The 139,008-nt window shown below is 52.0% G+C and overlaps 6 protein-coding genes across 10 annotated transcripts; 4 read left to right on the plus strand and 2 right to left on the minus strand.

The window, feature by feature from the left end:
* The first annotated feature begins 6,521 nt into the window (after nt 1–6,521).
* Nucleotides 6,522–15,259, plus strand: HOMER3 (homer scaffold protein 3). Of its 2 annotated transcripts, none has more exons than XM_047776480.1 (10): nt 6,522–6,677; nt 8,237–8,314; nt 8,404–8,560; nt 8,820–8,951; nt 11,006–11,113; nt 12,225–12,346; nt 12,847–13,003; nt 13,351–13,461; nt 13,570–13,656; nt 14,790–15,259. In XM_047776480.1, exons 2-10 carry the CDS (start codon nt 8,301–8,303, stop codon nt 14,979–14,981), a joined length of 1,080 nt encoding a protein of 359 aa, XP_047632436.1. In that variant the 5' UTR covers nt 6,522–6,677; nt 8,237–8,300; the 3' UTR covers nt 14,982–15,259. The 2 variants fall into 2 exon arrangements, with proteins under 2 accessions (XP_047632436.1, XP_047632437.1); XM_047776481.1 differs by lacking the exon at nt 6,522–6,677 and adding an exon at nt 7,202–7,342.
* A 511-nt stretch (nt 15,260–15,770) lies between these two features.
* Nucleotides 15,771–23,545, minus strand: DDX49 (DEAD-box helicase 49). Its single transcript, XM_047776478.1, has 13 exons — nt 23,372–23,545; nt 22,386–22,509; nt 21,705–21,790; nt 21,495–21,616; nt 20,457–20,644; nt 20,174–20,314; nt 19,149–19,224; nt 18,735–18,811; nt 18,463–18,560; nt 17,235–17,309; nt 16,503–16,591; nt 16,324–16,395; nt 15,771–16,241 (listed from the first exon to the last, which is right to left on the minus strand). The coding sequence occupies exons 1-13, from the start codon at nt 23,484–23,486 to the stop codon at nt 16,053–16,055; spliced, it is 1,452 nt and encodes a 483-aa protein (XP_047632434.1). The 5' UTR covers nt 23,487–23,545; the 3' UTR covers nt 15,771–16,052.
* A 250-nt stretch (nt 23,546–23,795) lies between these two features.
* Nucleotides 23,796–41,308, plus strand: COPE (COPI coat complex subunit epsilon). Of its 2 annotated transcripts, XM_047776482.1 has the most exons (10): nt 23,797–23,972; nt 30,025–30,087; nt 32,212–32,312; nt 35,230–35,382; nt 36,585–36,638; nt 37,151–37,232; nt 38,382–38,537; nt 39,862–39,930; nt 40,895–40,969; nt 41,116–41,308. In XM_047776482.1, the coding sequence occupies exons 1-10, from the start codon at nt 23,847–23,849 to the stop codon at nt 41,161–41,163; spliced, it is 927 nt and encodes a 308-aa protein (XP_047632438.1). In that variant the 5' UTR covers nt 23,797–23,846; the 3' UTR covers nt 41,164–41,308. The 2 variants fall into 2 exon arrangements, with proteins under 2 accessions (XP_047632439.1, XP_047632438.1); XM_047776483.1 differs by lacking the exon at nt 38,382–38,537 and having other exon boundaries at nt 23,796–23,972.
* A 3,251-nt stretch (nt 41,309–44,559) lies between these two features.
* Nucleotides 44,560–65,746, plus strand: CERS1 (ceramide synthase 1). 2 transcript variants are annotated; one of them, XM_047776544.1, is made up of 7 exons: nt 44,560–44,892; nt 47,246–47,405; nt 51,869–52,049; nt 54,466–54,627; nt 54,892–55,039; nt 55,551–55,660; nt 65,379–65,746. In XM_047776544.1, exons 1-7 carry the CDS (start codon nt 44,644–44,646, stop codon nt 65,419–65,421), a joined length of 1,053 nt encoding a protein of 350 aa, XP_047632500.1. In that variant the 5' UTR covers nt 44,560–44,643; the 3' UTR covers nt 65,422–65,746. The 2 variants fall into 2 exon arrangements, with proteins under 2 accessions (XP_047632500.1, XP_047632499.1); XM_047776543.1 differs by lacking the exon at nt 65,379–65,746 and adding an exon at nt 63,600–63,964 and having other exon boundaries at nt 44,588–44,892.
* A 17-nt stretch (nt 65,747–65,763) lies between these two features.
* GDF1 (growth differentiation factor 1) lies at nt 65,764–67,497 on the plus strand. The gene is made up of 2 exons (XM_047776542.1): nt 65,764–66,079; nt 66,672–67,497. Exons 1-2 carry the CDS (start codon nt 65,767–65,769, stop codon nt 67,448–67,450), a joined length of 1,092 nt encoding a protein of 363 aa, XP_047632498.1. The 5' UTR covers nt 65,764–65,766; the 3' UTR covers nt 67,451–67,497.
* Nucleotides 67,498–67,822: 325 nt separating this feature from the next.
* On the minus strand, nt 67,823–106,641 carry UPF1 (UPF1 RNA helicase and ATPase). Of its 2 annotated transcripts, none has more exons than XM_047776508.1 (24): nt 106,151–106,641; nt 91,435–91,577; nt 89,757–89,846; nt 87,086–87,253; nt 86,527–86,707; nt 84,875–85,036; nt 84,174–84,258; nt 83,892–83,990; nt 83,266–83,374; nt 82,944–83,103; nt 82,722–82,840; nt 82,081–82,245; nt 81,859–81,973; nt 81,221–81,364; nt 80,638–80,851; nt 75,949–76,066; nt 75,375–75,531; nt 75,002–75,144; nt 73,515–73,689; nt 72,878–72,959; nt 71,167–71,328; nt 70,816–71,033; nt 70,334–70,456; nt 67,823–69,701 (listed from the first exon to the last, which is right to left on the minus strand). In XM_047776508.1, exons 1-23 carry the CDS (start codon nt 106,370–106,372, stop codon nt 70,337–70,339), a joined length of 3,351 nt encoding a protein of 1,116 aa, XP_047632464.1. In that variant the 5' UTR covers nt 106,373–106,641; the 3' UTR covers nt 67,823–69,701; nt 70,334–70,336. The 2 variants fall into 2 exon arrangements, with proteins under 2 accessions (XP_047632464.1, XP_047632463.1); XM_047776507.1 differs by having other exon boundaries at nt 84,141–84,258.
* Nucleotides 106,642–139,008: the final 32,367 nt, after the last annotated feature.

Raw genomic sequence — 139,008 nt, forward strand, 5'->3', positions numbered from 1 at the left:
TTCCTCCCTCTCTGTCTCCAAACTCTCCCATGGCTCCCCAGAACCCTCAGAATGAAACCCATACAACTCATTACCACCCAAGAGGTCCCACCTGATTCCTGTGACCCTCTTAGCCCTTAGAGCCCCCACCATACTCTCCTGCCATGTACTCTGTTCTCACCACCCTGGCCTCTGCTGTTCCTGAAATATACCTAGCCCATGCTCACCTCAGGGCCTTTGCACAAGCTGTGCCCTCAGCCCAGACTACTCTTGTTCTGTTACTAGTGATCCCTCAGGAAAGGTGCTGAGAGAGGAGGGCGTGTACCCAGGAACACATATCAAGTTGATGGGAATAAGGATTTGCATCCAGGCCTGTCTGACGACCCACCACTCAAGCCCTCTCTCTCCAGCTGTGTCACGTTTAAAACAGGCCTCCAGGGAGTTCCCGTTGTAACTCAGTAGGTTAAGAACCAGACGTAGGATCCATGAGGATTCGGGTTCAAACTCCGGCCTCGCTCAGTGGGTTAAAGATCTCACGTTGCCAAAGCTGCAACATAGGTCGCAGATGCAGCTTGGATTTGACCCCTAGCCTGGGAATTTCCATATGCTGCGTGCAGCCTTAAAAAGGGAAAAAAAAAAACAAAAACAAAAACACCAACAACCCAGGACTCCAGGATGGAGTTCCCTGGTGGCCTAGCAGTTGAGGATCCAGCATTGTCACAGCCATGACACAGGTTCAGTTCCTCACCCAGGAATATTCTGCATGCTGCAGGCATAGCAAAACAAAACCAAAACCAAAAATGGGTCTCCAGACCAGTCCATAGTAGAGATGAATAGTTCTCAGCCTCTCCAGGTTTTGCTACGCAAAAGGTGGGTGCCAAAGACCCTCAGTCCTCAGGCCCAAACCCCCTGCTTAGGGAGCTCCTGGGCCAACCTGACTCTCAAGTTTCCCAGTGTCTCTCTTGATGTGGCCGTGATTTTTCTGCCCCATTTTCCGCCCTTCACATGAGCGGATGGTGGAGCCTTCAAGGACGACACAGCCAAAAATAATCAGGCCCCGACCTACCTCCCAAAAGTGGGGCAGCCCCGCCCAGCCACCTGGTACCTTGGAGGTAATTAGTGCATGTGGCAAATGAGGGTAATTAGGTCTGTGGGAATCAAACCACAAATCCAGGTTTGGAGTTTGGAGGGGGCTCAAGTGCCACCTCCCTCAACCCCCAACCCACCCTTGTTCTGAGAAGTCAACTCCATAACCCAGTGCTGAACCCCCTTCTCCAGCCTATTCATGCCTGGGCCTCAGGGGGCCTGGCTCCGTTACTTCCTGGGGCCTGTTTTTTTAGTGAGTTAACTTTGGCCTTGGGCAGAAAGTGAACTGGATCTGAATTAAGGTGGGGTCACTTTCAAGTGATGAAAAATCACAAATATTGAGTCATCAAACTCAACTCTGGCATGACCCCTATGCATCAACCCGGACACTGAGCGATGCCAAACCCAAGTGAGGGCTCAGCCCAGCCCTGGAGATAACCTCAGGCTGGGGGAATCAGAGCTGGAGAGACACCCCCAGCTTCTGGGGTCAGGGTTGGGTTAGAAGGAGGGAGGGAGTTGGAAACTGTTAGTGGGAGAGGAAATACGGCTCTTTGAGAAGAGGGTGTTGAAGATAGAGTTTTGAGGAATGAATAGGAGTTTGCCAGGAGGATGAGGTCTAGTGGCTGGCCAAATGAGCAAGCCTGTGGGAATAGGGAGAAGAAGAAGGTGGTGGTTAGAGAAGCAAATAAAGGAGAAAGAGCTAAAGATGTGGAAGATATTATGCCAGGTTGGACCCATTTCTGTCCTCAAGAGTTCATGCTTGGTTGGCACCCTTCAAACTCTAAAAAAGAAAATCTTAGTAATTTAGCTCAGGAGCAAAACCACATGCCCTGACAGCCAAGAATAACTATAATGCTTATGACAACAAGCATTCATTAAGCTCCTAGGGTCATGCCTTCTTCACACAAGGACACAGTGGATCCTTACGGGAAACCTCAGAACTGGGCACCATTTTTATGCACCTTTTTTTTTTTTTCCTTGGCTTTTTAGGACTGCACCCACAGCATATGGAGGTTCTCAGGGTTAGAGATTCCAATCAGAACTACAGCTGCTGGCCTACACCACAGCCACAGCAACATCAGATCCACATCTGCAACTTACACCACAGCTCACGGCAACACTGGATCCTTAACCCACTGAGCGAGGCTAGGGATTGAACACACAACCTCACAGTTCCTAATTGGATTCATTTCTGCTGCTCCACAACGGGAACTCCTCTTATGCCTTTTTTTTTTTTTTTTCAATCTTTTTGTTTGTTTGTTTGTTTGTTTTGTCTTTTTGCTATTTCTTGGGCCACTCCCGCGGCATATGGAGGTTCCAGGCTAGGGGTCGAATAGGAGCTGTAGCCACTGGCCTACGCCAGAGCCACAGCAACGAGGGATCCAAGCCACATCTGCAACCTACACCACAGCTCACGGCAATGCCGGATCATTAACCCACTGAGCAAGGGCAGGGCCCGAAACTGCAACCTCATGGTTCCTAGTCGGATTTGTTAACCACTGCACCACGACGGGAACTCCCCCCTTTTTTTTTTTTTTGTCTTTTTTCTATTTCTTTGGGCCACTCCTGCAGCATATGGAGGTTCCCAGGCTAGGGGTTGAATCAGAGCTGCAGCCACCGGCCTACACCAGAGCCACAGCAATGCTGTATCCCAGCCACGTCTGCAACCTACACCACAGCTCACGGCAACGCCGGATCGTTAACCCACTGAGCAAGGGCAGGGACTGAACCTGAAACCTCATGGTTCCTAGTTGGATTTGTTAACCACTGCACCACGATGGGAACTCCTTATGCCTATTTTATAGAAGGGAAAACTAAAGTACCAGGAAAGAAGTGACTTCTCCTTTTTTTTCTTATGGCTACACCTGCAGCACATAGAAATTCCTGGGCCAGGGGTCAAATCAGAATAGCAGCTGCAACTTACACCACAGCTTGCAGCAACACCAGATCCTTTAATTCACTGAGTGATGCCAGGGAGTAAATCCACATCCTCACACAGATAATGTTGGGTCCTTAACCCACTGAGCCACAATAGGAACTCCAGAAAGTGACTTCTTTCAGGTCATCCTGAGGTAGGAGGCAGAGCTGGGATTCACTCCCTTGTTCATGCAACTCTAGAGGCCACCAAGGACCAAGATGTGTCCCTGGGGACCTCTTCCTGCTAGAAATATTTACAGAGTTCCTGCTGCAAGTCAGGCTTGCTTTAGATGCAATGACAGGACCATGGAAAAGTAGACAGTAACCAAACCATGCCATAAACAGATCTAAGCAGCCACTGTGACGCACACACCATGAGGTTGAACATGTGGCTTTGGGGAAGAGTGACAGACCTCCGCTGCTCTGGTAGGACAAGACCCCTCTAAGGGCGAGAAACAATATAATTTCAGTCCAAAGGCTAGGTCAGATTTAACTGGCCAGAGGTCAGAGTCTGACCTATAAGAGCCACCCTGCATAGGCAGTTCTAGAACCGAATAAGCTATTCTGGTCTCTACCTGGTTCCTCCTATAACAGGAAGCTCATTTCCTCATGCTCTTCCTCAGCCCCAAAAGAGAGCTGTATTTTCTAGTCAGCCACCTTAGGGTGGTGGCCTCTGCTCACCCAACAAGGACCTCTCCAGTCCCTTGGAAGAAAGGTCCAAGAGCCAGGCAGAAGAGGGCTCAGGCGGGGGTGCGGGTGGCAGCTCAGGGCAGCCCCCTACCCATCTATACCCAGGGAACAGTGAGAAGCTGCTGATTTTGCTTGCATCCTTCCTGCCCCCCTACCCCACCCCTAGCTCTAGGAGTCAACCCATTCTCCAAGTTAGAAAACTGAGGTCTACACTGACAAATATATTCCCTTGGAGTTCCCTGGTGGCTCAGTGGGTTAAAGATACAGCATTGTCATTGCTGTGGCTCAGGTTACTGCTGTGGCCCAAGTTTGATCCCTGGCCTGGGAACTTCTGCATGCCTTGGGCATGGCCAAATAAAAAAAGACTTAAAAACCAACAAACCACTCCCTCAGTTTGAACTTGACTAAAACAATTTCAGGTCAGGGCTGCTCAAGGTCAACCGCATCCCAGTCCTTCCTGGAGGCCTGTGAGGGGACCCCATCCTCCCTCATGCTGCGGCCAGGCCTCCTGCCCACTCAAGGAGTAAAGGCTGGCCAAGCTCCTTGCCTGGCCACACCCCTGAATGGCTGCAGGGCCCCAGATCAACAGCCAGCCAGCACTCGGAACATGCCAAGCAGCTTCCAGAAGCCTCGGCCCTGCTGGCACCTTTCTAGTTACTTTTTTTGTATGTGTGTGTGGTAATAAGGAAAAGTCACTCTTTGCACAGAACAGACGGTATTTTCTTTGTTCCCTACAGTGTTCAAGCATTTTGTGGCTTCGGGCCTGAGAGCGAAGCCAAATCCTTTGCTTATGCAGATGCCGTGTGAAGTTAGAGGCAGCTGGGGAAACTGAGTCTGCGGCTCCCTTTCTCTAGCGGGGATGAGTAGTCCCTCTCACGCTGAGTAAGGCTGGGGCTCGAGGCTGGGGCTCCAGGATGGGCCTGCCCTGGCTACTGTCGAACCAATAAATAAATTGGGGATCCCTCAGAAAAGGCTGGGGTGGTGGAACAGAGGCGAGCAAGATCTCTTCCAAGCCTAGGATAGTCAGAGGAGCCTCCTGGAAAGGAGGCAAAGGGGCAGTGGAGCTGAGCCTGAAAGGGCAAAACAAAATATGTACCTTCAAGAAGGGCATTCCATGTGGAAGAAACAGCTTGGGTTTGCCCACCTTCTGGCCTGGAAGGATGAAACCTCAGATCTTGGCCTGGGAATAATTTTCTAGAAATTATACAACCTGGAATTCACCTAAAGGTAATTTGAAGGGAGCTACCAGCTCAGCTGTGCAATTCTTGTCGGGGTGGGGATGGGGGCAGACAAATATACTAGAACAAGGAAAGGAGGAGTTTCTGTTGTGGCTCAGCAAGTTAAGAACCCAACTAGTATCCATGAGGATGTGGGTTCAATCCCAGGCATTGCTTAGTGGGTTAAGGATCCCTCGTTGCCACAAGCTGCGACATAGATCACAGATGTGGCTCTGATCTGGTGTTAACTATGGCTCTGATTGGACCCCTAGCCTGGGAACTTTCATATGCCTTAGGTTCAGCCCTAAAAAGACGGGGGGAAAAAAATGGCAAACACTTCTGAGGTTTGAGAAAGCTCACAAGTGAGTCTCCAAGCTTCAGGGAAGTGCAAGTTCTGAGGAGCCTCAGTGCTCTGTCCAAGAACTCGGTGGCACTGTGTGACTTTGGAGGGAGGAGTCTCCAGGGAAAGGGCAGATAACAGGAGTGACAAGGGGGCCCCACAGGCAGCTTCGGATCAGGGGAGACTGAGCTCAGTTCCAGAAGGACCCTCTCCCAGCAAGCGTATGAAGGGGTGGCTTCCCTCTGACCAGAGGTGGCAAATGCAGGCCTGTGGGCCTCCAGGCAATTTTCTCATTTGGTGGGACCTGGACAATGATGTTCCTTCCACCTCAGCCTTTGGACCCTATAACACAGCAACGATAATCCTAATCCAACCTCACTAGCATTTCTTTTTCTTTCTTTTCTTCTTCTTTTTTTTTTTTTTTTTTTTTTAAGGGCCACACCTGACCCACAGCACATGGAGGTTCCCAGGCTAGGGGTTGAATCAGAGCTGCAGCTGCAGGCCTACACCACAGCCACAGCAACCTGAGATCTAGGCCCATCTGAGACCTACACCACAGCTCACAGAAACACCAGATCTTTTTACCCACTGAGCGAGGCCAGGGATGGAACCCACATCCTCCTGGGTACTAGTTGGGTTTGTTTGGGGTGAGCCACAACAGGAACTCCCCTCACTAGCATTGTTACAGTTGTTTGGGGGGATCAGGGTGGGATGGGAAAGCAGGCAGGGATTCTGAGCAGGGCATCCTGTATCAAGCTCCTTAAGTGCCTACTGTTTGCCTCTCTCTCACCTTCTTCTAGGCCCCTCTCCGCCCAAATCTCTTTGGTTTTCTAGAAACATGCACTGAGCACCTACCGTGTGCAGACGCCTGGACCCACAAGGCGTCAGATGTGCGCTGCCTCTGGATTCCCATCAGGTGAAGAGGGACTTGACCCCCCATTACAGGCAAAAGCAGCAGTGATGGGGAGGGTCCGGCTCACTCTTGAACAAAGGATGAGGCCACATTCTATTCTGTCCACCTAGGCCTGTCTCTGACTCCTTCCTCCATCTCTCTGTCTCTGGGTCTGGGTCTCTGTCTCCATTGCATCCCCTGTCCCCTTCTGTACCCGTCTTAATATCCCGTCCACAATCCTCCCCACTTCCTCCCTGCTCCCACCCCTCCCTCTCCCCCTCGCCGCGGAGGGCCGGCAGGGGGCGCTGCGGGACGGCCTCGGCCGCCCGGGGAGGCGGGGCGGGCGGCGGCCGCGTCGGGACCGGCCGCGATGGGACCGGAGGCGGCGCGGGCGGCGGCGGCGGCGCAGACAAAGGCGCGGGCGGTGCGGCGGGCGGTGAGGAGGGCGCGGGCCCCGGAGCCAGCGAGCGAGCGGGGCGCCCGGCTTCGAGGAGTCGGCGCCGTGGGGCCGCACCCGTCTCGCGCCCGGACATTTGCGGGGCGCCGAACCGTCAGGGTGAGCCCGGATAGCTGAGCCTGCACTGGGTGCAGGGGGTTGGGGGCGCCAAGTTCTGGGACTGGGGACAGGGCTCGGGGGTCCTCGAAATTCCGAATACGGAGGCTGGGGGCGGATCAGGGAGCCCCGAAGTTCCAGGGCTTGAGAGGGCACAGGAACCCTGAAGTTCCGGAGTCGGGGTCGGGGAGGGCACAGTACGACGGGTTCCCCAAGTTCCGGACCTAAGGTGGAGGGGAGGCGCGAGGGGACGCCGAAATTCCAGACCTGGGGATGGAAGGGTGGCAGGGGTCCCCGAAGTTCAAGAGCCAGGGACAGCGGGGAGGATCCCCTAAGTTCTGGACCTGTAGTTGCAGGAGGTAGATAACATGTCCCCGGAGTTCTGGATCTGGAGTCAGGGGGAGGGGGGGAGGCGTAGCAGGGATCTTGGAAATACCAAGGTCCGGGATGGCACTTCCTGCATTTGGGGCGCACATGGGGCACCCGGCTTCTGACGGGTGGGGATTCGATCCTGAGCGAGTATCTCCTCAGATCCCCTGGGCTGGGGTTCCTGGGGTGGGGCTTCGCCCCCGCACGCGATTGTGGATCCCGTACACCGGGCGGGGTCAGGCCCCCCTTTGGGAGCCCCGCTGCCGGCAGCAGCGGCGTCCGAGGCGCATGACTAGTTGGTGAGTAACTTTCCCCAACGCCTAGAATCGCTGCAGGAGCATCCGGGCAGGGAGGCCCGAGTTTCTGGGACCCCCTGCGCCCAGAACCCTGGCTCAACCCGGGACCTAGCCCCAACCCCGGCCAAAGTCGCTGCCCCTCCCCCACCCAGGGGCTCCGGTTTCAGACCCTGTGACCGGGACAGCAGCTGCCCAGGACAGAGGAGGGGGGCATTCCCCCTCTGACCATGGAGGCTGCTGGGTCGGGGCCTCTCTTCCCTTAGTTTGCCTCCCCCTTCCCCCAGGTCCTCCCCTAGGAGTCCCCCCCAACCCCAGGGTGTTCAGATTAAGTGGTGAGAGGTGGTGCGGACTGAGTGATGATTGGAGGCCACCACCTTGAACCTGTTTAGCCACATGTTGTTTTTTTTAACTAGGCTGAGGGCTCCCTGGGGGCTTTGACTCTGAGGTGTGCCTCTGCCCTAAGGTGGAAGCTTAGGGGTCTCTTTTTGGGTCCAGAAGGGGACTGGTTTCCCAGTAGGCACCTGCCAATGCTCCACTTTTTGATGGAGGCTCTGCTTTGGGAGTGATGGATGAATGTGTCAGGAAGTACTACACAGGAGTTGGCCTTGGCCTCCTCAGCCCAACCCAGAGATTAAGAAGACTTCACTGGGGGTCTAATAACCAAGAAGATGAGAGGTTTATGCTGGTAGGAGCCACTTGGCTCCTATCAGAGGTAGTCTCCTGCCCAGGGTGTTGCAAGGGCTTCTTCTAGATGGGGAGAGTTGGGGTCTTTTTGCTGAGACCTTTGAGCTTGAAGCTCTGTGAATAGTGAACCTGGTGGGTCCTGGGGTTGGACATGCTTGGCCTCCCTCAGCCTGGCCTGAAGGACACTCACAGGCCCCCCTTCTCCCCGCAAAGGCCAAACCAGCAGCTCCTACCATTCTTCTGGCTGCCCCTTGGAGCCCACAGACCAGCCTGACCAATGTCCACAGCCAGGTGAGCCTCTGCCTCTACCAGCTTGACCCTTAGTCTTCTGAGATGGGGGGCATTGCCTGGCCTCCACTGAGCACCCTCTCCCCACACAGGGAGCAGCCCATCTTCAGCACTCGAGCACATGTGTTCCAGATCGACCCGGCCACTAAGCGGAACTGGATCCCTGCGGGCAAACACGCACTCACTGTCTCCTACTTCTACGATGCCACCCGCAATGTCTACCGAATCATCAGCCTTGGGGGTGCCAAGGTCCTGGTGGGGCCTGGGTGGGGTGCCAGGTGCCAAGGATCCCAGTGACAGGGGTGGGTTCAGTTGCTGCTTTGCTGTGTGCTTTGGGAGCACGGGGTGGTGGTGGGGTGCCCTGAGTCTTTCTGGGCCTCAATCTTCCTCTTGAAATGGCCAAAGACCTCTGAGGTGCTAATACAAAGTGATATCCCCCGGGGAAGGGGTTCATGTTCATTATTACCAGTTCCCATCAACCATGAACTTTGCTTCCCCTCCCCCCCAGGCCATCATCAATAGCACTGTCACCCCCAACATGACCTTTACCAAAACCTCCCAGAAGTTCGGGCAGTGGGCAGACAGTCGCGCCAACACTGTCTATGGCCTTGGCTTTGCTTCTGAACAGCATCTGACACAGGTGGGCCTGTGGGGGTACATGGTGGGAGGAACGGGGCTAGGGATGGGTCTTCTCTTGGGTGCTGGGGGACCCTGGACAGATGGCTGGGCCTCCATTTTTCCAGCTGCAGAATAGCCATACAGAATTGGACAAGCAGAAAGAAAGAAAGAAAACAGAATTAGACAAGCCAGTGGCCCCTTCCCACTTCCCTGGTTCACATCCCAGCTCTGTTGCCTGCCTGCTCTGATTTCAGAAGCACCTGCCCCTCCCTGGATGCCTGGGATGTGCTTCCTCCCCACACACCCTAGCACTACCTTCATTATCAACTTCCTCTACCCTCAGCTGTTCTAGGGTTCAGTATTGTCTCTCTCTCTTTTTTTTTTTTGTCTTTTTACCTTTTCTAGGGCCGCTCCCGTGGCATGTGGAGGTTCCCAGGCTAGGGGTCTAATGGGAGCTGTTGCCACTGGCCTACGTCACAGCCATAGCAACTCAGGATCCAAGCTGCGTCTGCGACCTACACCACAGCTCACTGCAATGCCAGATCCTTAACCCACTGAGCAAGGCCAGGGATCGAACCTGCAACCTCATGGTTCCTAGTCAGATTTTTTAACCACTGCGCCCCAATGGGAACTCCTCCCTGTTCAGTATTGTCTTACCCATTGTTTCCCTTAATGGTTAGTGTTCTCTGAGTCCTGTTGAGCTCATGAGACTTTTCTTCTAGAAGCATTCGTTTTCCTTTCTTTTCTTTTTCTTTTCTTTTCTTTAATGGCCCCACCTGTGACATATGGAAGTTCCAGGCTAGGGGTCGAATCAGAATGCAGCTGCCAGCCTACGCCACAGCAATGCCAGATCCAAGCCTCATCTGCAAAGTACACCACAGCTCATGGCAATGCCGGATCCTTAACCCACTGAGCAAGGCCAGGGATCGAACTCTCATCTTAATGGATACTAGGGTTCAGGTTCAATCCCTGGCCCGTTAACTTCTATATGCTATAGGCTTAACCAAAAAAAAAACCCTTTTTTTTTCAAACTAAGGAAATTTATTTTAAAATGAAAAAAATATATAGTGTATCCTACCCTAGCTGGAAAAGTGGTAGGTAAATGTAAACTATAGCATAACAAAAATGAGATCCGGGAGTTCCCATCGTGGCGCAGTGGTTCACGAATCCGACTAGGAACCATGAGGTTGCGGGTTCGGTCCCTGCCCTTGCTCAGTGGGTTAACGATCCGGCATTGCCGTGAGCTGTGGTGTAGGTTGCAGACGCGGCTTGGATCCTGCATTGCTGTGGCTCTGGTGTAGGCCAGTGGCTACAGCTCCGATTGGACCCCTAGCCTGGGAATCTCCATATGCCGTGGGAGCGGCCCAAGAAATAGCAAAAAGACAAAAAAAAAAAATGAGATCCGGGTGATTACTTTCTCACTGGCTAGAGGTGCCTCTCAGAGGCTCCAAGGCCAAGACCTGCTTTTTCTTGGTGATAAAAGGATATTCAGGAGTTGCCTCCATGGCTCAGTGGTTAACGAATCTGACTAGCATCCATGAGGATGCAGGTTCGATCCCTGGCCTCATTCAGTGGGTTAAGGATCCGGCGTTGCCATGAGCTGTGGTATAGGGCGCAGATGAGGCTCAGATCCTGAGTTGCTGTGGCTGTGGTGTAGGCTGGCAGCTACAGCTCCGATTATGCCCTTATCCTGGGAATCTCCATACACCATGGGGTGGGGTCCTATATAAAAGCAAAAGCAAAAAAAAAAAAAAAAGATATTCACAAGTGTCTCAGGCATGAAAGACAGATTAGCTGAAACAAGCCTGATTGAGAGGAAAAGGAGATCCCTTTCTCAAGATGGCTTAATATGATACACATCCATGAACATCCCAGCCCTTGACACCCACTCTACTCATTGAGCATCATCCAAGCCTTCTTCCCACTCTTCCAGTTCATGAGATGAGGGCGATGCACTCAGTTCTAAAGTTCCTTCCAAAGGAGCAGAGCTAGCACTGGGTGGGTGTTCTGTGGTGGGGCCCTGTGGGAGGGGGCTGGGAGTTTGTTGACTTTCTGTTCTTGTCCCCCCTTCCTCAGTTTGCTGAGAAGTTCCAGGAAGTGAAGGAAGCAGCAAGGCTGGCACGGGAGAAATCTCAGGATGGGGGGGAGCTCACCAGTCCAGCTCTGGGGCTTACTGCCCACCAGGTCAGCACTCTCCATCCCATGTCTGCCAAGAATTCAGCTGATATTGGGGGGTCTAAGTGCTGTACCGGTGCCCAGGACCAAATGTTCACAGATGATATAAAGCTAGATCGGTGCAAGGACCATAGAAGAGGGGTGTGGGTGCTAGGAACATGTCAGCATGGTCCTAGGGGGTCTGTCCTAGCCTCAGATTAGAATTAAAGGAACTCCTGTTGTGGCTCAGCAGAAATGAATCTGACTAGTATCCATGAGGACGCAGGTTTGATCCCTGGCCTTGCTCAATGGGTTAAGCATCCAGCATTGCTGTGAGCTGTGGTGTAGGTCGCAGATGCAGGTCAGATCCCGTTTTGCTGTGGTTGTGGCATAGGCCAGTGGCTACAGCTCTGATTAGACCTCTAGCCTGGGAACCTCCATATGCTGCAGGTGTGGCCCTAAAAAGACAAAAAAAAAAAAAAATTAGAAGAAGAAGATCAGAGAACCAGTTCACATGGCAGAGTTGAGACATGGAAGTTGAAACGGCTAAGTAGAGGGGCAGAGTAAAAAAAAACCGTCCCTGGGTATTTCCCCCACTAATTTATTTATAATTTATCGACCACCTACTGTGTGTCTCACCCAGGGCTGGGCACTGGGGTTAAGGAGATGAAAAAGTTGGCTATGGTCCTGGCAGCAAGGGGATTCATAATTAATCCCCCCTGATGGAGTGAGTTTCCTGTAGGAATCTTAAATTGATGTTGAAATTTGGCCCCAGGGAAGGTCAATGCTATGAAGGAATAACAGGGAGGCTTCAGATTGCAAACCCCGCCTCCCCTTTGCAGATTTTGAGTATCTCCCTGTGTTTAGGCTGGCCCGCCTCAGGGTTGCTCCCCTAGGGAGTTGGTAAGAGCCCAGCGGGCCATGTGGGGGCAGGGCCCAGAACTCCAGCCCAGAGGGCAGGGGCTCCATGGACGGTAGGTGAGGAGGGGAGAGGCGCAGTCAGATCCCAGACCTGGGAAGGGTCCCCTGCCCTGTCACGACCCGAGCGATTAACATCTACCCTGATCCCAATAATGCCCTTCTAACCAGCCCTTGACTGAAGCCACCCCCACTGTGTCCTTACTTCTGCCCACGCCCTTAGGTGCCCCCGAGCCCCCTCGTCAGCGCCAACGGCCCCGGCGATGAGAAGCTATTCCGCAGCCAGAGCGCGGACGCCCCGGGCCCCACTGAGCGTGAGAGGCTCAAGAAGATGCTGTCCGAGGGGTGAGGCGGTAGGGCGGGGCACAGGGGCGAGGCAGGACGAAGGGGAAGCGGGGGAGAGGAGGTTCCCAGAAGCTGTTGAGACTCGTTCAGGCGGCGGAATCTAACAGTGGACCCAAGGCTTGGGGTCGGGGAGGAGACACCCAGATTATGCTCCTTCAAGAGCCAAGCCCACCCCTGCCTCTTCCATATCTCGGGCTAACCCCGGCCGTCCACGCCTCCACCAGCGAATTCTAAACCCACGGGTGCCTCCCAACCCCACCTCATTCTGTCCACGCCCCCCTGGGCTGATCCTGCTGGGCATTCCGACTGTGTCTCTCAAAACTGACCAGCGCCTCCCCGCCCGCGCAAGACCCCGCCTCCCCCGGTACCTTCCCACCCTGTAGCCTCGAGGTATCTTGACCCCGCCCATAACCACGCCCCCTAGCACAGCACCGCCCTCACCCGGTCCTCCGCCCAGTGAGGCCCCGCCCTGCCCTCTGCCGACTCCAGTGTTCCCGCAGCTCGGTGGGCGAGGTGCAGTGGGAGGCCGAGTTCTTCGCGCTGCAGGACAGTAACAACAAGTTGGCGGGCGCCCTTCGAGAGGCCAACGCCGCCGCCGCCCAGTGGAGGCAGCAGCTGGAGGCCCAGCGCGCAGAGGCCGACAGGCTGCGGCAGCGGGTGAGGGAGCCCCTCCCTCCCAGAGACCCCAAGTGGTCCAGGCCACTGTGAAGTCCCTGCCCCCTGTCTGTCTCGGGTCCGCTGGCTGGCTGTGTGATCTCCGCAGGTCTCTTCCCTGACCTGAGCCTTAGTTTTGTGCTCTGTAGTATGGGTTTGAAATAATGTGAGCCTCAGAGGGTTGTCCTACCTTTAAGACCCTAAAGTCCCATCTGCCAGAGTCAGGGTGGTGGCCCCAAATAGAAGGGGTGAGTGCCCAGTCATGGGCTTGACTGATCAGGAGGCATATTCCCCACGGGTCAGCAGAGTACAGACTGGGGGTCAGGGAACTGACCCTCCTATCTTTGCAGGTGGCTGAACTGGAGGCCCAGGCTGCCACTGAGCCACCCACGGTCACTGAGAAGGAGGGGCCAGGCCAGTCTCTGGAGCAACTGGAGGCACTAGTGCAAACCAAGGACCAGGTGTGTGAACTGTCTGTGTGCATGTGTGTTTCCTTGGGCTTTGCCTTCCCTGATCTCCTATGGGGGAGCCAGGGCCCTCAGAACAGATCCTGGGAACTTCTCCACCAGGAGATCCAGACGCTGAAGAGCCAAACTGGTGGGACCCGAGAGGCACCAGACACCACCGAACGTGAGGAGACACAGCAGAAGGTGCAGGTGTGTGTGGTTGCTGTGGGGGTGGGATGACTGCCTAGGGCCCCCAGCCCCTGGTATGGGACAGACGTGGGATCTCCCTTTCCTGGTGGGTTCTGGGCAGCTATGTGCTTCCCTGAGCCTCAGTTTCTTCATCTATGAATGCAGTCAGGAAGACATCTAAGGTTGTGAAGGATTCAGGTGACCAGGTACCTGGAGGGATTCAGTCACAGTGGGTGGTTTATAAGCAAGTTATTAGTATAATATTTCATCTCATTCCTTTCATGCAACCAGCAGTTTTGAGTTTGTTTTGGTTTTTTTTGTTTGTTTGTTTTTTGCTTTTTAGGGTCACAGCTGCAGCATATAGAAGTTCCCACGCTAAGGGACAAACCAGAGCCACTGCTGCCAGCCTACCCTACAGCCACAGCAGTGCCAGATCTGAGTCACATCTATGGCCTACGCAGCAGCTTGCAGCAATGCTGGATCCTTAACCCACTAAGCAAGGCCAGGAATCAGACCCACCTCCTCATGGATACTAGTTGGGTTCCTAACCCACTGAGCCGAAGCAGGAACTCCCAACAAGCAGTTTTTGAATCTCGGTTGAATCTCCATTCTTGACCCCATCAAATCCTCACACATCCCCAGCCTGAGGTTGGGAGCCTTCATTTGTACCCATGTGTGGCTGGCCTGGCTTTCACTGAAGACTTTATCTGAGAAATGTTCCTGAGGGCATGTCCTGTGAGTCCAGCAGGTGGAGAAGTTAGAGGATCTCTTCTTCCCCCAAAGAGAGAGAAATTGGGAGAGGGATACCCCCTGTTTTCTTCTGGGCGGAGTGTTCAGCATGTGCAAAGGCCCTGGGGTGGGGTGGGGGAGTCATTATGTTCAAGAAACCACAAGGAAGCCAGCAAGGCTGAGTTGGAATGAACAAAGAGAGGAAAGAGGGCTATGTATTTCATTCCCAGTGTGATAGGTGACAGGAGAGTTTTGAATAGAAGAGGAAAGTGGTCAGTTCAATGATGTTCAAGTTGGCAGGGGGACCAGGGAAGCCAGGCGACATAGAAGGTTTGGCCCAGAGTGGAGGCTGTGGGGATACCATTGAGATGCTGGACCCTTCAAACTTGCTGGGGCCCCCAACCCTGCTTGCCCTCTCCCTGCAGGACCTGGAGACCCGAAATGCAGAACTGGAGCACCAGCTGCGGGCAACTGAGCGCAGCCTGGAGGAGGCACGGGTAGAGCGGGAGCGGGCACGGGCCGAGGTGGGCCGGGCCGCGCAGCTGCTGGACGTCAGGCTGTTTGAGCTGAGTGAGCTGCGGGAGGGCCTGGCCCGCCTGGCCGAGGGCTCGCCCTGAGTCTGCCTCCGGGTATATGTGGGGGCAGGGGTGCCCACGGGAGCTGGTTTTACATGAACGATTCCCGCCTGGGGCACGGGCCAGGCCGCAGGCGGCACAGTGGGCCATTCACCTTGGCAGGGACTGGGGCCCAGCTCAGCCTGGGGAGGGCCTGTCCACCGTACTCTAGTCAGCCCCGGCTGTTCACAGCTCGGAGGCTGTTTTTGAGCTTTTCATTGTGTAGAATTTCTAGACTCCCTGGGGTGCATACCAGTGCCCACATTACATTTCTAAGCGTGGCTGTGTGTGTGTGGTGTGTGAGCCATGGGTACCTGACCGCCGTCACTGGGCTCTCTGTCCGCCCTCAGTCTGTATAGGGCTTGGTAAGCCATTTGGAGGGCTCTGCCCATGTTTTCTGGACCAGTTTGGACTAAGGCAGACCCTGCTTAAGCCTGCCCCCCTTCACTCTGGCCATAAACCCCCAATGCCACCAGGTGGGCGGGTGGGGAAGCTCCTAGAACATGGCTGTGTTCACTAGGCATGTGATCTCGCCTAAACCTCACATCTGCATCTGCAGAGTAGGGCACTTGCTGTTCCCATTTTCCAGATGAGGCCCATATAAGGGGCTTCACCAACCCAAGGTCACCTAGCTGGAATGGTCAGCCCTGCAGTTCAAAGCTTTGGGGCTGGTCCAGCAGAATGAAGAACTTGAGGGGTGGAGTGGGGGCGACATGATGTTCTGAGGGGCTGGAGAACCACAGGCAGCCACACCCTCCTCCCTCTGCCCCCTCTCCCTGAGAGTCCGACCAGGAAAGTCAAAAGATCCATTTATTGAGCATCTCCTGCAAGTGACGCGCCTTCGCTGTGTGGCTCCATCGCACACCCACGGTGACACTGGCTTGGGGTCACTGTATGTGGACTTGGGCCCAACCTCATAGCCAGTGTTCTTTCCTCCTCTGCAGGCTGCCTCTTGGCCAAGGCTCTGAAAAGGGGCCACCAGGGGCTACAGGATGGAGGGGCCGTGCACTGCACAACGTGGGTGTCCGTGGGCTCCACCGAGGGAGACTGGGCACAATGGGAGTGGTGTGGAACTCAGGCTGGGCCCTGAGTGGGTGCTGGAGATGAGTGGGCCCTGGGCTGGGCTCTGGGTAGACAGCCCCCGTGGCCAGCCCTGCCAGCCTTCTGCCGCTGCAGTGCCTGCTCCACTTTCTCCTTGAAGCGCCGGTTCTTCTGCTTGATCTTGGCCAGCTCCGCCTTGCGCTTGGCCTCCAGGTCCGGATCCTGACACAGGGAGGACCAGAAGGTGGCTAAGCTGATCATCCTCCCCTTTCCCCTCCCCTCCCCCAGCCAGCTCAGCCCTCACCTTCCCCTCCAGGATCATCTGCTTCCGCTTGTTAATCTCCTTCTTCTCATCAAAGTTGGCCGCCTCCAGTTTCTGGGGGGCAGGGAGAGGCTGTCATGGGGGGTCACCATCCTGAAGGACACGCCCTGGGCCCGGAGGTCCAACTCCTGTCTCACACCAGCCCCCTTCCCGACACTCACAATCTCGCACTCCCTCCGCACCACGTTGACCTGAGTGAGGATCTGCAGCACCTCGGCTTCCTCCACTGAAAACTCCTCCAGCTTCTTCTCTGTGGGGACACCAGGGGCCCGGGGTGGGGGAGGGAGGAGTGCAGAGGAGGGTAGACAGGGACAGGAATTTCAACCACATGGTGAGTTCCCCTTGTGGCAGGGCATGCAAGACCATCTGGGGTCATATCAGATAAAGGGTCAGGTGGGCAAGATCTAGGGTTTCAGACTTAAGGAAGGGACAAACTGCTCTTTTTTCGTTGTCAGCGACACTATGAATTTGGTTAGGAGTTTTGTTTTTTGTTTTTCCTGAAAATGGTGTCCTTTAAAGTCATGGCCTTTCTGAATCTTAGGACCATTTATGCAGTGACTGAAAATGACCCAGAGATTCTTGGTCTTGGCAACACATTAAACCACCCACCCAAGGGAGGTTTTTGAACATGTTCAGGCCTTGTCCCTGGGGCTTCTGACTCATCCACGGGGACGACCCACAAACTCCGGTCTGAGAAACCAAAGTCCCTTCCCACCAGATGCTATTACAGAGCTTCTCTTTCAACAACTGGGCAACAGAAACTTATTTGGGGGTTGTACAGGAAGGGAAGCGTGGTTTCAGCCTACCCATGTGAGCAGGCTAGCGGGCATCTGATGGGGTGATTGGGCATCTCACCCAGAGGCCCCACCTCCCCCCAACCCTGCTCCACTCACTGATTTGCTCCTCGATGGCGTGTACCAGGTGGATGTCATATTGCGTCACCAGCGTGATGGCCTGTCCCTGCCGCCCTGTGGAGACACATGCAAGCCGTGTGCTGGAGGCCAAGATGAGGGGCCAATAAAAGCAGGTCCTGACCCCTTGGCAGCTCAGGGTGCCTCTTGATCAGGGAAAACAAGGCAGGAGCTTGGTGGGCAGGTGGGTAGAGATGAAGGAAGCCTAGGGCATCAGAGCTCAACCCCCTGCCCACCCTCTTTGTGGCAGGCAGGTCTGCCCTGGGGATCTGCAGGACTCCAGGGAGAGGCAACTCTCCTCACAGCTTACCCTTCACAGCAGCTTGTGATGTGGTTGATTTCCCTTTTTGGTGTAGCCTTCAGGGAGCCCAGGCCAAGTCATGTCAGCAATAAGCCCTGACAGGCTTCACCCAGACCTCTGCACACTACTTTCTCAGTTCCCTGTTTCTGTAAGTGACCAGTGCTTCAATGGCACAGACAGTTGACTAGGTCCAAGACCTTCAGAATGGCCCCAAACAGGTGTCACAGTTCAAAGTTTTGGGGCTGGTCCAACGGAATGGAGAACTTGAGGGGTGGGGTGGGGGATGACATGATGTTATGGGGTGACAAGATCTTGTTACCCACTGTTTTCCGAGGCAGATGTGCCCTGCCTAGAGAGCTGATGTGACCTGCCTGAGGCCACAGGGCAGAAGAGAAGGGCCAGGCTCAGTCTGGCCCCAGAAACCATGTCTCCCCCAACTACTCCAGCAGTGAGAGAACCTCACAAACTCTGTGCCCCTCCTGAGTGGGGCTGGGGAGCAGACACAAGGATGCCTCCTAGCCAGAGTCACAGTGAGGGGTTGAACTTGGATGCCAAACCCTACACAGCAGCAGCACAGCCACTAGGACTCATACACATATTTGCTGCTGGGCCCTGACTAGCAGCCCTGGGGTGAGGCAACAGGGAGCAGTGGGGACTGGGGCAGTGAGTGCTGTCCCCAGGGATAGCGCATGTTGCTCAGTTAGCGCTGCCTAGACCACATGGAGGGGACAGAGCACCCTCTGCGGTTTAGAAAGAACGATTCCCCCAATTTGCAAATGCTGCCTCTAGGATCTCTCACCTGTGGGCTGTGGCCCTCCCATGTCCCACCAGCTCATGACTTTGGCTCCTCATGGTGTGGGCAGGTGGGAGGGACAGGAGCCCAAAGGCCACCCCGCCCTGTCTGCTCACCTGCGCGGGCTGTCCGGCCAACTCGATGGATGTAGATCTTCGGGAGCCCAGGGGTGTTGTGGTTGATGACCACCTGCACTGTGGGAATGTCCAGGCCCCTGTAGGTAGAGGCCAATCAGCACCTCTGTCCATGTGGGGACAGCAAGTTTGGGACTCACCCAAGGTCACTCAGCAGTGAAGCTGGGGCTGCCTGACCTGAGCCCAAAGCCAGCCTCCCCCTCTGACCCTTTTCTGGGATGTCATGGGGGAGAGAGTACCCTGGAGGGGCTCACCGGGAGGCCACATCTGTGGCGATCAGGATCCGGTAGATGCTGGATTTGAACTTGGCCAGGGCGGCAAAGCGTTCTTTCTGTGCCAGATTGGGGAGACAATTGAGGGGTTGGGGGAGAGGGTGGTCAGGTAGCATCTCGACACACATGTGAGCACTTACATGTGAGGCCTGGGGACAGGGCAGAGGCCTGGGGACAGGGCAGAGGCCAGGACAGTTGCTGACCTCACGAGGCTCACAGTCCAGAGAGGGAGAGATCCTTGAGGATGCCAGAGTGAGGCAGGCGGGTGGCAGGAAGAATGTTCCCAGGCAGAGGAAAGGGCCTGGGCAAAAGCTCTGAGGATGGGAGGAGTCTCTGGGGCGAGACTGGCAGGTGAGGGTCACCTACGGGGCTCTATGGGGCCACCCGGCACCTCACCTGTTTCATCATGGAATGCAGGGCCACGGTGGGGAAGTTGAATTTTCGCAGCATCATGCACAGGATTTGGCAGGTCCTGGCAGGAAGGACATGTGGTCAGCCCATCCAGTGCCAGGGTCCTGGGAAGGCACTGTCCCTCCCACCCCCAATACCCTAAGCAGGTGGTCCCCCATAGCTGGGGAAGGAGTAGCAGGGGTGCAGTGTCCTCCCTTCCCCTGACCTAAGCCAACAAGCGTGGGCCCTACATCCAGACTTTTTTGGTAGCCAATATATTGGTTGGGGGCGGGCAGCCAGTTAAGTCTCCTGAGTGCATTGTGGGCTGCCCTTCTATTCTGACTCATACCAGACTAGACTACAGTTTCTTGACAATCTCCCCAAACACATCAAAGGATTCTGACATTCTTTTTGGGGGGATGGGGGGGCGCACCTGTGGCATATGGAAATTCCCAGGCTAGGGGTTGAATTGGAGCTGCAGCTGCTGGCCTACACCACAGCTCATGGCAACGCCAGATCTTTAACCCACTGAGCAGGGCCAGGGATTAGACCCAAGTCCTCAGGGACACCACTGGGTTCGTTACCACTGAGCCACAATGGGAACTCCAACATCAAAGGATTTTGAAATTCCTGGGCCTGGGCAGAAGACAGCCCAGGTGTTGGGGCTGATATGCCGGGACTCAGAGACACCCTGAGACCATGTGGACAGGCCGTTCCAGGGCCTTTCCAGATGCTGCAAGGGTCTCCCAGGGAAAGCCTGAGGTCCCCGGCCCTTCCAGTTAAGGGTAGGTCTGAGGAACCCCAAATCCTGACTCTGCCATCAAAAGGGATGACCTTAGAAAATTGCTTGACCTCTCTGAACCTCCTTGAGTGAATCCCCCAAAACTGCTAGTCTGAGCAAAGGCCCTGGAATGCCAAGATTGGCTGTGTGCCTCACACCTGCAACCTGGGGCCAGCTCTTAGACTTCTGTGAAGGGCTGTGTGTGTGGGGGTGTCTGGGGGACGGGAGTGGTGGGCCTCCCTGTGCTCACTTGCACGTGTTGGTGAAGATGATGATGGACCAGTCCTCGTGCTCGTCCTGGAAGTTCTGGATCAGGTGGACCAGGTACGCATCCTTGACCTTCTCGGGCACTAGCAGGTAGCGCTGGTCCAACTGTTCTACAGTACGCACCCTGGGGATAGGTGGGCCGGTTCCCCTTCTGTTGTTGAGGCCAATGCCCCGCCCCGCCCATGGGCAATAATCTCTGTTGGATGTGAGCCCTCCCCACCCCCACTGCCTGCCTTGTTCCTCCAGGAATGTGGCTGTGGACTCACGGGGCCTGAGCCTCCCAGAAGAAGGGCTGGTTGGTGGCAAGGCTCTGCAGCTCCCTCAGCGTGTCAGTCAGTGTGGCACTGAAGAGCAGCGTTTGCCTGCGGGCCGGCACGGCTGCCAGGATGGCCTCCAGGTCCACGGTGAAGTCAGTGCAGCCCTGCTCCAACAGCCGGTCGGCCTCATCCATCACCTGGAGCACAGGGGCGGGGTGGGCATCTGGGGTCAGGGCACTGTCCAAGGCCTGCCCACACATCCAGGCCCCCCCCCCACGTGCCTCCTTCTTGTTTTTATCTATCACCCCATCCCAACCCATCCCTAGGGCCACACCGAGGAATATGGAAGTTCCCAGGTAGGGGTCAAATTGGAGCAGCAGCTGCCAGCCTAGGCCACAGCCACAGCAACCCGGGATCTGAGCCACATCTATTACCTACACTGAAGCTCACAGCTACACCAGATCCTTAACACACTGAGAAAGGTCAGGGATCAAACCCATGTCCCTATGGATATTAGGCTCATTACTGATGAGCCACAGTCGGAACTCTCTCCTTTCCTGGTCTTGGACGTGGGTCCTGGAGCACTCTCCCTCTGTGTCTTAGAGGCCTGCTCCCTCACCCATCTCAGTTCCGATGTCACCCCCTCAGAGAGGCCATGCTCCCGATTATCTTCGCAAGTACAGGCCCCCTCTTCTTGGTCTCTGAACTGTCTTTTTTTTTTTGCCTTTTTTTTAAGGGCCTCTCCTGCTGCATACAGAGATTCCCAGGCTAGGCGTCTAATCAGAATTACAGCTGCCGGCCTACGCCTTAGCCACAGCAATGCCAGATCCGCACCACATCTGCAACCTACACCACAGCTCATGGCAATGCCAGATCGTTAACCCACTGAGCGAGGCCAGGGATTGAACCCACAACCTCATGGTTCCTAATCGGATTTGTTTCCACTCCCCTGAGCTGTCCTTGTCACCATTCCTAACGTGGTACTGGATGGCTTGCGGACACGCATTTCACAAATGAATGATGAATCAGTACCCCAGGCCAACTCACCAGGAAGCGGATCTTCTTTATGCTGAAGGTGTTGGAGCTGCGGAGGTGGTCAGCAAGGCGCCCTGGTGTGGCAATGACCACGTGTGGTTTTCTGGACAGCTCCAGGGCCTGTGCCACCATGTCTGTGGGTGGAGGGCAAGAGGTGGGGCTGGGAGGATAGTCTGAAGCCTCAGGGTTTCCATGCCCAGAGCCTCCCTGGGCCTCTCATACCCATGCCACCAACGATGATGCAGTCTTTCAAGCCCAGAGGCTTCCCCAGGACCCGGAACTGCTCTGCAATCTGGTAGGCCAGTTCCCTGTGGGTGTGAAGGGGCCAGGATGGGTCAGATAGGGGTTTTGTGCCTGCCTCTCATTCCTATTCCATCCCAGGGCCTCCTGACTGGCCCTCTCCTGTTCACACACCTTCCACAGCCCCCAGTCCCCTTAGCACAAAGGTTCTGATACTGAGTGTTGGAGGCTCATTGTGGCCCCTGCCCTCTAACCAGGTCCCAGAACAGCTCATGGCTCGTCACCTGCCAGTCCCACTCAAACTGGCCCTGTCTCTTCCCATGTCCTCAGCAATCACACCACAGTCTTCAAAGCCTGAGACCCAAGTGTCAGTACCCCCTCCTCAAGGGCTGGTCAGTGTCCAGGTCCCCTCCTCTCTGCCCCCAGCTCCAGCTCCACCCAGACCTCTTTTCTGCCCATGTCCCTGCTTCCTGATCTTCCTGCTTGCCCTGAATCAAGCCTCATGCTCAGCACTTTCCACATATCATCTTGTTTAATTCTTCAGTACCCCTAAGACATAGGCTTAATCTCTGTCCCCACTTTGCACAAATGGAAAGTGCGCTTGCCCAAGAGAACACAGCTGGTTAGCTCCCCCAAGAGGCCTATTGGGGGCCAGAAGCTCACCTTGTGGGTGTCAGGACGAGGCAGAAGATACCATAGGGATCTTCAGACAGCTTCTGCAAGATGGGCAGGACAAACGCTGCTGTCTTGCCGCTGCCTGTCTTGGCACAGCCGAGGCAGTCCCGACCTGGACAGAGGGCAAAGCAGCATCAGAGGTATAACAGATGTTCCACTGGGCCCAGTGTATAACAGTTAAGGTCTAATAAGCAGTTACTGTATGCTCAATACTGGCCTGTGCTCTTTCTGTTTCAGGATTCTGATAACTTACTGTTTTAGCAACTGACAAATTTTAGGAGGAAGAGGCCATTACCATTCCCACTTAACAGAAGGGGGAACAGATCTCAAAGCTTTGCCCAGGACACACTGCCAGTGAGTACAGGCTGGACTGGAACCCACATGCATCTGCCCTGAGATGCCTGCTACTAATCACTACCTCATTTTGACTCCTTCCCAGGGATAGAAGCTTGGGAAACCCAGAATGTTCTCCAAAATCTGCATCCTATGCCCCCAAATGATGCCTTCAGCTTTATTTAATCTCTCAACTTGTCCATCTGAGGCTTCCTAAAAAGCCAGAGGAGTGAGGAGAAAAGCAGTCTACAGACTAGAGTCCTAAATTTACCTAGGTTTACCAGTTGTCGGTACCGGTAATACCGACAACCTCAGTTTCCATCTATGAAATGGAGATAGTAATACAAACTACCGAATTTTCCCAGTGTTATCTACCAGTCACTCATCAAATCATCCCAGCGCTCTGAGGCTATCTATGAAAGCTTCAGAAATTACACCACTTGTGTGCGGAAACACGGCGAGTCAATCGTACAGCCTAAACGCCAACACTGAGTAGTCGACTCCGAGAAACCAGGCTCGCCCGTGAGGCCCCAAAGCTGCCCCTCGACCCACGGTACCGGCGTGGGCAAAAGGGGCGAGAAGGCAAAGTAAGGCGACAGGAGCGGGGAAACCTCCTGTAGAAGAGGCCTAGGTACACTCACCCTCCAGGATGGCGGGGATGCAGCCGAGCTGCACGGGCGTGGGCTGCTTCAAACCCAGCTGCCGACATTGTTCCACGAGCCACGATGACAGCCCGAGTTCAGCAAAGCCAGCCATCCTCACAGTCAGCCCGGTGTGAGCACCCCTGTGAGCCGTGTTTCCGGCGCTTGTCGATGACGTTAGGGAAGCCTTCGCGTTTATTGGATCTGCCTTTTGCGCGACTCCACCCTCTGCAGTTTACTGCCATTCCTAGGCTCATTATATCCTTACCATGTTTTCCCCGAGCCCGCAGACTCGAATACAACTACAATTCCCGAGATGCCCTGTGAACGCACGTGCGTCTCCCGCCCCTTTAACTCCTCTTTAAGCTCATTTCCAGGGAGCCGAGTAAACTACATTTCCCGGAGGCTCTGCAGTGGCTCTGTGTTTCCGGCCGACGTGTCTCTCAGGAAGAGGAAGGGGTAGGAACACAGCGACATGGCGCCACCGGCACCCGGCCCGGCCTCCGGCGGCTCCGGGGAAGTAGACGAATTGTTCGACGTAAAGAATGCCTTCTATATTGGCAGCTACCAACAGTGCATCAACGAGGCTCAGCGGGTGAAGGTGGGCTAGGGGATGCTAGGGGCGGAGGCGGAGGCAGGGGCGGAATACGCTTCCTGTTGGCCACGGGTCGTGCTCTGATTTTAAAACCCTTTCTTTCCTCGCCCCGTTTTTCCTCTCACACCTCTTTAGAGCGCGATAAGGAATTATCCCTGTCCCGTGACAAAACCCAAAGCAGCAGCAGTTTATGATACTTCTCACTTTGAGCGCTCTTAGCCTGGGAGGCGTTTGAGTAAAAGAGGGGTTTCTTACCGCTGTGGTAATAACAATGGCGAGGTTATTACGCTATGGCAATGATAATAATAACAGTAATTTTTGCTGGTTCAGAGCCACACTGTGCCGCCATACCCTCAATACCTGTGAAGTAGGGACGTTGTTTATCCTCATTGTCCAGAGAACTCCGAGGCTTTTCGCATGTCACCCTGTCCCATTAACCAGATTATTTCTCTCCAAACATGCCCATTCGTTCACTCCTCATGGAGTATCTGTATAAGCCAGGCAGTGTGCTCGTGCTGGGCTCAAAGCAGTACAAAATAGACAAAACTCCCAGCTCTCTTGGAAACCTCAGCTCCCAAGGAAGACAGAGAGTTAACAAGTTAATAAACAAGATGTCAGGAGATGGTGTGATGGGGAGTGGTGAGGGGGCTTGGCTGTTTGAGAGCTGAAAAATAGAGTCCAGGGCCCAGGCAGTGAGTGGGTGACAGGAGAGGGGGCAGAAAGGACCTTAGGCAGTACTTTTGGGTAAGGGTCACGGATATTACAGTTACTTTGAGAGTGAGCCATTGGAGAATGTTTTGTTTTTTTTTTTTAAGGGCCGCACCTGTGGCATATGGAGGTTCCCAGGCTAGGGGTCTAATCAGATCTGTAGCCGCCAGCTTACACCACAGCCACAGCAACTCGGGATCTAAGCCTCGTCTTCGACCTACACCGAAGCTCACAGCAACGCTGGATCCCTAACCCACTGAACAAAGCCAGAGATCGAACCCGCAACCTCATGGTTACTAGTCAGAATCGTTAACCACTGAGCCACGATGGGAACTCCAGGGTTTAGTGTTCTGAAGAGAGAAAGCTTAATTACAACTTGAGCCCTATGGGGGTGAGAGGAGATGAAAGTACTGAGTCAGAAATGGGGGTGGGGGGAGTTCCCACTGTGGCACAATGGGTTAAGAATCCAGCTGCAGGGGCTTGGGTCACTGCCATGGCTCAGATTCAGTCCCTGGCCCAGGAACTTCCATATGCCGTGGTGCAGCTATAAAATAAAATTAAAAAAAATTAGAGATGGATGTGGGGACTGCTTTGCGTGAGAGTGGTCAGATCAGGCCAGATCTCTCTGTCATTTGAACCTGAGACTGAACCTTGGGGAAGGATCTAACCCCATAAGTTGCTGCAGAGGTGGCTGAGGCAGGAGTGAGTTCCAGGTGATCAAGGCCTAGGAGGCTGGTATAGCAGAAGTGGGGCAAGTACAGCGGGAGAGACAAAGAATGAGGTGGACAGAGCCTTAGGGGGCCACAGCAGCAGGGGTTTGGGTTTTATTCCAAACATGTTTGGAGGCCATTGTGGGAGGCCATCGAAGCACCAAGCAGGGGAGTGGCAGATGTCTTCAGAGAGGCACGCAGAGCCTTCGGAGGAAATTGGATTCTGAAGTAGAGAAAGCTTGTTTTCCCTTCTGGCCTTTTGCAGGGAACCTCGTGTCCCTGAGCATTATCTATGTAATGGGGGTAGAACTCCAAACAGATTTCAGGAAGGTTAGGATTTGCTGAAATAACGTGTGTACAATCATGTTTGCTTTCCATTGCCGCTGTGACAAATTGCACAAACAATGGCTTAAAAGAGCACACATTTATTATCTCATAGCTTCTGTAGGTCAGAAGTTCAGCAAGGTTCTCGCCAGGCTAACATCAAAGTATTGGTCTGGCTACATCTTTTCTGGAGGTTCTGGGGAAGAATCACCTTCCTAACTTGTTCCAGTTGCTGCCTCTTGACCAGGGGCCACTCTTAGCTCCCAGAGGCTTCTCTCTAGTCCTCAAGCTCGCACATCACCCTTCCATCTCAGAACCAGCCATATTGGAGTCTCTCAGATTTCCCCCTCCCTTCATCCCTTTAGTCTAAAAGTCTTCTGCTTGGAGCTCCCGTTGTGGCTCCGCAGGTTAAGAACCTGACATAGTCTCCATGAGGACGCACGTTCAGCCCCTGGCTTGGCTCAGTGGATTAAGGATCTGGCATTGCCACAAACTGCAGCATAGGTTTCAGATGCTGCTTGGATCCAGCATTGCTGTGGTTGTGGTGTAGGCCATCACTGCAGCTCCAATTCAGCCCCTAGCCTGGGACCTTCTGTATGCCGCAGGTGTGGCCCTAAAAAGAAAATAAATAAATAAGTGGTCTTTGCTTTTAAGGGCACCTGTGATTAGACAGGATGTTCCCATGTAACCTAACATAGTCTCCCCATTTTGGGGCTCATAACGTTTATCACACCATCGAAATCCCTTTTGTAATGTCAACTGTTCACAGGTCCCAGGGATTGGCGTGGACGTCTCGAGGGGTGAGAGGGCACAGGGATGTGTGCGTGTCTCACTCTGCTTCGCACACGGTTATGGGCCTCCATGCTGGGGTAGTGTATGTAGCTCACAAGAAGATTGAAGCATTCCTGGGCTCGGATTTTGGCTCTTCTAGGTTCTCTCTGCAGCCAAGCCTGATTCACTGCACCTCTCTGAGCCTCAGTTTCCCGTCCTGTCACATGGGAGCAGTGACATTCATTTCAGTAGGGTCTCTGTGAGATTCATTGTTATACTCATGTTCTGCCTTTTGCTTTCTGCTGAATGTCTGTTTTGCTTCTGTTATAGCAATATGTTCTTTGGTTTTTGTTTTTGTTTTTTTCTGGCTGCACCCAGATCCTTAACCCACTGCACCACAGAAGAACTCCTCTTTGAGTCTTACTGTATCATAATATGGAAACTTTACCTCCCTGCTGAAAGAACCAGCATGAGAGTGACGGAAAACAAAGGAAACCAGATCAGCAGTCACCTTGCTAGAGGCGCACTTGCAGCCCAGCCTCTGAGCCGAGGGACCTGCACCCTCTCTAGCAATGTGATAAAGATGTGCTGGCCCCAAACCAAGATGTTCTCCGTGAAGAGTAGAAGTCCTTTCCCTGCTGAGCCATTTGATGTGATTAAATTCTGGTCCAGGAGTTCCCATTGTGGCTCAGTGGGTTAAGAACTGGATTAGTATCCATGAGGATGCAGATTCGATCTCTGGCCTCGCTCAGTGGGTTACGTATCCAACATTGCTGCAAGCTGGGGTGTAGATCACAGATGTGGCTCATATCTGGGGTTACTATGGCTGTGGTGTAGGCCAGCAACTGCAGCTTCAATTCTAACCCTAGCCCAGGAACTTCCATGTGCCACAGGTGTGGCCCTAAAAAGAAAAAAAACAATAAATTCTGTCACGCAGGCTACCTAAACCCTCCTAGGCAGCCTCCTGGGTTGAATGGTGTCCCTGAAATGGTATGTCCATCTGGAACCTGTAAATGTGACTTACTTGGAAAAGGATCTTTGCAGCTGCAATTCAGTGAAGGATCGCTACATGAGATCAGCCGGGATTTAGGATAGGCCCTAAGTCCAGTGACCAGTGTCCTTCTAAGAGGAAGGCAGGAAGAGGTTTGAGGTAAACAGAAAAGATGGAGGCAGAGGTTGAGGTGATGTAGCCTCAAGCCAAGGACTACCTGGAATCACCAGAAGCTGGATGAGGCAAGGAAGGATCCTCCCATGGAGCCTTTGGAGGGAGCATGGCCCTGCTGACACCTTGATCTTGGACTTCTGGCCTCCAGAACCATGAGAAAATGATTTTCTATTTGAAGCCCCCTGGTTAGTGGTTAGTTATAGTGACCCCAGCAATCTCAGACAGGCACCACCAGAGGTGGCTCTAGGTAGAACACCTGGTGAGTGACAGTGTTGGCACTGACATGTTTCCCCACTGTGCCCACAAGATGGCAGGCACTGCACAGGTGTTGGGGATGAAACAGGGGAGAAAGCTTCTGGAAGCTGACCATCTAGGGTGGCCAGGTGACTGATGGCCACACGGGCAGTAAGGGGAGGGGACGTGCCTCCTTGGACAGTTCTCCTCGCGCTCAGGCCTGGCTGAAGGTAGTCTGGCACCACCCTGGGGTTGGGCATTGGTGGAATTCCAATTCCTCCTGGAATTCCTGGTTTCTGAGAGCCCAGGTGATCCTGAGGAGCTGTCAGGACTGGGGACAGAGCGCTCACCTGTAGGCATTCATCAGAGACCTCGTGGTTCCCTGGTCTGAACATCTGTCCTTGTTCTTACACCTCCCAGAAGTTCTTCGCTCTCTGGTTGATTGAGAGGGCCTTGAATGTCTGCAGGTGGGGTCTTGGTGACACCTCGGGAGTCCTGCAGAGTCCCTGGTGGTGCCCGTTTTACAGACAGGGCAGCCGAGGCTCGGAGTGGCCTCTGGCACCCTGGTCTGCCATGGGGCATCCTACCACATCCTCGCTTCAGAGACACCGAGAGCCAGCCTTTGTCTCTTTTTTTACTGAAGTTGGTGTGGGAACCCCAGATGGGTCGTCCTCACCAATGTTCTCCTCTAAGGGCCATTTGAGAATCACTTATTTAGAAGACATCGTGTTCCAAATGGTGGCCAGATTCCCAGCTTGGCTACCGAGGCCCAAGCAAGCTGCAGAGACCCCGCAGGGAAGTTGGCCTGAGTCAGCCTGGGGCTAGGAGCCAGGCTTCTTGTTTGCAGTCTCCCTTGGCCTGGGAGGAGGACACGTTCACCGCCCGTACCCCCTCAGGCTGGGAAGAAGAAAGCCTGGTGACTAGGAGTCTGGTTCTCAGCCTTGGGGAAGGGCAGTGGTGGTGTGCTCCCACCGGTGGGACTCCGGACCCTTTGTCCCTGCTTCATGGCAGCTGGACAGGCCGGTCTCTCTGTGCTCTTTTCCCAGGCCCTGTGGTTTGGAGGCTGTTGGTGTGGCAGCTCCAAGGTGGCCGGGCCCCCTGCCCCTATCACTTTCCTCTCCCAGCTCCCTCGTGGCCTGTCCTGGTGCTCCCGCACCCCCTGGGCTGAGCTGCTCTATTCCCACCCACCCTAGGTACCTCAGGGTCTACAGGAAGTTGTCCAGCACCCTGGGGTATGGTCCAAAGCCATTCTCTCTAGGAAGGGACCCTTGCCCGCCCACAGCCTCATGGGGGCCTTCCTCGTGGTCCCACAGTGAACCCTGTATGAGGTCACCCCACTCCTGCTTCTGGATTCTGTGCAGTGGCTGGGCTGAGGGGTATGGTCCATGGACCTTGTTCTGGAGCACAGGGCGGTGCCCAGGGTCTCACCCAGCCTGGCTAGACCCCCAGACATTACACTGGGTCACCCAAGCTGAGCCCTCAGAGAAAGGTCCTCTCAGTGAGGCACACCTCCATCTCTTTTGTTTATCATGTTTAAAGAGTATTTTAAAACAAAAGTAAGATAGGAACAAGCAGCATGAAAGTATTTGTTCCAGGAAGTAAAGTCCCATCTCTTCTTCAGCATCAACCATCCATCTCCAGATGGAAATCCTCCCAGGACTGTTTTCTCAACTTTTACAAACTCTAGGCACCATGGCATCACTGCCCTCCTACCACACCTCATGTCCTCGGACCATCTATACTGTTGAGCAGCCTCTGTTTTGATCTGCTGCACCCTGGGGTCCTTCTCCCTTGGCGTATGTGGCCATGTGTCCTGTGGTCAGAAGCATCAGCTCTGCCCTGGCCTCTGTTGTGTGGCTGGAACGGTTTCAGCACTTTTGGTGCCCCCATCCCTCACCTGGACGGACAAGGGTGACGACTGAGCCTCCTTTCCCAGGAGGACATCAGGGTGGGACCAGATCAGGTGCCTGGCATGCTGCATGCCCTCAATGGAGGCTGTTCTCCGGCTCCCTAAGGTCACAGGCAGCTGGGAGCCAGGGCTGGGACTAGGGCCCAGACTCCCATCTGGAAAGCTGCCTGCTCCTGGCCTCTAAGGGCCTATTAGGCACTTAGCCCTGAGAGTCCTGACCTGCCTCTGTTTCCACAGCCATCAAGCCCCGAGAGAGATGTGGAAAGGGATGTCTTCCTGTACAGAGCGTACCTCGCACAGGTGAGCGTGGGCCCTTGCCTGTGACAGCCATCAACCCGGGGAGAGAGGAACAGACTGCTGGCAGAGGTGGGGACCACAAGTAAGGGGCCAAGTCACTGATGCCATGGAGCACCAGGCCAGAGGGATGGTGCTGGGATTTCCTGCTTTTCTTTTTTTCACTTAATGAATTTTACTTGTTAGTATGCTTCTGAGTTTACGGAATAACTGAGCAGATGGTAAAGAGAATTCAAAATTCTATCCCCCCACCCCTGTTCTTTAGGCTGTTTCTCTTATTAACATTTTAGGTTGGTGGGGTGCTTTTGTTACAAATGATTCACTGATATTGCTACTGTTTTTGTTTCTGTTTATTTTGGGGCATTTTAGGGCTGTACCTGCCGCATATGGAGATTCCCAGGCTAGGGGTTGAATCGGAGCTGTAGCTGCTGGCCTACGCCACAGCCACAGCAACATGGGATCCAAGCACACGTCTGCGACCTATACCATAGCTCGCGGCAATGCCGGATCCTTAACCCACTGAGTAAGACCAGGTATTGAACCTGCATCCTCTTGGATGCTAGTCAGATTCGTTTCTGCTGAGCCACGATGGGAACTCCAACTCTGTTATTAGAGTCAGTGGTTTCTAAGGTGGCTTGGGGGGATTTTTTGCCTTTTTTTTTTTTTTTTTTAAGGGCCTCTGCTGTGGCATATGGAAGTTCCCAAGTTAGGGGTCAAATCAGAGCTATAGCTGCCGGCCTACACTGCATCTGTGACCTGTACCACAGCTCACAGCAACACCAGATCCTTAACCCATCGAACGGGGCCAGGGATCTAACTCGCATCCTCATGGATACTTTTTGGGTTTGTTACTGCTGAGCCACAACAGAAACTCTGACACTAGGGTTTTTGAAAGGCAGCATTATCCTGGTAATAGGGCAAGCATATATCCCCCTGTTCTAAAAATAATCCAGGTGGTGAAAACAGGACTGCATTGTGCCCCACCTTGTTCCCACCCCAGGCCCACAGTACAGGTGTGGCCACCAGCCTCCGTGCTGGCCTTGTCTCCCAGCCATGGCCCTAGGCAGCTCTGTCGTGGGCACATGGTTCCACAGATGCCCCCCTGCCTCACATTAGGCCTCAGGTGGCTTCCTGAGGGTCTGTTTGCATCTTTCCCTCTGCAGAGTGTTCTGGAGCCTGATGGGACTTCCCTCTTGTGAACCAGGCCGATCTTACTCCCCCGACCTCTGGGGTGATGTTCAGGCAGTGTTTGTGCCCTCCAGCGGAGTAGGGTGTCTGAGTGCACCCCTCAGTCTCTGGGATATGTTCATATATACATGTCTGTATGCACACATGTGTATGAGCACTTTATTTTTATTTTTTATTTTTTGCTTTTTTTAGGGTCGCACCTGTGGCATATGGAAGTTCCCAAGCTAGGGGCCTAATCACAGTTGTAGCTGCCTCCGGCCTACACCACAACCACAACAACGCAGGATCCAAGCCATGTCTGCCACTCATGCCACATCTCATGGCAATGCCGGATCCTTAACCCACTGAGTGAGGCCAGGGATTGAATCCGAGTCCTCATGGATACTAGTTGGGTTCATTAACCACCGAGCTACGACAGAAACTCCCCGTACAGGCGCTTCAGGCGCTTTAAAAGATGAGTGCGTGTAGATGGCAGTGTAAACACTGAAACTGTCTAGAGAGAAACACAGTGAAAAATGGGTCCCTGATTCCGATTTCCCTCTTGGCAATGACCTGCCTGCTGGGTATCCCTCAGTGGGGTGCCTATTTTGCTCAATAGAAACACACCCCCACACCCCTTTGCCCCTAATGACACCCCCCCTGCACAAATTGGCCTCACCCTGTCACCTCATCACTGGGGGTTGGATAATGACCCACCAGGGTCTCCAGCTAGAGCAGCAGGCAGAGTGGCCCAACAGGTAAGAGTGATGCTGTGTTGGCTTCCACAGTGCACTCCAGCAAAGGTGGCACCTGTGGGCTGAGGGGGTCCCTGTGGGTGGTGGACGCCAGCCTGGAGTACTGAGACTCCTCCAGGATCTTGCTTGTGTGTTCCCGGGGCCTGAGAACGCATAAACTCTACAGGATGGTTGGGTGGAGCTGACAGGGTGCTTGTTTTGACCACAGAGGAAGTTCGGCGTGGTCCTCGACGAGATCAAGGCCTCCTCGGCACCTGAGCTCCAGGCCATCCGCATGTTTGCTGAGTACCTGGCTAGTGACAGCCGGCGGTGAGGAGGGGTGGGCATGGGGGACCTGGGCGGGCAGAGGATGTTGGTTGGCATCCCTCTTCTGCCCTCTCACCTCTCTGAGCCTCACTTTCCCTCACGTGCACAGTGCTGGGTAGTGATGGAGCCTGCTTCAAAGGGGCTTCTGGGGGGATCAGAGATGAGGACTTGTGTACAGGTACTGAGGGACTGCTTCGAGGGCCTCCTTGTTGCCACGAGGGCCTCCCCTGAGATACAGGGTGGGGAGTCAGTCTTGCAGCCACTGCTGCTCACCCACAGTGCAGGCGAGGGAGTGGAGGGTGAGAGGGGACACCAAGTCCTTCCCCTGAGCTGGGTGTCCACCCCGCGCCACAGACCAACAGTTGTCAGACACCCTCAGGCGGTGGCCAAGAGACGGGGGTTAGGGCTGTGGGGACCCGGAAGCCCTAGGTATCCCAGGACCAGGCCTGCCTGTGCTCCGCTTGCTCAGTATGGGATCTGAGACCGCTCACAGACCAGCTCTGCTGGCCTCAGGTGGTTCTTACTCAAGCAAGTGGGAGCCGTGTGGCCCTGGCTCACTTGGTGGAACACCAGCCTGACCCAGCAGGCCCCGTGGCCTTTCTGCACCTCAGTTATCCCATCCCCCTGGGAATGGGCTGGTCATGAGGGCTCCTGAGATTGCAGGGGTAAAACACTCCCCAGACAGTGGCTGGGATAGAAGGCTGGGGCCACACAGCCCATGACAGGGAAATGCTTTGCTCTGTGAGCTGACCCCCCCCCACCTGCCTGTCCCAGCCCCAGGCTCTTCCACCACCCAGGCTGCTCCTCACAGCTTGGGGATGCCGCACAGGGGGGCCCTCCAATCTCTGCCCTGTGGAACTTCTTAGACCAGGATGTGGTTGTGACCTTGTTGATACTATGCTTCCCTCATGGGCCGCTGCAGCCATCTTGGGTCCCAAATGTGAGTGAGTCTGCTGTGCTCCCCCCACCTCTGCTCCTCGTGAAGGGCAGTGCCCTATGAGCCACCTCTAGTGATCAAGCCCCTTCGTCCACAGAGAAGCTTGAGGGGTTTACTGTGAGCAGTGGCAGCTGCATAGGGGCCCCAAGAGACATGTCCATGTCCTGACCCCCCAGAACCCATGAACCTGACCTCACTGGAAATGGGGTCTTTGCAGAGGAAAGTGGTTAAGGATCTTGCGATATAAGGTGGGCCCTAAATCCAGTGACTGGCATCTTCATAAAAGACAGAAGATGAGACGCAAAGGGAAAGGTCATGTGAAAATGGAGGCAGAGTTGGGGGAACAGACACAAGCTGAGGACTGCCTCGGCACCAGAAGCCAGGAGAGGGCCTGGGGCAGATCCTCCCTCAGAGCCCCCGGAAGGCTGGAGGCTGGAGGCTGCCAGCACTTTGATTTCAGACTACTGGCCTCCAGAACTGTAAGGATTAAATTCCTATTGTTTTAATAACACCACCCTCATGCACCTGCCACACACGTGGTGCTTTGGGACAGCAGCCCCAGGATAGGCAGCTTCCTGGAGCCATCACTTCACCGTCTCTGCACTTTGCTTGTTGGGGTGACAAACCCCATCCTCCTTTCGGGAAGATAAGGAGCCCCAAGCCCTCCAGGAGCAGGGGCTGCTGTGAACATTACAGGCAAGACCCCTCAGGCAGCACGCGGCCTGGAGCAGTGCTCGGGAGGGCAGAGTGGCTCTCAGTGCCTCCGTCCCAGCAGCACAAACCACCGTCCCACACAGACTGCCCAGCAGGCAGGTGGAGAGAACGTGCCAGAGCCTGTGCAGATAAAACAACACGTTCTAGTAACAACACATACCGCTAACATCACAAGGATAAGAGTAGACGTCATGTTCACACCCTGTGTGCCAGGAACCAGGCACAAAGCTTTGGGAGGTTCTCTTGGGACTCCTCACACCAACCCTGTGTGACCTTTGTACACAGTCCTGCCATGCAGAGTGGGGAACAGGCTTGATGTGAAGTCATTTGTACATCAGGCACCTGTTTGGAGGGTGTGGAGACAGTGACAGGCATGTCCAGGGCCCTCAGCTACCCGGACACTTGACCACCGGCCCCCCAGCAACTCGCATGAAATGTATATTTGTCAAGACTGGATCCCAAGCCACAGCTTTTGTCTAGCAGTGACAAGGGACTGGGCCCTGGTTTTCCTTTTCTTGTTAACCCCCCAGCAGCCCTTTGAAACAAGGAGTGGCAGCTCCTCATTTCAGTTAATCAGACCACGGTTTAGGTGTCCTGTGGCATGTGGGGGCGTCTGGCTGGTCCTTGGGGAAGCCCAGCCTCCAGCTGGCTGTCGGCTCCCAGCCGCCAGCTTGGCACACTGCCCACTTGCTGGGAGCAGCCAGCACGGCAGGCTTGGAAACGGAGAGCAGTTGCCCTCAGGACCCAAGCCCATGTGCTGACCCGAGAAGATCAGGACCCTCTGCTGAGACCACTGGCCTCCTGGGGAGGGTGGTCACCAATGTGAGGTTGGCTTGTGTAGCCTCATGTCCCTGTGGAGGGGCCCCTGGTGAGCCACTCCGTCCCTCTGCATCTAGGTGATGTGGACCCTTTAGCTCTCAAGCACTGAGGGCCGGGGGAACTCAAGGCCTGGCTGGTCATTTGTACTGTTTTGTAGGTAGAGCCAGGTGAGGCCCGTCCTGTACCACTTCCCCCCACGGGGCCCGGAGCACTGACCCCCACTCTTCCCAGCCTCAGTTTCCCTGTCTGTAAAAGGGGTGAGAAATGCCTGGTGGGAAAGTGGCAAGACCAGCACCCAGTGGGGCTTGGCAGAGACAGCTGGGCCCATTCTGCTCCCTGCTGCTCTGTGCCTCCAGGGGCCTGACTCGCCCTCTCTGGGCCTGTCTCTTTCCACGGGGGTGAGGCTACCTCCCACCCCAGCCTTGGGCCCTGAGCAGCAGTTTCTCCCAGGGATGCGATTGTGGCCGAGCTGGACCGGGAGATGAGCCGGAGCGTGGACGTGACCAACACCACCTTCCTGCTCATGGCTGCCTCCATCTACTTCCATGACCAGAACCCGGACGCCGCCCTGCGCACCCTGCACCAAGGGGACAGCCTGGAGTGGTGAGTGGCCACCCTGCACCAGAGGAACGGCCAGTGTGAGTGGCTCCTCTGGTGTCCAGGCAGCTCAGGGCCATCATCTTAGGAACGGTGAGGGAGGCTGCTCTGAAAGGCCAGGGCTGGGGTGGGGCGCTGTCCTCCCATTTAGGCTGCAGCTCTTGTCCTCAGTCCAAGAGAGAATTTTCTGCACGGCTGGGCCGCTGCTCCAAGGACACGCACCCGGAGCTGAAAACCCTCTGTTCCCGGCAACAGAGCAGAAAGCACCTTTGTCTCTGCCTGAGGTTTCTGTCTGCCCCCCTGCTCCTGCAGAGCCTTGTGATCCTCTGTCCTGGGCCCTGGGCCCTGGCCTTTCCATGTCCTCCCTGGGCCCCCACAGGCCACCCCAACCCCCCAACCCGGGGCTGGCCCTCAGGGTGCTCCAGGCTTGGACACCAGAGCCCTGTGCAGCCTGCAGTCGGCTCCACCCTGACCCTAGGGGGTGGCTGTAGGCCGTGCTGTGGCCAGGGCCCTGGGCCCAGAGGACACAGCTATTCACCCCGTGAGCACTTTGATTTCTGCCTTCTGCTGGTTAGTTGGTCACCACGTGTTCCTTCTACATCCATTTATGTCCCATCTTGACCCAGAGGGGAATTTGTAGCAGCTTAGAAATAGGCATGATACACGGCTGATGGGGCGGTGGATCTCATGAGTATTTCTCATGCTGCTCCTTAGGCGGTCAGGGTGCTGGGTCACCTTCTGGTGGGAGGACTTGGGAACAAATGGCCACGTCAGTGATCAGTGGTCACAGCTGTCTGGGTCCGAGACAGAAACAGTGGGTGTGAGCTCTGAAGTGGGAGAGCAGCTGCTCCCCTGCAGGACAGTGTTTGGAAGGGGTTGGGTGTAGATGGGTCGAGAGGGCGCAGGCCACAGGCCACAGGCCACGGGCCTGGAGTCCCTGTCCTGGGGACCCAGTGGGAGCTCTCTGCCCAAGCGTACTCAGTGGTGACAGGCAGGGAGTACAGCTGCTGGGAAGCAATGGGGCTGCTCAGTGCAGCAAGGAGCACCCAGGCCTGAGTTTGGCTCTGCTGCATGTTCCCCTCTGCAAGGCAGGGCTGGTGGCCTGAGCACTCAGGAAGTTTCTGGAAGGTGTTGCCCACGTGGGGTGAGCTTCTGGTGGGAGGGTGAAGAGGCAAGGGGGTTCTCTGATCACCCACCCTGTCCCACAGCATGGCCATGACGGTGCAGATCCTGCTGAAGCTAGACCGCCTGGACCTCGCCCGGTAAGCCCCTCCCCCCCTGGACCCACCTGGGGCCGCTGGGCTATGGCCTGTGCGTCAGGGGTATGTGAGCAGTGGTCAGGCCATGTTGGGACCCTGTGTTCTCCAGAAACCAGGCTTCTGTCTGCCAGGGGGCACTTGGCATGGGGACTGCCCTGAGCCCTCCCCATGGCCCAGAATATCAGTGATGGGAACATTTCTTCATTGATTGTATTCTAGTCCATTGGGGTCATGGCTTCCCCGCCCTCCCCTGCAGGGTGTTGCCTGGGACAAGTGGCATCACTATTTGTGCCTCAGTTTCCTTCTGTGAGGCGGCCAGTGGGGCCCAATTTGCAGGGTCAGAGTGGGCTTCACAAATATGCAGGGGAGAGTACAGCCACCCGTAGAGGGTGGCCGGGCCAGGGCCTGAGGTCCTGGGGCTTCATGGGCAAGGAACTGGGTGGAAGGACATGGGGGGCACTGGCTGGGCCACTGAACCACTGGGTACCTTCCCGCCTCTCTCCTCCACCCCCCAGGAAAGAGCTGAAGAAAATGCAGGACCAGGACGAGGATGCCACCCTCACCCAGCTGGCCACCGCCTGGGTCAACCTGGCTGTGGTGAGCACCAGGCTTGTGCAGGGGCATGAGGCAGAGGTGTATCAGGGGGCTGGGAGGTGGAGGCAATGTACTGCACCCAGCACTGGCTGCCCTTGTGGCTGTGCAGGTGTGGGGGTCCACAGATGCTCTGGTCCTCCTGCTTTCCTGAGGGCCAGTCCCCTGGGAGAGCCCCAGTCCAGGGTGTCCATGCATGCTCTGCCCTCACTCAGGCCATCTCCTGCTGGCTTTTTGCCGCTGAGTACCTTGACCAGAGCCAGAGTGAATAGACTGAGGGGTTCTGAAACCAGACTTAGCAGACCTCTCCTTGCACACGCCCCTGGAGGCGCAGAGCTGGCCTGCCCGGCAGCTCACCCCCCTCTGGGGTCTGGCCCCTGTGCTTGGCTGCTGCTCAACCTGCTCCCCGGGCTCCTGGCACAGGGTTGGGTGACCAAGTCCCCCTCTCACTTTCTCCCAAGCCCACCCCCCTGCCTCCACATGCCTGGCCACACCCTCTCCTGGCAGCAGCCCCATTTTTGGATTTGGGCGCTTGACTTCCTTTCTCTGAGTCACTCTTTTGTACGGGCCTTTTAAAATGTGCTCCTCGTCCGCATGCATCTGCACTTCCCTTTGGGGGGCTGAGGCCTCACCCCAGCTCGTTTTCAGTATCCACTCAGTTAAGTGGGGCAAACACACCCCAGTAGCTCCTTCCAGTAGCCTTTGTTTTTTCACAAGACATCTTGGTCTCAGGCTCTCCTGCAAGTATGATGCTGTATCTTTAGCAGATGGACAGAATCTTCTATTCAGAGTCCGGGCAGTTAGGGTCAGGGCTGCTGGTCATGAGCAGAGGCTGCCGCTGACAGTCCGTGTGTCCCAGTGGTCCTGGCCCAGACCTTGGCCCAGCTGCTCATGCACTGATTTTTCTCTGGAAGCTGAGGCTTCTGCATCCATAAATGGAGGGCTGGGGGAGCCGGGTGTGAAGGGGCTGCATGTCTATTGGGCCCCCTCACGGCACAAGCTGCACAGGGGTCTCGGCAGGGGAGGGGGCGGTGACCATGGAGTGCCTGCCACAGGCCAGCCCCGCTTGAATTGTCACCACAATGTGCTGGGCTCACTCCAGGACAGAGCAGGTAGCAGGGTGACAAAGCGGTGACATCAGAACTGTCCCTGCAGGGTGGTGAGAAGCTGCAGGATGCCTACTACATCTTCCAAGAGATGGCTGACAAGTGCTCGTCTACCCTGCTGCTACTCAATGGGCAGGCAGCCTGCCACATGGCCCAGGGCCGGTGGGAGGCCGCCGAGGGTGTGCTGCAGGAGGCCCTGGACAAGGTACAGGCTGGCACCGCCCCACCCCACCCCAGGGCTCTCAGTAGGGACTGCAGGAGACATGGAGTGTGGCATGCACTTGCCGCAGCAGCTCACAGGCAGATGGAGATGGATGGAAGCAAGTGCGACAGAGATCCCATGGCCTGCCTTGTGGCCTCGGGGGCATTTTAATACTTTAGCAGCTAACTGTCAGGATTGCAAACAACAATCCTGATTGTGGTTTCTCTAGAAACTGGGATGATCCCGTCAGCCTGGGCCCCAGTTGGCCTGAGCTGAGCAGACACAGGCCCCGTCTCCTCTTCACTGTCAGCTTGGCCGCCTGGCCTGGGGCCTCTCGAGATGGTCCTTCACCTGGCTTTCTTCTTGGGCAAGACACCTACCCTTTGTTGCTGAGGGGAGAGCAGGCTGCAGATGGGAGGTGTCGCCTGCGCCCATCCTCGTCCATAACAGCCTGAGAGTGTGGCCGTCTTGGGCCTGCAAAGCTGTCTTTGCCCAACCAGTATCTGCAGCGTTTTTAGATGTAGTGAGAAACTGACACTAATGGGAAGCTTTCTCCCTGTTCATCTCTGTGAGGGGCCAGGCTGTCATCAGAAGGTTTGCCGAGTGGAAACAGGCCGAGGGGAGTTGGTTGGATGCTCTCACGTGCTGGCATCCTCAGGCTGCACGCCTGGAGCTGCCTTGCTCGCTAGGGTGCCCCGTGCTGTGGAGAGAATTTGAATCTCTGCCAAGAAGGGCAGTGTGGGCTGGAGCCAGGTCTGTGTAGGAAGCTGGGGTCCATGCTGCACCTCCACCAGGGGCTCTGCCTGGGGTTCCTGGCCAAGGCACTAGCTGAGGGATTCCCAGAGTTCCCTGTGCCTCCAAGCCCAGTGTGGGCGGGACGAGTGAGGTCACCCACTTGGAGGTTCTGGTAATTTCCCACAGCTTCCTGCCCAGGCCCCTGGAGAGCAGGCAGGGTGGGTGGGGTCTGCCCCATGATCTCAGGCCTCATCGTTGCAGCAGGAGGAACTGCTAGCTGGGCTGTGATAGGTTGAGGCCACCTTGGGATTTGTGATAAATATACGCCCCTCCCAAATTACAACAAGATGGGGGCGGGGGTGTGTTTCAGTCTCATTGGCACATGAAGCAGCAAGCTCAGAGGCAGAGCTGCTTGAGCAGGGGGTGGGGGGAGGCAGAAAGGAGGGCCCTAAGGTCGCCACCTTGCAGAGTGGCCGGTGAGGGGGACTCTGGGTCTTTCAGCCTCAAGCCGTACCTGAGATGGGGATGAGTGGGCCAAGTCCGGGCGCTTGGAGGAGCTGACCCTGCTTGTCCGGTGTCCCCCTATTTTCAGGACAGCGGCCACCCAGAGACACTGATCAACCTCATTGTCCTGTCCCAGCATCTGGGGAAGCCTCCTGAGGTAGGACCCTCTCCACTCCCAGCCAGATGCAGGAGGGTTTTCAAGCTGTCATGGTGCCAGCCCGGGGCCAGGCAGGGATCTCTGGTGTGACCCAGCTCCAGAGGAAGCTTGGGGCCTCAGGGTCTGGATTCTGAGGTTGGCCTGGAGTTGGGGCAGAAACCTGCTTCCCATGAGTGGGTACAATTGCTATCGTCCGTGAGAAGTTGGTATTGCAAGTACTCCCCCAGGGCCCCCACCCTGGCCATGACTGCAGGTCTGTGGGTCCTGTGGACAAGGGGCTGAGGCTCGGGGACGTGGCCTGTGCCACCTCGGGGTTGGGGGTGGACCACAGGAAAGAGCAAAGGGGCCCAGGGGAGCAGTCCTAGTGAGCTTACCTTGTCTGCGGGCAGGGAGGGAGGCTGCTGGAGCACTGCCTCACCCAGGTGCCAGGATCAGCTGGCCAGGGACCTGTCACAGGGCTTTGCGACAATCCGTCACCAGTTCCTGGAACAAGGGTCCCCTCAGGGCTGGGGTAGTGCAGGACAGATAGGACAACCCTCCCACTCATCACAGAAACCACGCCAGACTACCGGTTTGGGAGAAACAGAGAGACAGACGCCCTCAGTCCCATATGTCAGGGCTGGGCCTGGGGGTAGGGCAAGGCTGGGAGCAAGGGCTCTGCCTGAGCCCCAGTTCCAGGCCTCTGGAGTGTCTCCATACCATGGGCCCAGAAAAGACTCATCTCCTTTCCCAGCCACATCCCCCCTGACCTGCCCTCCACTCCGTCTGGCCCACTTCCCTGAACCCCACAGTGCATCCTCCAGCCATGTGCCTGATTCCAGGCTGGGGAGATGGAGAGAATGTGAGGAAACCAGGGCTCTTGCCTGGGTCTGGCTGGGTGGCCCTCATTTCATCGTACCCCCTACCCTGTAGGTCAGGACCACCATAGGGTCCCCAGATTTAGCTAACCTTACCTCTCCTACAGGTGACAAACCGCTACCTGTCCCAGCTGAAGGACGCCCACAGGACCCACCCCTTCATCAAGGAGTACCATGCCAAGGTGAGCCCATGTGGGCAGCCCATCTCTGAGCCCCAGGGCCCCCAAGCCCCCAGGCCCTGCCTGGCAAGGCTTGAAAGGTGGGCTCTGGCTCACGGGTTCTCCTCTCCCTCTCTCTGCACCCTGGCTGCCCCCAATTCATCTTGAAGGAAAACGACTTTGACAGACTGGTGCTGCAGTATGCTCCCAGTGCCTGAGGTTGGCCTGAGACACACTTCCAGAGCCGTGGGAATACAAGGCCAAGGCTGTGCTGCCCTCCCCACGGGCACTTACCCTTTAACCAGGAGCAGAGGTTGTAAGCCCAGCCCAGTCCCCGTTTTGTCAATAAACGTCTCCACTCCAGGTATCCTCACCCGATCCATGTTTGGACTAGCCACTTTGAGTGGGAGGAGCATATGGAAACCAAGGTGAGGATGGGAGGGGCCAAGCACCATCACACAGGGCTGTTCCTGGGAGGGGGCCCTGGTGACCAGGGTCTGTGAGCAGCAGCTACACAGACTTACCTGCCCCTCAGACAGCTACCCCGTGCTACAGGTGGCACAGCCATGCTCCCCAAGCCCAGTGAGCATCCAGGGAGACTGAGACACAGAGGGGTCACAGCCATCGCAGCAGGCACCAGGATTTAAATAAAGGGTCCCTGGGTGGTCTAGAGGTGATGAAGGTGCCAGAAGCACTCAGGCCTCAGCTTAAGCTATTGGGGAGAGAGTGTGCCGGGTGCTCACAGGAGTAGACATCCACTCCCAGGCCCCTGCTCCTTACTGCCCTGTGGTGAGTCATGAGCCACAACACACACACTGTGGTTGGGGCCACGGGTGCTTTTGGCCCACCACTGTGGCCAAAGCACTGAGCTCCCTGCCCTGAGGGAGATATGCTTAGTGAGCACCCCATGAGAAGAAGCTAAACAATAGACGTCCAGCAGTGGCTGGACCTCTGGGCCTCTGGGCCTCTGGGATGCGGTCATCATTGAGCTTTGTCCACCCGAATAACAAGAAGAATCTGCCAGGTAAAATTCTGGGGGAATGAGGAGTTCCTGTCCTGGCTCATTAGGTTGGCGAACCTGATTAGCATCCATGAGGATGCTGGTTATGATCCCTGGCCTTGTTCATTGGGTTAAGGATCCGGCATTGCTGTGAGCTGTGGTGTAGGTCGCAGACACAGCTCGCATCCTGTGTTGCTGTGGCTCTGGTGTAGGTCAGCGGCTACAGCTCTAAATCATCCCCTAGCCTGGGAACTTCCATGTGCCACGGGTGTGGCCCTAGAAAGACAAAAAACAAAACAAAGCAAAAGTTCTGGGGGCATGAGCATCCTGGGCAGTAGGAACAACCCATGCAAAGTCTCTGAGGCTACGGTGGACTCAGCCAGCTGGACAGGGCTCTGTCTCTGGGCCCAGTGTCTGGGTAGGGGAAGAAATAAGGTACCTGGGCTCCCAGAGCCTGGCCTCACCTGCCTCAGAGGTAGCCACAAGAAAGCTAGTCCTTGATTGCCGAGACAGGACATAGAGCAGGCAGGGTCTCTTCTAGTGGCAGGGACGGTTGGCCCCCAGCCCAGTGGGGCCTTAGCCAGGGAGTGAAGTGGCAGAGAAGGCCTCCTGGGGCAGGGCTGTCAGTCAGGGGTGGTGGTTTGTGTTGGGAGTGAGAGCTGGGATGAGCTCCCCGGGGAAGAAGAGGCCTGCCTTCTCATGTGGGGCAGGGCATGGGTGCCCTCCTAGAGACCTCAGCAGCCCCTCATTGGGCTCCCAGTGCCCCAGCCGGTAGCCATCAGTACCAGGAGCCGCTTTCTGCTCTGCACCCACCCTTTGGCAACCTCCCATATGGACTCTGCCAAAATGAAACTTGAGGCTGGACTGGGGTGGGTGGGTGGGGGCCCTCTCCTATTACTGATGGGTGCCATGGTGACCAGATAGTGCCTGGGTGGGAGGGCACAGATGAGTGGTTGGGACCATGCAAGGCTGCCTGACTGGCCAGGCCAGACCTATGGGGGCATGTCCAGCAGCCTGGGACCCCTTAGTGCCCCACTGCTTGCCAGGCTGACTGAGGCATCAGTCATCAAAGGGGACAGATGAACCCCTCTGCCCACATTGAATACACATTCAAAAATAACAGGAGGTACAGCAGGATGGATGGTGACATACCAAAGAAGACTGATGGAGGGTGGTGTCAGGGAGGTAGGACAAGAAGGTGACATTGGTAGGTAAAGCCTAATGTTGGTGAAGGAGGAGCCCTGCCAGTACCTGGAGGAACACCATTCTAGGCAGGGGGAACAGCCAGGGCAAAAGCCCTGGGGTGGGACTGCCTGGGGTGTTGGAAAGCCACCTATAGCTCAGAGGCCAGTGTGGCTGGAATGGAGGGAGCAAGGTGGGGGGCAGAGGAGAGCATGAGGGTGGGTCGTGAGTCACAGTCAGGAGGTGGGCTTTTACTCTGAGTGATGGGAGCTGTGGAAGGCTGTGAGCAGAAGAGGCACAGGTAGGCTCCCTCTGGCCTCTGCAGGGTAAAGAGGAGGCCATGATACCAGGCAGGAGTTACAAGGGTGGCCAAGGGTCATGTAAAGGCTATGCAGTTGCAGAGAAGTGGCTAGATTCAGGAACATTTGAAGGTGGGGCACACTGGATGCCTATGTGCTGCAGGAACTGGGGAGGGGGTGGGCAGTGGAAGGAGGGATGAGGGCCCCGAAACTCCTCTACCTGCTTTCCCCTGCACACCTGAAGATCATGTCGGGCTGGTGGCCATATGGGCCCCGCACTGATTCCTGCACTCTGCACCTTGAAAAGCTATGGGAGGACTCCTAGGCAGGGGGAAGGGAGGGACACAGATGTGTCAGAGGCCTGGGGACTGGGATGAGGGCTAGCAGTGGCAGGTGAGAGGATGTCCCCAAAAGGCCACTGGTGCCCTCACTGATGGCCAGTGGGGCTTCGGATACAGGGCCCCGTTAGTGGACATTGGAAGATCACTGCAGTGGTCCCAATGAAATGGTGGTCTTGATCCAGCCTCTGAATTCCCCCGCGCGCGCACCCACTCCCTCAGCCTCCCTCAAGGTCTATGTTAACCTGCTGCAGGGAGGCCTCCGAAGTCCTCAGGGTCACGGAGAGCAGCAGGTGGGCCCTCATGTCAGTGAACAATGAGGTCTGAGTGTGGGAGGCAAGAGAGGTGTGCTGGAGGGCCTGCTCTGTCGGTCCAGAGCACGGCCTGTTGGTGACCATCGTGCCCCAAGTCGTGGACAGCCTGGTGGGGTGGGGTAGGCCAGGGTGGGCAAGGGCATCCAGGCGGGTACGGGGTGGAGACATGGGGCCGCTCTGGCCCTGCTAGCGGGTTCAGGCAGGCGGGCGCTGGGCAGACACCCCCTTCCCCCCGCCTCCCCGGCTCCTGGGTTTCCTTCGCTGGAAAATGAGCCCGAGCGTGGGCCCGCCTCCAGGACGCGACGCGACAACGCCGGGACTTGTGAGCCGGAGGTCGCCGCCACTGCCTCCAGGGAACTCAGCTTCGGCGCGCCCCCAAATCACGGACGCCGCGCCCCCGCCCCGAGTCCCCGCGGGGCGGAGCTAGAGCCGGCCCCGCCTCTCCGTCCCCCGCGCTCTGGCCGGCGCGCCCCCGGCCCAACTGCGGCGCGTGACGCGGGGCGCACAGCTCCGGCGGCCACCGCGGGCGGGCGCAGACGGCCGAGACGGCCGGCTAACGGGCTGCATGTCGGCGGCGGGGACTGCGGCGGGACCGGCCGGGCCCGAGCCCATGCCGAGCTACGCGCAGCTCGTGCAGCGCGGCTGGGGCAGCGCGCTGGCGGCAGCGCGGGGCTGCGCGGACTGCGGCTGGGGGCTGGCGCGCCGCGGCCTGGCCGAGCACGCGCACCTGGCACCGCCCGAGCTGCTGCTGCTGGCGCTGGGCGCGCTCGGCTGGACCGCGCTGCGCTCGGCGGCCACTTCGCGCCTCTTTCGGGTCAGTGCTGCTGGGGGTCAGGACTTGGGTGCCCCGGGTTGCGGAGCTGGGATGTTTGAGGGTCCCGGGACGGAGACCCCGGGCCGCCGCGCGCCCCCTGTCTCCGTGAGCCAGAGTGACTGGAACGTGGGGGGCCTCGGGCCGGAGGAGCTCGGGGCGCCGAATCCTGGGCCGCCGCGTGCCCCTTTCGGTCAGTGCGGGGTGGGGGTGGGGGTGGATGCGGGGGTGTGGCCGGGTTGGGGGAAGCCTAGAACGTGGGGACCCGGACAAGAGTAGCGTGTTAAAAGATGTAGGGGAATTCGGGCACCACCCATTCCGGCTGGTGCGGGAGCCCCAGGCGGTGGGAGGGCCTGAGCTGCCGCGCACACTAGGGCCGGGAGGAGCTGGGGACGGAGGAAAGGAGGACGCGGGCTGGAAAAGCTCGGCGCAAAGGGGCCGCCTGCGCCTTGTGCCTCTGGGCCTTGCAGGGCGCGCTCGGAACCAGAGCGGTAGTCCGGGATCGGTGTGGCAGCGGGACTGGCTTGTCCGCTGTGCTGGGAAAAGGCAGGAGCTGCTGGGTCGCTGCCGCGCGCCTGTCTGGAATCAGCGCCACCCTCTGACCAAGGGATGCAAGGGCCTGGGCTCCCCGGCCACGCCGTGTTCACAGCCTTTGGGGAGATGGCACGGCTTGGGTCTTCGAAGCTGAACTGTGTGGCTTCCAAGGGCTCGCGACCGAATTAGTCAGTTTTCAGCAAGCCTGGGGAGGCCACCTCCCTCTCCACCTCCTAGGAGAGTGATTGAGGGGGTGACATTGGTGACTGGCCTCCCTCCCATTCTTGGGGAGGGGTCGCTGCTGTGGAAGCTCGTGGGAAGGCGTTTGGGCCCCTAGCTTGGTTGTGACTGCCCTGAGGACCAGCTGGGGTTACTTCGCCTGTCTGACTGGAGGTGGCAGGGGATGCAGGGACAGAACGCCCAGAGCCAACAAAGGGGCCTTTTTTTTCTCTGCTGGCTGGGAAGAGGCTGGCCCTTGTTAAGTCAGGGATGGGGTGTTGTCCGGCTTCCATTGTCCCCACTCCCACTCTCGTGTCACCCGCCTGGGGGGCAGAGACCCCAGCCACCACCCTGCTCCAGGGAGGGGGAGGCAGGCATGACAAAGGCCCCTCCATAGGTCAGCCCTGGTCCCAATATGGCTATGTTGCTCCCCCACCTTTCCAGTTTCCAGCTGGGAAGTGGGAGGTCCAGGAGGAGGAGGGCCAGAGCCCTAGAGGGAGATGTGGTCGCTCTGCGACTGTGGTCGCTTTGCGACTGCCAGGGTGTAGCGTTCTTCCTCCCCGTGTACCCGAGGGAGCCAGGTGGGGGACAGCAAGGCCTTGTGCCCCTCATTTTTGGAATCCCCATAGATCAGGTAGTCACTCCAATTCGAGGCTCGCCCTTCCCAAGAAGCAGGCGGAGGGGCTGGCTGCCTTGTCCTCCAAAGCTCATCTTCTTGGCAGCCGCCTAGTTGCCAGGGGTTACCAGAGCTGGATCTGGCCGTCTCCATGGCGACTCTTGGCGCTCCGCCCCCTCAGCTTCTCCTAGGGGTAGGGGGCAGGGCTTGGCCGGCAGCTCTGGAGCCCCGCCCCCAGAACCCCAGGGGCGCTGGGCCCCTCATATTCCTCCTTGCCTCACAGTTGCATGCTCCTACTTCCCTTGTGTCCTTCCTGACCCCCCAGGTTCCCCTATCTGTGACGTCCTTTCCCTGACCCATCGCGTCTTTCTTCCGCCGCTGCATCCTCTCTTCCTTTGTCCCTCTGCCTTCCCATGTCCTCCTCCACTACCCACCCCATCTTCCCAGCCTCCTGTTCCTCTCTAGTCTCCCCAGATTCCTCCTCTGAAGGCAGCCCCTTCCCCTCAAGAATCTCCCCCATAGGGATCACTTGGGGTTCCAGCCCCCATGTTCCACCAGATACCCCCACATTCCCCTCCATATTCTCACCACTGGTTCACCCCCAGATCCTCTCTTGAATCCCCCCTCCTCCCTGTCATACCTCTAGTTCCCCCTGAGACCCCCACCTCAGGCCCCTTGCTCCCCTGGGCTGACCCCTCTGGTCTCCCTTGCTTTCTGCCCACGTGTCCCCTTCCTTCCCTCACAGCCTTCCCTCACGTTTCGCTCAAGCCTCCTCCCCATGTCACTGTGGCTGGACAGCTGGGCACTAAGTTTAGCACTTGGCAGGCGCACGTGGGCTCTGGTTACGTTCCAGGTGGCTATGGGTACCGGTCCTGGCCTTCCCCAACACTGCCTGGCCTGGGGGAGTCCCTGGGCCTTGGTTTCCCTATCCTGGAGGAGCAGCCCTTGGCCCCTAGCGCTGATGGCTGCCCGCCTTCTCACCTGTAGCCCCTAGCCAAGCGGTGCCGCCTACAGCCTAGAGATGCTGCCAAGATGCCTGAGAGCGCCTGGAAGTTTCTCTTCTACCTGGGCGCCTGGAGCTACAGCGCCTACCTGCTCTTCGGCACTGACTACCCCTTCTTTCACGACCCGCCCTCCGTCTTCTATGGTAGGGACCCGCCATCGGCCAGGAAGGGGCAAGAGGGGGAGGGCTCGGTTCTGAACTCAGAGAAGGGTATGTGGGGGGAGCCGGACACTGATCAGACATCCCTTGCTGGATTGTCTGCCCCCGGGGCCAGGAGAGGAGGCACTTGACCCTGTCAGGGCTCAGGAAGGCACCCCAGAGGAGGTGACCCTTTGTGTGGGTCATGCATCTAAGTGTCAGGAATAGCACGTGCAAAGGCCCTGGGGCTTGCATAAGCTTGATATGTGCAAAGATCACTGTCAGATGGACACTGGCTGAACAGAAGCAGCAAGGAGCCTAGTCAGCCAGGGCAGGGGGCAGCAAGAGTCTTTACCGGAGGGCCGTGAGCAGAGGGGGGGACATTGACAGGATGATCTGAGGAGGGGGCTGAGGATGGGAGCATGAGGGCTCGGACCAGGACAGGGCCCGAGCAGGCACAGTGGCTGATTTGAGATTTTTTTTTTTTTTTGTCTTTTTAGGGCCAAACCGGTGGCATATGGAAGTTCCCAGGCTAGGGATTAAATTGGAGCTGCAGCTGCTGACCTACACCACAGCTCACAGCAACGCTGGATCCTTAACCCACTGAGTGATGTCAGGGATCGAACCTACATCCTCATAGATACTAGTCAGGTTTGTTATTGGGTTACCACTGAGCCACGATGGGAACTCCTCGATAACTGTTGTAAAGGTAGAATTGGTAGGATTTGCTGCCAAACCAGAGGTGAGTGTGGAGGAGGTGGGTGTGGAAGAGGAGGGTGGGGCCCACACGGTGGTCTAGGGGCTGGGGGTGGAGCAGGTCTGGGGGAGACCAGGAGCTGGGTGTGGGATGCCCAGGGGGCTAGTACTGGAGGTCAGGGAAGGAGGTGAGGTGGGGGTGACATGGAGGGTCCAGAGCAACAGGTGTGTGGAGAGGAGGTCAGACACCCACAGACAGAGCAAGGCCCCCAACCTGCGTGGAATTAACTGTTCCTTTGTTCCCTCTGCTCCATTTCTCGGGCCCCCCGGCTGGAGGGGGGCTATGCGCCCCACTGTAGCAAGTCTTGCCGGTGTGATACAGGTGGAAAAGTTGGTGTCCTGTTTCCACAGAGGGTGCCTCTGCGTCCCTTCCTTCTAAAGAGGGACAGAGGCACCTGGCAGATGGTGGTGGGGAGTGGGGGGAGGGCTCCCTCCCTCCGATGACTGTAGCGCCACCTGCACCTGCGCACAAAATGCAGGGGGAGGCCCAGCTGGGAGTGTGGGTTTTGCTGCTGAGCCTTGGGGCTCCCTGGACATGTTAAACTGGGGGTGGGGGCGTGCGTGCGTGCGTGCGTGCGTGTGTGTGTGTGTGTGTGTGTGTGTGAGATATGCTGGGTGTCCTGCGTTTTTTAGTAAGTAAAATTTACTAAAGATGCAGAGTTCCACTGTGGCGCAAGGGGATTAGTGGTGTCTTGGGAGCGCTGGGATGGAGGTTCGATCCCCAGTCCAGCATAGTGGGTTCAGGATCCAGCATTGCCGCAGCTGTGGCTCAGATCTGATCCCTGGCCTGGGAACTCCATATGCCTCCGGGGCAGCCAAAAAGAAAAGAAAAGAAATTTATGTAACAGAATTAACCGTTTTAGCCAGTCACAAAAAGACAAATGCTGTGTGATTCCACTTACATGAGGAATTATATAGAGTCGTCAAATCCATAGAGACAGAAAGTAGGATGGTGGGTGCCAGGGGCCGGGGGAGGGAAGACGGAGAGGGAGTGTCTGATAGGGTCAGTTTCAGTTTTACAGCATGAAAAGAGTTTTGGAGATCGGTTGCACAGCAGTGTGAAAATAGCTAGTGCTACTGAACTTCAAAATGGGTTACGATGGGAGTTCCCGTCGTGGCACAGTGGAAACAAATCCGACTAGGAACCATGAGGTTACGGTTCGACTCCTGGCCTCGCTCAGTGGGTTAAGGATCCAGCGTTACCGTGAGCTGTGATGTAGGTCACAGACGAGGCTCGCATTTGCGTTGCTGTGGCTGTGGCTGTGGCTGGAGGCTAAAGCTCCAATTCGACCCCTAGCCAGGAAACCTCCATAGGCCTCGGGTGCAGCCCTAAAAAGACAAAAAGACAAAAAAAAAAAAAGATGGTAAATTTTCTGTCTTGTACATTTTTTTTATCCCAACTTTAAAAAACTCACTATTTTCTTTTCTTTCTTTTTTCTTTTTTTTTCTTTTTTTTGGCAGATTATACTCCTGCTTTATTCTCTATGTTTCAAAAGAATTTTAAAATAACAAAACAAATTTATATACTATACAATTCAGGGTAGGGCTGGGCTCAGGGGACATTTCGTTTCTCACCGGGTGGGCAGAACCCTCTGTCTCCAAACATGTTTTGAGCTACTTGACTTTCTGCTTTAAGACCTGGTCCCAGGCTTGAAACCTCGGGAGGTTAAGTTCACCACCCAATATGAGCTGGAGACTGCACAGCCATAGGGAGGAGGTTCTAGTTCAGACATGAGGAGAGGGACTTCCCAGAAGGGAATCGATAAAGCCTCTGAAGCAGAAACAGGAAGAGACAAGGGCATTTATTTCCCTGTGCTCACCCATGGGTCTCCACTCAGTACACAGGGGCTGCCTTAGAGCAGCAGAAGCAGTCAGTCTGATGGAGGAAACTTCTTGGAGTAGCTTCCAGAAAAACTCACCATTTTCAAAGTGAGCAATTCAGTGGCAGACAGCATGTTCACAGTATTGTGGAAGCACCACTCCTGTCTGGTTCCGGAACATTTCCTTCACCCCAAAAGGAGACCCTGTTAGCCGTCAGCCCCCAATCCCCTTACCCCTCCAGTCCCTGGCAACCACTGATCTACTTTCTGCTTCTATGGACTTGCCAGTTCTAGACATTTTATTTGCTTGAAATCATGTGATAATACATGACCATTTGTGACTGGCTTCTTTCACTCAGCCTAATGTTTTTGAAGTTCATCCACATTGTAGTGTGTGTGTCAGTGCTTCTTTCCTTTTTGTGGGGGCACATAATATTCCATTGTGTGAATTTACTGCATTTTCTGTACCCGTTCACCCGCTGATGAACATTTGGGCTATTCCCCTTTTGATGATTGTGCTGCTCTGGACGTGAGTGTACAAGGATCTGTTGAGTCCCTGTTTTCAGTTCCCCTGGACACAGGCCAAGAGCAGACTTGCCAGACCATGGGGTCTGTGTATTCATAGCCATGGAGGCCGCTGTGGGGAGAGTAGACTGTTGGGAACAGGAGGAGCTGGGGCAGCGCTGGGCAGGAGATGGTAGCATCTGGACCAGGGTGGGGGGGCAGGGGCAGGGCGAGTTAGTGGCAGCGGGGACTGAACAGGGACCCCCAGATGGGGGCCCAAGTGGACTCTGTTGCAGGAGGGGCCAGGGCAGAGAGGATGGGTTCTCACTGAGGTGACAGCATAGGAAGTGTCTAGGGGACAGCAGGGCTCCACAGGGACTTGGGGTCTGGCTCCAAATCACTGAAGCGTGGGAGCAGGAAGCCTGGGATGAAGCCCAGGGGGACCATTTTGGGGTCTGGACAGAGAAGGAGCTGCAGAAAGCAGGACACAGTCCGGAGTTCCAGGTCAGGCGGGCAGAGCCCTTGCAATGGGCTGAGAAGAGGAGGTGGCGGGGGTGGGGGTGGGGGTGGAGCTGCTGGGGGGAGGTCATTGTTGCTGGCAAGCTGCCAAGGCCCGAGTGTGGGTGGGCGCCTGTGCCCGGAGGCCCAGGGGGTGGCTGCAGGAGGCAGGGGAGCACAGCCAAGCACACTCGTGGATGACTCCGTGATCTCTGCCTCAGCTGCTTGGCTGACACAGTGAGGCAGGCAGCAGCCTCTGTTGGTTTGGGGATTTGCTGGGAGGGGGACCCAGAATAGGGCATCTCCAGATAGTCTGGTGAGTAAGAGAAGATGGAAACGGGGGCTGGGCAGAGTTGGAAATTCTGCAAAGGCCCAATTTCAGGGTAGGAATGCCTTTTTCTATAGATCTAGAACTGTTCTAAAAAATAATGCCTATTTGGAGTTCCCGTTGTGGCTCAGCAGAATTGAATCAGACTAGTATCCGTGAGGACGCAGGTTCGATCCCTGGCTTCACTCAGTGGGTTAAGGATCTGGCATTGCTGTGAGCTGTGGTGTAGGTTGCAGACACTGCTCAGGTCCCGCATCGCTGTGGCTGTGGTGTAGGCAGGGAGCTGTAGCTCCGATTCAACCCCTAGCTTGGGAACCTCCATATGCCACAGGTGTGGCCCTTAAAAAGACAAAAAAAAAAAAAGACCCCCAAAAACACCCTATTCCTAAACAATGGTGGGTTGGAGAATTAGCAACAGAAAGCCAGCAACTAGTACACCTGCAGAGACGTGTGGCACACCCAGCACGTGGAGGACACACGCTCAGCTTGAGGGGGTGCATGGGGTCACATGGGGGTCCCAGAGGCCCCATGAGTCCCTGACGGCCTGGTCCGGCCCTCCCCAGACTGGAAGACTGGCATGGCAGTACCACGGGACATTGCGGTCGCCTACCTACTACAGGGCAGCTTCTATGGCCATTCCATCTATGCCACACTGTACATGGACGCCTGGCGCAAGGACTCAGTGGTCATGCTCGTCCACCACGTGGTCACCTTGGTCCTCATTGTCTCCTCCTATGCCTTCCGGTGAGTTCAGGAGGGCAGAGGGCACTGGCGAGAGCAATGGCAGCAGGCTGGCACTGGGCAGAGGCTAATGCCTAGATGGAGGGCATGGGGGTGTCCATGGGGGAGGTTTCTGGAGAGAGATTCCTGAGTGATGGGATGAAACAGGTGCAGAGAGGCACCACCCTGCCCCCACCCCATCCACCCTGCCCCAACCGCTCCTGGATAGCACCCTTGGCTGGGTCACATAACAAGTGTTCACTGAGCACCTGCCATGTGGCAGGTGCTGCCAGGGTGCAGCCATGAGCACAACAGACAAACCCTGACGTTCTAGAGCCCACTGTGGCCAGGACATGTGTCACAGTGCTTCAGGTGGAGCCCGTCCAAACCATGACCTGCTGGGTGTATAAAATCCACCCTGATTACAAGGGCAAAGGAGAGTGAAAATACCTTACAATCGATCCCTTTGTTACATTTACATGTTGAAATGACAGTATTTGGGATATACTGAATTAACTAGCATATATTACTAAAATTAATTTTACCTCTTCCTCTTTACTTCTTTTTAAAAATGTGGCCAATAGAAAATTTCAAACAACAGGAGTTCCTGTTGTGGCTCAGCGGGTTAAGAACCCAGCTAGTATCCATGAGCATGTGGATTTGATCCCTGGTCTCACTCAGTGGATTCAGGATCCCGAGTTGCTGCAAGCTGTGGCGTAGGCTGTACACGTGGCTTGGATCTGGCATTGCTGTGGCTGTGGTATAGGCCGGCAGCTGCGGCTTTGATTCGACCCCAGCCCAGCAATTTCCATATGTTGCAGGTGCAGCTGTTAAAAGAAAAGAAAAATTCAAACAACATAAACAGTTCATATTCAGTTCCCATTGGACTAGCTGCCCTCGCTGCATCCTCCAGCACCAGTAGCTATGCCAACTTTAATTAAATGTAAATAAAATCACACATTCTGTACTTTAGCCCCACTATGTGGCTGCTGACTCCTGGGTTGGGCAACGCAAATTTAGAACATTCCCATCATTCTTTCTTTTTTTTTTTCTTTTTGCTTTTTAGGGCCATACCTACAGCATATGAAAATTCCCAGGTTAGGGGGTGAAATCAGAGCTGCAGCTGCCAGCCTACGCCACAGCCACAGCAACACCAGATCTGAGCCATGTCTGAGACCTACATGGCAGCTCACAGCAGTGCTGGATCCTTAACCCACTGAGCGAGGCCAGGGATCAAACCCACATCCTCATGGATACTAGTTGGATTTGTTTCCATTGTGACACAGCTCCCCTATCATTTTTGAAAATTCTACCAGACAGCCCTGCTCTTGAGGGTAGGATCAGATAACAACAACCCCCCCCCCCAAAAAAAAAACCCATGAAAAAAAAGAACTAACAATTTGTTTGAAGGTGATAACTAAGGAAAAGTCAAGTCAGAATATAAGGACTGCAGGGATGGTGAGGTTAGGTGGGGTGGCAGGGGGTGACAGGGGAGCAGAGACCGAAAGGCGGTGAAGGAAGGCTCATGTTGGGTGACGGGCACAGCCTGTGGCTGTCAGGAGCCTGAGTTGTCAGGAGGGCGGAGTGGAGATGGAGACTTTGACAGAGGCACACAGCCACGTCCAAAGAGGCACTCAGACTCCTTGGCCCAAGCAGCTGTGAGGCAGAAGGCTGGAGGTGGGCTGGGGATGGATGGGGCTTGAGGCTTTAGATCCTGGTGGGGGTGCGACCTTTCCTAGATAAGTCCGCAGTTTGCAGCAGTGTTCAGATTATTTATATAAACCTGGGAGCATCAGCATAGCAGTCATGTTTAAATGTGGGGGATCTGGGAGTTCCCGTCGTGGCTCAGCAGTAATGAACCCAACTAGTATCCATGAGGACTCGGGTTCCATCCCTGGCCGCACTCAGTGGGTTAAGGATCTGTTATTGCCATGAGCTGTGATGTAAGGTCACAGACGCAGCTTGGATCCCGAGTTGCTGTGGCTGTGGTGTAGGCCGACAGCTGTAGCTCTGATTTGACTCCTAGCCTGGGAACTTCCATATGCCGCAGGTGCGGCCCTAAAAAGAAAAAATAAATGTGAGGGATCTGGACATGGAATACCCCAGGCCTGTAAGGATCAGGGGTCATAGAAGGTCAGAGGTCACAGAGAGGAGGAAAGATTGGAGAAGCCACTTCCGGGGGACTTGCTGAGTCACTTGAGGACAGTGAGATGGGAAGGGTGGGGGCCTGGGTGAGGCAGTCACAGGACAGGTGCAGCCTGGGTGCCGCTGCTGACCTAGCCCGTGAGGGGATGGGCAAGGAAGGCAGGCCAGGGAGGGTGGCTCTGAACAGGCCCACTGGAAGCCTGGAGGGGTGGCCAAGGGGGCTTGTGCTTGGGAACGGTGCGGACCGGGGTCCCAGTGTAAGCAGCCTTCTCTCCTCTCCCACCTCCCTCCCCAGGTACCACAAGGTGGGCATCCTTGTGCTCTTTCTGCATGACATCAGTGACGTGCAGCTGGAGTTCACCAAGCTCAATGTCTACTTCAAGTCCCGCGGAGGATCCCACCACCGGTTGCACGCCCTGGCTGCAGACCTGGGCTGCCTCAGCTTCAGCCTCAGCTGGTGAGCGCCAGGGACAGAGGTGGGCCTAGTGGAAGGGGCGGGGGACCTGGTGGAGGTGGGTGGGGCTTGACGAGGTAGGCGGGGCCTGACAGGGCAGCCGCAGCCCTGGAGTTCGGCAGAAGCTAGTGGGGCAGGAGTGAACAGGGGTGGGGTAAGGAGACAGGGAAGCGCGGGGACAGATGGATGACAGATGGACAAAGACCAGAGGAGGCCACCCTCCTGCTGTCTCCCATAGCCTCCCCAACCTGTCCCTCCCTCGTGCAGGTTCTGGTTCCGCCTCTACTGGTTCCCGCTCAAGGTCCTATATGCCACGAGCTACTGCAGCCTGCGTTCAGTGCCTGACATCCCCTTCTACTTCTTCTTCAACGCACTCCTGCTGTTGCTCACCCTCATGAACCTCTATTGGTTCCTGGTGAGTTGGCACCTGCAACGCCTCGACATCCACCCCCCTCCCCGCCCCAGACACCAGTCCTGTCCTGGTCCCTGTCCCCAAGGAGTGGTCCAGGTGCAGGCCCTTCTCACACACGCCCAGGCAGGAGGGGCATGTGAGGCAACATGAAAAGGGCCTGTGCGGAGTTCCCATCGGGGCTCAGCAGTTAATGAATCTGACTAGCATCCATGAGGATGCAGGTTTGATCCCTGGCCTCGCTCAGGGGGTCTAGGCTCCAGTGTTACCATGAGCTGTGGTGTAGGTTGAAGACGCAGCTCAGATCCTGTGTTGCTGTGGCTGTGGTGTAGGCCAGCAGCTACAGCTCCGATTCGACCCCTAGCCTGGGAATCTCCATGTGCCATGAGTGTGGCCCTAAAAAAAAAAAAAAAAAAAAAAAGAACATAAGTGCCTGTGACAGGAGCACACAGCCATCAAGAGGGTAGTGAAGTCGACGAAGGGGCTCCCTGCTCACCCATGCCTTCCCCTCCCACAGTACATCGTGGCTTTTGCTGCCAAGGTGCTGACGGGCCAGGTGCGAGAGCTGAAGGACGTGAGGGAATACGACACAGCCGAGGCCCCGAGCCCCCAGCCCCACAAAGCTGAGTGAGTGTGGAGGGGCCGCTGCCGCCCCGGTTCGTTCCTTTAGCCACGTCTGTCTGACCTAGTGCGCTCTGTGGGCAGGCCCTGGAGACACAGCAGCAGCTGAGGCCGATGCGGACAATGTCCCCCCCGGAGCCTGTGTGCAAAAGAGAGACTGCGATAAAGGCATGGATGATGTAGCACCAGAGTTAGATGCTGTCAGGACTGATAGCCAGGAAGATCAGGGCAGATGGTGAGGGGTGAGAATCAGGGTCTCAGGGATGGGAGCCGTGAGGGCCAAGTCCGGTGGTGAGGAGCAGCTGCTGGCCAGGCCTGACGACAGCCTCTAAGCAGATAGCAGTGGGGGGTGGGGTGAGGGGGTGCCGTGGACAGCCCAGAGCATCCTTGCTTTGTTCATGCTGATGCAACCACTGGCCAGCCAAGCAGGAGATAGGGCCGGGGGCTCCGACCCAGGTGGAGAGAAAAATGGGCCTTGTCCAACATCCTGGAGGTAGGGCCCTTAGGACCTACCAGGGGCCAAAGCCCCTGGCCTAGAGGGACCCCAGGAGTGAAGGGAGGGTGGGGTGACCAATAAGGTCTAAAGTGTGCAGTGCTCACAGGCAGCGTGAGGAGAGGTTGAGCAGCAGTGAGGTGGGGGGCTGCTGAAGGCCTGCAGGGCGCTACCCAGCAGATGCACTGATATGGCCCCCAGGAGGTCATCAGTGACTCATCTGGGAAGGTGGTTTCTGGGAATCAGTGGGCTCAGAGTGGACGGTGAGAATGAGAGAAGCAGAGATTTAAAAATCTCCTCGAAAGGAGTTCCCATTGTGGCTCAGCAGGAACAAACCCTGCTAGTAGCCATGAGGACATGGGTTCAATCCCTGGCCTCGCTCAGTGGGTTAAGCATCCATTGTTGTGAGCTGTGGTGTAGGTAGCAGATGCAGCTCGGATCTGGCATTGCTGTGGCTGTGGCATAGGCCGGTGGCTACAGCTCCAATTCAACCCCTAGCCTGGGAACTTGCATATGCTGCAGGTGCAGCCCTATAAAGCAAAAAATAAAGTAAGGAGTTCCCATCGTGGCTCAGCAGAAACGAACTGACTAGCATCCATGAGGACACAGGTTGGATCCATGTCTTTGCTCGGTGGGTTAAGGATCCAGCATTGCTGTGAGCTGTGGTGTAGGTCAAAGATGGGACTCAGGTCCCACATTGCTGTGGCTGTGGTGTAGGCTGGCAGCTGTGGCTCCGATTGGACCCCTAGCCTGGGAACCTCCTTATCCATGGGTGCGATCCTTAAAAAAACAAAAGACTAAATAAATTAATAAAATAAAATAAAATAAAATCTTCCTTGAAAGACATGAGATGGGGAGCAGAGAACCAGAGGATTGCTAGCACCCAGGATAGAGAGGAGTCAGGCAGGTGAGCAAGGATTGTGGGCATGAGAGGGCCAGGCAGCAAGGGAGGTCACCCCAACATTGTTGTAGAACCAACCAAACTTGCTTTGGATGTAGGTAAAACAGAAATAAAAGAATCAAGCCTACCCAAGAGCTCTGGCTCGAGCTGCCATTTACCAAGATTGGACTCAGGGCAGGGCCATGTGCACGTGGGAGTGGGGCTTGGGAGTCTAGTTTGGAGGGTGTTGGATTGTCGATATTCAGCGAACACGAGTTGGGAATTGTGTGTAAAGATTGGTGAGGGCTCACTGAGTATGACCAACCCTTAGAGGCTTCCAGAAGCAGTGGCCAGGAGTTTTCGTCATGGCTCAGCGGAAGCAAATCTGACTAGCATCCATGAGGACGCAGGTTCCATCCCTGGCCTCACTCAGTGGGTTAAGGCTCTGGTGTTGCCGTGAGCTGTGGTGTAGGTCGCAGATGCGGCTTGGATCCTGCATTGCTGTGGCTGTGGTGTAGGTCAGTGGCTACAGCTCTGATTGGACCCCTAGCCTGGGAACCTCCATATGCCATAGGCCCTTTAAAAAGACAAAAAAAAAAAAAAAAAAGGAAGAAGCAGTGGTGAGGGCATGGAGGCACCTGCTTGGCCAAATCTAAAACTCTAAAAGATCTTTCTGCTGTAAAATTGTGAACTCATGGGATATCCTTGTAAACACAGAGCCCAAGGCAAAGAGCAAGCCAGACCCCCTAGCCCCATCTTGCTCCCTGCTCTGTCTCCCCCATGAATGTCCAGCCAAGAATGCGGGTTGGGGGGCCTGGAAGCCCAGCCCCAAATGACAGCATTCCCACTAGGATGGCAAAGAACAAAACTCCACACAGAAATGACAAGGGACCAGCGGACACACTGCCATGGCTGGCCCCAGGGGCACCGCCTGCAGAGTCTGATCCCTAAGGATGGCTAGATGTAGCACAGTGGGGTATAAAAATTGAGATGGGATAAAAAGCAATGAGAATGTGGGCTGTGCCACAAAAGAGCTGGACAGGACACCTCAAAACCATCAGGTCGTGGCAAACAAGAGACTGAGGAGCCATCCCAGCTCAGACTGACTGAATTCGGTGTGGGATTCTGGACCAGAAAAGGGATATCTGTGGAAAAACTGGCGCAATCCAAATAAAGTCTACAGTTTAGCTTACAGCAGTGTCCCAGCGTTGGTTTCTTAGTTGTGACAAATGCTCTCTGGAGATGTAAAATGTTCACATGCAGGAAAGCTTGGGCGAGGGCTACCCTGCAGCTCTATGCTACCTTTGCAGTGTTCTAAATAAAAAATTCATTAAAAATGTAAGAGGCATGGGAGACCATCAAAAACCGCATCGGATGTTATATTGCTTTCCTAGGGCTGCTCTAACGACATACCACAAACTGGGGGGCTTAAAGCAGCAGCAGTTTATTCTCTCACAGTTCTGGAGACCAGAAGTCTGAAATGAAAGTATTGGCAGGGCCACACTCGATCTGAAGGCCAAGGGTTGGATCTTTCCTCGCCTCTTTCAGTTTCTGGGGGCTCCAGATGTTTTTTTGGCTTGTGGCTGCAGCACTCCAGTCTCCTTTTCTTGTCTTCAACTGGTCTCTTCTCACTGGCTCTTCTCTTTTGTAAGGACATTTGTCACTGGGTTTAGATCCACGCTAAGGCCACTATGATCTCACCCCAAATTCCTTCACTTAACTACATTTACAAAACCTCTTTTTCCAAATAGAGTCACATTTACAGTTCCAGAGGGTGGGATGTGGATATATCCTTCCAGGGACCACCCTTCAAACTACTCTAGATGTTGTCGCCAATGATTTGACACAGCTGAAAAGAGAATTAGTAAATTGAAAGGTGCGGTCTCCCACCACTGAGACCCAGAGCATAGCCTAAAGCAATGGGAAATATGACAGCTAGAATTGCAAGAATTATCTGGCTGAGTTCTAATAGGAGACAGACAGGGAGAGACAATATGAGAAGACATAATGCTGAGGATTTTTCCAGAAAGTGACAAGATGTAAGTCATAGGCAGGATGAATACAAAGGCATCTGTGTCCTGAACACATCATAGGGAAATGTAAAATGGCCACAGAAGTGAAGAGATGACCTAGGAAACAATGACAGCCTAACAGCGACAAAGGAAGCTGGAGGACTGGAGTCAAGTATCACCTCAAGTGCTGAAAGGAAGTAACAAGCCACCCGGGAATCTTGTACACAAATTTAAAAGCAGTGACTCAAGAGAAAGGATACCCATTGGCTTGCATGTGATCCTGGGTTTGATCACCAGCATCTCTACCCACCTGCCCCCAAAAAAGAAAGAAAGGATACCAAAGGAACAAAAACTGAGAATGCTTATTACCCCCACCCCCCTCCCGCCCCCGCAGATCTTCCCGATGGGCCTATTTCAGAAAATAGGGAAGCTACCCCAAGAGATAGACGAGCAGAAGAATGGAATCTGGGTCAAATTTTTTAAATGCCTAACTTGAGAGATTTAAAAAAATTAGAGCTGAAGTATCAAATATGATTGAAACAGGTTTGGTGGCTTTGCATTTTTGCAAGAGGGTAGGGATTCCTTTGGGGCTATGTTAAGGGCTTATGTTAACACTATTAGGGTGTAGGGGGGAGAGTGGAACAAAAACCAGGTACAAAATAAATGCAAAAAAGGAAAGTTAGACGGAGTTTCCATTATGGCTCAGTGGGTTAAGAACCTTACGCTGTCTCTGAGAGGATGCAGGTTCGATCACTGGCCTCACTCAGTGGGTTAAGGATCTGGTGTTGCCATGAGCTATAGTGTAGGTTGCAGATGCAGCTCAGATCTGGCATGCCTGTGGCTGTGGTATAGGCCGGCAGCTGCAGCTCCGATTTGACCCCTAGCCTGGGAACCTCCATATGCCACAGGTATGGCTGTAAAAGAAAAAAAAAAAAAAGTAATGTTAAAAAAGTTAGAAAAAGCAAGATTGGAGTTCTTGTCATGGCACAGAGGAAACAAATCCGACTAGGAGCCATGGGGTTACGGGTTCAATCCCTGGCCTTGCTCAGTGGGTTGTGGATCCAGCGTTGCTATGACCTGTGGTGTGGATTGCAGGCGCGGCTCGGACCCCTAGTTGCTGTGGCTGTGGTGAGGGCCAGTAGCTATAGCTCCGATTGGACCTCTAGCCTGGGAACCTCCATATGCTGTGGGTGCGGCCCCAAAAAGACAAAAACCAAAAAAAACAAAAACAAAAGAACAAAAAAAAACCCCAACCAAACAAAAAAGACAAAAAGCAGGATGAGCAGTGCAAAATAGGAGGGTAGAATCTCAAATTTCAGGCATCCAAATAAACATCCATGGAATAATCATGACAGGAAACTGGGTGTTTGTTTTTTGTTTTTTGAAATCCGTTTCTCTCTTAGTTAAAAGACTTCAACTCCAGCGTACATAAAATTTGCAGGTAAAGGCAAGGAAGAGAAATTCAGGTGTAATTTTTGATCTAGAAGGACCCGCATGATGCAGCCCTAAACGGGACCACAGGAAGTGAAGTCCATGCTCTGTGCTCCTTGTCAGACAGTAAACAGGTGTTCTAAACACAGGAACATTTCTCAAAATTGAAAAAAAAAAAGCAAAAAACAAAAATGTAGTTCCCGTCGTGGTGCAGAAGAAACAAATCCAACTAAGAACCATGAGGTTGCAGGTTCGATCCCTGGCCTTGGTCAGTGGGTTAAGGATCTGGCGTTGCCATGAGCTGTGGTGTAGGCTGCAGACGCGGCTCGGATCTGGCGTTGCTGTGGCCTAAACTGGTGGCTACAGCTCCAATTGGACCCCTAGCCTGGGAACCTCCATATACCTCGGGTGAAGCCCTAAAAGGATAAAAGACAAAAAAAGAAAAAAGAAAAGAAAAGAAAAACACCCGAAAACCGAAAAATAAGCCACAGGGGCAACCTCTGTTGCTGAGAACCAGAATCATGCAGACTGTATAGATGAAAATTCAGTAATTAAACAATGATGGAGAACCACTTTGAGGGAATCCTGAGTGGGAAACAAATCCTGTGGCAGAGCAGCACCGATGCCTTCCTCACCTCTGCGGCCCCGATGCCTGTTCTCACCTCTGATCCCCGCTCTGTCTTCAGCCCCTGTACCCCATCTCTCGGGCCGTCAGGACTGCCATCCATCAGGAGCCTTCACCTAGCTCTGGGGCTGCTGACCTGCCCAAGGACACCACCCCCGTCCCTGGCTTCCGCCTCTGCTACACTCTCAGCTGCTGCTGCTGAACCTAAAGAGCTGTGACTGCACATCTGGCCCTCGCAGCAGCACCAGCTGTGGTTCCTCAGCAACGCCTGGCCAGTGCCTGCTTGCCTGTCTCCTCAGCCACTAGCTGCCCTCACCACTGTCCCCTCAGCCCAGTGACTTGGCTTCTGGTGACCCCAAGAAAGCAGGAATAGCCAGATGAGGACGTCAACCCTCTCGTGCTGGCTGGTCACTTAGGTAGACAGTCTCCCTCTGAGGCCACCATCCCGGGTCAGGGATATCCACCCCCTTGCCTACTCAGGGCTCTTCTTTTCTTTTTTCTTTCTTTCTTTCTTTTTTTTTTTTTTTTTTTTTTTTTTTTTGCGCAGCGTAACTAAATGCACTCAGCTCGTAGTTCCACTGATGAGCTTCCCTCCGCTCTACCTCTTCTGGGCAAGGAGAGACACCCCCTCTCTCCTTGACCTTCTCTGTGGCCCCGGCCAGCTTCTTTCCCTCCTTTACAGCCCAGCAGCCCACTTTGCCCCCACTTCTTAAACCCAGCCCCCTCTGGGGTCATTCCCCATTTCACACATCCTCCACCCCCACCAGAACACCCCTGCCTGCTCCACTGAGTGAGGCCTTCTTGGTACTAAACCCGGGGGAGTCACTTCCCCTTCTTTTTCGTTTTAAAACAGTTTCATTGAGATAGAATTCACACGCCATGCAGTTTGCCCATTTACCATGTATATAATTCATTGGTTTTAGTCCATTCAGCATTTTCTTTTTAAATTTTTAAATGTTTTGTCTTTTTAGAGCCATACCCTCAGCATATGGAGGTTTCCAGGCCAGGGGTGGAATTGGAGCTACAGCTGGAGCCTACGCCACAGCCACGGCAACACCAGATCCGAGCCGCATCTGTGACCTACACCACAGTTCAGGGCAACACTGGATCCTTAGCCCACTGAGTGAGAACAGGGATCGAACCTGCATCCTTGTGGATACTAGTCAGGTTCATTACTGCTGAGCTACAACGGGAACTCCCCACCATGGTTTAAGAACATTTTTGTCACTTCCCCAAAGAAACCCCAGACCCGACCCAACCCCTCCTGTCACAATCACCAGTCTGCTTCTGCTTCCCACTTCCCTTTTTGGTGCCTTCCTCCTCTGTGTCTGGCCTCCCCCTCTCCCAGAGCCCTTTCACTTAATCCATCCCGACTTCCAAGTTTCTCTCCCAGCTCTCAGTGCTCCTCTGAGTACCATTCTCTGTGTCGGTGTCTGCTTGACATTCTAAGCACCTTCTAAAGTATCCAAAATTGAGTTTCCATTGTGGCTCAGCAGGTCAAGAACCCAACTGGTATCCATGAGGATGTGGGTTTGATCCCTGGCCTTGCTCAGTGTGGGTTAAGGATCTGGCGTTGCCACAAGCTGTAGCATAGGTCACAGATGCAGCTTGGATCCCGTGTTGCTATGGCTGCGGTCTGGGCTGGCAGCTGCAGCTCTGCTTCAACCTCTAGCCTGGGAACTTCCATATGTTGCAAGTATGGCCATAAAAATAAAATATCCAAAATCAACCCCCACCCCCAAACTACCTCTCCTGAACATCTGTCCAGTGCAGCTAATGACAACTCAGGTGAAAACCTTGCAAAACCCTAAGGGTCCTGCTTTCTATCCTTATCCTCAAGGAGCTATCCAGAATCTGCCCGAGTCTCTACCAGCCCTCTTCTCCCTCCAGCTTCCACCCTCACCCTGACTTTTTTTTTTTCTTTTCTTGCCACAGTCACAGTGTATGGAAGTTCCTAGACCAGGGGTCAAATCCAGGCTACAGCTACAGCCACGCTGGACCCTTAACCCACTGTTCAGGCCAGGGATTGAACCCACGCCTCAGCAGCAACCCGAGCCACTGGGGAGACAGTGCCGGATCCTTAACCTGATGTGCTACAGCGGAAACTCCAACCCATGCCCTGATTCTCTCTCCCTCCAGTAGTGCACTGAGACTGAAAAGTGTAAATCAGATCCCAAAGCAAGGCCATCTCACTGGAGTTGGGTACTCCCCTCATGGCGCCCTCCCCTGCGCCCAGTACTAACACTGCTTTTGAGGTGGGAGGGGGCACTTCGAAGCTTGTGCAGAAAAACAAACCAGAATCACCACAGGAAAGCTCTGATAAAAAAGCACAGGGAGGGGGAGCATGAAATCCTTGGAAGTATTAAACCACCTATAAAAGTATAGGGATTAAAACTGAGCAGGAACAGAGCTGAGCCCATCGAACTGGGACATAAGGATCCCGGGAGGGAAGGAAGAACTGTCAGTGGAACACTTGCTTGGTAACCATCTTTATCTCACATCAGCCCCCAGCGGAAACTCCCAAAGGATCAAAGATGTCGAAGCAGAAGTACACGCTGTGAAATCCAACAAGAGCTGAAATGAGAGTGTGTGGTCCAGCCATTGAACTATATGAGAAGCCAGGCACCCCACCTCTGCTCCGTCTAGAGGACCAACAGGCAAAGCCAGAAGATAAAGGACAGATGGGAGGTTCACAGAGGGCTTATTTCTGAACTCACAGATAAAGGGCTCCTGCAATGGCCACACGAGGAAGAAGCAGCCCATGGAAGAGTGGGCTGAGAGGGAGATGTGTGCTCCCAGGAAGGGGTATCCAGTGGCTCTGGCCCAAGGGAAGAGCGGATTAAAGTGACAGATCTCAGTCTGCAGGAAAGTCTTTCTGTTCTTCTGCGGGAGAGTCTCTGAGCTAGAGTGCTCTGCAAACCAAAGGGACGCAGGGAGCACCAATGAGCCTGTGCTAGTTTCTGTGTTGGGATACACAGGAGTCAGAAACAATGGTAGATTCCCCCAGGAGTGTGTCAGGTGAACAGTGAGTTTTCTCTGCTTTCTGATATCTAGATCGTGAGAACATAGTATTGGCTCAAAAAATTTAATACGTTTGTATGTAAATTAGACTGCAGCAAAGAGACTGATGGACCATGTGCAAAGACATGAAGGATTCCCTTAGGTGTTCCCATCGTGGCTCAGTGGTTAACAAATCCGACTAGGAACCTTGAGGTTGCGGGTTTGATCCCTGGCTTCGCTCAGTGGGTTAAGGATCCTGCGTTGCCATGAGCTGTGGAGTAGGTCGCAGACGTGGCTAGGATCTGGCGTTGCCGTGGCCGTGGCATATGCCAGCAGCAACAGCTCCAATTAGACCCCTAACCTGGGAACCTCCATATGCCACGGGTGCAGCCCTAGAAAAGACAAAACCAAAAAAAAAAAAAAAGTTCCCGTAAGTGGGAACAGAGATAACAGACATGGTCAATGGCTGCGGTGAGATGCCGTCTCGGCACCAGCATGCTGGTCAGTTAAACTCCAAGCAAGTGTTGGCGGTAGAGGCAAGGAACAGGGGCAGGCCTGTTGGATTTGGTCCGGTGGGTCTGGGAAAAACCCCAGGGTGCAAGTCCCCTCCCAGTCAGAACCCCAGAGATCTGCCACTAACACAGGCAGGGAAGGTGGAATTAAGGAGAGAAGCAGTGCACTGGGGAGCGATCTCAATGGCACGCACATTTGGGGAAAACTGAGGTGCAGGAGAAGACACCCCTATGGACAGTTGCCCATTGTTTACAAGTTATGGGTCTTTGGGATCTTAAGCTGGACACTTAGAGTATCGATTCGTTTTAAAACATTTCATAACATGTTTTACTGACATGGAAGCAAAATAGGGGCTGCGGCAGAGGTAGACTGAGGGCAGTGGAGGAAGAATCACTGGGAAGCCTTTCCTGGTAGGGCTGGGGGAGTTGGGGGAGGAGCCTGCCCGGTGGGGTTGCAGGGGGCTCTGGCCAGTTCTGCCTCCCTGGAAGAGGAGGAGGAGAAAGTGCTGGTCCAGGTCCATGCGGTGGGGTTAAGTCAGGCAGAGTGAGGGAGGTAGCTTTTGCCCTCTAGTGGCCGCAGGTGGCGCGGGGGGAGGGGAAAGGAGGGTTTAATTGTAGGGAAAAGCGGGGACCACTTGCCCAGCAGGCAGATGGCAGGGTCTTTTGGCCTTGTGGGCTGGGCAAAGAGCTATGGCGGGCAAGGAAGGCGGGACGGGGCGCTGCGCGGGGGCATGGGGTTCCCAGGTTAACCGGGCCGGTTCTGGCTCTCAGGAAGCCGCTGAAGAACGGCCTGGTCAAGGACAAGCGCTTCTGAACCCCTCGACCCGGCCTCGCCGCCCAGGACCCAGCCATACCCAACCACGCCCCCGGGGACCAGCCATGCTGTTTCCCCAGTTGCCCCCGGACCCTGGCCCTATCAAGCTCCGCCTCCTGTCCCCTCTCCCCCGCCCTGGCCACTCCCCGGACCCCTGCCCCGTACCCTCGAGACCTCGCCCCCTGGATTAGTCCCAATTCGGCTTCAGAATCGCGGCCACGCCCCCCGGGGCCCAGACCCTGCCCAGCCCCGCGTCTCTCCTGCGACCCCGGCCCCGCCCCCAGACCGCAGGTCCGGGAGCCCAGCAGCTCCTGAGCACTCGCCGGACCGCCGCCTGCAAGGAAGATGCCCTCGCCTTGCCGCCGCGCCCTTCTGCTCCTACTGGCCCTGCTGCTGCCCTCGCCATCCCTGGCCCGCGCCCCTGCTGCCCCGGGCCCTGCCGCCTCCCTGCTGCGGGCTCTCGGGTTGTCCGACGCACCCCGGGACGCCCCCACGTCCCGGCCTGTACCCCCGGTCATGTGGCGCTTATTCCGCCGCCGGGACCACCAGGAAGCCAGGGCGGGCTCAAGGAGGACACCCCCGGCGGCCGCCCTGCGGCCGTGCCACGTGGAGGAGCTGGGGGTCGCTGGAAACATCGTGCGCCACGTACCGGACCGTGGTGAGTGGGGCCTGCGCTGGGGGCGTGGGTCTGAGAGGCGGAGATCCCGCTGGGTGTTCCGGGCTGCCAGGAGCCTCTAGTGGCGCGTAGAGAGGCTGGAAATCTCTGAGGGTCCCCACTCGCTAGCCCGCAAGCAACCTGGGTCTCTGCACTCCATCCATTCTTCCGCGTGGACACCTGTGGGGGGGGCGGGGAGTGGTCCGAAAGCCAGCTTGCAGCTGAAGCCCTGCCCCCACTCCATCCCACCCCTTCTGCCGCTTCACACCACTAGATGCCTTCCTGCAGATGCCACCCCGCCCCAGCATCGCTTCCCCACGGGCCCCAGGCGTTCGCCCACCCTCCACCCCCAACCCTGCCTGTGTTCCCAACTGCGGGCTGGCCACCCTTGCACCGGGCAGGGCCTCTTCCTTGGAAGTGATGCCCTGCCCCCCGCTCCATCTCCCCGCGACCCCCCGCCGCCTCACACCATTTGACGCCTTCTAACAGATGGTATGCCCCCCAGCCCCCACCCTGCCCGTCCCCAACCCAGAGCCCCTCGCGGGGCACTGAGTAGGGACGCAGCGCCAGCCGAACCCTCTCCCTGCCTCCCCAGGCGCGGCTGCCCGGCGCCCGGAGCCCGCCTCGGCTGCCGGGCAGTGCCCGGAGTGGACCGTCGTCTTCGACCTGTCGACCGTGGAACCGGCAGAGCGCCCAAGCCAGGTTCGCCTGGAGCTGCGCTTCGCGGCTGAGGAGGCGTCGGTGGGGATGGCGGGCAGCTGGGAGCTGAGCGTGGCGCGCGCGGGCCCTGGTCCGGTGCTGCTCCGCCAGGCGGTGCCCGCCCTGGGAACGCCGGTGCGCGCTGAGCTGCTGGGCGCCGCCTGGGCCCGCAACGCCTCGGCGCCGCGCAGCCTCCGTCTAACACTGGCGCTGCGTCCTCGGGCCCCCACCGTTTGCGCGCGCCTGACCGAGGCCTCGCTGCTGCTGGTGACCCTCGACCCGCGCTTGTGCCACCCTCTGGCCCGGCCGCGGCGCGAGGCCGAGCCCGCAGTGGGCGGTGGCTCGGGGGGCGCGTGTCGCGCGCGGCGGCTCTATGTGAGCTTCCGCGAGGTGGGCTGGCACCGCTGGGTCATCGCACCTCGCGGCTTCCTAGCCAACTACTGCCAGGGAAAGTGCGCGCTGCCCGCCGCGCTGTCGGAACCAGGTGGGACGCCCGCGCTCAACCACGCGGTGCTGCGCGCGCTCATGCACTCGGCCACCCCCGGCACCGCCGGCCTGCCCTGCTGCGTACCCGCGCGTCTATCGCCCATCTCTGTGCTCTTCTTCGATAACAACGACAACGTGGTACTGCGGCACTACGAGGACATGGTGGTGGATGAGTGCGGCTGCCGCTGATGGGGGCAGGTGGGCGGTGGCAACAATAAACACTACGTGGTCCGCTCTACTGTCTTCTTGAGTCGTGCCAGGGTGGTTGGGGGTGGGGAGGGAAGCGACCGAGAGCATCACCATGATCCACCAGGGTGGTGATAGTGGGGTAGTCTACAGCGACGCCACCGGCCCATCCCTCCCAAGCCTTCCAGAACCCCCATCTCCCGGCGGCCCATGGCATGCGCCTGAGCTCTGGGAATTGCCTGAGCAGTCTCCGCTGTGCATATTTGGCCTGTCTCAGCCTTCCCATCTAGGTGGTTCCAAATCCTGCGACGCCAACCAGCCAGACCCCCAGATCAAGTCCTATGCCACCCCCCCTGTAGTTACCCAGCCCGGGGGTGAATGCAAGAGCTGTTTTATTAAGACTTTTATTGGTGACAAAAGACCTTAAAACAAATTGACCAAAAAATCAAAAGTTAACGTTGCCTTGGTACAGATGCGCCTCAATTTAGGAAACTCATAGTAACTGCTGCTAAGGTGGAGAAAAAAACGCAAACAGCACAAAGCGGAGGCAAAGCATTCCAAGGAACAGAACAGGGTGGGTGGGTGTGTCACCCATGGGGAGTTCACACATGGGGTCAGAGCAGAAACCTATCCAAACTCTATGCAGCTACCAAAAGAAGTGGGAACCAAAAGCCCTACAGCAATGGTAATAAATAAGAGGCCTTGCCAGAAGGAAGGTGGCCTGTACGTCCCCATCTCTCCCGTGTACCAGCTGGAATCTGGAGGCTCTGGGATAAGGCCAGTGTCAGGCACACCGGGAGGGGGATGCTGGGGGTCAGGGTCATTAGGGCCCAGATAGGCAGGATTAGGGTTAGACAGTCCCAACCAGATCTGGCCAGGGAGGCTAATACCTCACCATGGTGTGGGAAGAGCTGGGGTGATTCCACCAGCTACAATAACTTCTCCAAGTGCAACCAGACCCAGGCAGAGACCCCTTTGTATGGCCAGATGGAACAAACTCTTCCAAGGCCTTCAGCACAGAACTTATTTCTGAAACTTACTTCCCTTTCCCCCCAAAGCAGAAACGACCCCACCTCATTGAAGCTGTGCCCCACAGGTAGAAAGGGCTCCAACTAAGGGAGTAGGGTGGGGAACGAAGGGGGATGGGGTGCTCAGTGAGTCTAACCCATCACAGGCACGGTGTGCGCCTGCCCGGGGGACAGGGACCGATCCTCCTGGCTGCTGCTTTCCACCAAATCCTCAGGAAGGAACCCAGGGAAGAAGCCACTGACGGGTGAACAGCTACCTTCCCGCCCTCCGGCCTCACGGCCAAGTCCTGCCAGAGGCCCCTCCTGGGGGTGGGGGGGCTGAGTCCACGGCACACTGGAAGCGCTTTGTTTCTCGGAGTCCAGCGGAGACCATGGAGCTGCCTGCCCGGCCGAGGACCGCGCTCCCTCACTGCCCTGATGCACAGGGAGAAGCCGCTGGAAGCTAAAACTGAAAAAAATCCTCCTCACGTCACAGGTGTCGATTCCAATCTTGAGTTGTGTCGCCTTGTTTAAACTTCGTTTCTGGAAGCTTCTGACATCTCCCAGGTCCACCACTAAGATTTGAGAGATAAACTCAAGAAAGTATTTTTTTCAGTACTCCCTTCAAAGAATCTTTAAAAAAAAAAAAAAAAAAAAGAAACCACCCAGACACCTTATTTTCTTAAAATGAAAACGCTCTTAGAACACAGGCAGCATGAGAGCGGCGGTATCAGAGCCGGCATGGACAGAACCCGCACTCTGAGGGGCTCTCCCGGCACGGCCGCCACTGCAAGGAGCCTGCTCGGCACAGAAATGCTAAGTTTTTTCCTGCTAAAACGTAGTCCCCTTTCAATAAAAGAGAAAAAAGAAAGAAAAGAACAGAGGAAAGGGCTACTCTGAGATGAGGGTCTTCCTCCCTCCGCCCTGGTCGCAGACCCAGGTGTGGACGCGGCGGGCGCTGGGCTCCTCGGCGGGCGGGGCTGGCGGGGCTCGCGGGCGGGCGGTCCTCCGCGGCCCGCCCCACCTCCCGCTCTCCCTTCTCCTTCTCCTCGCCGCCACGTGCCAGCAGTGGGCGCTCTCTGTCTCGGGCTCCTCTTTCCTTCGGGTGCTCCTCTCCCTCTCCTGTTGCTCACAGTGGTGCTTCAGTTTTAGCAGTGGAAAACAGGTATCCATTTATTTTTATTTTTTATTACCCAGAATAAGATGCTGATGGACTAAGCCACGTAGCTTAGCTCTTCTGCCACCACCTGTCGGGAGGGAGAGAGGGCAAGAGGCTTCAGAGGAGGTGGGAGCCTGGGGCAGCTCCCAGGCCTGGCCCAGAAGGCACACCCTTTCTCCCAGACTCCATTTGGCAACTGCATCCCCATGTGTGGAATGGACCTCAGAGGCCAGCCGGGTGCCCAGACCAGAGAGAAGGTGACTGAGGTTGCGTTGTAAGAGCAGGGCCCCTTCTCTCAGCAGCACCAAACACCATCTTACCCACAAGCACACAGGCAGGTTGGGGCCACATTACAAAAGGGAAACCACGTGGCAGGGTCCTCACAAGCACCAAGAAGCACATATAGAGGCACCCGTGCACCTGGGAGCTGGGACTTTCGCCACCCTCAAGAGCTGCCCATTGGGGGAGGGCTACTTCTGCCCCCTGGCTGCCCACCTGGGTGGCTGGGAGGCTCCCATATCCGCCCCTGCCACACTGAGCTCTAGGACTCTCTCCAGCGAGGACCAGGGAACACATAGCTCACACTGTGAGCAGAGGCCCCGGGACCCATACAGGTGACAGACAGCTGGCCCCTTGGGGACCTGAGACTCCCACCTCCTTTTCCGAATTTCCCCTACAAGTCCAGATCCCAGCAAAGACCTCCTCCAGAGGCCAGCTTGCCTTCTAGTACTGGGACAGCCCCGTCACTCCGCCGTGTTGGTACGCCCGCTCTCCCTGGTATGTGGAATCTTGTGACAGCGCCACATCGATCTGGGACTTAAACTCATCTCCAAGGTAACTGTCCTGGAAAACAAGGTTGCAGAGATGTGTACCCAGTCAGAGGACACGTACTCATCCTCCCAGCCTCGAGAACCTGCTCAGTGTCTAGCCTGTCACCACCAGTCCCAAGGAATAATCTGGAAACTTATCTTCAGGCCTAAGTAGCAAGAAACCCTCACTGATTACCTCACCATTGGAGACAAGTATCCCAGGCCAGCTACCCAGGATGGTACTGTGGATGGAATGTTTTAGACCTCGGACCCACTACTAAGGTCTTTAAGGGGCGAGTGTCCTAGGGTATGCGTGTGTGAAGAGGGCTCCCTGGCCTGGTCTGACTGCTCTGTGGTGTAAGATGTCTCAAGATAAAGTGCCAGAGGGCTCACCTGCGACAGCTCAGGCTGGGAGAGGCCGGGCTGGCTCATCTGGGAGGGCTGGCTCATGGAGATGTAGCCCTGGGTCAGGGCGCCCTGTGAGAAGGGCTGTGATGCCACATCCTGGCTGGCCTGGCTGTTGGGGAGATTTGTCTGGCTGGGGCCTGGAAGCCCAAAGCGGTTCTTCTGGCGTCCTCCACGACCAGTCTTGCCTTTTGGGGTGCCCCGGCCTGAAAGAGAGCAATCCAGGGTTCCTTGAAGGAGGTTCTGAGCCTCATAGACAAGCACAGCTGCTCAAAGCCTGGATGTGACAAACTCCAAGGCCAAACTGCTTTTTCCCATGGGATGCTGCTCGGTGCTCACCTGTGGCTGGCCCGTTAGCTTGTCCAAAGTACCCCGGTGGCGGCATGGGCGGCATAACCAGGTTGAAGGGGATGGGAATGTTCATGGCGGCCACATGGCTGGGGCCGGCACTGATCATGCCAATCTGGTCATGGGTCTGGAAGTACATGTTTGAGGGCCGGCCTACAAGACACAAAGTGAGGAGTTCCCATTGTGGCTCAGCAGAAACAAATCTGACTAGAATCCATGGGGGCGCAGGTTCGATCCCTGGCTTTGTTCAGTGGGTTAAGGATCCAGAGTTTCTGTGAGCTGTGGTTGGGTCTCAGACTTGGCTTGGACCTGGCGCTGCTGTGGCGTAGGCTGGAGGCTATAGCTCCGATTGGACCCCTAGCCTGGGAACCTCCATATGCCATGGGTGTGACCCTAAAAAGAGAAAAAAAAAAAAAGAAAGACACAAAGTGAACAGCAGCCATCACACTGCATCCAAATAAGTCTGCTGCCCAACCCCAAACCAGCTGGTCTGCCCATAGTTGAAATGCCTGTCTTGTTCTGTCGCTGCTTAGCCTGCCCCAGCATTCTTGGTGTACCCCTGCAGCAAGATCACCTGATTCAGGATCTTACAACTCACCCCACCCCTACCCCCAACAGCCTCCTTGGGGCTGGTAGCTGGGAATGCACCTTTTCTCCCAGGGGATTCTGAGAAGCACTAGCCTAAGAGGATCTGAAAAACTGAAATTGTGTTGTGTTTCTAGTTTAAAAAAAAAAACCCTTTTAATGGCAAATGTCACATTTGTATTGCATGCTACCACCACCATCCCCGCCACCCAACTGACCAAAAGCAAGAAAACACTAAGCTTGATAGACTAGTGGATCTTGCTGAAGACAAAAGCCCCAAGGCAATCCTGGGTCTACCCAGACCCACGGTGGACTCAGGGACAAAGGACGGACCCAGGAAACCCTTGGCTACATGCCGACTCACTGGATATGACAATGAGAGATCTGTTGTTCAAGAACACAATCTCCAGCTGAGCCTAGAGCCCAGGAGAAAACACTGGGGCAGGGAAGGAGCCTTGCCAATTTATCATGTAAGAGGAGCAGCTAGGGTGCACCCGCCCTCAGGGTAGATGGCAAGCACATGAGAGGTAGAAGGCCAATGTAAAATGCAGGCAGGTGGCACAGTGCATGGGCAAGGTGGTCACCCTCTGTGGAGGATGGTACAGGGAAGGGTCCCAGGAGGCAGGGGTTTGAGGGATGAGTGGAAACGGTCTACAGACTGGCTCAGGCTGGAGGAGGAGTTCCAGGCAGCAGAGACAAGGCTCAGCCTTAGTACATACAGAAACTTCACCCAGGAACAGAGGCTGTGCGCCCAACCCTAGATCTGACAGACAGAGCTGAAGCTTCGGGAAAGCTGCAGGTGCGACCCTCCCACTGAGACGGTGAGCAAAGGGTGCGGGGGGGCGGGGGGGCACAGGGACAAACCGGCAGAGTGGCAGTATTTGCTGAGACCGCTATACACAAAGCTGTATTATTTTAAAAACATCTGGTTTTTAGAAACTGCCAAAGACCACTTATTTGATTTTAAACAAGAGAAGCTGAGAAAGAACTCTCATTGTCAGGCAGGTTTCTGTGGACTGAGGCTTGGAAGGCCACCCAGGATTGACAGGGCTGGAAGCTGTGGGCGTGGGAATGGTCAACAACCACAGGGCCAGCCCAGCCCCCTGCAGAGACTCACCCTGGCTGCTCCGGTCATAAACCGATCCTGGGATAATGGCCTCCCGGGCATCATACATGGCTGTTGTCATGAAGCGGGCTCCCTACAAAAGGTTCAGATGAGTGAGGAATTGTATTTTGTCGACACCAGAAAGGACTTTCCGAAGATCTGCTGGCCTGGGAGGTGACCAGGCTGCATGGAAGGCAACCCTGAGGCTTGTCACCTTGTATGTTTTGGGCCTTGCCCATCTCTCCTCGCCTGACCTCACCTTTGATGATGAACATTTTCGTCCCTGGGAAATCTCAGGCAGCAACCACTTCCTAAGCCCCCAGAGCACCTTGGATTTGCAAAGTGCCCGAACTACTTGTGTCTGACCCCTGGATGCCACCTGTGACGTAACATCCCATAAGCTCTAAGGCCAGAAAGACCTCAGAATGCCTAGGAGACCTGGGGCGGGGGGGAGGATGTGGCTTTGGGGACAGGTCAAGATGTATCGCTCCTATTCACACTGACACTTGGGTCTAGCCTCAGTTCACACTCATCATGAGTCACACCTGCCATTGCTCACCTCACCACCACGTGCCTAGAATACAGGCTTGGGGAGAAAGGATTCCCAGCAGTCTCCCTCCCCGCCTCCCTTCCCCTGCCCGGCACTCACCGGGTTGATGGTGTTGACCAGCTTCCTGGGCTTGCTGAACTGCATGAGGCTCTCCCGAAGATTGTTCAGAGGCCCCTCCACCAGCACCTTCTGCTCCTTGTAGTAGTTCAGCAGGTGGTTCCACAGCGGCTGCTTGGACAGGGCCTTTGGGTTGCCCACAATAATGACCCCATATCTGCAAGATGTGGGGATAAGAGCACCATGCTTAGGGCCACACAGTGAGGAGAACACCAGAAAGGATGGTCCAAGATGAGACTAAACAAACTCAAAACCCAAGTCCAAAGTAAAAGGCGCGTCACTCCTCTTCTCACTGCACAGGGACCTTGGGGGTCACCCTCAACCTCCCTGACCAGAAACCTGGACTGCCTGTGTCTACCGTTAATGCTGGGGACAGGTGGGTAACTGCAAGCCAAGGTGACTTTCATTCCAGCCCATCCTAGAGGCTACTGATCTTGCACTCGGGTTTGTTTGGGGGCAGGTTTCTGTGGAATTCAGATATCAAAGCACTTCCATGGGCAGATGAGCTCAGAGTTGAGTCTCCTGGTTTGCAGCCATGAATCAGCCTCCCAGGCACCAGGTCATTAAAGGCGTCCAAGCAGGTTCCACAGTGGCCTTGAGCACCCTGAGGGGCTGGGGACATAACTCAATGCCCAAGCTGAGCTTCTGGTGGATACTCACCCAACTATGCTGAAGACACCCCCAGTGCTGGCTACCAAACAAACAGGGTAACAAAAACCAAGGCGCCCTCATTAAGGAAGGAAGCAACATGTGAACATGAGCCCATTTGTGGCTGGAACAAGGGCAACTGTCTGGTTGCCGTGTCACATTGGGGTGACACGGGGGTCCACCTTATTCTCTGGGTCCCTAATTCAGAAAAGTTGTATTTCAGGAGTTCCTGTCGTGGCTCAGTGGTTAACAAATCCGAGTAGGAACCATGAGGTTGTGGGTTCGATCCCTGGCCTCACTCAGTGGGTTAAGGATCTGGCATTGCCATTAGCTGTGGTGTAGGTCGCAGACGTGGCTTGGATCCTGAGTTGCTGTGGCTGTGGTGTAGGCCGGCAGCTATAGCTCTGACTGGACCCCTAGCCTGGGAACTTCCGTATGCCACAGGTACGGCCCTAGAAAAGGCAAAAAAAGGCAAAAAAAAGTTATATTCCAGAGCCAAACAAGGCAAACAGCACTAAAATGTTAGACTCGTGGATTAAATAACTCAACAGGGATATAGACTCTGCTGTTGGGGTTTGAACTTCCCTCAAGACTGAGGCCACAAAAAGCCACCAGGACACAGAAACAAAGACAACTCGTGGCTGAGACATTCTTTCTGAATTGCTCTTGACAGCCCTCTGACCCCTAGCACTGGCAAAGCCTCTCTACCATGCCCTGTGCTGCAGCCCAAGATGTGGCTGGGGTGGGAGGATTAAGAAGAGAACTAGGCAGTGGGCAGCACCTGCCTCCAGCAAGGCCTAGCATGACTTAGTCCTCCATACCGTGCTCTGGTCAAGGCCACATTAAGCCGCCTGGGATCATTTAAAAATCCAATGCCTTGGTGCTCATTTGCCCGCACACAGGAGAGGATGATGAAGTCCTTTTCACGTCCCTGGAATGCATCCACACTGGCAATCTCCACCTCCTGCAAGCAGCATTAGTCATGGTCAGCCAGCAGGCTAACCTCTGAGGACCCCCCCACCCCCAGCTTGCACAAAAAAAGTCAAGATGCAGCATCAAATCCCACCGATAACCCTGGGACCTGAAGCTTGCAGAGCCCCCAGGTGCTGGCCACCTGCTCACTGCACCTCCACTGCAGGGTGGTCAATGGTCAGTGCCTGTGGTAGGACCCAGCAGACCCCACTGGGCACGCACCTGGTAAAGCTTGGTGTGCAGGGAGCCGCTGAACTGCATGTACTGCACCAGGTAGGAGCGCTGGCCCTCATAGGGCGTGATGATGCCGATCTGGTCTGGCTTGGCACCCGCTTTCAGCAGCTTCGTGGTGATCTTTTCCACATTTGCAGCTTCCGTCCTAAGAAAGCCAGGTTTTCACTTCCCAGACTTCACCTGTGAGCTCCTGAGACCCCATCCCCCGCTCCTGCCCAAGGCTGGAGGCTGTGGGAGGCTCAGGGGCAGCTCTGCCTCCAGCACAATCCTGTGAAGGCCTGCCCAGGGTGCCCACAGCTGGGCTGCCTGTCCTTTACCAAAAGGGTCATGAGGGCCAGAAAAGGTTCGCAAATGGGCTTGTAAAGGATCTGCTCAACATAAAAACACACGCTGCAAAAAACGAGGAGGACATATGCTGTTGGTTTAAATGTCTGAAGAGAATGAGGATAAGGAAGACAAGGACAAGTTTCAGCACCTCATTAAAACAAAACCACAGGTTAGCAGTCACTGGAAAAACCATCTCTGAAGCCAGGAGATACACTGCAGATGAGCCTCTGCTTACCTGTTCAGGTAGGAGGTGCCAGAGCTAGCAATCTCCTCTTGGCCCTGGGTCACATAGAAGAACATTGGCTTATCTGGTTGGGGCCACTGGAAGTCAAACCCCTTCTTCACACGATCCGCTGTCATTGTAGAGGGAAAAAAGACAACACCCCATCAGAGAAGAAAAGTGTAGCCAGTGCTGGCTGAGCTGGGGTGGAGAGCTGAGTGGAGGCCATGCCATCCTGGGCAAAGGCAAATAATGAAGCAGGAGACAGCAGGTCCCAGGAAAGAGATCCAGGTCTGCAGGGCCCGGGCAGGCCACCAAATGGGTCCTCTGACCAAAATTCCCAGGAATGCTCACCACCATGCCTAGTTGCCTGGTATAAAACCAACTACTCGCTGAACAGATCTCACTGGGTAGTGCTTTCTGCAGTCTAAAAGAACTTTGTCTACCACAGGGTAACAAAGATATTCTGTTTCCTTCTAGAAGCTTTATGTTGTACTTTAAGGGACTCATATACCCCTATAACTGGCTTTTAAGGATGACACTATTGAGCTGGGCTTCACACAAAAACCAGGGCTTGCATACAGGTGGGTCTGCCTGTGGATGCTATCCTGGGCACTGTGAGCAGTGTCACAGCCACTGCCCCTTTACAGTATGAGCATGACATCTTCTAGTCTGAGCTGCCACCTTCATCTGGCTCTTCATGTTCAACTTGGGTGCTTGGTCCTATGCATAGCCTTATATTTTAAAAAACCAGCTTGTCAAATCATACACCCCTCCCACCACTTTTGGAATTCTGACTGGAATTGCATCTAATCAACAGATTAGCGTAAGAAAACTGATTTTGTGCAGTGAAGAAGCCTAATATTAATGAGGGAAGCCCGATCCGTGAAGACACATTTATGATCCCTTTTATGTCAAAACTGAAAATGAGGCAAAGCCCATCTCTATCATTCAAGTGAGAGCAGAGTCTGGTAAGCAGTGCAGAGTCTGGACTTGTCAGCCCAGGGGCTGCTGGCAAACACTTAATCACCAGCTGGGGGTAGGGCGAGGGCTAATCTGTAGTGCTCGCCAACATCTGTGCTGTAAACACTCTTGCCACCATTCATGTCAGGCTACCCCGAGTCCATGGGCCTGGGCAGGCACCAGCACTGCCCTGGATAAGGGGCACTTCAGGGCTGCAAGGAGTTGGTCAGGCTGTACTTACATTCATGTGCTGGTTACCCAGGTGTGTTCACTTAATGCAAACTAACAAAGCTGAACACTTGGAATCTGGGCACGTCTTTACACTTCAATAGAGTTTAAAGAAATACACTTATGTGGTGCTATGTCCTGGGCACTGATGGTTCAACACCGAACCACCACCACCAACCCCTGCCTGTGGAGGTAGGTTGAGCAGGCAAGGGTCTGAATCAGCATTAAGTGGCAACTTTCCCAACAAGTGTCAACTGCATCAGAGAATCAATCACAAACAAGCTCCTTGTCACCTGGCCAGCTCTAGCCACACCTGTGGCATATGGAAGTTCCCAGGCTAGGAGTCGAATTAGAGCTGCAGCCGCCGGCCCACACCACAGTGCCAGATCTGAGCCGCATCTGTGACCTATGCCACTGTGGCAATGCTGGATCCTTAACTCATTGAACAAGGCCAGGGATCAAACCCACAGCCTCATGGGTACTATGTCGGATTCTTAACCCACTAAGCCACAATGGGAACTCCAGCACTTTTTTTTTTTTAATCCCTGCCAGGCCAGGTATCAGATCTGAGTTGCAGTTTTGACCTCCACTGCAGCTGCAGCAATACCAGATCCTTAACCCACTGTGTAGGGCTGGGGATCAAACCTGCAATCCGGCACTCCAGAGACACTGCCAATCCCACTATGCCACAGTGGGAACTCCAGATTTTTTTTTTTTTTCTGGCCACAACCACGGCATGCAAAAGTTCCTAGGCCAGGGATTGAACCCGTACCTCAGAAGTGACAACACTGGATCCTTAACAGCTAGGGCACCAGGGAACTCCCCAGTAGCATTCTAAGTGTCAAGACTGCACCACATGGCAACTGCATGGCCCTGGATAGACACGCACACTTCTCAGCCCCAGCCTTCTCACCTATAAAATGGGCAAAAGGGGAGTTCCCATTGTGGCTCAGTGGTAACAAACTCAACTAGCATCCAAGATGATGCGGATTCAATCCCTGGCCTCGCTCAGTGGGTTAAGCTTCTGGCATTGTGGTGTAGGTCAAAGATGCGGCCAGGATCTGATATTGCTATGGCTGTGGTATAGGCTGGCAGCTGCAGCTCTGATTTGACTCCTAGCTTGGGAGCTTCCATATGCCTAGGGTGCAACCCTAGGAAGAAAATAAATAAACAAATAAAATTTCAAAAATAAAACGGGTAAAACAAGGCTGACATGGTAGGCTGTTGGCATTAACGAGATACTAAGTCAGTGGTTCTCGAATGAATGCTGCTCTCAGAACCGCTTTATACTCTGAAAAGTGGAAAAGTCTAAAACAGCTACTGTTTTTGTGGATTACATCTACTGACATTCACTGCATTTTAAAACCCAGAAACTTAAAATACTTAAAAATTCATTTAAGGAGTTCCCGTTGTGGCGCAGTGGTTAACGAATCCGACTAGGAACCATGAGGTTGCGGGTTCGGTCCCTGCCCTTGCTCAGTGGGTTAACGATCTGGCGTTGCTGTGAGCTGTGGTGTAGGTTGCAGACGCGGCTCGGATCCCGCGTTGCTGTGGCTCTGGCGTAGGCTGGTGGCTACAGCTCCGATTCGACCCCTAGCCTGGGAACCTCCATATGCCACGGGAGCGGCCCAAGAAATAGCAACAACAACAACAACAACAACAAAAGACCAAAAAAAAAAACAAAAACAAAAACAACAACAACAAAAAAATTCATTTAAAAATAAACATATTAGGGAGTTCCCGTCGTGGCGCAGTGGTTAACGATCTGACTAGGAACCATGAGGTTTCGGGTTCGGTCCCTGCCCTTGCTCAGTGGGTTGACGATCCAGCATTGCCGTGAGCTGTGGTGTAGGTTGCAGACGCGGCTCGGATCCCGCGTTGCTGTGGCTCTGGCGTAGGCTGGTGGCTACAGCTCCGATTCGACCCCTAGCCTGGGAATCTCCATATGCCGCGGGAGCGGCCCAAGAAATAGCTAAAAAGACAAAAAACAAACAAACAAACAAAATAAATAAATAAAAATAAACATATTAGGAGTTCCCGTCGTGGCGCAGTGGTTAACAAATCCGCCTAGGAACCATGAGGTTGCGGGTTCGATCCCTGCCCTTGCTCAGTGGGTCAAGGTTCCAGCATTGCCGTGAGCTGTGGTGTAGGTCGCAGACGTGGCTCGGATCCTGCGTTGCTGTGGCTCTGGCGTAGGCTGGCAGCTACAGCTCCGATTTGACCCCTAGCCCGGGAACCTCCATATGCTGCAGGAGCGGCCCAAGAAATGGCAAAAAAAAAAAAAATTAAATTAAAAAAAATAAAAATAAACATATTAGAAGTTCCTGCTGTAGTACAGTGGGTTAAAGATCCAGCGTTGTCTCTGTGGTGGCATGGGTTTGATCCCCCGCCTGGTATAATGGGTTAAGGATCTGGCGTTGCTGCAGCTATGGTGCAGGTTGCACCAGGAACTTTCTTATGCTGCAGGTGCGGCCAAGAAAGGAAAAAATAAACAAATAAGAATAATAAAAATATTTTTTATGAATGCCTGAATTTTCCACTAAAATACGTATTTAGTGAATTTCTGTAACTCACTTCACTATCCTGATTACTCCTGTTCCTAGTCTCCCATGAGCCCTTGCAGCATGTGAGGATGGTGAGGCCTCCCAGATATGTGGCTGGAAAAGGGAAGCGTGTTTTATGACCTTTCCCACTACTGTGGAATTCCGCCCCTGATTCTACAGGAAAGCTGGACAGGTCATCCTGTAGGTCAGTGACAATGGCCTTTCTACTTTGCCCTGTGCTCACAAGGCCTCTGACCGCAAGTGACGCTGTAGCAGCCTTGCCGGCCGTTGAAATGGGTGTGCCTGCTCGCCCAGTCAGGCAGAGCTTCCAAAGGCTGACAACCACAGTATGTCTACGAATCCTTCCTTCAAGCACCTCACACACCTGTCTTAGGAGGACATCTTCTCCCATCACACAGAGAATCATAAGAACGTGAACTCAGGGATCAGCAAATTTAGTACTCTTCACTTCTGCATCCACGATGTTGCCTGCTACAGGCATGTGGTAGTGACAACACACAGCAGTCTGTGTGAACTGCTGACTCATGCTGAGGCTTTCTGTGCATTAGTGGAGGTGTGGCATAGCCAGAGGATGCGCACACAATAGGACAGTGTCACCATGAAAGTAGTTTGGCCTCTGTTGTGCAGAGGTCTTTGTGACCCCAGGGGTCTGGACTTTGAGAACCACTGACAGAAGAAGGAGTTAGGGGGTGGTCAGCTCTACCACCCCGCTTTTGTGTGTTTTGTGTGATAAGCCATCGGTGGGAAATCTCATGTAGTGACTCTGAACTTTACAAAGAGGCAGGCTTCCTCCCTGCCCATACTCCAAGGCTACCCGACACTCAGGGTGCACATTCTGCCCCACTGACCACTGTGCCTCTCTGAGGCAGTTGTTGCATAAGGCCACTCAGGAGGGAGAGTGATGCAGGGTTTTGTCTCCCCAGGTCTCCCAGCCTGGGCTGGGCATTACCTGCAGTAACGCCGTTCTGAAGAGAGCCCTCATAGAAGATGTTGGACGGGAAGGCACTGAGTGCAGGGTGCATCCGATACTGGACCTGGAGACGGATGGGACGGATGCCCAGGACCACCAGGCGCTCGAAGAGTGACTGGGACAGCCCAGCCTTGGCCGCCTTCTTGCACATCACCACAGGGCCCAGCTGGCAGTGGTCGCCCACAAGGATCAGCTGTGGTGAGAGGCCCACAAAGATGAGAAGCTCAAGCATGGAACAGCTTAGATGTCCACTTGCAGGGGACTAGGAGGCCCAGGGTCCATATAACCACCCCGCTATGCAAATTCAAGTGGCAAGATACTGACTGGGGGTGGGGAAATGCCCACCACATATAAGAAACACACAAATTTGCACTGAGAACCACCTGAAGGTACTGTGTGGTGACTGCACCCTTCAAAGACACTCTCAAAGGGCGTCAAACAGCACCAAAAGACATTTGAAAAACCAAACCTCCAGCACTAAGAATTACACAGAACTGGAACAAAAGGGAACAAAAGAGTGCATAACAATTTTCAAACAAGACTATAATGTGTCTTGGCCTACCTGCTTGGCTCCGAGGACCACAGGGACCATGCACTCTGGCTCGGTGGCCTGGGTGCTTTCGTCGATTAAAATGGAGCGGAACTGCATCTTGGCAAGCCGCGGGTCCCCTGCGCCCACACACGTGCAGCAGATGACATCTGCATTCTGGGGAAGAGTGTGCACCAGGCATCAGGGCACCTGCACAGTTGATGTTCCCAGACCCCAAAGGGCAGGCAAGACAGTTACGCAGACACCATTCCAGGCCATGCCCTTCCGACAACATCTACTATTCAGGCTAAAGTGATGCTGATTTAAGTGATGGGCTTTGTGCCTAAGAAAGGGCTCAGTGCCTCGAGACAGCCTCTGAGGGGCAGTGCTGAGCCAGGGAAAACATACTCAAAACCAAGGCCCACTTTTGTAGGTTTGTCAGGAAAGAGCAGGACCCCCACCTGACCCCCACCCTGTGTGCAGACCAAGTTCCTAAGAACTCTCCTATGGAGGAGAGTTCTCTCCTCAAACTGAAAACAAACTGACTAAAAGCACCGTTCTGGGCTTATTAATAAATCCAAACAAGTCTTTGAGCCCAAACAAACAGACAAAAGCCCAAAGACCCAGGCCCAGGCCCATTCTCCAGGCAGCAGGGCGGGTAAGGAGCTCACCATGAGCAGCTCCCTCTCGGCGGTGCGCTTCAGGGCCCGGTACCGCTTCTCATCTGCGGATGACAGCTCCCCAGTCTCATCCTTCAGCTGCTGCAGCTTCTGGAGCTCTGGCATGCTGGAAACACAGGGGCACATGAGTGGGTGTGGGAGGGGTGCCCCTGTGTTTCCAGGGCCTGCACAGGGGAGGCACACCTCGCTTAAGGCTGGTTACCCAATGCCTACCTGTCCATGTTCCTGATCTGGTTGTGCAGGGCCAGGAATGACACTGGGGAGTCAATGGCCTCGCGGCTCTTGGCACAGAGCCGCACAACTTTGAGCCCAGTCTGGTGGATCTTCTCGGTCAGCTGATCCACAGCTATGTTGCTTGGAGCACAGACGAGCACAGGCCTTCAATACAAGGTGAGTGAATGTCTCAGTACTCACCCAGAGAAAAGCCTAATTAGCCAAGGCTGTAGTTTTGAATCACGGGCAGTGGAGCCAGCTCTAGATCTAAGATGAAGGCCACGAGCAACATGATGCTGAAAGAGCTAAAACCTAGATGGTCTGGAGTTTCCCCTCCCCCCCGATCTTCACTCCACTCATGCAAAGCACCGCTAACATCTGAGTCCAATATCTTCCCCTCCTATTCGTGCCATAAAGACTTTCAAAGCTCCGAGGTGCACGCAGGCACAGCACAACCCAGGACTGACCCTACCCACTCCAGCCTTTACAAGAACAGAACATTTGCTTGTTAAAAGCAATCAACAAGGCCAGATCTCTAATACAAACAGTGTAGAATGTAGCATGCCAGGTACCCGTGGCCCCAAAGTCTCCTGGAAGACAAGCCTCCCTCTCTACCCACCGTGGGCTATGCAGAGCCCTACCCATTGCCTTGCCGAGCCAGGTGGTAGACGATGGTGGCTGAAGTCACCGTCTTCCCTGTGCCTGGTGGGCCTTGGATCAGGCTCAGTGGTCTTTGCAGCACAGTCTTCACGGCATAAACCTTCGGATACAAGTGGCCATTAGGGCTGCAGATGTGGCAGAGAGCCACTCACCCGGTAGGCTCTGCAGTCCAGGACCCTCCTGTCCCCAGGATAGGTGAGAACCTGAGAGTGGTTGAGGTCGGGGAGCCCCTGTGCCGTGAAGCGCTTCGGCAGCTGGCACTTGATGATCACATCCTCCACCTCATGGCCGAGCAGTTTGTGGTAGATGTAGCCTGACACGGAGGTCTCATCCACAGCAAAGGTTTTCAATGCACTCTGCATCCTGAAAGGAAAGCTCCAGGTCAGTGGCATGCACAGCCATGGAGCTGGTGTGCAGACCTGGCCCTCTGTGACATGGGGAAGCACAGAGATGCTGGAGGTAGTAGCCACGCCAAAGGCAGGTTGACTGCCGGGGAAGCAGAGGAGGGGAAAGAGGTGGACATACCTGTCGAATGATGTTGACTTCCACACAAAATCCACCTGGAAATTATGAGTCACCTCCACGGGTGCACCCACACTGCTCCGAAGCTCAATAGCGATCTCATCGCCATAATCTATGCCACTGAGTTAAGTTTCATTCTCATCACAATCATTTCTGAGGAGCCCTCACTCGGTTATAGAACAGACAGACCCTCCTCTGCATCAAACAGAGAAAACACAGCCAGACCCCATGTTCTCACTGACAGATTCTGTCCACTGTGTCCGGGCCACCACAGCCCAGCTTGGAGCAGCCAAGCCCAGGGCTCAGGTTCCAAACCCTGACTGTGAGCCTCTGCAGAGCCCTCAGGTGCAGAGCTTGGAGCACCCTGGCTTCTGCCTAAGCAGCTCTTTTTTCAGTTTTATACAAACAGTGCCCCCTCAGAGTACAACTAAAGACAGGGCTTCATGACCTGAAACATGACTCGAAGGGGCTGTTGCAGCCATGGCTCTACGCAAAACACTCTTTCCTTCCCCTGAGGCCCCAAGACCCCTCCCCAGGGCGATCCACACAAAGGTCTCCTGTGCTCGGGACAAGCTGTCAGAGACTTGGGCAGAGGTGCCTGTGCCAGCCCTTCTTTACACAAAGGATACTATCAGGGACCTTGATGACGTGACCGATCCCTTTCCATAGGGGTGCCAAGTCCCCTTTGTACCGCAGACATATCTCATCCCCCTGCATGAGTCGCATGTCTTACAGGGAAAAGACAGCAAGAAAGTTAGTGTTTTCAATATGTGCCACAGATGCCACCATGAAGGTTCAAATTAAGGGACACTTTACAAGGGTAAAACTAGGAATTTTATGCTACTTATGATCACAAATATTTTAAAACTTAAAATCACCTCTTAACCAAATTATGACTAAATCCTCATTACCAGAGTCAGTCTTGGGCAAAGTGAAGTAGGCGATTCTCTTCTTGTTAAGGCCCAGGTCCCACCTGACCGTGATGTTATCTTGAGTCTGAGCACATAAAAAATAAGAACCTTGTTAGCCTGCAACACAGACACGGGCCTGGACTCCTCGTGTCTGGGTTTCCACAGGCATGTGCCCTATGGTGAGCAGCACTCCATAGCCTGAAACATCAACCAGGGCACATCTAGGAGAGAAGCCATTAGGACCTCAAAACCTGCACAGGACGACCAGGAGACCCCCACAAAGACGTCTATTCTTGAAAGCACCTTGTTTGTGGACTGTGGAAGGAGAGAAGGAAGCTGATGGTTGAGGACACAGCCCATGAGCCTCAAAGCTCCCGCTTCCTAAGCACAGTGCCCATGGGATGGGCATAAGACGTGTTCTCGGCGTGCTGTGGGCTCCTGGTATCTGGGTCTCGCAGCTGTGGGCAAAGGCTACAAACCCGACTGTAAGGAACTTTTGTTGGATTTAACAAAAGAAAACACCCAGGGGTGTCTGCCCACAGGTTGCTCCCTCGCCTGTCCTCAATCCACGGTTGTGTCTCTTGGCGGCTGCGATTCAGTCCATATCAGCATTTGCAATCTGCAGAGGAAACTGCCCTCCCCTGACCTTAGGATAGATGCTTTGTTAAAATGACCAAACCCTCCTGAACACACCACATCACCTGGGACTCCTTCAGTTTCTTATCATAGTCGGCCTCCAGCTTGACCAGAGGACCGAATATGTTCTGGTACTGGTAGGCATCCTCGTACCGCAGGAGGACATGCTGTGGCTCCTCATCTACTCCCGGCTTCTCCAGGTCCTCCAAGGTGGCAGAGGGATTTTCCTAGAGGACAAGAACCAGCACTATTCTTCCCTGTTTTCACTATATGGGGCTATATGGGGGCCCACCAGTCACCAGAGGCACAGGGTGCACCCAACACTTCTCAGAACGAGCTCACGTTAGACTGACAGAGAGAGGGACGCCCAGTGGCTGGTGGTGTCCATCCCCTAAGGAGAGCACTTGTATGGGGAAGTCCACCTGGTGGACATCCCAGGTACACAGCTCAACACACCTATACCATCAGATGGCCTCATTCCCTAGCAAGCGCCTAGCCCCTGAACTGGGAGAAAGAAACATCTTCCTGGCTGCCTGAAAGAATACCCGTTTCTCTGGCTGGGTCAAAGAGAAAGGGAGGCCCACCTCCCCATTTCCTTCTGATCCCACACTGCCAACAATGCACGCTTCCCTGGCAGAGCCAAACTGTATGTGGGCTGTTTGGACACAGACAGGAATGGTGACATAACAGTAGCCACCTAATAATCTGCTTGAAAAATATACTGACTTGCACTTGAAGTGAAAATAAATTCACATTTAACATTTCTGATTACATCTGTGCCTAATTAAAATTTCTAGCCTAGTTTTTTGTTTTTTTTTTTTTAGGCCTGCACCTGTGGCATACGGAAGTTCCCAGGCCCAGGGTCGAATCAGAGCTCCAGCTGCTGGCCTACGCCACAGCCACAGCAATAGCAATGCCAGATCCAAGCCACGTCTGCAACCTATACCACAGCTCACAGCAACACCGGATCTGCAACCCACTGAGCGAGGGAAAGGGTTGAACCTGCATGCTCATGGATACTAGACAGATTAGTTTCTGCTGTGCCACAAAGGGAACTCCCTAGCCTAGTTATTACATCTAAACAGCAGGACCACAGAAAGGCTTCCCTGGAGAAATTATCTGGAGGCAGGATAGGAATCCTGCTGCCTGGCCTGAGAGGCCCTCTCCCCTTCACCTGTCTGGCTGCTCTGGGCCCGACATCTCTGCCCTTTGGGACCCTGACCCCATTCCCACTCAAGGTCTGCCCCCAGCCTGGTGTCACCCTGGCTCTGACATGTCACAGGCTCAACAAGGTTTTACAAAGTAGACCTGAAGTCCTGTTTACCCAGGCCCAACTCCTCCTGACATGGCCACCTAAAGCCATTTATGGTCTGTTCCCATTTTCTTCCTTCCCACCACTCACTCCTGCCCTCAGCAAGAAGGGAGAAACTGTTGGAGTTTCTATGTGGCGTAGCGGGTTAAGGATCTGACGCTGTCACTAGAGTGGCTCAGGTCACTTCCGTAGCACAAGTTTGAGCCCTGGCCCAGGAACTTCAAGCTTTCCTTTCCCAGAGGCCTGAAAGGAGATGCCCGTGGAACCCTCGTCCCAGCAAGGGGCCACTCCAGGTGGAAATTCATTGGCGCTCCTTCTAGAATCTCCTGACACTACCCCCAGCTCCACCTCCCTTCCTGGAAATTTGGTGCTGAGGTGGATGTGCATTTCCAGCAGGCCCCGCACCTTCCAGAGCTCCTCCAACTTGTTGATCTGCTGGGCAGTGATCTGCCGGGCCCGCAGCTGCTCCTGCTCTGAAGGGATCTTGACCAGCCAGGACAGGAAGCAACGGTCCTGGATCAGGGGCTGCCACTGTGAGCTGTCCCAGTTGATGTCCTTGAGGCTGCTCTGACTGGCACAGGGTTGCCTGCAAAAGCCCCAAGAGTGGAGAGCCCATGTAAGGATTACCTCTGCTCCTACCTCAAAGTGGCATTTCCTACATTTTATTATATGATCACATTACCATTAAATTGTTAGCAATAAATTGCATCTCCCCATGCACTTGAGTTCTGAACTCTTAAAACTCAGAACAGACTTTGCTTTTATAGAATTGCTTTTATGATTTAACCAGAACACACCCCACAAGAGTTACTCAACATTCCCAACTCTCTAACAGGCCCCAGTCTCTCGAATCTCCTTACACCTTGCCGGTCAGCAGAAACCATTTCAAAGTATCTTAAAGCTCCATGGAGTAGCCGAGTCTTCTGGGAAGGTGACTGGGGCTGAAAAGGGACCCCACCCTCACCTGCACAGCAGCACCACAACTGAGTCAGCCTTGGCAGGGATGAAGCCGAGGAGGAAGACGTTGCGGCAGCCACAGTTATAACACTCCAAAACCGTCTCCCCCAGGGGCCCATCCTTGTGCAGAGTCACCTCTTTGCATTTTGCCCTCACGAGGTGATTTACGATGTGGCTGAAACCAGGAAATGATAAATAGTTAACACCCAAAGTTTGGCTTTTCACCACTTCCAATTTTTGAGCCCCGTTAAAAGTTCCGGTACCGTTCACGGTCCATTAACAGGGAACGGTCACACCTCATCCATCTGGCATCCCAGGGGACCAGCCCGCCCCTGAACTGGCTCCCCACTGAGCATAAAAATCAATCCGACTCAAACCATTTTTAAGGAAAACTTCCCTAACACGTTTCACATAGTTCCTGCTTCTCCCCTGCTCTCACCCCTCCCCAGTTCCTGCTTTCTTAAATCCAACTTATCAGGCCTGACTGAATCTACCTCTGGGGCCAAGGCTGCTGTCCTGGAGAGGCAGGAGGCTTGCCCCTCCCACTGCTCCTCTTTGCTCCCTGTAGTTTCTCTGCTGCTCCTTTCAAAATCACTTCTCATGGCCCCTGTGCCTGCTTCCAGGAGCAAAATCCCTTCTCATTGCTGCAGGCCAGGAAACCTGATAACCAAATGTATTAGAAACCTGAGGACAGTAAAAAATATGGAGTGGGGGCGGGGGACGTGGGGTGGTCAGGACTATTTTCCGGAAGCACAGGGCCAGCTCTGAACTGTCTGAAAGCCCTGCCACCTTGGCTCTTTCCTTGCTGCGTGTGGCCAGGGCTCTGCCATCCTTCTCATTTCCAGCTCATGGCTCACCTAAGCCAGGGCCTTACTGAGTTCTCCAGTCACTGAATTCCACCCGCCATCATGCCAGCCACACTCTGGGGTACCTCAGGCTCTCCCAGCCACCCCTGCCATCTGCGGCCTTGCTGCAGGTTTGTCAGATGCTAAGCACGCCTGTGGGGCCTCCAGCCTTCCCTACTGCCGCCTTCGCATCACCTTGGGAAACCCTCCTCCAAGCTACGGCTCAGATGCCAACATCCTAACCCTCTTTGGCCCCAGGAAGACTGTCAGATTATCTAACTAATCATCACTGCTCTCAGTACCTCCAAAGCCCCCCACTTCCCTCTGGAGCCACCGCCACTGGCATTCTACCAGAATCAGTGATTTTCTCCTGTTTTTCTATGCTCACCTCACCCCATTATACTGGAAGCTTCCTGAGGACGAGTGGCTACCCCTTCACCCTCACAATCTGACCTTGCACAGAATACACAATACTGGTTGACTGAGGGTTTTCCCTTAGAGGCCCCTCGCTCACTTCCTTGATTTTGGCTCTGCTGACCGGAAGCTGGGGTTGCCAGCCAAGAGTCACACTTACATTACCCAGAACATTCAGAAGACAGGATGCCAGTCTCTTCTGATTACTGTGAAGATGCTCTTCCTTTCCAATCTCTAAAGAAAACCAGCCCCCTTTCTTGCTTCACTCAGAACCCCACCACTAACTCCAAGGTGGCACAAGATCTGACCAACCTGTGTCCTCAGGCCACATGATGGTGAACCCTGGTCCACAGCTGCCAAAGCACAGGAAGAGTAGGGGCTCTGTACAAATAAACCTGCCTATGAATTCGGTCACTTTATTTCTCTAAAACACGAACCTCAGAGGAAGGTGACACCTTCCCTTTCCCCGAGGCATATGGAGGTTCCCAAGCTAGGGGTTGAATTGAAGCTGCAGCTACCAGCCTATGCCACAGCAACTCGGGATCCAAACCGTGTCTGTGACATAAAGCACGGCTCATGACAATGCCAGATCCTTAACTGACTGACTGAGGCCAAGGATCAAACCCTCATCCTCATGGATACTAGTCAGGTTCATTACTGCTGAGACACGACGGGAACTCCTCTTGCTGGCAATTTGGAGTCTTGTCCCAAAGATATTCTGCTTTGCTTCTCTACGGCAATGGAATGAGTCGCTGCATATCATGGCAGCCCTGAAGGAGCCACTAGGGCCAGACCCATGTCAGCAGTGGGGGCTGAGGAGTCCCACTTGAGCTTAGACAAACGGACTTTCCCCTGGAGTCCGAGTACCCGCACAATGCTGGTCTCACCCCAAACACAAAACAAGGGACCCAGTCACAGCTGCTGCTGATCAACAGCAGGAAGGGAAGCCCAGAGTCGATGGTCAAGTGAACTTAATTTAATCTGATGATTCAGGATCTGGCCCACATTAGCCTCAGGACTGCTCCGATGAGCTAAGGCCAGAGGGAGCCTCCTCAGGAAGCGGCTCCCATGGATGCCCATTAGTGTCTTGGGAACATCCTCCCCAGGCACCCAGTAATGAAGATGAATAGGCATGCCAGGAGCTCATCTTGCAGAAAAATATAAATAAAAACTGGGAACGAGAATTAAGCCAACCCTACTTGCATAATAAAAAGAACCGCAGAGAATAAATCAAGGGTAAATACATTAAAGCATTCACACACCACCATCTGTTTCAAGTTAAACCGGTCACAGAGGAGGGGAAAAAACCAGGTTTGTTAGCGTGATTTTATATTGTGCTTTGCTTCAACATTTCCATAATTTACACACAAATCTGAGCACAGCACTGATTAAAGACACATGCTCGGTTTGATTATCTACCTGCCAGAAGTATTTCCACGTCCATTACAGAACCACTTCTTGCTGGTATTACAGTAAACCACGCAAGCAGGATCATGTATTCCGCAGTAACTAAAAAAGTCAAAACATCAACAGTTAAAGCTAGAGATCGCTCTCTGGTTTTAATTTGGCAGGATGTAAAATTCTTTCCTCTTACAACATTTTTAAGTTTTTCATTAAATACATACTCAAACCCAACAATCCCACTAGCAAAATCCAATCAGTTAACTTGCAGAGGCTTCCTGACCCTGCTGAATGCAAGGAAGGGGTTGGGGTGCTACGTAGACTCCTCAGAGACACCCCGGCAGGCAGCAAAGCCCCTTCCAGGTGCCTGTGCAAGAGCTGTGCAAGGTGCCAGGTGAGCCCAATAATGGAGGCCTAACACCCCCAAGGTGACCTAGTTGTTCCCCTTGGCCTCGAATTTTAGGAACCGTGACTTTTAAGCGGGAAACTCAGCATCCCTAGCTCTAGGAGCACAGAAGAAACGCTGAGACCACGCTTCGTTTACAGTGCCTTCCACACTCCGGCAGAGGGCGCCATGCTCCTGGGAACACTCAGCTCAACACAGCACCAGAGGGTCCTGGGGTGTGGACTGAGCTCAGTTCACAAGGAACACTTCAGGAAAGCCCCCTGGACTCCCTTTTCTGAAAAATCAACACACCAAAAACAGAAACACTGGCTCTCCACAGAGTTCTATATGTAGATGAAGCCAAAACCCAGTCCCAAACCAGAATGTGCTCTGGCCAAGAACCTTCCCAACACCTAACACCAAAGGGACACTCCCGACTCCACTTCACGGGGATGGCAGAAGGGTGAGGGGGTATGCAGATTTTAACCACCTAGAGCTTCTCCAGGACCACGTCACAGGCATCTTCATATATAAGAGATACACTAATACATATGTAAAAACATTTGTCAATGTAAACAAAGAGCCAACATAAAGTAAAAAAGTCTGCCCACCAAATAGGGAAAGGACAGTGCTCTGTTCCATGGTGGATGAAGACCCTGGAGGAGCAGCATGCCCATGGGATGGGCGGAGCTGAGCAGAGGCCTAGGCCCACTGCCCTGACTGGCGGAGTGCCCTGAGCAAGATCATTTCACCTCTTTTGGTCTCCTCATATGTGTGTAACAAAAAAGCAAGATTAAGTCCAAACATAAGGGATGGGTCCTCCTCTAGATGAGAATTCCAAATTTGGTCAATAAGCAGGTCTATCCACTGACTATTCGCTTCCAATTTTTCAGGAATCTTGAACACATCAGGGAGGCAGATATTTTAAAGACTCTTACAGTAATCTCTTTGTTAAGAGAAATCTTAGCTGCTCTATTTATCCTCTAGGCCTAAATGCTCGTGCAATGAGTTCTGATAATTAGTGGTACTAGGGCAGGTACTAGAGAACAGCCCCAGGGCCTAAAGAAAGCAGAAAAGGGGAAACTTTTCCCCTCCAACTGGGAGAAATCAGGGGTGACAGAGGATGCTAATCCTTGCCCAGTAACAGGGACTTCTGCATGTACCAGGGCCTGAGCAACCTCCTTAGTCCCAAGGACAGTGTTTCCAAGCGTCACAGTCCACGGTCTTAAATGGGTCTCTGTAAAATCAGCAAATGCACGTGGAACACGGGCGCTCTGGGAGATGAGTCTCCCCTCTGCTGAACACACTCACCTGCAGGCATGCACGGGGAGATCCTTTGTGTAATAAGTATCCTCTTCATCCTCTTCAAAGTTCAACTCAGCCAACAACTGGCTGGTCTTGGCCACGCTGTCATCCACAGCCCCATTCTGGAGGATGCCCTCAGGTCCACCGACCTACAGCAGAATGGCAGCATCACTATGAAACACTGCAACTTCTGGGCCTCAGCCCAGGCACATGGCTTTTCCCATGAGCAGCCACTTTCGTGGAAACCCTCCCATGAAACTGGCCAGCTCTTCACTTCGAGACAGTTCAGCTTCTTCTGCTTTTGACTTTTCACACTCCCCTCTTCCCCATCAAACCTACCTGGCCAAAAATGGCATGGGTGACTGAGGTCATCCTGCCTGCTGCACAGCCAGGCCCAGCCTCATTTGGCCACAGAACCACAACCACAGCCAGGATGCTGAGGAAAACCCTCCGTTCCCACAGCCAAGGGCCACAAGGAGCAAGATGACTTTTTACAAACCAGTTATGGTCCCCCTGGAGACAGCTGCACAATGTCAGACAAGAGGGCCTGGAATCCCACCACAGTGGAGGGTCCTTCCAAAGCCTAAGCACCAGAAGAAAAAGTTGTGACTCCTGCAGATATGGGAATTCAGTTCTCTCATTACTCTGTGACTTCCCTGTCAGTTCCCCTCTCCAGAAGGCAGCCTTTCTTAATGATGAATTAGAAATTGAATGTTAGGCTCACCTTCCAAATTCAGGATATAATCTTAATAAATGTACTACCTTTTATATGTTATAACAGCAGAAACATACCAATAGGCAACTTTGGATAACTAAGTGGTGAATTTCAGAGGCACTTCTGCTGAGCTCAAACATTCATTCCTGGGCCCACAGACTCAGCTTGTCTGAGGGGAACAGGTGCTCCTAACGTTGCCATCCAGGAGCTGTACCTCAGATGGCAGTCAATGGTCGCCATCATCGCCCCCATAGCCCATGGCCCATCCAAGGCAAGGTGGGGTCAGGCAGCAGGAGCACTTCATGATGAAGGATGGTGAGGAATGAAAGGAGCCACAGGGGAGGCACCAATTTCTCTGAGATGTGAGATGAGATCAGACACTGGCCTGGCTCCCATGCACAGCCCCTACCACGAAGAGCCCGGGAACCCAACCCACACCCAAGCCACACCATGTGGGGCTGGTTCAGGCCAGTCCCTGTCCAATGCTCCAGTCACCTATATGAGCCGAAGGACAATGCAGCGCCTAAAGAGGGGAACCAGAAACTGCGAAGATGCGCTTGGGTTGTCTAGAAGGCCAAAACCCATGTTTCTATGATGATCTCAGTCAGACCAGAACCCCATTTCACAGTGGCTGCCACCACTTTGATATACTTTTTTCAGAAGGTGATGACCAGATTAAACACAAGAAAACTATCCTTTCGGGGAAAAAAAATTTTTTTTTCTCAAAAATGAAAAATCAGGAGTTCCCGTTGTGTATAAGTGGGAACAAATCTGACTAGTATCCCTGAGAATGCAGGTTCGACCCCTGGCCTTGCTCAGTGGGTCAGGGTTAGGTCAGAGAACGAGCTCAGATCCCTCGTTGCTGTGGCTGTGGTCTAGGCCAACGGCTACAGCTCCAATTCAACCCCTGGCCTGGGAACCTCCATTTGCCATGGGTGTGGCCCTAAAAAGAAAATAAAAAAAAGAAGAAGAGAAAAAATCAACACTAACTTTTAGGTTTAGATGTAACAAAGATAATATTATTAACATCACCCCAAGCACCTTTTGGGGAATACCTCCCCCCACCCTTCTTTTTAGGGCCACACCCACAGCATAAGGAAGTTCCCAGGATAGGGGTCAAAATCCAAGCTGCAGATGCCAGCCTACACCACAGCCACAGCAATGCCAAATCCAAGTCGCATCTGCAACCTGCCCCGCATCTTCACGGACACGATGTCGGGTTCCTAACCCACTGAGCCTCAACAGGAACTCCCTGATCTCCTTGTTTAAAAAATTGTAGGTGGTTCTGTGCCATTAAGTACATTCACATGGCTGTACAACCACTACTACTATCCATCTTCAGAACTTTCTCATCCCAAACCAAAACACTGTCCATTCCCCCTTCCTCAGCCCCTGGCAATCTCCATTATACTTTTTCTCTCCATAAATCTGACTACATCCAGGGATCTCATATAGGTGGAACTGTAGAGTATTTGTCCTTTATGGGTGGCTGAATTCACCTAGAATAATGCCCTCAAGGTCTATCCGTATTACAGTATGTCAAAATGTCCTTTTTAAGGCTGAATAATATTCCATTGTATGGACATGCAACATTTTGTTTATCCATTTATCTGTCAATGAACACTTGGGTTGCTTCTACCTTTTGGCTGCTGTGAATGATGCTGCTATGAACATGGAGTGAAAATCTCTTCAAGTTCCTGTTTTCTTTTTCTTTCTTTTTTTTGTCTTTTTTTGCCTTTTCTAGGACCACTCCCACGGCATATGGAGGTTCCCAGGCTAGGGGTTGAATCGGAGCTGTAGCGCCGCCCTATGCCACAGCCACAGCAATGCAGGATCCAAGCCACGTCTGCGACCTACACCACAGCTCACAGCAACGCCAGATCATGAACCCACTGAGCGAGCCCAGGGATCGAACCAGCAACCTCATGGTTCCTAGTCAGATTCGTTAACCACTGCACCACGACGGGAACTCCTCAAGTTCCTGTTTTCAATTCTTTAGGGTATATATCCAGAGTTGGAGCTGCTGGTTCATATAGTTATTCTGTTTAACTTTTTGAGGAACTGCCACACTCTTTTCCACAGCAGCTATAACATTCTACATTCCCATCAGTAGTGCACGTGGGTGGGCGGTAGAGTGCTAATTTCTCCACATCCTTTAACAAGTGTGAAAATACTTGTTATTTGTCTGTTTTTGATAGTAGCCATCCTAATGGTATGAGGTGATATCCCACTGTGGTTCTAATCTGCATTTCTTGGATTATTATGATGCTGAGTATCTTTTCATGTGCTTGTTGGCCATTTGTATATCTTCTTTGGAGAAAGGTCTATTTAAATGCTTTGCCCATTTTCAATCAGGTTGTTAAATTTTTTGCTGTGCTCTGAAATTTTGATAGCAGGTTACTGTTTCAAAAAGTCATCTCTCCATCTGGCAACTCTTCTGACATGTGCAGTGGCACTGCTGGGGTGACAATGCCAACAAGGAGCAGCGCATCTCTCAGTGTGACTCCCTAGGCACACATGTATTAATTTTCTGCAAGTGTGTGACCAGGTTATAGTACCTGGATTTCACTTCATGGCAGTGAAAGAACCATACAGATCATGCTATAGGAGATGGCTAAGAGGATGTGGGCCACAATCCTGAGCTCAGAATGGTATTTATGTTTTTAAATGGTTGGATTGAATACCTAATAATAGGTATTTGCTTCTTGTCCCACAAAGCCTTGAAACATTTACTACCTAGAACTTTTTAGAAAATGCTTGCCATGGAGTTCCCGCTGTGCTGCAGTAGGTGAAGAATCCAACTGCAGCAGCTTGTGTCACTGTGGAAGCACAGGTTCAATCCCCAGCCAGGCACAGGCTCAGATTCAATCCCTGACTCGGGACTTACTATATGTCATGGGTGCAGCCATTAAAGATAGCAGAGGGGAGAGGAGAAAATGCTTGCCAGAGTTCCCATTGTGGCTCAGTGGTAAGAACCTGACTAGGATCCATGAGGACACAGGTTCAATCCCCAGCCTCGCTCAGTGAGTTAAGGATCTGGTGTTGCCGAGAGCTGTGGTGTAGGTCGCAGACAAGGCCCGGATCCCGTGTTACCATGGCTGTGGTGTAGGCCGGCAGCTGGAGCTCTGATTCGACCCCTAGCCTGAGACCTTCCATATGCTGCAGGTTCAGCCCTAAAAAAAAAAAAAAAGAGAGAGAGAGAGAGAGAGAGAAAATGCTTGCTGACATTTCTCCAAAGAAGACATATAGGTGGCCAACAGGGACATGAAAAGATGCTCAATATCGCTAATTATTAGAGAAATGCAACTCAAAATTACGATGAGGTATCATCTCACATCAGTCAGAATGCCCATGATTAAAAAGTCTACAAATAGGAGTTCTCACTGTGGTACAGTGGGTTAAGGATCTGGTATTGTCTCTGTAGTGGCACGGGTTTGATGATCCAGGAAGTTCCATACGCCACCAGTACCGAAAAAAATTAAAAAGTCTACAAATAATAAATGCTGGAGAGGGTGTGAAGAAAAATGAACCCTCCTGTACTGTTGGTGGGAATGTAAATTGTTGCCACCACTATGGAGAATATGGAGGTTCCTTAAAAAACCAAAAATAGACAGTTCCCTTGTGGCTCAGTGGGCTAAGGATCCGGCAATGTCACAGCAGTGGTGCAGGTTCGACTGCTTTCACACACCACACGTGTGGCCAACCACCCCCCACCCCATGATCTCACAATCCCACTCCTGGGCATACATCAGGAGAAAACTCCAATTTCAAAAGATACATGCACCTTAATTTTCATAGCAGTACTATTTACAACAGTCAAGATGTGAAAGAAACGCAAATGTCTACCAAGAGATGAATAAAGATACAGTATATGTATACAATGGCATACTACTCGGCCACAAAAAGAATGAAACAATGCCATCTGGAGCAACATGAATGGACCTATAGTATCATATTAAGTGAAGTAAGTCAGACAGATAAAGACTATTGTCATAAGGTATTGCTTACAAATGGAATCTAAAGAAATGATAACAAATGAACTTGTTTACAAAACAGAAATAAAACTCATTCTGCTGTATAGCACAAGGAACTACATCTAGTCACTTGTGATGGAACATGACAAAGGATAATGTGAGAAAAAGAATGTGTGGAGTTCCCGTCGTGGCGCAGTGGTTAACGAATCCGACTAGGAACCATGAGGTTGCGGGTTCGGTCCCTGCCCTTGCTCAGTGGGTTAATGATCCGGCTTTGCCGTGAGCTGTGGTGTAGGCTGCAGACGCGGCTCGGATCCTGCGTTGCTGTGGCTCTGGCGTAGGCCAGAGGCTACAGCTCCGATTCGACCCCTAGCCTGGGAACCTCCATATGCCGTGGGAGCGGCCCAAGAAATAGCAGCAACAACAACAACAACAACAAAAAAAAAAACAACAACAAAAAAAGAATGTGTATGACTGGGTCACTTTGCTCTACAGTAGAAACTGACAGAACACTGTAAACCAACTATAATGGAAAAAATAAAAATCATTAAAAAAAGCAAAAAATAAAACAATTAGGAAAGAATTATATGAAAAAAACAAAAATAAAAATCAATTCAACAAATTAAAAAAAAAACCTCAATGACACAGAAAACAAACTTATGGTTATCAAAGGGCCATAGAGGGGTAGGTGAGGGTTAATCAGGAATCTGGGATTGATTAATTATCAATTATCAACTTTATACATAGCATACACACTGCTATGTTTAAAACAGATAAACAGGGGAATTTCCATCATGGCCCAGTGGAAATGAATCCAACTAGGAACCAAGAGGTTGTGGGTGGTTGTGGGTTCGAACTCTGGCCTCATTCAGTGGCTTAAGAATCTGGCGTTGCTGTGAGTTGTGGTATAGGTCAAAGACGCATCTTGGATCCCACATTGCTGTGGCTGTGGTGTAGGCTGGCAGCTGTGGCTCGGATTGGACCCCTAGCCTGGGAACCTCCATATGCCATGGGTGTGGCCCTAAAAAAAGAAAACAAATAAACAAAACCAGATAAACAGGAACCTGCTATATAGCACAGGAAACCATATTATCTTATAGTAATCTATAATGGAAAAGAATCTAAAAAATTTATTATGTGTATATCTAATTATATATAAATATAATTGAGTCGTTTTGCTATAAACCTGAAACTAACACAATAACTAACTACACTCTAATTTTAAAAAACGATTAATTAAAGGGAGTTCCCATTGTGGCTCAGTGGGTTACAAATATGCAGGTTCAAACCCTGGCCTCTCTCAGTGGGTTATGGATCCAGCGTTACCGTGAGCTGTGACGTAGATCACAGATAGGGCCTGGATCTGGTGTTGCTGTGGCTGTGGTGTAGGCCAGCAGCTGCAGCTCTGATTTGACTCCTAGCCTGGAAACTTCGGTGTGCTGCAGGTGTGGCCCTAAAAAGGTGGGAGTGGGGGAAGGGAAGGGAGGAAGGAAGGAAGGAAGGAAGGAAGGAAGGAAGGAAGGAAGGAAGGAAGTGAGGGAAGTGAGGGAAGGAGGAAAGAAAATGTTTGCCAACTTCTAGTGTAGAACTCCTAAAAATGTCTCATCAGGTTGCATAAGCTTTTATGTATAAAGAAATATTCTCAGTGATGTGTGCATCTTTGCTTTCCTGAAACACGAAAATATGTGGAGTAACTCAGAAACCTGTGTGCCACCAGATGCCCTCACTCTGCCCACTCCTGCTTCGTCCAAGGCCTCAGATCCTACACTTTGCCTCACTGAGAGAGGAATGTGTGAGGCTCTAACAGAGCCCAACTAGCCATGTGGCAACCCTTTCTGCACCACACTTACTCCTTCAGGCTTGTAAGGAGAAAGAGGTATAAGTGTGCTCTAGGAACTCTTAGAGACAACACAGTATGGACACAAAGTCAGATGAACACTCCCTCACCACCAGGCAAGGCAGGGAGGCCAGAGAGAGGAGCCCAGATCCTCTGAGGCCCAGTAGGCCCTCCAGATGTGTGGCTGGGGAGAGTGGGTGTGTCCCTCCTCACAAGCATGTGTGTACACCACATGCACGTGTGCATACTGAGCCCCCACCCAGCCCTACTCCTGCCCAGCTGTGACCTGATTACAACACAAACCTCCATAGCTGGGTTCTTAGCTTCTCCTTCTACTCTCTGGAAAGTTTTATGATAAACATTAACTTCAAAAACATTTGACCTTAGAAACTAAAATGAGTTAAAGCATTAAAGAGCACCTGGCACAGAGAAGGCCCACAACCTAAGACAAGTGACATGATGGAAGAAGAAGAGGAGGGTCCTTGTCTGGCACAGGACTGAGGTTATCGATTTATCACCTCCAGCCAGGACCCCTGGCACCTGCAGGGCTCAAGAGGGAAAAGGCCTCCCTGCATCCTGGGGCTACCTGACCCCATCCACAGGCACCACGTTACTGGGTCTAGAAAGCCAGGGAAGCAGTACCCTCTCCACCTCTGCTCTGGACACTCACTACTGAAGTCCATCTATGAGCTGCTGAGCTGATCAAGGCCTTGCATAAGTTTTCTGCCCAGAGAGTTTCTTATGACCCACTGCAGAACTCAGACTGTACACATCAGGGCAGGAGGAAGAGGTTACTTCATGCCCACAGATGAAAAGCACATCAATTCAAAAAACTGCCACTAAATGTGCTGGTAAGAACTTTTAGACCACAAATTTTTACCCCAAATCTCCTAAGTGTTGTACCACTCAGCATGAAATAGATCTTTCTGTCCCTCAACCCGACTCTGTTGATGCCATAGGGCCTTGGCACATACTGTCCCCTTGGCTTCTGCACAGATGGCTCCTGGTCCTTCAGTCTCGGTCCACAGGGCGCCTCCCCTGACCTCATCTAAGGGGCCCCAGGGAGGCCGACTGTACCTGTCCTACTCCCAACTAGGACCCTAGCAACTAGAACTGAGCCCACACCCCAGGAGGCTCTCATAGTGTTGGCTGAATGAATACATCTTCTCATCTAAAAAATAAAGGTTGGGATATAAAATGACTCATCATTTGTTCTTTTATTCCAAGGTTTAAATAAAAACGAGTGAGAAATCGCCTTTCAAGTGACCTGAAACAAAGAGGAGCTATAGGGTCTCTGCGTTCTGCCTCAGGAAAAGGCCAGTCTCCCTCAACTTTGGAAAGTTTCAAAACTACAGAGAACGAACGTCACACACATCCACCACCTGGATTTACCAGCCGCTACATTTTGCTAAGCTTGCCCTCTCCCTCTTTTGCTCTGCACGTACACACTTTCATTTTCCTGATCCACTTCAGAATCACAGGTCTCAGGACAAGGGCTTTCTCCACATAACCACATTACAAGCATTACACTCAAGAATAATGCTGATATAATACTGCTACCTAATACGCATAGGCACATTTCCCCAACCTCCTAATAACGTCCTTTATAGTTATTAAAATCCAAGAACCAGTTAACAACTACACATTACTTGCGATGTCTCTTAGCCTTCCTTTTTTTTTTTTTTTTGTCTTTTTGCCATTTCTTGGGCCGCTCCCGCACCATGTGGAGGTTCCCAGGATAGGGGTCTAATCGGAGCTGTAGCCGCCAGCCTACACCAGAGCTACAGCAACTCGGGATCCGAGCCACACCTGCAAACTATACCACAGCTCATGGCAACGCCAGATCCTTAACCCACTGAGCAAGGGCAGGGATCGAACACGCAACCTCATGGTTCCTAGTCGGATCATTAACCACTGAGCCACAACGGGAACTCCTCTCTTAGCCTTCTTTAGTCCACTAGTTTTAACCACAAGAAACTGTTGAGATTTGACTATATTTGACCTACAGCACATGGTCCCACTCATCACAGTGGTCCCTGGGCTCTGGATTAAAGGAGCCCCACTTGCCCCCCTTTCAGTCACATGCTGGGTCTACTCCTACAGTTCATTTCAATGCTCAAGGGTATCCTCAACCTGTCCAGGGTGTCTGTAGCTCATCTTGGGTTGCCCCTGTCTGCCCAGCTTTGGGATCGGACACCCTCAAAGGAACTCAGATGGAATTCACCCACGCCTGCAGGGAGAAGCCAGAGGGTGAGAAGAGGTTCAATCCAGAAGGCAGGACACCTCAAAGGACAATGACCTGGACTGAATCCTGGCTCAATGGCACGAACACACAAGAGAAGAGGGAGGGGCTGCCTAGATCTGGGCTGGAGACATGACAATCGCATTAACGCTAGATCGCACAGGGGTCTGGACCAGGTAAATAATCTGATTGTAGAGAAAGGGAAGCCCCACGTATTAGATGATCCTGGAAAATTACTGTTGGTGCTGTTCAGCTGACAAGAGCAGTGTGGCTATGAAGGAGAGATGCCCTTTTTATGTTTTAGAAATGCATGCTAAATACTATAGGTCAAAAATGGTTGCGTGGCACTAATTCATATGACTCAACCTCAGAAGAATGAAATGACGAGTTGAATTTGCTTTAAAACACTTCAGTGAAGAAAAAGAAAAAAGGAAGAAAGAAAAATCTTCACAATCATCAAAAAGACTGATGGGCAGGGTTTGCTTTATTTACTTATATATGAAAGACTTCATAATAAACATTTTTACACGCTATGGATGGTCAAGGTGGCTTCCTGGAATCAGTGTTAGTTCTGTAGAGCCATGTACTCAAAAGAAGCGATGAAAGACCAGCACAACTCTGACCAAATGGCTTTTGTCCAAGATGAGAAAAGCCACCTCTCCATGCTGACTGTCATCCCTGGCAGCTGAGCACTACGGTAGACAGGAAAGAAAGTACTATCCTCAGGTGTGACAAAGAACTACAAGTGCATAGCTCAGCTACCAGTTTCCTGGTGAGGCCTCTCCTGCCTGCAAGGCCTTTCACCTGGCCCTCAGGGCAGCTCCTCTAAAACCAGCACCATCCTCGCTCATACCTTCCACAAGAAGGGAGCCCTGCCTCAGCCTGTGGGTGGGGGGAGGGATCCTGCAAACTAATGAAAATCACCATGGACAGGAACTCTAGGGGAGTCATGCATACTTGGGGACAACGGGGTACCCAGGCCGTAACAAATATGTGCTGAGGAGAAGTGGCCACTGTGGCCACCTGGTACTGTGGTAGTACACACACACTCGCATGCAAAGGCATATATTTGACCCCAGTGCTCTCTGCCCAAGCTCTCCTTGCATCTAAGGGCCTTTCAAGATGAGGTCACAGCACCAATCAGCAGCAACACCAGGCTTCAGGATCCAGCCCGAGCCCCTTGGCGTGGACACAGGCCCTTGCCAACACCCATTATTCTTCCATGCCAAGCCCTCTGTTTATTCCCTCCACCCAGTGGATGCACCTTCCTGAACAACTCAAGGACCACCACTCACAAAGGCTTTCCCTTTGCAGGGCAGACCATTCCCTCTTCCAGGCACTCACTGTCCCTAGGGTCAAATGCAGACTGGGCCGAACCTACCATTTCTAACAAAGCAGCTGCAGTTGGCAATGGACTCACTTCGACGCCCAGCCCTCTGGGAGCACAGCAAGACAGGGAAACAGAAGTACGGAGAGGAGGATGGTGGTACTGACAGCCTTAGAGTCAGTGTGGAGCGGACGAAAGAAAATGTGAACAGACACATGAGAGCTCTCAGGCTCACCCTCTGAGCATTGTGGCCAGGCTTCAGGTCCTGTCTCTGAAGCCCAGTACAGAACCAGGTACATAGGTGGCAGCGCTCCCTAATGTGTGACCAGGAGTGGCTAAGCAAGGGGTCATCCATTTCCCCACATTAGAGCTTTAACAAGAGACCACCAAGATTAGCACGACAAATACAGAAGAGGAAAGGAAAGGTGGCATATAAGAGAAATCAGATAGTAAGTGACTATCCTGATGGTTGCAGAGTCCAGGAAATTTACTTTAAAAAAAACAAAACAACAAACCACACACTCAGAACTGAATACAAAAACAAGAACTCTCTCTGGTACAACATCATATCTCAGTAAAGCTGTTAGAAAGATATCTCTTTTTTGGTTATGGGAGCTAGACTGATTGAACTTTGTTCTTCTGTTAATATTGGTATGGTATTAGTGTTAACTTTTCCCCCATCATGCCAAATCTGGGTAAAGAAATTAACTCGGTAAATACAATTAGAAGTTATTTCACTTATTCTGCACTAACTGACATGGAACTCCCTTTCTCTTAATCACTAGGAGAGTCTTAAACATTTGGAACCAAACCCCAGAAATCCAATTTAAAAAAAGGGCTAGCTGAACACTTGCCAGAGCTCCAATGAAGTTAGCAGCATCTTATCTCTTAATTTTCTCAAAGCAGTACTTATGCCACAGCTGTACTAACTGAGTGTTCACAAAACCAAAAGAAAAGGCCCACTCAAATTTTAAACTCACCATTTTTAGGAACTCCAGGACTGTATGGAATTCATTCCTTATCACAAGGTAAGGGTCAGGAAGCAGAAGATGATCTGTTTACCTCGATAGTCAAGGATATGTCAGAAGGGCCTTCCATGAATTCTGAAGCAGCCAGGTTCTGAAGACTAGATAGCAACTCTTTACAACCTTATAAATTGACATACGCCAATGTATGTAAACACCCGTGAATCCATCGATCAAGATAATGAACACATCTATCACCCCCAGTCTCGTCCCGCTTTTCTCATTCCTCCCTCCTTTCTTCCCCTCCCCACAACCACTGATGTGCTTTTTAAAACCAAATAGGTCACCTCAGCACTTTCTAGAGTTTTATATCAAAAGAGTGCATCTTTCATTCAGTGTATTTTGGAATGTATCCATGTTGCTGTGTGTATCAACGGCATGTTCCTTTTTTTGTTTGGTAGTGTTCTCAACTCTTAAGATTTTCACCATAATTCCAGTGTTTGGAGGAAATACAATAATAGCAACAATCAAGAATAAATATTCCAACTAGGCAGACCAGAAGGTTTGGAACACCATCTATTATGCAAAGGACTTCTGAAATTACCTTTCCCTGCCCTTTGAGGGGTGGAGGAAGGGGCTACAAAAGGGTCAAAGGCTCAAAAGATAACTGCCCCTTTATTTTAAGGACACTTGGCAAGGCCATGTCAGTGCTTTTTATCCCAGGATCTCAAGGGCTTTGATAAATATCAATTTCATTTCATAAACAAGAAAACAAATGTTATTTGAGCCAATGCAGAACTCAGCAGGCATCAGCTTGGCCTGCCATTCTCCCACCCATCCTGGCCACGACACACATGTGTTACCTAAACAAACTTTCAGGTAAAACCAACTGTGCAAAACTAGCAGTCAAGACATATCAAAAGTGGCTACACATTGGAAAACAGTCTGGCAGGCCCTGAAAACCACATGCAGTTGTTTCCAGACCACCCAGTGGTTTCACTGAAGGCTTACACCCATACAGAAACTTGTACACAAATGTTCACAGCTGCATTCTTCATAACAGCTAAAAGTGGAAACAATCCAAATGTCCACCAACAGGTAAGAGGATAAACAAAATGTGGTCTGTCCATCTATGGAATATTACTCAGTCATCGAAAGGAATGGAGCAGATGCAACATGAATGAACCTTGAAAACAGGCTCAGTGAAAGAACCAAAGACCATATGTATGATACTGTACATACATACTGTATGATTCCACTTATATGGAATCATACCAAGGAGATAAATCCAGAGAGAAAAAACAGCGGTTGCCTGGAATTGGAGAAGGGAGGAATGACAGACTAAGCGATGTGGGATTTCTTTTTACAGTGATGCAAATGTCATAAAATCAACTGTGGTGGTGGCTGTGCAACTCTGAATGTACTAAAACCACTGAATTGCTCACTTTGAATGGGTGAAGTATATGGTACATGAACTCTATCTCAATAAAGCTGTGAAACGAAAGTGGATGCATAGCATGTGACAATTCACAGCCACTCAGCCAGTACGATAAAATCAAAAGGCACTCAGAATAGAAGCCCCATCATACAGCTGGTTACACAGACAAGTCTGAAGACAAATAAGGAAAATCTTCCCAAATGTTGTAGGCAGCCAATGCCTCCAACTGGCACAGGAGATACTCAATTTTTTTCCACTTTCTGGTTCTATTCAGACTCTCCTGCCCCCAAATCCAAAGCTTCCTCTTGTGACTCCAAGGATGTTACTCCCCAAAATACAAATCCAAAGTTAGGCTACAGAGTTAAAGTAAGGAAGGACAAACCGTTTTGATGTCATCAGAACTCAAATGAGCTCAACTATAATGTTTCCCTCCAGTGGAGTGTTTTAATGCTCTTATTTAGTACAGTTCAATGGTCAGGTGCAGGAAAAGTAATCAATTATTGCAACTAAAAGAGGACACGCCCCCACAATTAACCGAAAACAGAAACCAAGGACCAAAACTACAACTTGGAGCTGCCCAGGTTTGCTGTTTTATAGGCTACAGTTTAAAAAGGATTTGCAATAAAACAATTACCTTTCACAACCCTGAGCTACCATAGGTCATGACACACTGCTCAACCAAGAGATTTTTATCCTCAGCTTCCCGGACATGGTGGACGCAAATTATAGACAACACTATCAGGTCTATCCGTTCATACAGAAGTCCAATTTCACATATGTCTAAAGGTAACCAAATAAGAGCTGTTACCCCCATTTTAAAGTTGTGGAAACAAATCTACAAGGTATGAAACTACAAGTGTTATCAAGAGCCTCTGGTGGCTCATTCATGCCACCATGCAAACTTTCCCCTCTCCTAACTTCCCCCATCATATGTAAACAAAACTGAAAAAACATACATACATGCACACCTGTTCTCCCTGATGCCCCCACCCATCAAGCATCTATTTTTAAGGAATCTGAGGTTAGAATGAGTCAAATGTTTTTTGCTTCTATTAGGGGCTAAGAGAAAGTCCAAGAGGGTGGTCTACCCATGGGAGTGACTCAACCAACTACAATGTAAGCCCCCTTCCCCAGGACAGGGCCTAAGCTCACTCTGGCTGAGGACAGATTCGCTCCCCAAGATCTGACGGTGGGTCCTCATGTCAAGGGACACCTGCCAACAAGGCAAGCCCTATATCTCCTCCATGGCTGAGAATTCAGGAAAATAAAATCGAGGGAGGTACCAGGCAAAGAAATGGAATCTGAGATTCAGAAGATGATGGCTACATTCCCGAGTGAGCCCAGTCCAAGACCACAGCCAGCCCCCTTGCCCACCCTAGGGCAGGGCCCCAGATCAGGAAGTGTATGCCCAATACTTCTCATAACACAAACCCAAATTTAAAATAGTCTTCGCATCATTAAAAACAAAAGTTTCTGACGTGGCAGACCAATTTAAGTAAAACCCACCACCATTACCCCGTCGGAGTAACAAACTCAAACCCAACTTTTCCAAGGCAGGGCTGCGGAGTTACGTAACAGGTTGGTTTCAGCAACAGGCAATGCAAGAAAGAAAAACAAAACGCAAACTGCCTCCTGAATAATCTTAAAAGCCAACGAGTACGGGGTTCACGATTGGAGGCAAAAGTTCCGTTTCTGCTGGGGGAGCCTCGACCCTCCTCTCGCCAGCGTCCCTGAGCCCAGGGAAATCTGAATCCGCCGCTCAGTGGGCATAAGAGGGGTAAGGGAGAGTGCTCTGAAGGTTCCGACCACAGGTAAGGGGGTGGGGCAGGGCGGTCGGATCAGCCAGAGGAGGGGACCGGAGCAGATCGCCGACCCAGCTGGAGAACTCGGGGACAGGTCATCCCCGACTTGGCCAAAGACAGACCCGGAAGGGGACTTGGGACAGATCGCGTAAGACCTAGCCTGAACAAGATCCTGAAATTACCCGGACGCAACCAGAGCAGGACTTGAGGTAGGTTTGCCTGGATCCGGCTGGAGAGCGGGAGCCGGGGCAGGTTACTCCGGGGACGTCTTGAATAGGAGAGACCCCGCCAGGTTACTCCAGGCCCGACCGGAGTTCGAAACACGAGCACATCAGCCTCTGCCCCGATGGAGGGGGAGCCAGGGCAGGTTCCCGGCCGCCGAGGCCTGGCCCCGTCTTCCGGCGCCGCCATGTGCCGCTCACCTGAGCGTCGAGTTGTCCGGCGGCCGCGCCCGGCCCCGCGCCGACCGGGGCCCCGGCGCCTCCACCTCCAGGACCACCGGGGGGCGTCTGCGTCTGGCTGGGGAGGGTGAAGTCGGTAAACTCGAACTCGGAGCCCTGCGTGTCGGCGCCGAGGAGCTCGGCCTCCTCGGTATCCAGGAAGGTGAGCGTCTGAGAGCTGGGCCCGTACGCCTCCACGCTCATGGTGCCGCCGCGTAGGGCCCTCAGGCCGGCTCCGCGCCGCACTCGAGCCCGCCGCTGCGCTGAGGCCTAGGCCGCAGGTCTCGGGCAGCCGCCGCCGCCGCCGCGCCCGCGCTACTGGACCGGATCAAAACGCCCGCCGCGGTGCGAGCCGGGTCGAGAGCCACACGCGCCGAGCCGCCGGCTCTGCCGCTGAGCCCCTCAGTACCACCGCTTCCTTCGGAGCCGCCCGCCCTCGCAGCCCCCGGCAGGAACCGCCACCGCCGCCGTGCGCGTGCGCGAGCCCGACGCCGCCGCAGGTGCGCGTGCGCGAGCCCGACGCCGGCGCAGACGAACGCGCTCCTCGAGGACGCCTCCTACCGCGCCCGGACTCCCGGAGCTGAGTGGGCCGACAGAACGCGCAGCGCGCAAGCGCGGGAGGCGGGGCTTCCAACCGTCTTCGCGACGGCGGCTCGAGAAGCTAGTCTCGCTCCAACCGCTCCTTCGTGGCGCCTGGGCAGCGGATGGTGTAGATGTGGTGGTCCTTGCCCTTAGGGGCGGCGACAATGTCTTGGGTTAATTGACCGCCAACTGAATACCTTACACAGGTGGAACCCAGCTGGGGAAGCTTGTCGAGGACGGTGCGGTGCGTCCCCATCTTTTAGAGAATCTTCTGGGCCTGTTTCCTCACCTTTAAAATGGGGATGCCTGGCACATAGTAGCTGCTCAGTGTGCATTTGTTGAATAAATTAGTGGGGACAGCCATTAGCACAGCACATAGCACGCAGAAATGGTGGTTGCTGAAGTTCTGTACAATTATAATATTATTCAGAGGCAGTGTATAACAAAGCACTTGGGAGCACTTGCTCAGGTTTGAAATCCAGACCTGGCCACCTACTGGCTGTGTGCAAATGATTTCACGTCTCAGCCTAGGATTTCCTCCGCTGGGAAAGGGAAATAATAACCATTAAGATGGGCTGAGGGGAGTGCCGGTAGTGGCTCAGTGGAAACAAATCTGACTAGGAATAATGAGGATGCAAGTTTGATCCCTGGCCTCCTCAGTGGGTTAAGGATCTGGCATTGCTGTGAGCTGTGGCCTAGGCTGCAGACATGGCTTGAATCTGGAGTTGCTGTGGCTGTGGCAAAGGCCAGCAGCTGTAGCTCCAATTTGACCAATAGCCTGGGAACCTCCATATGCCGCCACTTCGGCCCTGATCTGAGGAGCGTCTGTGACCCATACCACAGCTGATGGCAATTCCAGATCCTTAACCCACTGAGTGAGGCCAGGAATGGAACCCACGTCCTCATGGATGCTAGATTGGGTTTCTTAACCACTGAGCCATGATGGGAGGTCCCTATCGGAGTTTTAAATGCATGCCCTACCCTGCCTTTGATCTAGCAATTCCACTTCTAAGGATATCCTCTTATTTCCTACATATACTCACATTTGCAAAATGGCACTGTGGGAGTTCCTGTCGTGGCGCAGTGGAAACTAATCTGACTAGGAACTATGAGGTTGTGGGTTCGATCCCTGGCCTCACTCAGTGGTTAAGGATCCATCGTTGCCATGAGCTGTGGTGTAGGTCTCAAACGAGGCTCAGATCCCGTGTTGCTGTGGCTGTGGTGTAGGCCAGCAGCTGTAGCTCTGATTAGACTACTAGCCTGGGAACCTCCATATGCGCAGGTACGGCCCTAAAAAGACACACGCAAGAAAAGACAAAATGGCACTGTAGGTGATAAACTAAAACATAACCATTTAACACAAAAGAAAGCAATAAAGGAGAAATTGGGGGGGAAAGATACCACATATAGAAATAAATGGCAGAAATAAGTCCCTATGAGTAATTTATTAAATGTAAATGATTAAACTCTCCACTTAAAAAAGGAGTTCCCATTGTGGCTCGGTAGTAACGAACCTGACTAGTATCCATGAGGACTTGGGTTCAATCCCTGACCTCGCTCCGTGGGTTAAGGATCAGGCATTGCCATGAACTGTGGTGTAGGTCACAGACACGGCTTGGATCCCACATTGCTGTGGCTGGAGTGTAGGCTGACAGCTACAGCTCCAATTTGACCCCTAGCCTGGGAACTTCCATATGCTGCAGATGTGGTCCTAAAAAGACAAAGAAAAAAAAAAGGCAGAAGTTGTCAGAATTGATTTGTTTTTTAAAAAATCGTGATCCAACTATGCTGTCTTACAAGAGACTCACTATAGATTCCAAGACAAGTAGGTTGGAAGTAAATGGATAGAAAAGATATTCCATGCAAATGGTAACCAAGAGAGAGCTGGATTAGCTATGATAATACCAGATAAAACCGATGTTAAGGACTTCCCATTGTGGTGCAGCAGAAACGAATCCAACTAGAAACCGTGACATTGTGGGTTCGATCCCTGGCCTCACTCAGTGGGTTAAGGATCTGGCGTTACTGTGAGCTGTAGTGTAGGTCACAGACAGAGCCCAGATCTGGTGTTGCTGTGATTGTGGCATAGGCTGGCAGCTGAAGCTCCGATTGGACCCCTGGCCTGGGAACTTCCATATGTCATGGGTGCAACCCTAAAAAGACATAAGACCAAAAAAACAAAACAAAACAAAAGACGTTAAGACTAAAATTGTACTTGAGACGAAGAACATCATATAAGGATAAAAGTTTTTATCTATCAGAAAGAAATAACAATTATAAACATGAAAACACCTAACAACAAAGCCCCAAAATACATGAAGCAAAATATGATAAATTGGAAGGAGATATAAACAATTCAATAGTAACTATGGTTTACTATAGAGGAAGGGAGTTAAAGGTTTAAAGAGATTGAAATGTTAGAATGCATTTGTCACTTAAGACATTCTCACCCATCCTGGGAGGGTCCAGGGGACACAACTTTCAACTGTGAGAAATAAAACCCCAGCTTCCTAGAAGAGTTCTATGGTCTCTCCCTCTGCTCTCTCTCTCTCTCTCCCTCTCCATCAAAATTTACAGCAGTAATTGCTGCCACTGAATTGGAAAACCTACATGTAATCACAGAAATTGAAACTTGAGATGGCACAGGCCAAGTCATGGCACCCAACCACCAAAGGCAAGGTGGTTGTGGTTATCATCATGGATAGCAGAGTCAAGCAGCAATCAGAAGTCTAACCCACAGAGACCTATGGCATTGGCTAGTTGATTGTAGTGTTCCTAAAAGTGAAATAAATGGGGAGCCTACTAAATTCTTTTTTTTTTTTGTCTTTTGTCTTTTTTGTTGTTGTTGTTGTTGTTGCTATTTCTTGGGCCGCTCCCGCGGCATATGGAGGTTCCCAGGCTAGGGGTTGAATCGGAGCTGTAGCCACTGGCCTACGCCAGAGCCACAGCAACGCGGGATCCAAGCCGCGTCTGCGACCTACACCACAGCTCACGGCAACGCCGGATCATTAACCCACTGAGCAAGGGCAGGGACCGAACCCGCAACCTCATGGTTCCTAGTCGGATTCGTTAACCACTGCGCCACGACGGGAACTCCTAAATTCTTATTTGATCTGTTTAAACAGAAAAGTTCTAGGTCAAGTGAACAAAAGTCTAATTTGCATCATGTCCTTTCAATCAATTCTCAGACTTGAGATGCATTTCACAAACCTAGAACCTCTTTAATGAAGAGGATGCTGGTACCCTTTGAGGAAGGACCCTGGTACACTAGCAAAAATTGGTACGTTATCTTTCTCCCAGTCTTCCCCAATGGGACTTATGGTCCTTTACCAAGGTGCATATGCATTGGGAAAAAGGAAATAATTAGAACTTTCAGGGATTATTAGACACTGTCTCTGGACCAGCACTAATTCCAGAAGACCCAAAATATCACTGTGGTCCACCAGTCAGGATAGGGGCTTATGGAGGTCAAGTTATCAACAGAGTTTTAGCTGTTCCCACTCACAGTGGGTCAGTTGTTCCCTGAACCCATTCTGTGGTTATTTCCTCAGTTCTAGATTCCGCAATTGGAATAGATACACTTAGCAGCTGGCAGAATCCTCACATTTGTTCCTTAATGCTGGAGTGAGGGTTATTATGGTGGAAAAGTTCAGCTGAAAGAGAACTGTCTCTTCCTAAGAAAATAGTAAACCAAAAACAATACTGCATTCCTGGAGGGATTGTAGAGATTGGTGCCACCACCTAGGACTTGAAAGATGCAGTTGAATGTATATCCCCATTGAACTCTGCCATCTAGCCTGTGCAGAGGACAGCTGGAGCTTGGCCAATGACAGTGGATTATCACAAGCTTAACCAGGAGTTCCATTGTGGCTCAGCGGGTTAAGAGCCCAATTAGAATCCATGAGGAGGCATGTTTTGTCCTTGGCCTCACTCAGTGGGTTACGGATCCCATGTTGCCACAAGCTGCGCATAGACTGCAGATGCAGCTTGGATCTGGTGTTGCTGTAGCTGTGGCATAGGCTGCAGCTCTGATTTGACCCCTGGCCTGGGAACTTCCACCTGCTGCAGGTGCAGTCATAAAAATAAAAATGAATTTGGAGTTCCCGTTGTGGCGCAGTGGTTAGTGAATCTGACTAGGAACCATGAGGTTGCAGATTCGATCCCTGGCCTTGCTCAGTAGGTTAAGGATCTGGCGTTGCCGTGAACTGCGGTGTGGGTCGCAGACAAGGCTCAGATCCTGCGCTGCTGTGGCTCTGGTGTAGGCCCGGCAGCTACAGCTCCGATTAGACCCCTAGCCTGGGAACCTCCATATGCCACGGGAGTGGCCCTAGAAAAGACAAATAAATAAATAATAAATTTTTAAAATATAAAAATAAATAAAAACAATCTTAACCAGGTGGTAACTCTGGTTGTAGCTGCCGTACCAGATGTGGTTTCATTTCTTGAGCAAATGAACACATTCTTGGTGCCTGGTATACAGTGATACAGGTGGCAAATGCCTCTTTCTCAATCCTTGTCTAAGACCCACCAGAAGTAGTTTTCTTTCAGCTGGCAAGTCCAGCAATACACCTTTACTGTCCTACCTCAGGGGAACATCAACTCTCCAGCCATATGTCATAATTTAGTTCACAGCAAACTTAATCATCTTTCCCTTTTACACGATGTCACATTGGTCCAGTATATGGATGGTATTTTGATGATTGGACCTAGTGAACAAAAAGTAGCAACCATTCTGGATTTACTGGTAAGATATTTTCATGTCAGAGGTTAGGAAGAAATCCAACGAAAATGTAGGGCTAGAGTTCCCTTGTGGGGCAGTAAGTTAAGGATTTGGCATTGTCACTGCAGTGGTTCAGGTCACTGCTGTGGTGTGGGTTTGAGCTCTGGCCTGGGAACTTTCCATAGGTGCAGCCAAAAAAAAAAAAAATCAAACGCCTTCTAGTTCAGTGACATTTCTAAGGGTCCAGAGGTTTAGGCCATGTTGAGGTGGCTAAGTTGTCACATCTGGCCCCATCTGCCACCAAGAGAGGGGGAGAATACTTAGGGTCCTCTTTGGATTTTGGAGGTACCTTTCCTCACTTGGGTGTGTTACTCTGGCCCATTTACTGAGTGACCTGAAAAATTTCTGGGTTTGAGTGGGACCCAGAACAAGAGAAGGCTCTGCAATAGGTCCAGGCTTCTGGCTAAGCTGTTCTGCCACTTGGACCGTAAGATCCAGGACATCCAATGGTGCTCAGAGTGTCAGAGGCAGATAGAGATGCTGTTTGGAGGTTTTGGAAGCCCACATAGGTGAATCACAGCATAAGCCCTTACTTAGGAGCAAAGCTCTGCCATCCTCTTCAGGTAAATACTCTCCTTTCAGGAAACAGCTTTAGGGCTGCTCCTGGGCCTTGGTAAAGACTATACTCTTCACCAGGAGCCACCAAGTTACCATGAAATCTGAGCTGCCCATCATGAACTGACTATTGTTTTACCCATCAACCCACAGAATCAGGCGTGCACAGCAGCATTCCATCATCAAAAGGAAGGGGTAGATAGACAAGATCAGGCCCGAGCAGACCCTGAAGGCACAGTAAAGTTACCTGAAAAAGTGGCCCAAGTGTCCATGGCCCCCACTTCTATTCCACTGCCGTCTCTTTCCCACCCATGGTCTCATGCAAGACTTTCCTATAATCGGTCAACAGAGGAAGAGAGATCTCAGGTCTGGATTACAGACAGTCCTTGTGATATGCAGGCACCACCCAAAGTGGACAGCTGCAATTCTACAGCCCCTCTCTGTGACAACCTTGAAGGACAGCTATGAAGGGACATCCTCCTGGTGGGCAGAACTTCAACCAATGCACTTAGTTGTTCATTTTGCTTAGAAGGAGAAATGTGGAGTTCCCGTCGTGGCGCAGTGGTTAACGAATCCGACTAGGAACCATGAGGTTGCGGGTTTGGTCCCTGCCCTTGCTCAGTGGGTTAACGATCTGGCGTTGCTGTGAGCTGTGGTGTAGGTTGCAGACGCGGCTCGGATCCTGCGTTGCTGTGGCTCTGGCATAGGCCAGTGGCTACAGCTCTGATTCGACCCCTAGCCTGGGAACCTCCATATGCCGCGGGAGCGGCCCAAAGAAATAGCAAAAAGACCAAAAAAAAAAAAAAAGGAGAAATGTGTGATTATACACCAATTCATGGGCTATAGCCAATGGTTTGTGGATGTCAGGGACTTGGAAGGAACATGATTGGAAAATTGGGAACAAAGAGGTCTGGGGAGGAGGTATGTGGATAGACATCTCTGAACTGGGGAGGCTGGGTGGGAATGTGAAGATATTTGTGTCCCCTGTGAATGCTCATCAGTGGGTGAAATCAACAGAGAAGGATTTTAATAATCAATGAGACAGGATGTTCTGTGAACACCCGTCAGTCTCTTTCCCCAGCCACTCTTGTCACCACCCAAGGGAACACTCATGAACAGTGGTCATGGTGGCAGACATGGAGGTTATGCATGGGCTCAGCAACATGGACTTCCATTCACTAAGGCTAGTCTGTTTATGGCCACTGCTAAGTGCCCAGTATGCTGACAATGGAGACCAACACTAAGTCCCCAATATGGCACCATTGCCTGGGGTGATCATCCAGCTACCTAACAGCAGGTTGATTACTTTTGGATCACTTCCATCATGGAAGATGCAGCATTTTTTTTTTTTTTTGGTCTTTTTATGGCTGTACTCATAGCACATGGAAGTTCCCAGGCTAGGGGTGGAATTGAAGCTGCAGCTTCCTCCCACAGCCACAGCAACACAGGATCTAAGCTGCATCTGAGACCTACACCACAGCTCATGGCAACTTGGGATCTTTAATCCATTGAGCAAGGCCAGGGATTGAACCTGCATCCTCATGGGTACTAGCTGTGTTCTTAACCCACTGAGCCACAATGGGAACTCCAGAAGCAGCATTTTTGTTCTACTGGAATAGGCACTCTGGATGCAGAAGTTCCTTCTCTGTATGCAATGCTTCTACCAAAACTGCCATCCGTGGATTTACAGAATGGCTTGTCCACCAGCATGATATTCCACAAGGCATTCTTCTAATCAAGAAACTCACTTCACTGCACATGAAATGTAGCAGTGAATTCACTGGTCTTACCACATTCCCCGACATCCTGAGGCAGCTGGTCTGATAGAGCAGTAGGATGGCCATTTGAAGACTCAGTTAGTTACAATGCCTGCAAGGGGACAAAACCTTGCAAGGCTGAGGCATGGTTCCTCAGGAGGCTGCATATGACCTGAAGCTGGTATATGATGCAGTTACTCAAATAGCCAGGATTCACGGCTTCGGGAATCAAGATGTGGCTCTGGGAGTGGTACTATTCACCATTACCATGAGGGATCCCCTAGCAACGTTTTGCTTCCTATCCTGGTGACTTTATGCTCTTCTGGCCAAGAGGTCTTCCTTTCAAAGGGAGGAATGCTTAGACTAGGAGAAACAACGAGGATTCCATTGAGCTAGAAGTTAAGACAGCCACCTGGCCACTAAGGGTTCCTTATGCCTCTGAATCAACAGGCAAAGAAGGAATTACTGAGCTAGCCGAGGTGACAGATCCTGATGAGCGAGGGGGAAATGGGGCTGCTATTCCATAATGGAGGTAAGGAAGAGTGTGTCCAGACTACAGGAGATCTCTCAGAAGGCATCTCTTATTACCACGGTCTGTGATTAAGATTAAGGTCAATGGAAAGCTACAACCACCTCATTCAGTCAGGACTCTGAATGACCCAGATCCTTCAGGAATGAAAGTTTGGATCATCCCATGAGATAAAGAACCATGACCACTCAGGTGCTTGCTGAGGACAAAGGGCATCTGGAAGACGAAAAAGAAAGTCATTAATACCAGGTATGATCACGTGACCAGTTACAGAAGTGAGGACTGAAACTGTCCTATTTCCTTCTTTATTTGGTTATAAATATATGTGTAATATCTTTTTAAAAATTATTTATTTATTTTTAATATTTTTTTCTTTTTTGTCTTTTTACCATTTCTAGGGCTGCTTCCGTGGCATATGGAGGTTCCCAGGCTAGGGGTCTAATTGGAGCTGTAGCCACCGGCCTACACCAGAGCCACAGCAACTCGGGATCCGAGCCACGTCTACAACCTACACCATAGCTCACAGCAACGCCAGCTCCTTAACCCACTGAGCAGGGCCAAGGATCGAACCTGCAACCTCATGGTTCCTAGTCGGATTCGTCAACCACTGAGCCACAACGGGAACTCCAATGCTTTTTTTTTCTTTTTATGGCTGCACCTGAGGCACATGGAAGTTCCAGGGCTAGGGGTTGAATTGGAGCTTCAACTGAGGCTTATGCCACAGTCCCAGCAATACTGAATCCAGCTGACATCTGCGACCTATAACACAGCTTGTGACAACACTGGATCCTTAAACCACTAAGCCAGGCCAGGGATCGAACCTTCATCCTCAAGGACCTTCATCCTCATGCGTTCTTTTTTTTTTTTTTCATCTTTTTGTCTTTTTAGGGCCGCACCTATGGCATATGGAAGTTCCCAGGCCAGGGGTCTAATCAGAGCTGTAGCCACTGGCTTACACCATAGCCACAGCAATGCTAGATCCGAGCCGAGTCTGCAACCTACACCACAGCTCATGGCAACATCTTATCCTTAACCCACTGAGCAAGGCCAGCGGTCGAACCCGAAACCTTGTGGTTCCTAGTCGGATTTGTTTCTGATGCACCATGACAGGAACTCCCTTTTTTTCCTTTCTTTTTAATCACCAAGTAATACAGGGATATAGTCTAATTCTTTTTTTTTTTTAACTTTTTTTGTCCATCCCGCAGCATGTGGAGTTTCCAGGCCAGGCCAGGCACTTAACCTGTGTGCCAGTGCTCCAGAGATGCTGCCAATCCTGTTGCACCATGGTGGGAACTCCACTATGTCGGGTTCTTAACCTGCTGAGCCACAGTGGGAACTCCTATTTATTTATTTATTTATTTTTGCCTTTCAGGGCCACACCCGCGGCATATGGAAGTTCCCAGGCTAGGGGTCAAACTGGAGTTGCAGCTGCCAGGCTACACCCCAGCCAAAGTGATGCCAGATCTGAGTCGCATCTGTGACCTACACCACGGCTTGCAGCAACTCAGGATCCTTAACTCACTGAGTGAAGCCAGGGATTGAACCCACATCCTCACCAATACTATGTTGGGTTCTTAACCCACTGAGCCACAAGAGGAACTCCTGTTCTTTTTCAAGGCTGTTATTTGGGTGGGGGAATGTCCGTTCAAGTCCTTTGCCCTTTGCCTTTAGTTATTTCCATTTTTCTATTTTTATTATTGAGTTGTAAGCATTCTTTTTGTATTCTTCTTTCTTTTTTTATTTTTAGGGCCGAACCCAAGACATATGGAGGTTCCCAGGCTGGGGGCTGAATCAGAGCTGTAGCTGCTGGCCTACATCACAGCCATAGCAATGCAGGATCCAAGCCACGTCTGCAACCTACACCACAGCTCACGGCAACACCAGATCCTCGACCCACTAAGCGACGCCAGGGATTGAACCTGTGTCCTCATGGATACTAGTCAGATTCATTTCCGCTGAGCCAGGACAGGAACTCCTCTTTTTGTATTCTGGATACAAATCCCTTGTCAGATATATGATTCGCAAGTGTTTCCCCCCATTCTGTGGGTTGTCTTTTTCTCGATGGCATCATGGGGCACAAAAGTTTTTAATCATGATGAAGTCTAAATTAAAAACAGTTTTTCTTTGGTTGCCTGTGTTTTTGCCATCATTGCTAAGGAACTATTGCCTATTCTAACGTCACAGAGATTTATTCCTACATATGGTAGGGGGTCCAACTTTATTTATTTATTTATTTTTGCTTTTGAGGGCCACTGGCATATGGAAGTTCCCAGGCTAGGGGTTGAATTGGAGCTGTAGCTGCCAGCCTACAACATAGCCACAGCAACGAGGGATCCAAGCTACATTTGTGACCTACAACACAGCTCATGGCAACACCAGATCCCCTACCCACTGAACAAGGCCAGGGATAGAACCCGCATCCTCATGAATACTAGTTGGATTTGTTTCTGCTGCGCCACAATGAGAACTCCAATTACCAGCTTTATTCTTTAACATCTGGGTATCCAGTTGTCCTAGCACCATTTGTTGAAAAGACTGTTCTTTTCCCATTGAATTTTTTTGGCACCCTTGTCAAATGCTTTTTTTTTTTTTTTGTCGTCCTTTTAGGGCCACACCCATGGCACATGTAAGTTCCCAGGCTAGGGGTTGAACTGGAGCTGTAGCCTCCAGCCTACACCACAGCCACAGCAATGCTGGATTCCTCAGCAGTGGCACCATATTATATTTCCATCAGCTGCAACGCAAGGGTTCTGATCCTCCACATCCTTGACAAAAATTGTTACTTTCCATTTTCGATTGTGGCCCTCATAGTAGGTGTGATGTAGCCTATTTTCCTTCCTATTCTCTTATCAACTTCTAACACACTAAACCAGTTACTGATTGACTGACTGATTGATTGATTGATTTTGTGTTTTTAGGGCTGCACCCGTGGCATACGGAAGTTTCCAGGCCAGGGGTCTAGTCAGAGCTGTAGCCACTGGCCTACACCACAACCACAGCAACACCAGATCAGAGCCGCTTCTGCAAACTACACCACAGTTCAGGGCCACACCATATCCATAACCCACTGAGTGAGGCCAGGGATCAAACCCACGTCCTCATGGATATCAGTTGGGTTCGTTACAGCTGAGCCACAATGGGAACTCCAAAAATTTTTATGTTTGTCTGAAATTCAAATTTACCTGGGAGGCCTGCATTTGTATTTGCTGAATCTGGCAACTCTATACTGGCATCTAGTGGGTAGAGGCCAGGGATGCTGTTAAACATCCTGCAAAGCTCAGGACAGCCCTCCACCAAAATCAAAATCTTGTCCAAAATGTCAATAGTGCTGAGGCTGAGAAACTCTGGGGTGAAACAAACACAAGGATAGCATCGCTCAACAACTAGTGCTCTGGCAACTCTGAGAGTAGGTGGGATCAGCCCATTCTTTTAGGAGTGGAAACTGAGGTTCAGAGTAGGTGAAGCAAGTATGGTGGGGGGTGGGGGTGAGATTAACCAGGATTCTCTTCAAAAATCATCTCGGGGAGTTCCTGTTGTGGCACAGCAGAAACGAATCAGACTAGTACCCATGAGGATGCGGGTTTGATCCCTGGCCTTGCTTGATGGGTTAAGGATCTGGCATTGCCATGAGCTGTGGTATAGGTCACAGATGAAGCTCAGATCCTGAGTTGCTGTGACTGTGGTATAGGCCAGCAGCTGCAGCTCTGATTCAACCCCTAGCCTGGGAACCTCCATATGCTGCAGGTGCAGCCCTAAAAAGGAAAAAAAAAAAAATCATCCCAACAAATTTGTCCCAAAAGAGACAAAGGAGCTTTTCAAAAGGAGCCTGGCTTACCCCTCCCCTCCCCCAATGGAAGCAAGCATCTCAGATCTGTCTTCAAAGGATCCCATTCCATCCCTTACCAGACACTTAGCCTGAGAAGATCCTGGGCGTGTGCATCTTAACACTACCCCGGAGGGCTTCTTTAGGATATCACATGGAGAGGATGAGAAATGAAACAATGCTTAGTCTGGCCACATTCCCATCACTGAAGTGTCCCTGGCCACTTTTGTCTACTTGGTTACTAGTCATTTTAAATAACTTCCCAAGAAAATCCCTGGTGACCTAGCCGGTTAAGGATCCAGTGCTGTCACTGCTGTGGCTCAGGTTACTGATGTGGCATGGGTTCATATCCTGGCCTGGGAACTTTCTTAATTAAGCCTTGGGTGCAGCCAAAACAACAATAACGACAACAAAAAACAACATCTACCAAGCATTCACTAACATTTGTCCTCTCTAGTGAGTCGAACAGTGTTATTCCAAAAGAAAAATCCAGGTCCTGGAATTCCTGTCATGGCTCAGCAGAAACAAACCCGACTAAGATCCATGAGGATGTGGGTTCAATACCTGGCCTTGCTCAATGAGTTAAGGATCCTGTGTTGCCTTGAGCTGTGGTGTAGGTCACGGACAATGCTCAGATCTGGTGTTGGTGTGGCTATGGCATAGGCTGGCTGACTGCAGCTGCAGCTCCGATTCAACCACTAGCCCAGGAACTTCCATGTATCACAGATATGACCCTAAAAGGAAGAGAGAAAAAAAGATATGTCCAAGTCTTAACTTCCAGAACCTATGAATATGATCTCACTTGGAAAAAACGGTCCTTGCAGATGTAATTAAATGGAAGAGCCCAAGACAACATCATCATAGATTGAGTGAGCCCTAAATCCAATGACAAGTGACCTAAGAAGAGACAGAAAGGGAGAAACACAGAGGAGAAGGCCATATAGACGGATTTAGATGTTGGAATTATGTGACCCCAAGCTAAGAAAATCTGGGAGTCCCCAGAAGCTTGAAGAAGCCAGGAAGCATCCTCCCCTATAGCCTTTAGAGGGAGCACGGCCCTGCCAACACCTTGATCCTGAACTTCTGGCCTCCAGAACTAGGAGAGAATAAATTCCTATTGTCTTAAGCCCCCAGTCTGTGTTAGTTTGTTACAGCAGCCCCAGACACTAATACTCTCACCAGATGACCCACATCTCAAACCTCTCATTCAATCCTTGGACTATTTTTTTTGTACCTCTATTAATTATTTAACATAAGTGTACATTTTTGGAGTTCCTGTCATGGTGCAGCGGAAACGAATCCAACTAGGAACCATGGGGTTTCGGGTTCAACCCCTGGCCTTGCTCAGTGGGTTAAGGATCTGGTGTTGCCGTGAGCTGTGGTGTAAGTCGCAGACTCAGCTTGGATCCTGTGCTGCTGTGGCTGTGGTATAGACTGGCAGCTGTAGCTCTGATTTGACCCCTAGCCGTGGAATCTCCATGTGCCAGGGGCGTGCGGCCCTTAAAAAAAAAAGAAAAAAGAAATAAAATAAGTGTACATTTTTAAACTTTTTTTTTTTTTTTTGCTTTTTAGGGCTGCACCCGCGGCATACGGAGGTTCCCAGGCTAGGGGTTGAATTTGAATCAGAGCTGCAGCTGCCAGCCTACACCACAGCTCATGGCAACTCTGGATCCCCAATCCACTGAGCAAGGCCAGGTATTGAACCTGCATCCTCACGGATACTAGTCAGATTCAAATCCACTGAGCCACAATGGGAACTCCCAAATATACTTTTTTTTTTTTTTGGTCTTTTTGTCTTTTTAGGGCCACACCAGCAGCATATGGAGGTTCCCAGGCTAGGGGTCTAATCGGCGCTACAACTGCCGGCCTACGCCACAGCCACAGCAACTCGGGATCCGAGCCACATCTGCGACCTACACTACAGCTCACGGCAATGCTGGATCCTTAACCCACTGAGAAAGGCCAGGGATGGAACCTGCGTCCTCATGGATAGTTACTGCTGAGCCACGACAGGAACTCCCCAAGTGTACATTTTTATTTGGATTGCTTTTAACTTTATAAAAGGGCATCAAGCTTCTTGTGATCTTGAGGGCAGTTACTCTTTTTCACACGGTGATTCTCTTCTGAACTGTGACCATATTGGTATCCGTCCCTCTGGGCACGCTTTTTGACAGCAGTATAACATTCCAGAACCTCCATTCAGACAGATTCTGGGGATGGACCCCTCCAACACATCTAGCCATTTCTCCTGGGCATGTCACAAGGCACGTGAATATTCCACTTGAGGAAGAAGAATCAGACGGTTTTGAGATGGCCACCACAGTACAGCTATCCCCGGTGTTCTATGAACATCTCTGAGAGCCCTAGTCCTGCCATGCTGGGTATCGTCTCACTGGGTAATATATATATATTTTTTTTGTGTGTGTGTGGTATTTTTAGGGCTGCACCGGCGGCATATGGAGGTTCCCAGCTAGGGGGTCAAATCGGAGCTACGACATAGCCACGGCAACATGTGATCCAAGCTGCATCGGCAACCTCCACCAGAGCTCGTGGCAATGCCTGATCTTTAACCCAATGAGCAAGGCCAGGGATCAAACTTGCATCCTCATGGTTACTAGTCAGATTTGTTTCCGCTGAGCCACAACAGGAACGCCTCACTGGGTAATTTTTGTCGACAAGCTAGATGCAAAGTGGTATCTCACTGAGGTACTCAGGTTTTTCTAATGTTTTTAATGCAATTCACATAAGGTAAAATTCACCACTTTGGCTATTCTAAGGTGACATTTAGTACATTTGTAATGCTGTGCAAACACCAGCTCTAGTTCTAGAATAGTTTTGTCACCTCAAAAGGAAACCCTGTCCCTTTAATGCAACTTCTGAGAAAAACTTAATGGTTGTTTAATTGATATTTAATATTTGTTTGTTTTTCCTATTCATGGGGGAGAAAAAAGTTTTGTGTGTATGGGGTGGAGGATTCCTGACTGTAAAAGTAACATATTCTTGATCCTGGAAAAGAAAAAAAAAAAAAAACAGACAAAACAGAAAAGCAGGGAGTTCCCGTCATGGCTCAGTAGTTAACAAATCTGACTAGGAACCATGAGCTTGCAGGTTGGATCTCTGGCCGTGCTCAGTGGGTTAAGGATCCGGCGTTGCCGTGAGCTGTGGTGTAGGTTGCAGACCCAGCTCAGCTCGGATCCCAAGTTGCTGTGGCTCTGGCATAGGCCGGCGGCTACAGCTCCAATTAGACCCCTAGCCTGGGAACCTCCATATGCCACAGAGCAGCCCTAGAAATGGTAAAAAGACAAAAACAAAAACGAAAAACAAAAAAAACAGAAAAGCAGTAAGAATATAAAGCCACCTGGAATCTCATAACTCAGAACACAGTGTCTGCCACCATTCCCTCCCCCAGATGGCTGTTGTGAAAAAGACTGATACCAGCAAGTGCTGGTGAGGATGAGGAGGAACCGAAACTGCCCCCAGGGCCACTGGAAATGCAAACAGCTTCGGTCACTTGGAAAGGCAGTTAGGTGGTTTCTTCAAAAATTACCCAGTGAGGAGTTCCCATCGTGGCGCAGTGGTTAACGAATCCGACTAGGAACCATGAGGTTGCGGGTTCGGTCCCTGCCCTTGCTCAGCGGGTTAACAATCCAGCGTTGCCGTGAGCTGTGGTGTAGTTTGCAGACGCGGCTCGGATCCCAAGTTGCTGTGGCTCTGGTGTAGGCCGGTGGCTACAGCTCCGATTGGACCCCTAGCCTGGGAACCTCCATATGCCGCAGGAGCGGCCCAAGAAATAGCAAAAAGACAAAAAAAAAAATTACCCAGTGAGGAGTTCCCATTGTGGCGCAGTGGAAACAAATCCAACTAGGATCCATGAGAATGCAAGTTTGATCCCTGGCCTTGTTCAGTGGTTAAGGGTCCGGCGTTGACCGTGAGCTGTGGTGTAGGTTGTAAATGAGGCTCAGATCCCTTGTTGCTGTGGCTGTGGCGGCAGCTATAGCTCTGATTTGACCCCTAGCCTGGGAACCTCCACATGCCTTTTTTTTTTTTCTTTTTAGGGCCAAACCCTCGGCATATGGAGGTTCCCAGGCTAGGGGGCAAATCGGGCAACGCCGGATCCTTAACCCACTGAGCAAGGCCAGGGATCAAACTTGCATCCTCATGGATCCTAGCTGGATTTGTTTCCACTGCGCCACAATGGAAACTCCCTAAAAAAAAAAAAAAGTTAACACAAGTCAGCCTTTCCTCTCCTCAGTATTTACTGGAGAGAAATGAAAGCAGGTGTTCATAGAAGATCTCTTTTGTGAATGCTCACAGCAGCTTTATTTTTTAGTAATCATCCCAAACCAGAAATAACCCAAATGTCCACCGTCAAGGGAATAAGTGAACAGACGGCAGGATACTTATCAGCAATGAAAGGGTGTGAACTGTCGACACTCTGGCCACATGGATGTATCTCCAGACCATCAAGTGGAGTGAAAGAAGCCAGATGTAAAAGGCTACATATTGCACGGTTCCTTTTGTATGCCATTCTGAAAGTACACACTAATGTAAACTGACAGAAAACAGGTCAGAGGTTGCCTGGGGAGGGGTGGGAGAGAGAGATTGGGAGAGAGAGATGACAAAGGGCAGGAGGGAAGAATTGGGGGTGTTGGCTGTGTTTGCTCTCTTGATATAGTGGTGACAATTTCACAGGTATAGACATATAACAAATGCATCAAACTGCACACATTAAAAATTTACAGGTTTTGGAGTTCCCATCGTGGCTCAGTGGTTAACGAATCCGACTAGGAACCATGAGGTCGAGTGCTTGATCCCTGGCCTTGCTCAGTGGGTTAAGGATCTGGCGTTGCCGTGAGCTGTGGTGTAGGTCGCAGATGCAGCTTGGATCCTGAGTTGCTGTGGCTGCGGCAAAAAGCCGGCAGTTAGAGTTCCGATTAGACCCCTAGCCTGAGAACCTCCATGTGCCATGGGTACAGCCCTAGAAAAGGCAAAAAGACAAAAAAAAAAATCACAGGTTTTGGTGGGAGTTCCTGTCATGGCTCAGTGGTTAACGAACCCCACTATTATCCATGAGGATGCGAGTCTGATCCCTGACCTTGCTCAGTGGGTTAAGGACCCAGTTATGCTGTGAGCTGTGGTGTAGGTTACCAACGCAGCTCAGACCTCACGTTGCGGTGGCTGTGGTGTAGGCCGGCAGCTACAGCTCCGATTCGACACCTAGCCTGGGAACTTCCATGTGCTGCAGATGCAGCCCCACCCCCCCCCCAAAAAAAAATTCACAGGTTTTGGTATATCAGCAGCAACTGAATAATTTTATTTTTTAAATTTATTTATTTTAAGGCCACACCCATGGCATGTGGAAGTTCTTGGGCCAGGGATTGAGCCCATGCCACTGTGGTATGGTAACCAGAGCCACAGCAGTGACAACTCTGGATCCTTAACCTGCTGAGCCATCAGGCAACTCCTAAAATTTTTAAAACAAAATAAACCATTTCAGACCACAATGAAGTCCCTTCAGGCCTCCACCACAAGCACCTCCCTCTCTTTCTCCCTCTCAGCCCAGGCTGGGTCTCAGGTGGATCTCGGCTAATCCCAGGCCTGTCCCATTCAGTGACTTAACCCAGCTTGGGTCGCACCCGGAATTCACCCGCCAGTCTTGAATTCAAAATTCTGCCCCACATCCTGGCCCAGCCCTGCCTCGAGTTCCAAGTCAGCCTCCAAGTCCAGGAAAAATGGAATTCTTCTCTCGTACCGAGAGGGGTCCCTCGAGAGTAAGCTGTGGCTATGGCTGCTACAGGGAAATTCCACGACTTCGGGGAAAAAAGGACTTTTAGGATCTTAGCTTTCCCCCAGCCCAACCTCTTTGAAACCCCATCTGCTGGGTTCCTGGTTCCCACAGAAGTGGCCCTCGCCAGCCATGCCTCGCTGAGACGTGGCCAACCCGGGCTGACTCTGCACCCCATTTGGGGCTCTCCCCAGGAACAGTGGGCACTTGTGGGCCCCCCTGGCAGCCCCATTCTTGCTTCAAAGGAGCCTCTTGTGGAACATGGACATGTGGCCAAAGGCCCAGCAATGCTGGTGGGGAAAGAAAAACAGGCATGTGTGTGTATTTTATAGCCTTCCTCTGCTCTCTGAACAGCCCCTTTGAAGGTCACGCTGGGTCACAGCCGGCCTTGGGTGGTGGTGGGGAACAGTGGGTGGCCACCTTGATTCTCATTCAACCACAGGTTGCTTTTTTGGGGGATATGCTGGGGTGTCTGGAAGAGGTGTGTTTTGGCCTGGCCTCAGAGCTCTGGGTCCCAGAGAGACTCAAGGCTGCTATTGTGGGTGGCGAGGCTCCAGGGAAGTCAGTCCCCAGGGACCCCTTCCGTTCCCACACCAAGCTGCCCACTGGGATATATTGGGGGTGGAATTTCACTGTAACTGTTTTAGAAGGTGCTGGGGTGGGAAACTAAATAACACCTCCCAGGGGGGCCCCTGACTCAGGTCACTCTACCCAGTTCACAGATATCTGTGTGGTGTCTTAAAGCAGGGAGACAGATGATAAGAAACCATTATAAAAAATCGGTAACCGGTTCCCATCGTGGCTCAGTGGAAACAAATCCGACTAGTATCCATGAGGTTTGCGGGTTCAATCCCTGGCCTCCCTCAGTGGGTTGGGGATCCGGCGTTGCTGTGAGCTGTGGTATAGGTCTCGGACATGGCTTGGATCTGGAGTTGCTGTGGCTGTGGTGTAGGTGGGCGGCTGCAGCTCTGATTAGACCCCTAGCCTGGGAACTTCCATATGCCGCAGGTGCAGCCCTAAAAAGACAAAAAAATAAAAATAATAATAAAAAGAAAACAGTAATTGGTTTAGTGTGTTAGAAGTTGACAAAAGAATGGGAAGGAAACATCACACCTACTAGGAGGGCCACAATGGAAAATGGAAAATAGCAAGTTTTTGTCAACTATGTGGAGGAATCAGAACTCTTGTGCATTTCAGCTGATGGAAATGTAATATGGGGCCACCGCTGAGGAAAACAGTTTGGCGATTCCTCAGAGTTACACACTGAAATGCCACGTGACCCAGAAATTTCACTTCTGAATATATATGCCAAAGAATTGGAAGCAGGGTCTCAAAGAGGTGTTGGTGCATACATGTTCACAGCAGCACCAATCACAAGCGCCAAGAAATGGAAAGAGCCCGTGTCCATCAGCTGATGAATGGATAAACAGAAGGTGGCACCTTCACTCAGTGCAATATTACTCAGTCATAGAAAAGGAATGAGGCTCTGACACCACCATGTGATGAACCCCGAAAACATTATGTCAGGTGAAAGAAGCCAGATGCCAAAGGCCACACAGTGTCTGATTCCATTTTTGCGAAATGTTCAAACAGGCAAATCCATAGACAGAAAGCAGATTAGTGGTTGCCAGGGGCTGGGGGAGGGGAGATGGGTACAGGGTTTCCTTTTGGAGTGATGAGAATGTTCTGGAACAAGACAGAGGTGGAGTTCCCGTCATGGCACAGTGGAAACAAATCCAACTACCAACCATGAGGTTGCGGGTTCCATCCCTGGCCACACTCAGTGGGTTGCGGATCCGGTGTTGCCATGAGCTGTGGTGTAGTTCGCAGATGCAGCTTGGATCCTACATTGCTGTGGCTCTAGCATAGGCTGGCAGCTGTAGCTCTGATTATACCCTTAGCCTGTGGGTGTGGCACTAAAAAGAAAAAAAAAAAAAGACAGAGGTGATGATTGCACACATAGTGAATGTACTAAGTGGCACTCAATTGTCACTTTAAAGTGGTTAAAATTGTAAATTTTGTGTCATATGTACTTTAACACCAGAAAGAAGGAAAGAGAATAGGGAGGGAGGAAGGAAGGAAGAAGGAAAGAAAGAAAGAAAAAGAGAAGAAAAGTATTTCCTGAGGGCTTGATGGACATGGACACCTAAAAGCAAACTGGGCCACTTGCAGGATCAAATGTGTAACCACAAATCATTGCCCATTTGTGGCCAGAAGACCAGCAGCTTCAGTGTAAAACCCATCAGACCAGCATTCCTTGGCTTGTGGCTGCATCACTGCAACTTCTGCCTCAGTCTACACACAAGTTTCTTCCCTGTATCTGTGTCCTTTTCTCCTCTTATAAGAACAGCAGTCAGGGGGTTCCCAGCGTGGCTCAGTGGTTAACGAATCTGACTAGGAACCATGAGGTTTTGTGTTTGATCCCTGGCCTTGCTCAGTGGGTTAAGGATCTGGTGTTGCCATGAGCTGTGGTGTAGGTTGCAGAAGCGGCTCTGATCCCGTGTTGCTGTGGCTCTGGTGTAGGCCAGTGGCTACAGCTCCAGTTAGACCCCTAGCCTGGGAACCTCCATACGCCACGGGAGCAGCCCAAGAAATGGCAAAAATAATGAAAAAGGCTGTGATCTCAAGCAAAATAAAAAAGCTTGAAAATTGCAAGGTCAATAAGAGGCCATGACTGACTCTCACGTTGGCCCTGGCCAAAGGGTGGGAGACAGCGCTGGGTGGGTGAGGATGCTGGGATTCACCCTGTGTATGTGAATGGTGGTGGTGTAAATTTCTCCAGTGGCTATTTGGGAAAAGGGACTCAAAGTCGAGATGTACAAACCATTTGGCTGTGGCTTTGCTCATCCAGGAATTTACTCAGGTGAAATCACAGGGGTACTCACCAGGTGAGGTGCGGGGATTTCACTGCCATGTGGAAAAACCAGAGCCACACGCACAGAAGGTACTTCATCAGATGGGTCTGATAAGTCAACTGCCATGTGCCCACTTGATGGAATATTATGCAGCTTTTAAAAAAGAGGCAGGAGTTTACGTCATGGCCCAGTGGTTAACGAACCCTACTATTATCCATGAGGATGCAGGTTTGATCCTTGGCCTCGTTCAGTGGGTTAAGGATCCAGCATTGCCATGAGCTGTGCTGTAGGTCACAGACACAGCTCAGATCAAAGTTACAGTAGCTGTGGTGTAGGCCGGCAGCTACAGCTCCAATTTGACCCCTAGTCTGGGAATCTCCGTATGCCACAGGTGATGCCCTAAAAACACAAAAGACAAAATAAATTAAATAAATTAAATTAAATTAAAAAGAGGCAGAGGAGTTCCCACTGTGGCAAAATGGGATCATCGGTGTCTTGGGAGCACTGGGATGCAGGTTTGATCTCAGGCCCAGCACAGTGGGTTAAGGATCCAGAATTGCCACAGCTGTGGTATAGGTCTAAACAACTACTTGGGTCTGATCTCTGGCCCCGAAACTCCATATACCTTGGGGTGGCCAAAAATAAAATAAAATAAAATAAAAACAAAGATTTATACAGAAGAAATTGACAGAACATTGTAAATCAACTATAATAAATTTTTTTTAATTTAAAAATTAAAAAAATAAAAAAGAGGTAGAGAGGTAGATAACACTTCACACCAGTCAGAATGGCCAAAAAGTCTAATAACAAATGCTGGAGAGGGTGTGGAGCAAAGAGAATCCTCCTACACTGTTGGTGGGAATGTAAATTGGTGCAACCACTATGGAAGACAGTATGGAGTTTCTTCAGAAAACTGAATATAGAACTACCGTAACATCCGGCAATCCCACTCTTGGGCATATATCTGGACAAAACTTTCATTCAAAAAGATACATGCACCCCTATGTTCATTGCAGCACTGTTCACAATAGCCAAGACATGGAAACAACCTAAACATCCATCAACAGATGAACGGATTAAGAAGATACGGTATTGAAATTCCCTTCGTGGCTCAGTGGTTCACAAACCTGACTAGGAACCATGAGGATGCAGATTCTATCCCTGGCCTCGCTCAGTGGGTTGGAGATATGGCGTTGCCATGAGCTGTCGTGTAGGTCAAAGACATGGCTCGGATCTGGTGTTGCTGTGCCTGTGGCATAGGCCCGCAGCTGGAGCTCCGATTCAACCCCTAGCCCGGGAATTTCCACATGCCGCGGGGATGGCCCTAAAAAAAAAAAGAAGAAGATATGGTACATATAAACAATGGAATACTACTCAGCCATAAAAAGAATGAAATCATGCCATTCACAGCAACATGGATGCAATTAGAGACTCTCATACTAAGTGAAGTAAGTCAGAAAGAGAAAGGCAAATACCATATGGTATCACTTATATGTGGAATACAAAATATGGCACAAATGAAACTATCTGCAAAACAGAAACAGGCTCACAGGTTTGTGGTGCTTGTGGTTGCCAAGTGTGTTGGGGGATGGAATGGGATAGACTGGGAGTGTGAGGTTAGTAGATGCAAACTATTGCATTTAGAATGGATGGGCAGTGAGGTCCTACCCTCCAGCACAGGGAATTGCATCCAGTCTCTTGGGATAGAATATAATGGGGGATGATGGGAGAAAAAGCATGTACCAGCTGTATAGCACTGGGAACTATACCGAATCACTTATGATGGAGCATGATGGAGGATAATGTGAGAAAAAGAATGTATATATGTATGTGTGACTGGGTCACCTTGTTGTACAGTAGAAAAGTGACAGAATACTGTAAACCAGCTATAATGGAAAAAATAAAAATCATTTACAATTTTTAAAAGTATCTACAAAAAAGTAAAAATTCGCAGCAAAAGTATATCCAACTAGGAACCATGAGGTTGCAGGTTCGATTCCTGGCCTTGATCAGTGGGTTAAGGATCCAGCATTGCCGTGAGCTGTGGTGTAGGCCACGGACGCAGCTCGGATCTGGTGTTGCTGTGGCTGTGGCATAAGCCAGCAGCTACAGCTCCAATTGGACCCCTAGCATGGGAATCTCCATATGCCGCGGGAGCGGCCCTAAAAAGCAATAAATAAATAAATAAATAAATATCCTGATCTTTTTTTTCAAAAAAAGAAAAAGAATGTGTATGTGTATGTGTGTGTATATGAATGACTGGGTCACTTTCCTGTACAGCAGAAATTGGCACAACATTGTAAATCAACTATACTTTAAAATGTAATGAAGGAGTTCCCGTCATGGCGCAGTGGTTAACGAATCCGACTAGGAACCATGAGTTTGAGGGTTCGGTCCCTGCCCTTGCTCAGTGGGTTAACGATCCAGCATTGTCGTGAGCTGTGGTGTAGGTTGCAGACGCGGCTTGGATCCAGCGTTGCTGTGGCTCTGGCGTAGGCCAGCAGCTACACCTCCGATTCGACCCCTAGCCTGGGAACCTCCATATACCCTGGGTGCGGCCCAATAAATAGCAAAAAAAAAAAAAAAAAAGACAAAAATAAATAAATAAATACATAAAAATAAAATGTAATGAAAAAGAGGTAGGTATAATAAAACAAACAAATAATAGGCCAGTTCCTCAAAAAGTTAAACGGAGAGTTACAATATAGTCCAGCAGTTCTTTCTATTTTTAAAAATATTTTGTCTCCGCTTGCACCATGCAGAAGTTCCCAGGCCAGGGATCAAACCCACACCACAGCTGTAACCAGAGCCACAGCCATGGCAATGCCAGATCCTTAACCCACTGAGCCACCAGGGAACTCCTGGTCCAGCAATTTTACTCCTAGACCCCAAAGAATTGTGCTCAAAGAAGAACATATGGATAAATATTCATAGCAGCACTAGTCACAATAGCCAAAAGTGGAAACAATCCTAATGTCCATCAACAAATGAACAAATTGCCATGTATCCACATGTGAGATAATAGAAAACACAGATAGGTTTCTGGCCCCAGTTTCTGACACAGAACTCCTGAAACTCTTATTTCCTAAGTGGCAAGAGTACCAGGAACATCTTTTGTTCACATGCAGTGACTCTGATTGGGCTCCTGGATGGATGGAGGCTGGTTGCCAGAAATACTGAGCCGTGATTAGAAGCTTGGAATCTTCAGTCTTACCCTCCACCTGCCAGAGAGGGGAGAGACACTGGAAATGGAATAATAATTTGCTTTTTTTTTTTTTTTTTGGTCTTTTTTCTAGGGCCGCACCCGCAGGATATGGAGGTTCCCAGACTAGGTGTCTAATCAGACCTTTAGTTGCTGGCCTACACCACAGCCACAGCAATGCCAGATCCGAGCCGAGTCTTCGACCTACCCCGAAGCTCATGGCAACTCCAGATCCTTAACCCACTGAGTGAGGCCAGGGATCGAACCCACAACCTCATGGTTCCTAGTTGGATTCGTTTCCGATGCACCACAATGGGAATTCCTAATTTGCTTTTTTTTTTTAAATTTTTTTAGGGCCACACCTGCGGCATGTGGAAGTTCCTGGGCTAGGGGTCAAATCAGAGTTACAGCTGCAGGCCTATGCCACAGCCACAGCAACGCCAGATCCAAGCCGAGTCTGGGACCTACCCCACAGCTTGAGGCAACACTGGATCCTTAACCCACTGAGTGGGGCCAGGGATCAAACCTGCATCCTCATGGATACTAGTCAGTTTTGTTTCCGCTGAGCCACAACAGGACTCCCATGGAGTTGATAACTGATCATGGCTACATGAGGAAGCCTCCATAAAAATCCCAATAGTATGGGCTTCAGAGAGCTTCTGGGTGGGTGAACACATCTGTACTGGAAGAGGGACACATCCCAACTCCATAGGGACAGAAACTCCTGTGCCCAGGACTGTCCCAGATCTCGTCCTGTGTCTCTTCTTCTGTATCCTTTAACATACCCTCTAATAGACTGATAAACATAAATGTTTCCCTGAGGTCTGTGAGCTGCTCCAGCACACAACTGATTTCAAGGGGAAGGCAATCATGGAAACCTCTGATTTGTAGCCAAGTCAAACAGAAGTTGTGGGTAACTCAGGGAGATATTGTTTGTGATTGCCATCTGAAGTTCGAAGGCAGTCTCATGCAACTGAGCCCTTAATCTATGGGATCTGATGTTTTCTCCAGTTAGATAGTGTGAGAATGCAGTTGAGTGGTAGTACACCCAGCTGGTGTCACAGAATTGCTCAGTGTGTGTGTGGAAACCCTGCACAACTGGCATCAGAAGTGTTGGAAGTGTAAACCAAGTATATGAGTAAAAGAGACACATAGGAGAAAAGCACTGGGGGAGTTCCCGTTGTGGCTCAAAAAGTTAAGAATCCTATGAGTAACCATGAGGATGTGAATTTCATTCCTGGCCTCATTCAGTGCGTTAAGAATCTGGTGTTGCCTTAAGCTATGGTGTAAGTCACAGATGCAACTCGGATCCTGCATTGCTGTGGCTGTGGTGTAGGCTGGCAGCTGGAGCTCAGATTCAACTCCTGGCCTGGGAACTTCCATGTGCCACAGGTGCAGCTCTAAAATAAAATAAAAAATCCCTTTTAATTAAGGCATGAAATTTACCATTTTAGCCACTTTTAAGTGCATAGTTCAGCAGCATGAAGTACATTGTGGTTGTGCAACCATCACATCTGTCTCCAGAACTTTTTCATCTTCTCAAACTAAAACCCCACTGAACACTAACTCATCATTCCCCCTCCTCCAGCCCCTGGCAATGACCCTTCTACTTCCTGTCTCTGTGAATCTGACTCCTCTAGGGACTTCAGAGTGAAATCATAAAGTATTTTTCTTTTTGTGTATCTTCTTCTTTTTTTGTGTGTGTGTGTGTCTTTTTTTAGGGCCACACCCGTGGCATATGGATGTTCCCAGGCTAGGGGTCGAATTGGAGCTGTAGCCACCCTACACCACAGCTCACGGCAACACTGGATCCTTAACCCAGTGAGCAAGACCAGGGATCAAACCTTCATTCTCATGGATTCTAGTCAGATTCGTTTCCTCTGAGTCACAAGGGGAACTCCTGTGCCTGACTTCTTAATGTCAAGTTTCAAACATGTTGTCATGTGCCTCAGAATTCCCTTCATTATAAAGGCTGAATAATATTCCATTGTATGAATATACCACTATTTTATTTATCCATTCATATGTCAATGGTCGCTTGGGCTGCTTCTACCTTTTGACTGTTGTGAACATCGCTGCTACGAATACGGGTGTGTGATTAGCGGTTGGAGTCCCTGCTTTCAATTCTTTTGAGAATATACACAGAAGTGGAATGCTGGATCACATTTTATTTTCACTTTTTTCAGGTTCCAGTTTCTTCACATCCTCATCAACACTTTTTTTTTTTTTTTTTAGGGTCGCCCCTGTGGCATACCGAGGTTCTCAGACTAGGATTTGAATCGGAGCTACAGCTGCCAGCCTATGCCACAGCTGCAGCAACACCAGATCTAAGCTGTGTCTGCAATCTACACCACAGCTCACGGCAACACTGGATCTTTAGCCCACTGAGCAAGGCCAGGGATCAAACCCGCAACCTCATGGTTCTTAGATTTGTTTCCTCTGTGCCTTGACGGGAGCTCCCATCAACACTTATTTGCTGTTTTGTTTTTTTTTTAATAGTAGCCATCCTAATGGAGATGAGGTTGTACCCCATTGTGGTTTTGATTATATTTCCCTGATGACTAATCATGCTGAGCAGCAAATAAATTTTTGGGACAAATATATTCCATGTAATATTTGGGACATACTTATCCTAAAATATTATTCATTTTTGATCTAAATTCAAGTTCACCTGAGCGTCCTGTGTTTTTGTTTGGTTGGGCTTTTTGTTTTGTTTTGTTTTGGTCTTTTTAGGGCCACACTCACGGTATATGGAGGTTCCCAGGCTAGGGGTTGAATCAGAGCTGTATCTGCCAGCCTTCGCCACAGCCACAGCAATGCGGGATCCAAGCCATGTCTGCGACCTACACCACAGCTCATGGCGATGTCGATGTCGGATCTTTCACCCACCAAGGGAGGCCAGGGATTGAACCTACACCCTCATGGATGCTAGTCAGATTCGTTCCGCTGAGCCATGATGGAACTCTGTTTGGTTGTTTTTTAACTGCAGTAAAATATACCTAGCAGAGAGGTGCCTACTTTAACCATTCTTAAGTGTGCAAATTCATTGGTATTTAGTACATTCACAATGTTGTGTAACCACCACAACTGTGTAATTCTAGAACTATTCCATCACCTCCCCAAACGGAATGGGCATCTGTACCTTTCAGGGCAAACCTAGCCCTGGGATAAAACTGTCAGTGCATATCCTGTCTGTATCGTAGGAATGTGAACATTTCTGATCCTGCTTTCTAATTGGAATAGAAAAGAATGTATCCACCAAAGCAATGGCCATAGGCAACATGACCAAAGCCTCAGCAACAAGCTTCTGGCAAGGCTTCCCCTTCTGCACAGCAGCTGGACAGGGCGCCTACTCAGTCAGGCCTGAGGCAGTCCAAGGTCATTCTCCAGGGCCCATCTGCTATTGGCAGAGGCTGACTGGAGCACTAAACAGAGATGTGATAGGGGCCCTTCCCTATGTCCTTTGATGGTGGCCAGTCTCCGTGGATGCATTGTTCATGTTTTACTGCTCTGGCTGCAGGTGGGGACAGTTCCAGAGCTTTCCTGTGTCCATCCCCACTCATATCCTCCAGGCCAGGGACAAAATGGTGAGAGAAAGTTCCTCCAACTTCTAAGTATATCCATTCTCAGCCCTGCACAATCAGGGACTGAGGACCTGGTCCACTGTGAGTTCAACTTTCTTCAGGACTTTGCTAGTTACCTGCCCCACCCCACCCCAGCCCTCGGTCTCCAGGCTGCCATGGTGACTCACTGGTTTCTGGGTACCAATGTCAGCTCAGACCCTGTGTCCGACAGTCCTCAAAGTTTCTAGGCACCCACATTCTGCAGTGGACTGCCCCTTGAATACGGGAGCACAGATCACTGTGCAAAAGGACTGGGGGTTTGTCACGGCCAAAAAATTGACACTGTCCTCCCTCCTGGCACCTGACCACCTCTTCAGGCAAGCTTGGGTCTGGGAACTGGGTGAAGGGATTGAGGGTTTTTTTTTTTTTTTTTTTTGGCCTCCCCAAAGCCTATGGAGTTCCTTCACCCAGGAACCCAGAAGAGCCACAGTTGGGACCTAAGCCTTAGCTCCTTAGGATCCTTAACCCACTGTGCCAAGCCAGGTATCAGACCTACATCCCAGCACTCCCAAGATGCTGGTGATCCTGTTGCACCACAGTGGGAACTCTGAGACTCTTTTTTTTTTTTTTTTTGGCATATTGAAGCTCCCAGGCCAGGGATCGAATCCAAGCCACAGCTGCGACCTGTGGAAAGAAAAGGTCAAGTCAAATTTGAGTCCACAGCTGCAACAATGCTGGATCCTTAACCCACTGCTCTGGGCTGGGGATCAAACCTGTGCTGCCACAGAGACAATGCCAGATCCTTAACCTGTTGTACCACAGTGGGAACTCCTGAACTTTTAAAAAAAAAATCTTATTGAATATAGTTGATAGACTGAGACTCTTTTCATTCTGTTTTGTTTTTTTGGCCATGCTGGCAGCATGCAGAATTTCCTGGCCCAAGGCTCAAACCTGAGCTAGAGCCACAGCAAGTGACAATTCCAGATCCTTAACCCACTGAGCCACAAGAGAACTCCTGGATTGAGACTCTTAATTGGGGCTCCTACCCTCAGCCTCCTGCTCCTCTGTTCTTGCATTTTCAGACTATGATTGTTAATTAAGTGGCATCCTTGGTACCTGCCCATCCATCCCACCCCAGGGACACCTTTTAGCTCTATTAACCATCTCCACAATTGTGCTGGCTCTTGCACTTTGCCTGTCTATATCAGCCAGGTTCTTCCAGAGGCAAAGATCTTAGGATATGCATACATTACGAAATGTTTTTTTCTTTTTATGGCTACACCTGCAGCATATGGAAATTCTCAAGCTAGGGGTCAAATTGAAGCTGCAGCTGCCGGCCTACACCACAGCTCTCGGCAACACCAGGTCCTTAACCCACTGAGCAAGGCCAGGGATCAAATCTGCATCCTCATGGAGACTATGTAGAATCCTTAATCTACTGAGCCACAATGGGAACTCCTCATTCCCCCTTTAAAAGGCCAAGTCAGAGTTCCCGTCGTAGCGCAGTGGTTAACGAATCCGACTAGGAACCATGAGGTTTCAGGTTCGGTCCCTGCCCTTGCTCAGTGGGTTGACGATCCGGCGTTGCCGTGAGCTGTGGTGTAGGTTGCAGACGCAGCTCGGATCCCGAGTTGCTGTGGCTCTGGCGTAGGCCAGCGGCTACGGCTCCGATTGGACCCCTAGCCTGGGTGGGAACCTCCATAATGCCGCGGGAGCGGCCCAAGAAATAGCAAAAAGACAAAAAAAAAAATCTATTAAAAAAATATAAAAAACAAAAAAATAAAAATAAAAGGCCAAGTCAAGTATTTCCCATCATGGCTCAGTGGTTAACAAACCCAACTAGCATCCATGAGGACTCGGGTTCGATACCTGGCCCCCTCATTGTGTTAAGGATCTGGCATTGCTGTGAGCTGTGGTGTCGGTGGCAGAAGCAGCTTAGATCCTGCATTGCTGCAGCTGTGGCCTAGGACAGTGGCTACAGATCCGATTCCACCCCTAGCCTGGGAATCTCCATATGCCACGGGTGTGGCCCTAAAAAGACAAAAGACAAAAAAAAGAAAAGAAAAGGTCAAGTCAAATTTGAGTCCATTTCACACTGGACTTTCTCCTTATTGCAACAGTATGTTACAGATTGAAATCTCTCCTGACTCTTTTATTTATTTGGCCATGCCCATGTCATGCAGAAGTTCCTGGGCCAGGGATTGAACTGGTGCCACAGCTGTGGCAACGCTGGATCTTTAAGCAGCTGAGCTACAAGGGAACTCCAATTTTTTTAAATTGAAGTATAGTTGATTCCTTATGAATATTGTGTTCGTTTTCAGGCATACAGCATAGTGATTCAGTTATTGGGTTTTTTTGTTTGTTTTTTGGGTTTGGGGGGGTTTTTTTGTCTTTTTGCTATTTCTTGGGCCACTCCCTCGGCATATGGAGGTTCCCAGGCTAGGGGTCGAATCGGAGCCATAGCCACCAGCCTACACCAGAGCCATAGCAACTCGGGATCCGAGCCGCGCCTGCAACCTACACCACAGCTCACGGCAACGCCGGATCGTTAACCCACTGAGCAAGGGCAGGGATCAAACCCGCAACCTCATGGTTCCTAGTCGGATTCGTTAACCACTGCACCATGACAGGAACTCCCCACTTCAGTTATTGTTTTGGGGGGTTTTTTGCAGACTGTATTCCACTATAGGTTATTACAAGATATTGGGTATAGTTCTTTGTGCTGTCCAGTACACTTTTGTTGCTTATATATTTTATGCAGTTTGTATCTGTTAATCTCACAACCCAGGTTAGTCCCTTCCCAGTTCCCTCTCCAATTTGGTGACCGTAAGTTTGTCCTGAGCCCCTTACCTCATGTCCAGCCTTGTTTGTCTTTGACACAGTGGAGTTTCTCCATCCTCAGGGAAGCCTCGGTTGTGTTCCTAAATCTTCTCAGCTGGGGAGTTCCCACTGTGGCTCAGTGGGTTAAGAACCTGACTAGTATCCATGAGGATGTGAGTTTGATCCCTGGCCTTGCTCAGGGGATTAAGTATCTGGCATTGCCCTGAGTTGTGGTATATGTTGCAGATGCTGCTTGGTTCCTGCATTGCTGTGGCGGTGGTGTAGGACAGCAGCTGTAGTTCTGATTCAACCCTAGCCTGGGAACTTCCACGTGCTGTGGGTGCACCATGCAGAAGTTCCCAGGCCAGGAATTGAACCCGTGCCACAGCTGTAACCAGAGCCACAGCAGAGACAACACCAGATCCTCAACCCACTGAGCCACCAGGAAACTACTTGGTTTTGCTCTTTATAAAGAACAATGGGAATACTTCATGGAGAGAGGCAGGTTCACACCTGCCTTGCCAGAGTGAGACCTGACTGGCCAGTGCCTCCGTGAGGTGTCCAGGTGGGAGATGAACCCGAGGTTCGCTCTGGCCTTCAGTTTGATCTGACTGTAGACCCTGGGCTGAACATGATTCAAGCTTTCCCTCCTGGACATTCCTGTCATGGCTCAGCGGTTAACGAACCCGACTAGTACCCATGAGGACTCGGGTTCGGTCCCTGACCTCACTCAGTGGGTTAAGGATCTGGCATTGCTGTGAACTCTGGTATAGGTTGCAGACACAGCTCAGATCCCATGTGACTGTGGCATAGGCCAGCAGCTACAGCTCCAATTCAACCCCTAGCCTGAGAACCTCCATAAGCCACAGGTGTGGCCCTAAAAATACAGACAGACAGACAGACAGATGGACAGAAGGAAGGGAGGAAAGAAGGAAAGAGAAAGAAAGAAAGAGAAAGAAAGAAAGAAAGAAAGAAAGAAAGAAAGAAAGAAAGAAAGAAAGAAGAAAGAAAGAAAGAAAGAAAGAAAGGAAGGAAGGAAGGAGGAAGGAAGGAAGGAAGGAAGGAGGAAGGAAAGAAAGGAAGAAAGAAAAGAAAGAAAGAAAGAAAGAAAGAAAGAAAGAAAGAAAGAAAGAAAGAAAGAAAGAAAGAAAGAAAGAAAGAAAGAAAGAGAAAGAAAGAGAAAAGGAAAGAAAGAAACAGCTTTTCCCCCTGGCCTTCTTGGGTAGGGACCCAGACTCTGTTCAATAGGACAGGATGTGATCACCCAAGCCTGAGAGCTCCCATGGGGTTTCAGCAGAATGTTTGCTGAGGGAATTACCATGGACACATCCAGGGCACATCCTGGGGCGTGTTGGCCAATTTCCTGGGCAACAGGTTCTGCTTGAAGCAAGGTGGCTTCTTGGGTCTGGACCGTCCAAAGAAGGGGCCATATGTCCTTGCTTTACCAATCTTGGCACAGTGATGCTGGCTTGACTGCAGAAAATAGGTTTGAGTTTTCTCAAACAGTTCAACATGGAATGCCCACGTGATCCAGCAATTTCACTCACAGGTATAGACCCAAGAGAAGTGAAAATAGCTGTTCAACCCAAAACTTGTACACACATGCTCAGAGCAGCACTGGCCACAATTGCCCAAAGTAGAAGCAACCCAAATGTCCACGAACAAAACGTGGTACAACCGTACAGTGGAATATTATACAGCTGTGAAAGGGGAGGAAGCATGGACACACGCTCCATCGTGGCCGAACCTCAAAACCATTATGCCAAGTGAAAGGAGCCAGATACAAAAGGCCACACGCTGTATGACTCCATTTATGTGAAGTGTCCAAACAAGCAAATCCATAGAGACAGCAGATTAGTGGTTAGTGGGGCTAGGGGAGGTGTGGGAAGTGACTCTTTCTGGGATGATGAAAAAGTTCTGGAATGAGACAAAAGTGATAGTTGCTCAACATTGTGAATGTACTAAATGCCAGTGAATTGTTCACTTTAAAATGATTTCTACATGATGGAAATTTCACCTCAACTAGACGAAAGAAAGGCAGCTTTGGAGCTGTTCTGCCTGTGATGGGCTCTGCCCCTTTGCTTACTCCCTGCACCATCCCAGGCAAACTGCCACCTTCCCTGGCCTCCTTTATGGTCCAGTTATCTGGGGGCACTATAGCACCACTTCCCACATGATCCTAGTCCCCACCCAAGGGCAGGAGGTATCCCACTTGCTCCCATTGTGTCTGCAGCCCCCAGCAGAGACCAGCACACAGTAGGGGTGCAGCAGGTGTTTGTTGAATGAATAAATGTTGGGAAATGCATTCACTCTGGGCTTTGTCCTGATCCTCTATTTTTCTGGGGAATTTCCCCCCAGGTGGGGGGATGGGGGCAAGGGGGATTTTGCTTAGCTAGGAAATCCCTGCAGAACCCGGGCCTCTGAGGAGGGCACAGGAGGGCGAGCCGGGTTCGAGCCACTCTGGAGAAGGAACAACGTCATGACGAGGCCTTTCCACTCTGCGGTCAGACTCCCAGCCCTGAGAGCCATAAAACAGCCCTGCTCGGACTGGAAACATTTTCTTTTAATATATTCCTGGAGGCGTTGGCA

The sequence above is a fragment of the Phacochoerus africanus genome, chromosome 4 (genome assembly GCF_016906955.1).
Source record: "Phacochoerus africanus isolate WHEZ1 chromosome 4, ROS_Pafr_v1, whole genome shotgun sequence".
NCBI classification, from domain to species: domain Eukaryota; kingdom Metazoa; phylum Chordata; class Mammalia; order Artiodactyla; family Suidae; genus Phacochoerus; species Phacochoerus africanus.

What these genes read in the sequence shown, in the direction of transcription:
- CERS1 (XM_047776543.1), top strand. Translation starts at nt 44,644, where the DNA reads ATGTCGGCGGCGGGGACTGCGGCGGGACCGGCCGGGCCCGAGCCCATG. An exon ending in GTCTCCTCCTATGCCTTCCG is followed by an intron (nt 52,050 to 54,465) that starts GTGAGTTCAGGA and finishes CTCCCTCCCCAG; the next exon opens with GTACCACAAGGTGGGCATCC. An exon ending in CCCCAGCCCCACAAAGCTGA is followed by an intron (nt 55,661 to 63,599) that starts GTGAGTGTGGAG and finishes ATCTCACATCAG; the next exon opens with CCCCCAGCGGAAACTCCCAA.
- UPF1 (XM_047776507.1), bottom strand. Translation starts at nt 106,372, where the DNA reads ATGAGCGTGGAGGCGTACGGGCCCAGCTCTCAGACGCTCACCTTCCTG. An exon ending in CGTGGAAATACTTCTGGCAG is followed by an intron (nt 87,254 to 89,756) that starts GTAGATAATCAA and finishes TCCTGGTTTCAG; the next exon opens with CCACATCGTAAATCACCTCG. An exon ending in AGTCATAATTTGGTTAAGAG is followed by an intron (nt 83,991 to 84,140) that starts GTGATTTTAAGT and finishes TTTCCCTGTAAG; the next exon opens with ACATGCGACTCATGCAGGGG.
- GDF1 (XM_047776542.1), top strand. Translation starts at nt 65,767, where the DNA reads ATGCCCTCGCCTTGCCGCCGCGCCCTTCTGCTCCTACTGGCCCTGCTG. An exon ending in GCGCCACGTACCGGACCGTG is followed by an intron (nt 66,080 to 66,671) that starts GTGAGTGGGGCC and finishes CTGCCTCCCCAG; the next exon opens with GCGCGGCTGCCCGGCGCCCG.
- HOMER3 (XM_047776480.1), top strand. An exon ending in AAGAAGATGCTGTCCGAGGG is followed by an intron (nt 12,347 to 12,846) that starts GTGAGGCGGTAG and finishes GTGTTCCCGCAG; the next exon opens with CTCGGTGGGCGAGGTGCAGT. An exon ending in CCGACAGGCTGCGGCAGCGG is followed by an intron (nt 13,004 to 13,350) that starts GTGAGGGAGCCC and finishes CTATCTTTGCAG; the next exon opens with GTGGCTGAACTGGAGGCCCA.
- COPE (XM_047776482.1), top strand. Translation starts at nt 23,847, where the DNA reads ATGGCGCCACCGGCACCCGGCCCGGCCTCCGGCGGCTCCGGGGAAGTA. An exon ending in GACCGCCTGGACCTCGCCCG is followed by an intron (nt 36,639 to 37,150) that starts GTAAGCCCCTCC and finishes TCCACCCCCCAG; the next exon opens with GAAAGAGCTGAAGAAAATGC. An exon ending in ATCTGGGGAAGCCTCCTGAG is followed by an intron (nt 39,931 to 40,894) that starts GTAGGACCCTCT and finishes CCTCTCCTACAG; the next exon opens with GTGACAAACCGCTACCTGTC.
- DDX49 (XM_047776478.1), bottom strand. Translation starts at nt 23,486, where the DNA reads ATGGCTGGCTTTGCTGAACTCGGGCTGTCATCGTGGCTCGTGGAACAA. An exon ending in GCCACAGATGTGGCCTCCCG is followed by an intron (nt 18,561 to 18,734) that starts GTGAGCCCCTCC and finishes CTCTACCTACAG; the next exon opens with GGGCCTGGACATTCCCACAG. An exon ending in CGCCATCGAGGAGCAAATCA is followed by an intron (nt 16,592 to 17,234) that starts GTGAGTGGAGCA and finishes GTGTCCCCACAG; the next exon opens with AGAAGAAGCTGGAGGAGTTT.